Source organism: Microcebus murinus, chromosome 18 (genome assembly GCF_040939455.1).
Source record: "Microcebus murinus isolate Inina chromosome 18, M.murinus_Inina_mat1.0, whole genome shotgun sequence".
In the NCBI taxonomy this organism is placed as follows: domain Eukaryota; kingdom Metazoa; phylum Chordata; class Mammalia; order Primates; family Cheirogaleidae; genus Microcebus; species Microcebus murinus.
Genome location: NC_134121.1, coordinates 24,094,857 through 24,219,859, shown reverse-complemented (window position 1 = coordinate 24,219,859; position 125,003 = coordinate 24,094,857). Strand labels below are relative to the sequence as shown.

Here is a 125,003-nt window from a genome sequence, read left to right as displayed (position 1 = left end):
TTGAGGATGCAATTTGACTAGGTTACCTACTCAGTTGATAGCAGAGTTGCAATTTAGACTCTTGACGACCTAGGCTAGCCCCCTTTTTTAAAAGTGGATATTTAAAAAACACGGAAAAGGAAATAACAATTGATCACATTGCTGCCACCTGGAATAAGAGGTTAATGTTTTGGCGAGCGTCTCATTTCGAGATACTCCCTTCGGGTCCGAAATTTCGACTTCGATATCCTTTTATCTGCACAATGTGTTAAGAGTCTTGTTATATAAGCTGATTTTAAAGATTGACATAATTTTGCCCATCTTTATGGTATTTGTTGTTGTCGTAACATAGGAGGTACAAATTTATCCAATGAAATTAGTAGTAAATACTTTTCCTTTCAAACCTAGCCCTGGATAAGGTTTTTTGGGAAGGGAAGAATGCACTGCTTTCAGTCTTATTCTAAGTATATACCGTTTTGTTGTTTTGGTTTGGGTTTTTTATAACTGATGTACTGTAAGAACGTTGTCCAAGGGGGGACAGGTGAGAAGAAAGGAAATGAGAGAAGAGAAAATTACAAAGAAAACTAGAAGTCTCCTTTGACTTCCAGGCCAAATTCGGCCTCTTCCTCTTCTTCCCAGCAGCAGCCACTATTATCTATTTGGTAGGCGCCACTGCAGCCTTTTAAACTACTTTTACATACATATGTATCCATAGAAAAATGTTTAGTTTTGTTTTTATTTACATAAACAGTAATACTATAAATATCACTCAGCAAAAAATTCTGCTTTTTTCACTCAACATTGTTTTCAAGACCCATCCATGATATATGTAGATTGCGTTCATTCCCTTTCTTTCCTAAGCATTCTATCCAATAATGCATTACATTTTATCTATATATTTCCTTTTTAATGAAAATTTAGGTTGTCTCCGATTTTCTGTTATTTGAACAATGAGCCAATGAACAGTCGTGCTCTTGTCTTCTTGAACACATATAATGTTTCCCTAGGGTACACATCTAGAAGTAGAATTGCTAGCTTATGGGGTATGTCTCCAGTGCTGTTTATTCTTCTGAATTACTAAGTATTTAGACTACATCTATTTGTTCAGGACTTGCACTGAGTTTATTTTTAGATTTGTAGTTAGTATTTTACTGTCTCTTATTTAGGAGCTCTTGGTATTTATCTCTTTTATTTTATTTTAAATTTTTTTAGAGACAGGGTCTCCTCTGTTGCCCAGACTGGTATGCAGTAGCATGATTATAGCTCACTGCAGCCTCAAACTCCTGGGCTCAAACAATCCTCCTACCTCAGCCAGTCAAGTAGATGGGACTATAGGCAGATGCCATCATGCCCAGCTAATTTTTCTATTTTTTGTAAAGACAAGGTCTTGCTATGTTGCTCAGGCTGGTCTAAAACTCTTGGCCTCAAGCTATCCTCCCACCTCAGCTTCCCAGAGTGCTAGCATTACAGACATGAGCTACCTCACCAGGTCCATTTATCAACTTTAAATTAAATGAACTCTCACATTTGTAAGGCAATTTACAATTTACAGAATGCCCATGTCATTTTAGATTATCTTCCTCATCTGGCTAATCCATACTTTTAAAAATTGTTACTATTAACTTTTATATTTATCAGAGTAATGCCTGTACTTGGTTTAAAGTATCAAAGAACAGACCTGGCGCCGTGGTTCACGCTTGTAATCCTAGCTTTCTGGGAGGCCGAGGCGGGCGGATCATTTGAGCGAGACTTTGTCTCTACTATAAATAGAAAGAAATTAATTGGCCAACTAATATATATAGAAAAAATTAGCTGGGCATGGTGGCGCATGCCTGTAGTCCCAGCTACTCGGGAGGCTGAGGCAGGAGGATCTCTTGAGCCCAGGAGTTTGAGGTTGCTGTGAGCTAGGCTGACGCCACAGCACTCACTCTAGCCTAGGCAACAAAGCGAGACTCTGTCTCAAAAAAAAAAAAAAGTATCAAAGAACATTACAAAATTTACTATCAAAAAACAGTTGATTTCTGTTTCATACACCAGGTCTATATCTCGATGGCAGCTATTTTCAAAACTCTTCTAGCATTATAAATATGTCCTTATTTTAAAGTACTATAGTATGTGCTAGGTACAGTAGTTCATGCCCAGAATCCCAGCACTTTGGGAGGTTGAGGTGGGAGGATCTCTTGAAGTCAGAAGTTTGAGACCAACATGGGTAACATGGCAAGACCCCATCTCTACAAAAACAAAAAAATTAGCCAGGCGGTACTCAGGTAGAAAGCTGAGGTGGGAAAATCCCCTGAGCCCAGGAGTTGGAGGCTGCAGTAAGCTGTGATGGAACATTGTACTACAGTCTGAACAACAAAGCCAGACCCTGTCTCTAAAAAATCCCAAAACACAACAACAAATAAAAACAAACAAAAAACTGTACTAATTATATGCTTGTACAGATATTCTTTGATTGAACAATTAAAAAAGATATTCATTAATGCCCCGTTGTGCTGGTTTTAGAATTTAACCCTCTTATGACACCACCCTCAACACTTCCTCTCCTCCTACCTTATCAACAGGTAAATAAATAAGCAGATTTTATAATTAGTATACCCATACAATGGAATACTACTCAGCAATAAAAAGGAATGAACTATAATATTAATACATGCAACAACATGGATTAACCAAAAAATCCTTATGCTGGGTGAAAAGAGCCAGATGAAAAAAGAATATATACTACATGATTCCATTTATGTCAAATTCTACAAAATGGGCTATCTGTAGTGGCTTACACCTATCATCCTCACACTCTGAGAGGACAAGGTGGGAGGATCACTTGAGGTCAGGAGTTCAAGACCAGCCTGAGTGAAAGTGAGACCCTATCTCCACAAAAAATAGGAAAAATTAGCCAGGCGTGGTGGTGGCCCCTATAGTCCCAGCTATGCCAAGGCTGAAGTAGAAGGATCCCTTGAGCCCAGGAGTTTGAAGTTTCAGTGAGCTAAGATGATGCCATGGCACTCTACCTAGGGCAATAGAGCAAGACTCTATCTCAAAAAAGAAAAAAAAAAAAGATTAAGGGAATGAAAGTGGAGAATAGGGGATTTTTTCTTGTGTTTTTTTGGGTTTTTTGTTTTGTTTTTGAGACCTGTTACCTCAAACTCCTCCTGCCTGAGCCTCTAGGCACACACCACCATGCCAGGCTAGAAGAGGATATTAAGAAGAGTTTCTAAGACTTATGAATTGGAGACTGTCAGGTGATATGACAATTCAATGCAACATGTGATTCTGAACTGGACCCACTGCTATAAGGGACATCATTGGGACACATGATTAAACTTGAATAGGGGTCTGAGGATTAGATGGTAATAAAGTATCATTGCTAAATTCCTATTTTTTTTTTTTTTTGATACAGAGTCTCGCTTTGTTGCCCAGGCTAGAGTGAGTGCCATGGCGTCAGCCTAGCTCACAGCAACCTCAAACTCCTGGCTCAAGCAATCCTCCTGCCTCAGCCTCCCGAGTAGCTGGGACTACAGGCATTCGCCACCATGCCCGGCTACTAAATTCCTATTTTTGATGGTTGCATCTTGACTTTGTAGGAAAATGTATCTGTAGGATGCTGGCACTTACTCTCAAATGGTTTATTGAGGAAAAAATATTTTTTGCACTATACTTGCAACTTTTCTGTAAGTTAAAGATTTTGAAAATTTGAATTTTCAAAATTAAAAATATACATAGCAGTAATAAATTTTTTTTTTTGAGACAGAGTCGCTTTGTTTTCCCAGGCTAGAGTGAGTGCCGTGGCGTCAGCCTAGCTCACAGCAACCTCAATCTCCTGGGCTCAAGCAATCCTCCTGCCTCAGCCTCCCAAGTAGCTGGGACTACAGGCATGCGCCACCATGCCCAGCTAAGTTTTTCTATGTATATTAGTTGGCCAATTAATTTCTTTCTGTTTATAGTAGAGACGGGGTCTCACTCTTGCTCAGGCTGGTTTCGAACTCCTGACCTTGAGCAATCCACCCGCCTCAGCCTCCCAGAGTGCTAGGATTACAGGCGAGAGCCACCACGCCCGGCTAGTAATAAAAATTTTTAAGAGACATGAGCCAAGATTGGTTCTTTCTTTCTTTCTTTCTTTTTCGAGACAGAGTCTCACTTTGTTGCCCAGGCTAGAGTGAATGCCCTGGCGTTAGCGTAGCTCACAGGAACCTCAAACTCCTGGGCTCAAGCAATCCTCGTGCCTCAGCCTCCCGAGTAGCTGGGACTACAGGCATGTGACACCATGCCCAGTTAATTTTTTCTATATATTTTTAGTTGGCCAATTAATTTCTTTCTATTTATAGTAGAGACGGGGGTGTCACTCTTGCTCAGGCTGGTTTCGAACTCCTGACCTTGAGTGATCCTCTTGCCTTGGCTTCCCAGAGTGGTAGGATTACAGGCGTGAGCCACCATACCCGGCTAGTTATTTCTTGATTATTTTTGGTTGTTAGATGGTATTTCTTTGTATGAGTTGTCAAAACCTAGGTCCTAAGATTTACTTAGTTGTAGCCAGTTGATTTTTTTTTTTTATTACAGCATATTATGGGGGTACAAATGTTAAGGTTACATATATTGCCCATGCCCTCCCTCCCCCATAGCCAGTTGATTCTTAAGAATATGTTAATAGTATTAAGTGTGCAAAAGGGGGAGTCAGAGAGCAAAAATATTGTCAGAATGTGCTCAGTACAATTAGGAACTTTTTGAGAAGAGGCTGGAGAGAGGAGAGGGGGAGACTTTGCTGACCACATGACCAAAGTATTCTAAACTGAATCCATGTTTTCCAAGCAACTCTGTTTACAACTTGATTTTCCGGCTGTTGTGATTTTTTTCAACGATCATATTCTTTGTTTATTTTTGAGACAAAGTCACACTATGTCACCCAGCCTGGAATGCAGTCCCACTCACTGTGGCCTTGAACTCCTGGCTTCAAGTGATCCTCTTGCCTCAGCCTCCTGAGTAGCTAGGACTACAGGCACCACCACACCCTGCTAATTTTTAAATTTTTTTGTAGAGACAGGGTTTCACTTTGTTGCCCAGGCTTGTCTTAAACTTCTGGCCTCAAGCAATACTCCAGCATCAGCCTCCCAAAGTACTGGGATTATAGAAGTGAGCCACTACATCCGGCCAACAATTATATTCTCATTGTAAATAAATAAATTGGCAAGTTGCTTTGTTTCTTGTGAGTTTTATTAGTGTGAGTCTCTGCAGCAATGTAATATCTTGAAATAAACAATAAGAAATGAAAACAAGTTTAAAAGACAAATTTTTAAAAATGACACATAACAAAAAAGAAAAAAACAGTAAAAAACAGTGTGAGTCTGTACTCCTGAATCTGCTTACATCTGGGAACACTTGAAAAGTCAATTCTAGACCAATGTGATGCCGTGGAGATTATAACTCTGTAAAACCCTGTCTGATGGCCAGCTGGCATCTATCATTGCCACCTTGAGATCATCTTCCTCTCTACAATGGACAAGACTATTGACTCTTAAGCAACTTGTGCTCTAATGTTAAAAACCATGCATCCTGGCCAGGCGCCGTGGCTCACGCCTGTAATCCTAGCACTCTGGGAGGCCGAGGTGGGTGGATTGCTCAAGGTCAGGAGTTCGAAACCAGCCTGAGCAAGAGCGAGACCCCGTCTCTACTATAAATAGAAACAAATTAATTGGTCAACTAATATATATAGAAAAAAAAAAGTAGCCGGGCATAGTGGCACATGCCTGTAGTCCCAGCTACTCGGGAGGCTAAGGCAGGAGGATTGCTTGAGCCCAGGAGTTTGAGGTTGCTGTGAGCTAGGCTGATGCCACGGCACTCACTCTAGCCTGGGCAACAGAGTGAGACTCTGTCTCAAAAAAAAGAAAAAAACAAAAAAAAAAAACCCATACATCCAAAAATTTTAAGCCTGGGGGTGTGAGTAGTTTTACAAGATTTCCTTCAGTTTTGTTTTGTTTTTTGGTACAGTGTGGATATTATTAGGTGTACATTTCCTGCCTCCCATCAGTTAGTAGACTAAGAAAAAATAAAGTTGAATGAGGCTAACATTAGGGTGTTAGTTTTATGGACATTTTCATTTGAATTTTTTTTTTTAGGGCCCCTTCTCTCCACATCCTGGGCAGACGAGGGGAAAGGGCCCCCTTGATTTTTTTCCTTTTAATTTCATGTGGTAAAGCCCTCAGGGGTGAGGTCCGATGCTGTTCAATTAGCTTTAGTGAACACACAGAACACACTGTGTTCAAAAACATTTAATGAATCCTGTTTTTACTCATTCAGTCTGTGCCTAAGTGCTCTTATTCCCTTGAACCATTAGACTTTCTTTCCCCCCCTTTTTCCTGTCAAACCTGTTAAAGGCCACCATCCTAATTCAAAGCTCTATCCTACTATACCTTGACTAGTCCCATATGTTTTTTTCATATTTACCCCACTCTCCATCTATTTTATGTATATTCAGTTCACTGAACAAATATTACTTCTTAACCAGAATTTCGTGGCTCCTACCTTTCTTTCAACTTCATCTCCCAATATATTAATAGTAGTCAGTCCTACCTTTCCATTCAAATTGGTCTACCCCCCCTTTTTTTTTATCAAACAATACATTTGTACTCCTATCTCCTTATCCTTACATTCTTTCCCACTTAGGGGTGCCTCCCCACCCCACTTTTATTTAGTTAATACTTTCAATGCTTTGTGTAGAAACTTAAAACATTTTTTTTTAGGCCGGGCGCAGTGGCTCACGTCTGTAATCCTAGCACTCTGGGAGGCTGAGGCAGGCGGATTGCTCGAGGTCAGTAGTTCGAAACCAGCCTGAGCAAGAGCTAGACCCCCGTCTCTACTATAAATAGAAAGAAATTAATTGGCCAACTAATATATATAGAAAAAATTAGCCGGGCATGGTGGCACATGCCTGTAGTCCCAGCCACTTGGGAGGCTGAGGCAGAAGGATTGCCTGAGTCCAGGAGTTTGAGGTTGCTGTGAGCCACGCTAACGCCATGGCATTCACTCTAGCCTAGGCAACAAAGTGAGACTCTGTCACAAAAAAAAACCAAAAAAACATTTTTTTAAAAAACCTGTATTCATTCAACAAATACTTATTGAGTACAGTACCTAGGCTTCAGGGTAAAGCTAATTTCCCATTTTCTCTCCAGAATTGTTTCCCTTTTCTAATTTTCTCCAGTTCCAAGTGTCATTTTCTTAGCACAAAACAATGTGGTAGAAAGAGACTTAGTGTGGCCTACAAAAACTGGGATCTAGGCTCTAGTATGGATTCATTGTGTAACCCAGAGCAAATTGCACTCAGTTATGTAACATCCTAGGCTAGGGGGTCACCAAGCTATGGCCTAGAGGCCAAATCCGTCCGACCCACGACCTGGTTTTGTAGGGCTTGTCAACGAATTATTTTTACCTTTTTATTTTAAATGGTTGGGGAAAAATGCAATGACTATTTTGTGACATATGAAAATCAATGTCCACAAGATTTTATTGCACACGGTCACACCCACTTACTCACTACATTGCAACAGAGACCTTATGGCCTGCCAAGCCCCAAATTATTTCCTACCTGGTCCTTGCAGAAAAAATTTGCCTACACCCGTCTTGAACTTCAGGATTGTTGTAGCACTCGTCATCACTTAGGCTTCTCTTGGCCTCCTCAGACTATTAGCTTCTGGGTGGGGCGGCACTTGGGTCTTCGAAGCCTCCCAAAAGGCCTGCCGCTGCTTGGGAGGCTCATTTACAAGGGAGGTAACACAAGGACGATTTAAGGGCCAAAGCTCTGGTGTCAGATCTGGGTTCGAATCCTGAGGCTTGGAACAGTTGATTTCCTCACAGTGTCCCGCAGTTTCCTCCTGTGAGCAGTGGAGACACAAGTAGGGATTAAAGTGAGGCAAGAATGAGAAACAATGTATGAAGCGCGTAGCGCTTTATTAATCCCGCCAAACTTTCGCGCGTTTCCTGGGGAACTGCCCGGGGGGGCCCAGCTGTTCGTTAGCAGGGCAGGGGTAAGGAGAGTGGCCGGAAGGGCGGCGCTAGGACCCGGACGCCACGCACGGGGCGCTGCCCGCGTAGCCGTCAATCAAGGCCGCCGCGGGGCGGGGCGTAGCGGGGCGGGGTGGGGCGGAGCTTCCGCCTGCGCTAGGCGGCGCCGGGCCGCTCGGCGGCGCCCGGCACAGTTGGGAACCCGCGCCCGCAGCCTCCGGCCGCGCGGCCGGATGAAGGGGGCGATGGAAGTGGAGCCCGAGCTGCTGCTGCAGGAGGCCCGCGAGAACGTGGAGGCGGCGCAGAGCTACCGGCGGGAGCTGGGCCATCGGCTGCAAGGGTTGCAGGAGGCGCGGAGGCAGGTCGGAGGGCCGCGCCCGGAAGGGTGCTGTGGGCCGGGGGAAGGGCGCGGGGTGCCTGCGGGGCGGTGGGCGAGGGCTGTGAGGGCTCTGACGGGGGGAGTGTATGAAAACTGAAGGGAGAGAGGAAGAGGCTCTGAAGGTGAAAGGAGACCTAGTAAGGTGTGGGAATGGGGGACGTGGAAGCTGGGGAGATCAAGGGGAAGACTAGTTTGACGGAGCGAGGGAGAGTGAGGAGCGTGCCCTCAACTTTGTGGGGCAGTGATGGGAAGTGGGTAGTGTCCCAAGTTGGGGAGAATGAAGGACCAGAACAAAATCCGAGGGGATTACAGAAGGTAGTGATGAGTTTGGGGAAGTGGAGATTATTTGGGAAAATCTGCGGTGGATAGAGATTGATTTTAGAGAGCCTGAGGAAAAGGTGGGGGCAGCAGTGACCTGGGGGGAGCAAAAGGTGGAGACAAAAAGGACATTGGAAGGGGAGGAATAAGGAGAGAGTGTGGAGAGATAGGAATTGAGAAGCAATAGGGTTAACACTAAATGGATGGAATTTAGGCCTGAATATCTCGTATGATCTTGAATCCATTTTAAAAATTCATTTAGAGTAAGCCTGTTCTGGATGTTTTAGATTAGAATTGAAGGTGTAGGTGAAGCTATGTTGGAAGGGCAGAAGGAGGAAAATAAAATGCTTGAGAGAGGGACTACAAAGGCGTTGGGAAAGGGAAAAACAGATTTAAAGAGAGGAGGAGATGCTAAATAAACTTTCAAGTGCTGCAGTTATCTGTTCCATGGGGAGTTATCAAAGATATGGGAAAGCCACATGGTTTCCCTACACCCTCAAACATATACAGAAAAAGATATAACCCACTGCCAGTGTGTGATAGGGCAGATAATCCTCAGGCTATTAACATAAGTGCTTAATAAATGTTTTATGAGTGTGTAGGATTCCATCTGAATTTCTCCAGATCACACTAGATATTAATCTGTATCGTCATCCTAAGAACTCCCATACTGCATGGAATCTGAAAATGGTAGAATAGCGTGCTGTGATAACAGTGTCTTTGGATATTCTCCTCATTAAGGGTACTCAGCATGCACTGGGTTTTATATATTTTAAAATCCTTGTAGAGTTGATGTAAGGCAGGCATCATTTGTATTTTAGTACCCAAACTGGGAGCAGAATTTAGATATAACTGTCTGATTTGGTGAATACTTTTCAAGGCCTTTCAGTGCACTCATCTCAATTTCCCTTTGAAAACATCTGCATTATTCCTTCTCCTCTTTTGCAATAAAGGTTGTAAATCTAGAACATTGTTCAAAAAGAAAGATTAAAATACCTCTTATTATATCACTAACATTTCAGCTAGTTAAGGTGTATTATGTATGAGCATGACTGTTGTTTAACTCTGCATTAGCAGTTAAGCAGTAGAGTTGACACGAAATAAATGAGGTTAGTACCTGGGAGTAGTTATTAATTTCTCATGTAATATTGGATACATTAAAAAAAATTTAGTGTGATCTCATCCTGTATTATTTAGTGTTCAATTTCCAAGCCTATAGTCTTTGAAATTTTATATCCAATAATTTAAATACTATACAGACTTTCCTGTAATTTAGTGTAGTTTAGTATAGGCTTTTATTTTGTTTTTGAGGCCCATTGTCTCAGACTTGAGACAGAAAACACCAAAAGAACATCCATCACAATTAGGTTCCCGGTGACACTGCCTTCTAACTAGACTGAGTAATAGTGTAGTTCTCTTTTGTGAACTGGAATGTGTTTTGTGCCAATGCCAGTTACAACAGTGTCTCTCCTGAAAGCTAATTCTAGTGCATTGTGCATGTTTGGGTTTGTAGAATAAGTCCTCTGTCAATTTGCATTTAAGGAAGGTCTGTGTTACAAAAATATTATCAAAGTAAGCAGCTGCTTTAGTTTGGTGGTTACGGTTCCAGTCATTTTCAGAATAACTACATAAAATGTATGACCTTTTAGTCAAAGATTTTGCATGGGGGAAGGATGGGAAGAGCAGAGAGAAAGGGATGCTACCTTTTTCTATATTTTTTACTTGCTGATTGTATTTCCTGTTGGCATATGCTTTTTAATTGAGATATAATTCACAAACCATAAAATTTTTGCCTTAAAGTTTACAATTCAGTAGTTTTTAGTATATTCACAAAGTTCTTCAACCATCATCACTGTCTAATTCAAGAAATTCTCATCACCCTAAAAAGAAATCTGAGGCCTTTTTGTTATGACAAGAGGCCCATTTGCAGTTTTATGGCGAATGTATCTTGCTCTTGCTCTGTAAACCTATCTTGTCCTTCATCAGTAAGCTTGCAAAAAAGAAAGAAATCCTCTAGCCCCTGGCAACCACTAAACTATTAATACTTTCTATCTATGTATTTGCTTATTCTAGACATATCATATAAATTGATTCATTGGTATGTAGCCCCTGTGACTAACTTCTTTGACTTAGCATGTTTTCAGGGTTCATCCATGTAATAGCATGTATCAGTACTTCAGTCCTTTTTATGGCTGAATTATAATTGTTCTATAGATATACCACATTTTATTTATCCATTCGTCAATTACTGGACATTGGGTTATTTCACCTTTTTGACTATTATGAGTAATGCTGCTATAAACATTTGTGTACAGCTTTTTGTGTGGATGTTTTCCATTCTTTTGGAATATACCCTAGGAATTGCTGGATCACATGGTATCTTTTTGTGTAACCTTTTCAGGAATTCTTGGCATACTTTTTTATCTTTGCTTTTGTTTCTTACCCTTTAAAATCTTGCATGAAATTTGTCTCATGTTAAGAAATCATGTGTATGAAACTCTAGAAGGAAGAAGAATAAAAATCTCTTAAAGTTATTCTGTCAAAAACAACTGCCAACATGTAGCAGTTTCTCCTCTTGTGGTTAAGTTTGGGCCCTACCCTCTGTTTTCAGAGAAAAGGAAGTTCTATGTAGGAATATGCAAGGGTTCTCTGTAACTCTTACTGTTTGAGTAAGTTAAAAGCTAAAGAGCTATTTGTTGTCTTCAGGAAATCAGATAATGTTTATAGCCAACCTGGCCTAGCTGATGTTGAAATCATTAAAAACAGTTCTCTGATAGCTCTGTGGAATCCAAGGTACTAAGATGTAAATACCAAAGAAATTAACTTCTACTCTCCTTAAATATTTATTTGTTCATTCACTCAATAAATATTTATTGAGTGCCTGTTGTAGGTCTGAGGTACTTCTAGGCCTCAGACCTAGAAGGCCTAAGGATACAGTGGTCAGGGAGATAGACCGCTGCCCACATGAATTTATTCCTTCCTTTTTCTTCTTGTGTGAGTTTTAGCATATTGTATTTTTTAAGGAATTGGGTGGCTGATTATTTGATTAGTACCCCTGAAAACAAAACAAGTAAGAAAAACCTAAGTTCTTGTATATTTATTTTTAGATTTTGCTTCTGTTGTGTTTTTCATCATTGTCTTTTTTGCTTATTGTAAGTACAGATAATTGATCAAGATGTCACGTAGTGATGTCTGCTGGCTATTCAGGCATCACGGGGTGGCACTACCTTGATGACATTGCCACAGTCCATGACCTGGTGCTCAAGCTTTGTTGGTCCAAAAACTCCATCTTTGTACATTATCAAAGGAGGATTAGCTTGAGGTACTGGAGGAGCCAGTAGTGAGACATGCCAGTATTTTAGTTTGTGTGCAGTTTTAGTTCACTCTATAAAATGAATATGTGGGCTTTCATATGCCTTTTAGTTGCGAGATTCAGTGCCTCACAGAGCATTGGCAAAAGCAAGTCTCTGCTCCTTCAGAGTAAATGGTCTGATCCTGGTACCTAATTAAGATACTATTTAGTGAGGGTCCTGCCCAGCTCTGGTCAATGATGTACCTTAGATCCTTGTGACCATGAATGTGGTTTGTGACCTGCAGCATCACCTGCATCACCTGGGAGCTTGTGAAGAATGTGGAATCTCAGGCTCTACCTCAGACCTACTGAACCAGAGTCTGTGCTTTAGCAAGATCACCGGGTGTTAGATGTATTATACACATTAAAAATTGAGGCACACTGCCTTATAGGGCACCATGACCATTTCATCATCTCTTTACCGATTTCTATAGTTTAATCTAAAGATGTATCTTCATAAATTGCTGTGGCTTATTCTCAAGATTAAAACATTGTGTGAGGCCGGGCGCTGTGGCTCACGCCTGTAATCCTAGCTCTTGGGAGGCCGAGGCGGGCGGATTGCTCAAGGTCAGGAGTTCAAAACCAGCCTGAGCAAGAGCGAGACCCCGTCTCTACTATAAATAGAAAGAAATTAATTGGCCAACTGATATATATATAAAAAAAATTAGCCGGGCATGGTGGCGCATGCCTGTAGTCCCAGCTACTCGGGAGGCTGAGGCAGAAGGATCACTCGAGCCCAGGAGTTTGAGGTTGCTGTGAGCTAGGCTGACGCCACGGCACTCACTCTAGCCTGGACAACAAAGCGAGACTCTGTCTCAAAAAAAAAAAAAAAAAAAAACATTGTGTGAAATACGAGACATTTGTTTGTTAGATAATTATAAAAAGATACACAAGTGAATGATTGACAATCTCAAGCCAGTGCTTGTCCTAGCATGTTTTAATTATCTGTAATGTGACCATTTGATGAATGTCTTCTATAGTATTTTGTTTTTATTTTTTCATTTTTTTTTTTTTTGAAACAAAGTCTTACTCTGTCACCCAGGCTAGAATGTAATGGTGTGATCTTAGCTCAACTGCAACCCCAAACTCATGGGTTCAAGCTAGGACTATAGGCATGTGCCACCACACCTGGCTCATAACTATTAATAGTATTCTTGATATTCCTAATGTGTAACACCAGGCTCTCTATAGATCATTATTCTTACAGGATTTGAAAACATGTAACATACTAGTTAAAGACTGGGACAGAGATAGAACTCAGTGAAAAAAAAAAAGTAAGTTATTTCAGAAAACCAAGACAGGAAGTCTTAGTAGTTTAGCAAAGAAAAGAAAGCTATTATTGCTCCTTTTATCTCCCACTTCCCCTTCTCTTACCCATTTTCAAAACAGTACAAAAATCTGTTTGAATGTAGTTTGTTACAGTAGTAGTACTTAAAATGTCCCTATTATAGTATTCTAAGAAAAGGTTAAATCTAAATTTAGGGAAAACCAAAAACATATGAAATAATTTTAAAATAACCTCTATTTCTACTCCTTACAGAAACCACATTTAATGTTTTGGTGTATCGTTCTATACATATTCTGCAAAGTTGAGAGACTACTGTGTATGCAACTTTGTATACAATTTTTTCTTTTGTTTAGCATTTTATAAGCATTTATCAAGAACATTTTCCTGGCCGGGCGAGGTGGCTCACGCCTGTAATCCTAGCACTCTGGGAGGCCGAGGCGGGCGGATTGCTCGAGGTCAGGAGTTCGAAACCAGCCTGAGCAAGAGCGAGACCCCGTCTCTACTATAAATAGAAAGAAATTAATTGGCCAACTAATATATATGTATATAAAAAAAAAATTAGCCGGGCATGGTGGCACATGCCTGTAGTCCCAGCTACTCGGGAGGCTGAGGCAGAAGGATTACTTGAGCCCAGGAGATTGAGGTTGCTGTGAGCTAGGCTGACACCACGGCACTCACTATAGCCTGGGCAACAAGTGAGACTCTGTCTCAAAAAAAAAAAAAAAAAAAAAAAAGAACATTTTCCAAAGTGTGGCCTAATTTTAAATGCACAGGCAAATAGAGTCTACTATTAATACATAGATACTTATGGAGCATTTGTTGGTGGTAGGCTGAAATGTATTGGTTCAGGTATGTCAGAACACTGGAAGCAAAAGTAAATAATTGCAACCAACTGGGGTAAAAAAAAAAGCCACCATACACAGTCATGTGTTGCTTAAAGATGGGAATATGTTCTGAGACTAGGCTATATGTAACCTTTTGCTCCTAGGCCACAAACCTGTACAGCATGTTACTGTACTGAGTATTGTAGGCAGGTGTGACACAATGGTAAGTATTTGTGTATCTTGGCCACTTTGAACTGGCTAATACCTATAATCCCAGCACCCTGAGAGGTTGAGGCAGGAGGATTGCTTGAGGCTAGGACTTTAAACCTGGGTGACAGAGACTGTTTCTCAAAAAAAAAAAAAAAAAAAAAGGTATTTGTGTATCTAAACGTATCTAAACATAGAAAAGTTACAGGCCGGGCGCTGTGGCTCACGCCTGTAATCCTAGCTCTTGGGAGGCCGAGGCGGGCGGATTGCTCAAGGTCAGGAGTTCAAAACCAGCCTGAGCAAGAGCGAGACCCCGTCTCTACTATAAAAAAACAGAAAGAAATTAATTGGCCAACTGATATATATATATAAAAAATTAGCCGGGCATGGTGGCACATGCCTGTAGTCCCAGCTACTCGGGAGGCTGAGGCAGAAGGATCACTCGAGCCCAGGAGTTTGAGGTTGCTGTGAGCTAGGCTGACGCCACGGCACTCACTCTAGCCTGGACAACAAAGTGAGACTCTGTCTCAAAAAAAAAAAAAAAAAAAGAAAAGTTACAATAAAAATATGATATTACAATCTCATTGTTTGGAGATAGGCTTTAAAAAAAATTTTTTTTATTTTTTTTTTTTATTTTTTTTTTTTGAGACAGAGTCTCACTTTGTTGCCCGGGCTAGAGTGAGTGCCGTGGCGTCAGCCTAGCTCACAGCAACCTCAAACTCCTGGGCTCGAGTGATCCTTCTGCCTCAGCCTCCCGGGTAGCTGGGACTACAGGCATGCGCCACCATGCCTGGCTAATTTTTTATATATATATATCAGTTGGCCAATTAATTTCTTTCTATTTATAGTAGAGACGGGGTCTCGCTCAGGCTGGTTTTGAACTCCTGACCTTGAGCAATCCGCCCGCCTCGGCCTCCCAAGAGCTAGGATTACAGGCGTGAGCCACAGCGCCCGGCCTCAAAAAAAAAAAAAAAAAATTTTTTTAAGAAATTAAAAAAAATGTAATCTTATGGGACCACCATTGTATATGTGGTGGTCATTGACCAGAAAGTTGTTATATGATACATGACTATGTTAGTGTGAGAAAGACCACGTATTTACATTGGCTTTTCAGCCATCTTTTCACAAATTGTCTTTAAATATGACACTCTGAAAACTGCATGTTGAGTCCAGAATTCACCTGAAATACAGGAAGAGGTTGAGGAGAATTGAAACAGGCACTCTGAATTAGTACTGTTAAACTCAGTTATGTTAATTAAAAAGTGTGTGAATATCAGAGGTACGTTTCTGTGTAGATTTTTTTTTCAATGTAGATTGTAATGTATGTATACTTTTGATAGAGAAGTACCTGTTTTTTGAGACAGAGTCTCACTGTGTCACACTGGGTAGAGTGCAGTGGCATCATCATAGCTCACTACAACCTCAAACTCCTGGGCTCAAGCAATTTTCCTGCCTCAGCCTCCCAAGTAGCTGGGACTCTAGGTGCTTACCACTATGCCTGGCTAATTTTTTCTATTCTTGGTACAGACAGGGGTCTCTCTCTTGCTCAGGTTGGTCTCAAACTCCTGACCTCAAGTGATATTCCCACCTTGGCCTCCCAGAGTGCTAGGATTCCAGGCGTGAGCCACTGTGCCTAGCCAAGAACTATTCTTATTACCTGGTAAATAATATGACTAATTTGGCCGGGCGCGGTGGCTCACGCCTGTAATCCTAACTCTATGGGAGGCCAGGTGGGCGGATTGCTCAAGGTCAGGAGTTCAAAACCAGCCTGAGCAAGAGCGAGACCCGTCTCTACTATAAATAGAAAGAAACTAATTGGCCAACTGATATATATATAAAAAATTAGCCGGGCATGGTGGCGCATGCCTGTAGTCCCAGCTACTCGGGAGGCTGAGACAGAAGGATCACTCGAGCCCAGGAGTTTGAGGTTGCTGTGAGCTAGGCTGACGCCACGGCACTCACTCTAGCCTGGGCAACAAAGCGAGACTCTGTCTCAAAAAAAAAAAAAAAAATAATATGACTAATTTGTCATCTAAACAGCCAAACAAAATGTAGGACAGCCTTTTATTATTGAGGGCTATCAGTGAATCACTAATATATGCAGTTATTTTACTTGTCTCTGTTAGCCATGAGATGCTGAGAAAGTAAATTTTCCTGATCTTCAGTTTCCTTATTTGTAAAATGAGGATAAGGATAGTGCCTGCTTTACCTGGCCAGTGTGGGAATTAAAATGAGAAACATATTTAAAATGCTTAAGGCCGGGCGCTGTGGCTCACGCCTGTAATCCTAGCTCTTGGGAGGCCGAGGCGGGCGGATTGCTCAACGTCAGGAGTTCAAAACCAGCCTGAGCAAGAGCGAGACCCCGTCTCTACTATAAATAGAAAGAAATTAATTGGCCAACTGATATATATATCAAAAAATTAGCCGGGCATGGTGGCACATGCCTGTAGTCCCAGCTACCCGGGAGGCTGAGGCAGAAGGATCACTCGAGCCCAGGAGTTTGAGGTTGCTGTGAGCTAGGCTGACGCCACGGCACTCACTCTAGCCTGGGCAACAAAGCGAGACTCTGTCTCAAAAAAAAAAAAAAAAAAAAAATGCTTAGCACAATTCCCAGGACCTAGGAAATTTTAAATTAATATTGGCCATAACAATAATACCACTAAATATTATTGTTATTCAAAGTAGCATCCTCTATTTCTCCAACTGACAACTTATTCTTTAAATGTCTCCTCTCTTTCCCAGCAGAATGCCCTTTTAAAGCTCTGATGACAGTTTGTGGCCGCCCCATTTATGTAAGAACTTAATACATTTTATTATAGTTACTTGTGCATGCCATCTCCATTACCAGAAAGAGAGTTTTTGAGGTCAGGGCCATGCCTTTATAACCCCAATTCCTGGCACATACTGACCTTAATAAATGTTGAATGTGTGCCTTTATGAATGTTGTGGGTGTACTTTTGCAAGCATTCTTCTTTGATTGTCTGTGGTCTTGATTATATGCAGCCTATTCATTAATGCAGAATATCAGGAATTAAACACTTATTTTTTCATATGGTTTGCTTATCTATTGTTGCATAATAAAGTATGCCAAAGCTTTAAAAAGCAACTATTTGCTTACAATTCTGGAGGTTGACCAGGACTCAGGCAGTTCTCCTGGTTTTGCTTGGCAACACTCTTGTGGTTGCAGTCAGATGGCAGCTGAGGCTGGAATGTCCAAGGCAGAATGTTTGCTTACATCTTTGGAGCCTTAGTATTAGAAGCACTCAGTTGGAATGCTGGCCTACCTGGGCCTTGATGCTAGTCTCCCTCCCTTTCTCCTTCTTTCCCTCTCTTCCTCCCTCCCTGCTCTCTTTTCCCCTTCTTCCCTCCTTCCTGTCTTCTTCCCTCTTCCCTTCTGCTTGTCCTCTTTAGCAAGATAGCCATACTTCTTTTGTGGCTTAGGGCCTCCAAAAGCAGAAGTCAACAGGTCTTCTGAAGGCTGAGTCCTGGAACTGGCACAGCGTCAGTTTCACTCTGTTGCTATGCACATGTGACTACATTCCTGGTCACAGGCCCAGCCCAGATTCTAGGGGAGAGGACTGCACAAGACCATGAGTACCAGGAGGTGTAAATTCCTGGTTCATTGGGGGCCACTAATGTAATAGAGTACCAGATTGTAGGATATACTTTTTCTTTTTGAAAGTTTTCAAATAAGCATTAAACAAAGAAAAAGCTCAACCATAAGAGAAATGAAGCAATGTAGCAGTACTTATGAGTCCATGTTTGAGTCAGACTGAATTCAAATTCTCTTCCACTACACTAGCTTTGTGATATGGGCAGGTTCATCTCTCTCACTCTCATATGTTACAGATACTTTATTCACAGGGTTATAGTGGAATTTATTTTTTTTCTTTTTATTATTTTTTTAGCTAGTACATTTTGTCTACTCTACAGGAAATTATGGTGGAATTTAAATGAGACCATGAGTATAAGTACCTGGCACACAGTAGGTATTTGGTAGATGATAGCTGCTGCTATATTGTTACTGCCATTATTGTTAATGACTAATATCTTAGTGTCAGTGCAAAGACAAATAGCTAATGTAGTACATTTCATATGAACTGAGAAACAAAATTTTTGTTAGCTTCTTTAATTTCAGTTGACTATTTTATGTCTTTTTTATTTTTTATTAGTATGTTCTTGTTAGTGAATAGTTTTTAAAATGAGTCTCTATTCATAAAGTAGTTTTAGTTTCCTATGGCAAAGCAATTAGGAAAATAAATTCTTAGATTAAACCTGGAGGATAAAAATTCTTCTTCTAGCAAATCATGGAAATGCATGTTTTAGAGAAGATAGTGGAGATTCTAGTTACTTAATTTCCTGAAATACAATATTATATTAATATAGCAACTGTATATTGCCACAAGACTAGAAGTATCTTAAATCAGGTTCTACGTACATAGATTTTATGACTTTTTAGTAGCTAAACAATGGAGGACAATATATCAGTCACTGTTGTTTAGGAGGGTTGTGAAGTAAATATTCCCTAGGCTTTCCAGTGGCTTGGTATTAAGGTATAAAGTTGATGAATTTTTGGCATTTTGTGAGCTCATCCTTTTAAAACTTTAAAAACAGTTGCTTTGGAGTTAAACTCAGCTTTCATGGAAACTTTGTAAGTTTTAGTGTTCTGTTACACTAGAGGTTTTAGTGGAAAATTAGTTCAGAACATTATTAATCAACATTAAACAATGTATATTAGTTTCCTTCTTGAGACCTTGACTGTCAATTGTATTCTTCTTAAATCTACTTTGTTACAAACCACCACAGTTGGTTTTTTCTCTAGATAACTAGGTAGCACTGGAGGCTGATTGTCTACCACACAATTCTTTATGCAGGAGCAAGAAATACATGTTATAGTAGGAAGAGTCTATACGTGACTTACGGATTTATCTGGGAACTCTTTAAAATGTGATCTTTCAGTACTAAAACAATTTAGGGTAGTGAAAGAGCATAGTCTTTGGAATCAGTGTTTTAGGCACTATGAAGCCTTGGATAAAGTGTCTTCTTTCACCCTTGCTTTCTTCAGCTGTAAGCAATACAGAGCCACCTCTCAGTTGTTGTGAAGATTTGTTGCGTTAACAGTGAATACATTGGACCATTGGTATCACATCAAATATGAAGAAGTTCATTCAGCAGTAAAGTCCGTGTTTTTAAATTGTTTTCATAAGGCCAAGCAGATGAACTTGATTAGTTACATGATTGGATTAAAGGTGACTGGGCTTTAAAACTGTGAACTATTTCAGGGAAAAGAAAATGATTCCAAGGTAGTGTCAGGTTTGAAATGGCAATGGTTGGATTCTGTGAACAAAAGGGACCACATTTACAATGAGAGCACAGGAGGTAGGTTTGGAAATGGATTATCTCCTCCCTAGCTCTCTCACTGCTTTATGTTCACATACTTCCTTTTTTTCTGAGGTTCTGAAACAAAAATAAAACAGTCTCTGCAACTGCTGAAGGAGCTTTTGAATTCTTTCTAAAGAGGAAATTGACTTTACCTAACCAATATACTTCCTGTGTATGCTGTATCCGTTAAAGTGAGAGATAGGACCTTGGTGATATAGTGCTCAACTGCAGAGTTTCCTCTTGATGGTGGAGGTTCAAAATGTATTACAATGCTCTGACACAGTGTCTTCATTTATTCTGATATCTGTAATGTGTATACAAATCACCCTGGGGTCTTTTTAAAAATGCAAGTTCTAATTTGGTAGTTCTAGGTGGGGCCTAAAATTCTGCATTTCAAACATTATCCCAGGTTATATGTTAAGATAATAAGCCATTCTCTCTCCCGTTCTTTTAAAAAGTTCTTTTAAAAAGTTCTTTAAAACACACATGATTAATTTTTTAAAAAAAACGAATCCTGTGACAGATTAGATTAACTCCATTTTTTGCTCAACAACATTCATTTCTCAGTTGCTATGTAGGTGAGGGCCCAATTCTCAAGGATCCCACAGTTTGGTTAACCAAATCAAGTACATTTTTTAATGGCCTTTCTTTCTTGATTTTTTTTTTTTTAATTTTGACTTGGATTTATTTCATGAAAGTTCTCTGGTAACTACAGAGATTAGTTAAATTAAAATTTCTCACTTTATGATTTAAGGAATTCTTCTACTAACTGCACAAATATCATTGTAACTACATTAGTGTCAAAAGGAGAGAAAATTGTTTCTATGATCTGCTCACCCAGCAAAATAGGCTGTTCTTTTTTTCTGTGTTAGTCTTTGGGTGTGGGCATATATATGTATTTTTTTTACATGGTTGTAAACATTGCTGGAAAAGAATATATTGTTTTTAAATTTAATATTAGAAAATGAATAGAAAACTTTCTAAATTTCTTTATCTACTGTTAAAATATTGTCCTTTATATTTTGATACATTCTTTCTTGGTAGATTTTTCTTGTACTTCAAATTCTCTCTTTTTTTTTTTTCAAATTCTCTTGTTAAGAGAAAGTTATCAAAAGGGCTAGGGTAGTAAACATATGTCACATGAAACTGTTATGCTACCATCTGCAAAGTATGTGTGTGTTTGTTTTTCTATGTTTTTAAATGGGGGTTAAGGAGCATGGTGCATTGTGGCAGCCTCAGCCCTGTGTTTGCTTTAATTCAACTGAATGGCTTATAAAATTAGAATTTTCCTAATGAGAGAAAATAAATTACATGTTACCTCAATTCTTGGCCTTTTTTTTTTTTTTTTTGAGACGGAGTCTTGCTTTGTCACCTTGGCTAGAATGAGTGCCATAGCGTCAGCCTGCCTCAAACTGCTGGGTTTAAGTGATTCTCCTGCCTCAGCCTCCTGAGTATCTGGGATTATAGGCGCATGCCACCATGCCTGGCTAATTTTTCTGTTTTTTAGTGGAGAGGGGTCTCACTCTTGCTCAGGCTGGTCTTGAACTCCTGATGTCAAGCAATCCTCCTGCTTCTGCCTCCTGTAGTGCTAGGATTACCAGTGTGGGCCACTACACCTGGCCCTGAATTCTTTAAAAGGAAAAAAAAAATCTAGTGTCTGTATAAACAACCTGTTTGTCTTCAAAATATGTGTAAAATATAAAGATTTTCATGTCATTTCCTAGAATAGGGATTTTTAATCTGGGCTCTATAGACTTAGGACAGTGTTTGTCACAAAGTGGGCCCTGGAATCACGAGTGTGCTTATAAAAGCACATACTCCATACACTCCTTCAGTCCCTCCTCTAAGCTTCTGGTTCAGTAGGTCTGGGATGGAACCCTGCAGTTTGAATTATAACAAGCAGTCTTACCTGATTCTTCTGCAAACAAAGTTTCATAATTACTGCTCCAGGCAAGCCATGGTTTGGATCTGAGGGAAATTATAAACTTCTGAAATTGAATAATGTTTTTAGAGTGTAGATTATTCATTTTTTGGGGAATAGATTCTATAAATCTCTCATTGAGATTCACAGAGAGCACCATGACTCAAAGGATTAAGTCATGGTCCCAGCTCTGCCTCCTATGAGCCTCTTTGGATTTTAATTAAATTCTTAGTTTTCTTTTAGCCTAATGAGGGCATTTTATCCATGAGGTAATTTTTTTTTTTTGTGGCTTTCTAATCTACCATTTCTTTGCTTCATTTTCAGTAAAATGAATTTTAATCCCCTTGTAATTAAAATTTTTAGTATTGAAATGTGTCGTTACGCAGAACTACTTTGTACAAATAATAATAACTCCTAACATGTATTTATTGAAAACAATGATGTGCCAGTTATTTTACCCAGTGCAATAATACATAGATTATTTTAATTAATCCTCATAGCAACTCCACATTAAGTAACCATTATACTCATTGGACAAATAAGAAAATGAGTACTTAGTTAACCAAATTGACAAAGTTTGTTAATTTTGGAACCAGAATTTGAGCCCATTCTGTCTAACCTGATGCAGTTTGCCCATTTGTGCAAATGAGTCCCATTTGGTTTATCAGTGAACGGAAGATGTATATTAGTCAGCCTTAAAAGAGAAGGAAATCCTGCCATTTGTGACAGCATGGGTGAACCTCAAGGACACTATGCTTAGTGAAATCAGCCAGACACAGAAAGAGAAATACTGCATGGTCTTACTTACATGTGGAATCTAAAAAAGTTAAATTCAGGTTGGGCATAGTGGTGGCTCTCACCTGTAATCTTAGCACTTTGGGAGGCAGAGGTAGGAGGATCCCTTGAGCCCAGGAGTTTGAGACCAGCCTGGGCAACATAGTGAGACCCCATTTCTACAAAAAAAATTTTTTTTTAAATTGCCAGATGTAATGTTGCACACTTGTAGTCTGAGCTACTAGGGAGGCTGAGGTGAGAGGATTGCTTGAGCCCAGGAGTTTAAGACTGTAGTGAGCAATGATCATGCCACTACACTCCAGCCTGAGTGACAGAGTGAGACTTTGTCTATGGGGGAATAAAAAGTCCAATCCGTAGAAGCTGAATAGTTACCAGGAATGGGGGTCAGGGGAGTGAGAGATGTTAATTAATGGGTACAAAGTTTCAGTTATGTACACTGAATGAATTCTAGAGATTGTACAGGATGGGGGCTGTAGTTAATAATACTGTATTGTATACTTGAAATTTGTTAAGAGAGATCTTAAGTGTTCTCACCACAATATAACACAAAGGTAACCATATGAAGAGATGTACATGTTAATTAGCTTGACTATAATAATCAGTTCACTATGTATATGTGTATCAAAACATTCTGTTCACCTTAAATATATACACTTTCAATTTAAAAATTCTTTTAAATGAATGGAAGATGATGGATCTGTGGTGCCTTTGGATTATTATGAATGATGTCTGTGGATTAGCCTTTTTTAGAGATTCTGATTTTGAGTTTTATTTTATATTATTCTCTTTTCAGATCAAAGAGAGTGCATCACAAACAAGGGATGTTCTCAAACAGCATTTTAATGATTTAAAGGGAACCCTTGGGAAGCTCCTGGATGAGCGATTGGTGACCCTTTTGCAGGAAGTGGATACCATTGAACAGGAGACCATTAAACCACTAGACGACTGTCAGAAGCTCATAGAACATGGAGTTAACACTGCCGAGGACTTAGTCCGAGAAGGTGGGAGTCCAGGGAGCCTGTTAAATGTGGTTCATTTAGATTGACACTTTGTTGATTTCTTAGGATACCACAGGCTTCTTGCTATCTGTGGGGTATTTAGGATGTTTCTACCTTGAGACAGTTTGAAATATAGGATGAAAGATATATAGTATGTTATCCCAGGGTAAGTCTAATTGAAGTGTTAGTTATAATCATTTACAAAACAAGAAGGAGTAAGTGATTTTTCTCAAATGTTTCTGTTATAATAATATCCCATTCACTGTTAACATAACAATTTAAACATCATTTGAGTCTGTTCAAACATTTTTCAGAATGTTCATGGTTCACAGAATTTAATTTCATTGTTCTTTTTAGAAGATTAAAAATGTGATTGGTGTTTACTCCTGAAATTGTTATATTCCTGTCTTTAGCCAATTATTTTGGTTGAGTCATGCCTTGCTGCCCTCCTTTCTTCATGTCTGCCTTCCATCCTTCAACATGCGAGTAGGTCTTTGTCAGGTACATAAAATAAAAAGTGACAGTTCTGCTCTTTGGGCTTTACAGCCCAGTTGGAGAGACACACGTGCCGAGAGAGCTCTGTCTAAGACGTTACTGGAGCACAGAGGAGCAAGTGCCTAACTGGGTCTGAAAAAATGTAGGATAGCTTTCGGTAGGAGTTGTACAGAGGCTTGAAGAAATTCATCAGGCAGACAAAAGAAAAAGAGTAGATAACAGCACAATTCCAAGCAGAAGTAACATCATGAGTGGAGTGCAGCATACTCAAGAGTCTACTGAAGCATTTTAAGCAGCAGAGTTACACGATCAGATTTACTTTTTTTTTTTTTTTTTTTTAGTGACCCTGCCTACAGTTTAGAGACTCTATTAGAGGCTGTAAAACTGGAAGAAAATGAGACTGATTAGAAAGTTGTGGCAGTAATGCAGGTAGGAATGGTAAAAGCAGTGGAAGGTGATGATGAGGCAGAGCTGGTTTTAAGAGATTTTTTTGGAGATAGAATTATTGATGATCTTATTGATCAGTGCTATTGATTATTGGTAATTACCTAGATATGGGATGGGGGGGAGGAAGGATTTAGGATGACTAAAACCGGCTGGTTTTGGATGACCGAGTGAATGGTGGTGCCATTACTGATGTTAGGAAATGAAGGAAGAAGGAAGGGCTTTAGTGGGTGGTTAGGCATTTGGCTTGGGCATATTGAGTTTGAGGTGCTTAAGGTGGAAATATGGGGGTGAGTCTTAGGAGAAACATCATACCTGGAGGCCAGGAGATGTGGCTCACACCTGTAATCCTAGCACTCTGGGAGGCCGAGGCAGGAGGATTGCTTGAGCTCAGGAGTTCAAGACCAGCCTGAGTAAGAGCGAGACCCCATCTCTATTATATAAAATATATATATATGAATGTAAAGTCTTTTTTTTTTTTTGAGACAGAGTCTTACTTTGTTGCCCAGGCTAGAGTGAGTGTTGTGGCATCAGCCTAGCTTACAGCAACCTCAAACTTCTGGGCTCAAGCGATCCTCCTGCCTCAGCCTCCCGAGTAGCTGGGACTACAGGCATGCACCACCATGCCCGGCTAATTTTTTGCATATATATTTTTTAGTTGGTCAGTTAATTTCTTTCTATTTTTAGTAGAGACAAGGCCTCGCTCAGGCTGGTTTTGAACTCCTGACCTTGAGCAATCCGTCCGCCTTGGCCTCCCAGAGTGCTAGGATTACAGGCATGAGCCACCGCCCCTGGCCTGAATGTAAAGTTATTTTTTCCTCTAGAAACAGACTGATGGGAAAAAAAACGAAATAAAAAGTAATTTTTTATATATACAATAGAGAGATCATACCTGGAGATGTGAAAATGGCAGTTAAATGGCATATACATCAAGTCTGAATCCATGGGAATAAGTAAAATCTTCAAGAGATATTATATAATATGAGAAGAGTAGATGGCCCAAGGAGGAGAACACTAAGGGAATGCCAACACTTCAGGGGCTACTGGGGTAAAGGAGCCAGGAAAGGAGCCTGAATACCATCCACTCTGCAGAGTGAATGCTATTAGGATAAAAATTGTGAATGACTCACAAGTCTGTCACTTGGCCTGGAAATTAAATCCCCTTTTGGTCCCACTTAGAATATGGCACTAGTGTTATCTTTACATGCTAGTTACATTTTTGTCTTATCTTCAATGAGAAGTGTTTATTTACCACTGATCACAACAGTGCCTTTGAGAAAAATTCCTTTTAGTAGCACCACAGAATGTCTTTCCCTGGAGGCTTTGCATTTGGAAACAAACCCAGAAACAGTTCAGCACAGGTCAGGAGTATGCACCCATCATCCTGAAAACTGACCAGTTGGTTTCATTTTAGAAAAGACATCCTTTAAGGCACATACATGTTTTTTTTGTTTTTTTTAAATTTTTAAAAAATATTTAAATATTTTAACTCTTTTGCTCAGGCACATACATGTTTGTTATAGCATTTGATGCTTGAATTTTTTTATACTTGAGAATTATTTTTAATTTCAAACTCTTCCCTCCCCCTCCTCCCAAAGGATAAAAACTTTTTTTTTGGAATTTTGAGGATATTTAGGCAATGTTTGATATGTTTCTGTTTTTCTTTTGGTGAAGAAGTTCAGATGATCCCAAAACACTTAAGTCCAGGGCACTTGCAGATGGAAAAGAATTCTGGCAGTGTTCTTAGGGCTATAGGAGGGACATAGAAGTTGGTCATTTTCATATGCGTCTAGCTAGCATTTCCTTTTTATCATTCTGTTGAATAATTTCTAATCTAATGTATCATATTCTTTTAGGAAAACATAACTGCATCATTTGGCTTTTTTTTTTTTTTTTTTTTTTTTTTTTTTTGAGACAGAGTCTCACTTTGTTGCCCAGGCTAGAGTGAGTGCCATGGCGTCAGCCTAGCTCACAGCAACCTCAAACTCCTGGGCTCAAGCAATCCTCCTTCCTCAGCCTCCCAAGTAGCTGGGACTACAGGCATTCGCCACCATGCCCGGCTAATTTTTTGTATATATATTAGTTGGCCAATTAATTTCTTTCTATTTATAGTAGAGACGGGGTCTCGCTCTTGCTCAGGCTGGTTTCGAACTCCTGACCTCGAGCAATCCGCCCGCCTCGGCCTCCCAGAGAGCTGGGATTACAGGCGTGAGCCACCGCGCCCGGCCCATCATTTGGCTTTTTAAGGCTGTATGCCCTATTGCTCCTGTCAGGGTAGTATTTTGTACTGGCTCCTATTAGAGTTGATAAAGATTCTGTAGAAGGGATGGGAAAAAGTCCCTGGACCTTCTGCTTTGCCTAAAATTGGTTAACAAACCAGATTTCCTCTTTTCTTTCTTTATTTATTTTTTGAGACAGAGTCTCGCTTAATTGTCCAGGCTAGAGTGAATGCCGTGGCGTCAGCCTTGCTCATAGCAACCTCAAACTTCTGGGTTCAAGCAATCCTCCTGCCTCAGCTTCCCCAGTAGCTGGGACTACAGGCATGTGCCACCATGCCCGGCTAATTTTTTCTATAAATATCAGATGGCCAAGTAATTTATTTCTATTTATAATAGAGATGGAATCTCACTCTTGCTCAGGGGTTTCGAACTCCTGACCTCCAGCAATCGGCCCGCCTGGGCCTCCCAGAGTATTGGGATTACAGGCGTGAGCCACCACGCCCGGCCAAGATTTCCTCTTTTAGAGCAGAATTCACCTCTGGCAAAATGTTCCAGTTGTTTACCCCTTTTCCTTTGCACTTAACCTCAGAATCACTTCTAAAATTTCTATTTTGGGGGAATTTGACTATGCCCTCAGTTAAGATTTGTTTACAAGAAAACCAGAGACCCACCTGGACATAAGTTGTGTGGATTACTTTATAATGTGACTGCTTTTCACTTTAAACTAGTTCTCCTATTCTTGGTTGTAGGTGAAATCGCCATACTTGGTGGTGTAGGAGAACAAAATGAAAAACTGTGGAGCTTTACCAAAAAGGCCTCACACATTCAATTGGACAGGTAATGGAGTTTGTGCCCTTTGGACTTACTTTTAAGCATTTAAACTCTTTTTGTTTGTTTGCTTGTTTATTTGGGTTTTTTTTTTTCTCTGTTAAAGATTCTGATTAAGGGAGATAGAGGATATATTTTTCAAGGTTTCACTGCCCATTACCACTATTATGGTATAATAGTTGAAATAGTTGATATAAAATCTTTGTTATAGTATTACTATAACAAAGTAATAGTATTACTACAGATTTTCTTCAGTCTTTGTTACAGTATTACTACAGATTTTCTTCAATTCCAATGTATGAGAGAATTGTTAACCGTTTGTACTCGCTTTTTTCTCGATTCCTTTATTCTACTCAGGATTTAATTTTTTAAATACCCTAGATTTTACAAAGCGCAGCAGTAGAATAAAAAACTGGAGTTTCTTTTCATACAAACTTATTTATTTGGATTTTTTTATATTTCAAATTATTGATACATTCAAACAGTAGTTTTAATCTCTATAATTTTTGCTAACTGTGTCGAGTCATACTCGACATCCGAGTGCAAAGGGTTAAATTTTAGAAATTCTAAACATGTCTTTGAAATTGAGTCGTATTTCAGTAAAGCAGATCTTTTGGTATAAGCTTGACAATTGTGACTCAACCAGTTTTCTGTCTTGCTTATATTTATTTGAGAAGAGAATATTTATGGAACACCTTGCAAAGCCCCCACTGCCACAAGACTCGCTTACTGGGCTTCAGGATCCTTCAAGCATGTGACTGCTCTAAAATAGTCCTTGTTCATATAGCAATACTCTCTGCCATAGGTAAAAAAAGAAGAAAGAAAAAAAATGAAAATTAAAAAATAATAATAAAATAGTCCTTGTATCTTTAACTCCCAGTTAAAAGTCTCATAAACTGAGCTTTGTTTCCTCAGCTTACCAGAAGTGCCTTTATTGGTTGATGTGCCTTGTTTATCTGCTCAGTTGGATGACTCAGTTCTTAACATAGTGAAAGACCACATTTTTAAGCATGGAACGGTAGCATCTCGCCCACCAGTACAGATAGAAGAACTAATAGAGAAACCTGGAGGCATCATAGTACGATGGTGTAAGGTATGTAATTCAGAATTGTAGAAGTGGCTTCCACATTATGGATTTGATATTTTGGGACCTTTAAAATTTTTTCATTAACTACCTTTGAATATTTTCTTCTCAAGGAAAAATCCCTTTTGCTTAACAATTAAAGTCACAGGGAACATGAAATGAGGTAGCTTTTCCAATTTGAGATACAGTTTTGAAGGTACTTTTTAAAATCTCTGTATCACAACATTTTTTCCCATCACATATTTCCCACACTTAACATCAGTGAATTGAGGATTTCTTCTTTTTTCTTTTTTTTTCCCCCGAGACAGTATCTCGCTCTGTCACCTAGGCTAGATGGGCTAGAGTGCCGTGGCGTCAGCCTAGCTCACGGCTATCTCAAACTCCTGGGCTCAAGCAATTTTCCTGCGACAGCCTCCCAAGTAGCTGGGATTATAGGTGCACACCACCACGCCTAATTTTTTGTTTCTATTTTATTTGTACTCTATTGGATAATACCAAACACTTCCCAAAATGATTGTATCAGTTTAGCCTTCTACCAGCAATATAAGTGTCTGTTAACCAGATCTGTATTTATTTTTTTGAGACAGAGGCTCGTTCTATCACCCCAGGTAGAGTGCAGTGGCGTCATCATAGTTCACTGCAACCTCAAACTCCTGGGCTCAAGTAATCCTCCTACCTAAGCCTCCCAAGTAGCTGGGCCTACAGGTGTACACCAAGACACCCAGCTAATTTTTCTGTTTTTAGTAGGGATGGGGTCTCACTCGTGCTCAGTCTGGTCTCAAACTCCTGGGCTCAAGTAGTCCTTCCTTCTCAGCCTCCCAGAGTGCTAAGATTACTGGTGTGAGCCATCACACCTGGCCTTGACCAATACTTTACATTGTGAAACTTTATAATTTTGCCAAAATGGTATCACATTCTGATTTTAGATTGCATTTTCCGTATTACAAATGAGGTTATATATTTATATGTTTTCTTTGGCTATTTACATTTCTTTTCTTTCTTTCTCTCTCTTTCTTTCTTTCTTTCTTTCTTTCTTTCTTTCTTTCTTTCTTTCTTTCTTTCTCTCTCTCTCTCTCTCTCTCTCTCTTTCTTCTTTCTATCTTTCTGTCTCTCTCTCTTTCTTTCTTTCTTCCTTTCTTCCTTTCTTTCCTTTCTTTCCTTTCTTTCGTTCGTCTTGCTCTGTCACCCTGGCTAGAGTGCAGTGACATCATCACAGCTCAGTGCAACCTCAAACTCCTAGGGTCAAGTGATTCTCTATTGCCTCAGCCTCCAAAGTAGCTGGGACTACAGCTGTGTGCCAGTATACCTGGTTCAGTTTTTCTATTTTTTTGTAGTGATGGGGTCTTGCTCTTGCTCAGGGTGGTCTTGAACTCCTGGCCTCCAGCAGTCCTCTGCCATGGCCTCCCAGGGTGCTGGATTATAGACGTAAGCCACCATACTCAGCCATATATTTCTTATTCTACAGAATGCTTCTTCATGTCTTTTGTCCTTTTTTTTGAGACAAAGTCTTATGTGTTGCCTGGGCTAGAGTGCCGTGGCATTAGCCTAGCTCACAGCTATCTCAAACTCCTGGTCTCCAGCCATCCTTCTGCCTCAGCCTCCTGAGTAGCTGGGACTACAGGCACGTGCCACCATGCCCGGCTAATTTTTTCTATATATTTTTTGTTGTCCAGCTAATTTCTTTCTGCTTTTTTAGTAGAGACAGGGTCTCACTGTTGCTCAGGCTGATCTCAAACTCCCAAACTCAAGTGATCCTCTCACCTCGGCCTCCCAGAGTGCTAGGATTACAGGCGTGAGACACCGTGCCCGGCCATTGCCCATTTTTGTTTTGTTTTCTTTTGGGGTCTTCTAGTGAGAACCAAAAAACCTGATAGACAAATTCTAAAAGAACTGTAACTTTTTGCCCATTTTATATCCGGTAACTTGTTTCCTATTAATTTTTAGGAGTCTTTTATATAATATGGATGTTACTTTTCTTGGTTATATGAATGATGTAGTTGTGGGATACTTATCCTTGAATTTTGAATGTTTTATCTTTGGCATTGATTAGAAAACATGCCATTTCTTCAAAAGAAGCAGAATTTTTTAATATTATACTGGGAAATATAGAATACATGGTTCAATAAAGAGAAGAAGGGAAAGAGTGATGGCATATTTCCTATGGCCTTCCTGAAAATAGCCCATATTCAGCTCGATGGCCTGTACACTTGGTCCAAAATCCTCCCATTCGACATTTTTAAGCAGTGATGCTGCTGTTATTTGCCTAACATACGGCCTTTTTCCTTAGGTGGATGACGACTTTACAGCCCAAGATTACAGGCTCCAGTTCCGTAAATGTACTTCAAATCATTTTGAGGACGTATATGTAGGTTCGGAAACTGAATTCATAGTATTGCACATAGACCCCAATGTGGATTATCAGTTCAGAGTCTGTGCCCGAGGAGATGGCCGACAGGAGTGGAGTCCATGGAGCGTCCCCCAGATAGGGCATTCCACGTTGGTGCCTCATGGTATGCTGTTACCTTCTCACTCCCAAAGCTTAACTATATATTACAACACTTGTATTCTGTACTAAGGATGGTATACTGACGATGTTTTTTCTAGAGCGAAATCCTGAATTGATGGAGCATGGAGCATGTCTTTTACTCATATTACTTCCTTTGATTTTGTTTTCATCAGTTCTTATATTCAGAGTCCAAAAATAATGCTAGACTGGATTTTTAGCATCATCTAAGACCAAAGATTGAAAATATTGCATAGAATACTGATTTTCCAAACCCTCAAGAAGTATCTGCAGAGAGGCAGTTTGTTAAAAGTCTTGTGATTTGAAATTAGTCTCCTTCCTGTATTACTATTTTAAAAGATGTAAATTCATTTATTAATTACTTCTTAATTGGGATGGTATAAGCTTGAACCATGGTTTTATTAGATAGGGGTAACACTTACTTAATTTTCCATGCCAAAATTGTACAGAAATATACTAAACTATTTTTTGTAATTTGTGGGGCCTGTTACTGAATTTTTTAATTTATTTAATTTACCCATGATCCCTAAGAGTAGTCTCTTCCACTTCCAGGTTTTATTTAATGTGTCTGTATTGAAAATAATTACTCAAAAGATTCTAATAATTTTCAATATCTTTGCTTTTTAAAAAGAGTGGACAACTGGTTTTGAGGGATATAGTCTGAGCAGTCGAAGAAATATAGCACTCCGGAATGATTCTGAATCCTCGGGTGTTCTCTACTCCAGTGCTCCAACTTATTTCTGTGGGCAGACATTGACATTCAGGCAAGTAGATATTAAAACATCTGTCATGTCTTAGGTAGTACAGTGAAGTGCATAGAGCATGCATGAGCTTGGAATTTAAAATATCTTCAGTTTATTCCATCATTTATAGGCAGTGTTACTTTGGGAAGGTTTCCTTATTTCTCTCTGCTTCAGTTTTCTCATCTGTATTCAGAGGGTTATTATGTAGATTAACTGAAAAATGTATGTAAAATGTTTGATTATATGTTTGTTTCTTTCCCTCTTGGCAAATAGAAGTAAATACAATCTTTCTCAAAAGTTAATTTTAAAAATTCAGAGGCCAAGAATTATTTTTCCTTTGTGAATCAGTAAGAGCGAGTTTCTGTGAGAAACAATTTATCAGTATAAATGTATTATTTATATACACACACACAAATACACACATTTCTCTGTAAAAACTGAAAGTAAGTCTGCCTCTCCTACCACCAAGTAATTAATTTATGTTTCTCTACCCCTGCCCCTGCTTTTTTTTTATAGAGACACCGTCTTGTTTTGTCGCCCAGGCTAGAGTACAGTGGTGTGATCATAGCTCACTGTAACTTCCAACTCCTGGGCCCAAACACTTCTCCTACTTCAGCCTCTTGAGTAGCTAGCACTACAGGCATGTGCTGCCACACGTGGCTAATTTTTAAATTTTTTGCATCAGTGGGGGATCTCAGGTTGTTGCTCAAGTTGGTCCTGAACTCCTGGCCTCAGGCTATCCTCCCACCTCAGCCTCCCAAAGTGTTGGGATTATAGGCATAAGCTATTACACTTGGCCCATTTCGTTTTTTATTGGAAAATTATCCTTTTCCTTGTTTTTGTGTTATCCAAAATGTATTCTCTTTGATCATGTTTCTAAATAGCTCTTCCTAGAAACCAAAGCCCAGTTTTGATTTAGAAAAGTAAAACTTACCTGATTTTCACCATATTCACCTTATTGTAGCAAACTCTCCTGCAAATGTGTCTTGAAGTGATGGGATTTTATTGTGAAAGCTTGTCCCAGGTTCCTCTGGTTCTCAGTCCCTTGTTGCATAAGGCATAGAGAGTATCTGAAAGTTTTATTTAAGCCACTGTTGCCATGTTCCCTTCTAGCTAAATAATTTGAACTGTTAGCAGTTGTTAGTATATACTGGTTTATACTTTGTTTCATTTTTGACATCTCCTCTCAGCCCTTAATGAAGAAAGAATGACTTAAGCAGAAAAATACCAACAAAGAGAGAGAGAGAGAGAGAGAAAATAAGACTCCTACCTAAAATCTATATTCCCCAAGTAATCATGAGTTTTCTGTATTAACATACCTCTTCTCTAAAGTCCCTTGTTTATAAAAATACTTCCGTTAGTGAATCTTCTGAGAACAAGATACATCTGTATGACAGAATTCCTGATTTGATAGATTGAAGCCAGCTATCTTAGACTCTGATAATAATGATAATGATAATTGCACTTAATATTTAAACAGTATTTACTATGTGCCACGTACCACTGTAAGCATTTTGCTTGTATTATCTCTTGATTCTCACAATAACCCAGAGAGATAGGTGTAACTATCCATTTTAGGGATGAGGAAACTGAGGCCAAAGAAGTTGTTACTTACCCAGTGTCACCACAGCTAGTAAATGCCAAAGCTAGGATTTAAATCCAGGCAGTCTGACTCCACAGTCTGTGTACTTAACCACTGGTCTATAGTGCTTCTCCTTTTTTGTCTTTTTCATGGGAGAGAAAACATGATTCTAGTTAGTATTGAAGTCTACAGTTTCTCTGCTATCCTTAGCTCTTTTCTTTCTTTCTTTTTTTTTTTTTTTTCTTTTTGAGACAGAGTCTCACTTTGTTGCCTAGGCTGGAGTGAGTGCCGTGGCGTCAGCCTAGCTCACAGCAACCTCAAACTCCTGGGCTCAAGACATCCTTCTGCCTCAGCCTCCCAAGTAGCTGGGACTACAGGCATGAGCCACCATGCCCGGCTAATTTTTTGTATATATGTTAGTTGGCCAATTAATTTCTTTCTATTTATAGTAGAGATGGAGTCTCGCTCTTGCTCAGGCTGGTTTCGAACTCCTGACCTCAAGCAATCCGCCCGCCTCAGCCTCCCAGAGTGCTAGGATTACAAGCGTGAGCCACCGCGCTCGGCCAGCTCTTTTCTTTCTTATATGACCTTTTATTCCTGGTGACAGTGATCCCTACCACTTACTTGATCCTCATGTTCTCTTGCTTTTAAAATTCTTCATCTGCAGACATAAGAGAATGTCTGGGCCAGGCTTGGTGGCTCATGCCTGTAATCCTATCTCTAGTTTTGTGATGATGCTTCTGGGCCTAGTAGATAGAAGGGAGACTATACTATTGTAGGCACTGCTTTGTTGTTTGGCCCAGCCTTCCTTGCTGAAGTTTCTGGAAGGTTTATTGCTGCTGCTGCAGTTGAAGTCAGAGAAATCTGTGCTACTGGCTAGAACTTAAACGGTCTCTAGAGCCCAGTCTCATTTGGTGCCCAGGTATGCTAGCAGCCCCCTCCTTCCAGGCCTCTTCCTGACCTCATGTCTGAACATTCCTCTTATCTCTTTTCTTGCTTCTAAGATTTCCTGATCTTACTATTTTTTCTTTTTCTTTTTTTTATGGAACACTTCACAAATTTGCATGTCATCCTTGCTCAGGGGCTGTGCTAATCTTCCCTGTATCATTCCAATTTTAGTATATGTTAGAGAGAGACTAAGTAATTTGCCAGGATTCAAATCCTGGCAGTCTAGCTTCAAAGTCTGGGCTCTTAACCATTGTGCTACCTGCCTCTCAGAAATAACATGAGGTGGTAAATCAAGGGGAGAATAAGGTTACCTACTTTTTTTGTTTTTTTGTTTTGTTTTGTTTTGAGACAGTCTTACTCTGTTGCCAGGGCGAGAGTGCCATGGCGTTAGCCTAGCTCACAGCAACCTCAAACTCCTGGACTCAAGTGATCCTCCTGCCTCAGCCTCCCAAGTAGCTGGGACTACAGGCGTGTGCCACCATGCCCAGCTAATTTTTTCTATATATATTAGTTGGCCAATTAATTTCTTTCTATTTTTAGTAGAGTCGGGGTCTCGCTCTTGCTCAGGCTGGTCTCCAGCTCCTGACCTCAAGCAATCCTCCTGCCTCTGCCTCCCAGAGTGCTAGGATTACAGGCGTGAGCCACCTTGCTCTGCCCTACTTACTTTTTATTATTAACTTTTTTCTTCATAAGTACATAAAAAATTTGATGTTCTAGTCATCTATTGTTGTGTAACAAACCACCCCAAAACTTAGGGCTTAGAACCATTATAGTCATTTATTTGGCTCAGGAAACTGCAGTTTGGCCAGAGCTTGTTGAGGACAGCTTATCTCTGTTTCGTGTTGTGTTAGGTGGGGTAGTTCAACTAGAGATGACTAGTTTTCTAGTCAGCTTCCAAGATGGCTGTCTCACATGGCTGGTAAATTGGTTCTGGTTCTCTGTTCTTTTCCATGGGCTGCTTGGACTTCCACATAGTGTGGTAACTGGGACCCAAGAATGAGCATCTTAAAATGAGAAGTGGAAGATACCAGTTTCTTAAGGCCTGGGACTGGAAACTGACATAATATCACTTCTACCATATTCTGTTGTTTAGAGTAGAGTCACAGAGCCAGGTCTCAGGGACATAAACCCTACTTCTTAATGGAAGTAGTGTCAAAGAAATTAAGGGGCTATGTCTTAGAACTGCCATGATTAGAAAGGAATCAGTCACTTGAGATAATGTGAATTTGGGTTTAATGCTTGCCATTGGTTTAGCATTAGCTTTACATCTTTTCTGAATGAATGTAAGCTTGAGGAGATCTTTTTCTGGGCTGATCTCTGCCATTGCGAAGTGTATCTTTAATTTTTAATTATTAGCACCTTATCTTTAAAAAACTCCAGTCTAATTTTTTTTTTTTTTTTTTGAGACAGAGTCTCACTTTGTTGCCCAGGCTAGAGTGAGTGCTGTGGCATCAGCCTAGCTCACAGCAACCTCAAACTCCTGGGCTCAAATGATCCTCCTGCCTCAGCCTCCCAAGTAGCTGGGACTACAGGCATGCACTACCATGCCCGGCTAATTTTTTCTATATATTTTTAGTTGGCCAATTAATTTCTTTTTTATTTATAGTAGAGACGAGGTCTCGCTCTTGCTCAGGCTGGTTTCGAACTCCTGACCTTGAGCAATCCGCCCGCCTCAGCCTCCCAGAGTGCTAGGATTACAGGCGTGAGCCACCGCGCCCGACCTCCAGTCTAATTTAATTTCCTAGAAAATCCCAACAGGACATAATCTCTACCAGGATTAAGAAGTTAATTTGTGGCCGGGCATGGTGGCTCACACTTGTAATCCTAGCACTCTGGGAGGTGGAGGAGGCGGGAGGATTGCTTGAGCTCAGGAGTTCGAGACCAGCCTGAGCAAGAGCAAGACCCAGTCTCTACTAAAAAAATAGAAGGAAATTAGCCAAACAACTAAAAACAGAAAAAATTAGCCAGGTATGGTGACACATGCCTATAGTCCCAGCTACTAGGGAGGCTGAGGCAGAAGGATCGCTTGAGCCCAGGAGTTTGAGGTTGCTGTGAGCCAGGCTGATGCCATGGCACTCTAGCCCTATGTGACAGAGTGACACTCTGTCTCAAAAAAGAAAAACTTAATGTCAGTCACATACAAATGCTCTACACTTTTACTTCTCTCTCACACACACACTTTATATTATCAATGTAACAAATTACATTTTTTATGTGGTGAATACTTTTTATATTTATATACTTAGTTATTTTTTATACTTTTATCTTTTAGCTTCTATACCAGAATTAAAGCTGTAAGACAAATCTAATGCTGATAAACTTCCTCAGTTTTTGTTTATCTAGGCAGACTTTATTTCCCCTATGTTTTTGAAAGACAGTGTTGCTGGATATAATACTCTTGTTTGGCAGTATTTTTTCTTTAAGCACTTTATATTGTCCCATTCTCTTCTGTCTTATAAGATGTCTGCTGAGAAATCTGCTGACAGTCTTATAGTTGTTTCCTTGTGTGTGATAAGTTGCTTTTTTCCTTCTTGCTTTCAAAATTCTTTCTGTCTTTGACTTTTGACAATTTTGGTTATACTGTGTCTCAATGTGGATTTCTTTGGTTTATCTGGTTGAAGTCCATTGGCTTCTTTAGTCTGGATATAATTTCCTTCCCCAGATTTGGGAAGTTTTCTGCCATTATGTCTTCAAATAAACTTTTTTTTGTTCCTTTTTCTTCTCTCTCTCTCTCCTCCTTTTGGGACTTCCATAATGTGTAAATTGGTCTATTTGTGGTGTCCCATAAGTCCCTTATGCTTTCTTTAGCCTTTCCAGTCTTCTTTCTTTTTTTTTTTTTTCTTTTTTTTTTTTTTTTGGAGATAGTCTTGCTATGTCACCATGGCTAGAGTGCAGTGGTGTCACTCACTGCAACCTCGAACTCCTGGTCTCAAGTGATTCTCTTGTCTAAGCCTCCCCAGTAGCTGGGACTATAAGTGTGCACCATGACACCCGTCTAATTTTTCTATTCTTAGTAGAGATGGGGTCTCACTCTTGCTCAGACTGGTCTTGAAGTTCTGGAGTGCTAGGATTACAAGCATGTGCCACCACAGCTAGCTATTCTTATTGTTCCTCTGACTGTATAATTTCAAATAACCTGTCTTTGGGTTTGTTGATCCTTTTGCTTGATCAAGTCTTCTTTTGAAACCTGTTAGTGAATTTTTCAGTGCTGTTATTATATTCTTTAGCTCCCAAAGCTCTTTTTGTTTCCTTTTTTATATTTTTAGTTTCTTTGTTGACATTCTTACTTTGTTCATGCATTATTTTATTAAATTCATAGAGCATCTTTATGAGTTATTTTGAATACTTTGTCAGGTAATTTATATACCTCTGTTTCTTTAGGATTAGTTTATGGAGGTTTATTTTGATCCTTTGATTGATTCATATCTCTTTGTTTCTTCATGTATCTTATAACTCTGTGACGGCATCTGTACATTTGAAAAAATAGCAACTTCTGCCAGTATTCATGGGCTGGCAACGTACAGGGGAAAATCCTGTCAATCACCGTCACAAGTCAGCCCAGCTAGATATTTTGGGGACTTCCAAAACCTTTTTGGCCAATACAATTTCTCTGGACCTCTGCTTATATTTTCCTTATTATGGAGAGGCTTGCTGGTTCCCTTTTCAGGAGCTCGTACTTTCTGGCTCCCTCTGGTGTCTGTCTGTAGCACTGCAAGTTCTCTGGTTCTACAACAGCAAGCCATCCCCCCTCTCTCTCTGGTTTTCAGTGACCACCAGGCATCCAAAGTATGCCAGTTCCCCAAGTCGGGCGAGTAGCCTTCTGAAGGCTGGAGTGCCTGATGCACATTCTGTTTCTCTCCCTCCCTCCTGAGGTTGAAACTTCAAGTCGTGTCCTTCTCCCAATGTCATCAAGTCATGCTGCCCACAGCAAGCAGCTCTCCACTATTCTTTGTTCTCAGCAGCCCCCAGGCAGGCAAAGTATGTTGCTTCTACTAGCACTCCAAGTGACACAAGACAGAAACCAGTCTCTCAGGCAGTCCTCTGAAGAACCAGAACACTAGACGCACACTTTGCTTTTCTGCTCTTCTTCCCTCCAGAGGGAGAAGTCATAAGCTGGAATGTTCTAGCCTGGCACTGAGCTGTACTTGTGTGGGGCAGCGGCTGGTGGGATAAAGTTAAGTTGTTCTTACCCATTTCAATTTGCTGTGCTTGCTTTGTGCTCACCTGGGGTATTGCAGCTTCTTTGATTTTTTTTGTTGTTTTTTTTTTGAGACAGAGTCTCGATTTGTTGCCCAGGCTAGAGTGAGTGCCATGGTGTCAGCCTAGCTCACAGCAACCTCAAACTCCTGGGCTCAAGCAATCCTTCTGCTTCAGCCTCCCGAGTAGCTGGGACTACAGGCATGTGCCACCATACCCGGCTTATTTTTTCTATATATATTAGTTGGCCAATTAATATCTTTCAATTTATAGTAGAGACGGGGTCTCGCTCTTGCTCAGGCTGGTTTCGAACTCCTGATCTCCAGCGATCCTCCGGCCTCGGCCTCCCAGAATGCTGGGATTACAGGCGTGAGCCACCACGCCTGGCCTAGCAGCTTCTTAACTGAATTGTGAAATTGTCATAAAGGCATTTTGTTCTGTATATCATTGTTAAAGCAGTGTTTCTGTGGGAGAACAAGGCCTGAGAATTCCTGTTCTCCCGTCTTGTTAGCATCATACTCTTCCCCACATTTCTTTAGACTGTTGGCTCGGAGGCGAAATGACTTCAGAAACTCACCCACATATTGATTATGATCCTGCATGTTTGCCACTTTACAATGAAAGACATTTTGAGGCCACATTGAATGTAAATAGTCATCTTTTGGAAAAGCCACATTCAGTTACATAGATTTTTCCTTTTTTTTTTTGTCTTTGCAAAGTCTGGTGTTTTGGAATGGAGTCAAAGTTGAGTCTGGTAATAGGGATATATATCAACCTTTATTCTTACAATTCCTATTTCTAGAATACATGATGTATTGACAGATTTGAAACTAAAATACAAAGAGAAAGGCTTAAACTTTCCACATATGAAGTTCTCTAAGCAAAATAGTGTGTTCATAACCATAATGTTGTTTTTTTAGGACTATGATGTCTATATTTAAATTCTTTAAATATTTGATAACTAGTAACCAAATCATTGCAGATTCTCATATTCAAGGTTTAGGTGGTAACAGTAATAGTCACATTAATTATGTCAAATATGATAAATTTTCTATGTGTCTAGAGCCAGAACATAAAATAGAAATGTTCTGTTATAGCTATAAATGGTTAAGAATATACAAACTCTAGAATCAGAATGCCTGGGTTTGGGTCCTGGTTCTACCAGTCATCAGGCAGGTGATCAGGTTCAAGTTATTTAGCAATTTTTAATCTTATTTTTTCTTTTTTGCCTCATTCTCCTCCCCTATAAAATGGGTATGATGATAATAGCATCTACCTCATATTTTGTGAGAATTTGATGAGATTATTTGTACACAGATACAAAATATTTAGAACAGTACCTAGAATATAGTAAGTGCTTAATTCTTGTTAGCTATTATTTAGAGAAAAACAATTGTGATAAGATTGCTTTTTTTTTAAGCTAGTAGCTGTTAAGTATCATGTTATATTTTTAAAAGATGAAATGATCTTTCTACTTCATTTACAGAGTTGAAACTGTGGGACAGCCAGACAAAAGAGACAGCATAGGAGTGTGTGCAGAAAAACAGAATGGGTATGAGTCTCTGCAGCGTGATCAAGCTGTGTGCATTAGTACCAATGGTAAGAGATAAATAACTGTCCTTCACTTTGAAATATATGAATTACTGTACTAAGACATGAATCTGTCCCAATATAACATGTTTATAGTAGGAGATGAGAGTATTTAGAACTTAATGATGTAATTTATTTTGCTACCATGAGCCAGCATTATCCTACAACAAATCATTTAACCTGTATCTCGGGTACTTTTTGGTGCCTTACTCCATAATAATAACAACACTTCTAAAAATCAATCTCCTGGGCTCAAGCGATCCTCCTGCTTAGCCTCCTGAGTTGTTGGACTACAGCCATATGCCACCATGCCCGGCTAATTTTTTGTATATATATTTTTAGTTGGTCAATTAATTTCTTTCTATTTTTAGTAGAGACGAGGTCTTGCTCAGGGTGGTTTTGAACTCCTGACCTTGAGCAATCCGCCCACCTCGGCCTCCCAGAGTGCTAGGATTACAGGTGTGAGCCACCACGCCCAGCCTAAGATTCTTGTTTATTCCATATGAAACACTCTTTTTTTAAAAAAATTTTTTTTTCTTCTCCCCCACCTTTCCTGAAACACTCTTATTATTTCACAGGATGTCATTTTATAATTATGTCAGGTTTCTTTTGATGCTCTTTTTTTTTTTTGAGACAAAGTCTCACTCTGTTACCTGGGCTACAGTGCCGTGGCATCACCCTAGCTTACAGCAACCTCAAACTTCTGGGCTCAAACGATCCTCTTGCCTCACCCTCCCGGGTAGCTGGGACTACAGGCACGTGCCACCATCCCTGGCTAATTTTTTCTATTTTTAGTTGTTTGGCTAATTTCTTTCTATTTTTAGTAGAGACAGGGTCTTGCTCTTGCTCAGGCTGGTCTCGAACTCCTGAGCTCAAGCAGTCCTCCCGCCTTGGCCTCCCAAAGTGCTAGGATTACAGGTGTGAGCCACTGCACCCAGCCAAATTTTTTTTTTGTTTTGTTTTGTTTTGAGACAGAGTCTCACTCTGTTGCCTGGGTTAGAGTGCCGTGGCATCAGCCTAGCTCACAGCAACCTCAAACTCCTGGGCTCCAGCGATCCTCCTGCCTCAGCCTCCCAAGTAGCTGGGACTACCGGCATGTGCCACCATGCTCAGCTAATTTTTTTCCTATATATTTTTAGTTTGTCAATTTCTTTCTATTTTTAGTAGAAACAGGGTCTTGCTCTTGCACAGGCTGGTTTGGAACTCCTGACCTTGAGCGATCTACCCGCCTCGACCTCCCGCAGTGCTAGGATTATAGGCATGAGCCATCGTGCCTGGCCTTCTTTTGATACTCTTGATAAGGGAAACTTATAGTCTCTATTGGGAAAGAGTAGTACCCTCCACCAAAACTCCAAAATGTAATTAAGGTCTTAGCTTCTCCTCCTGCCTTGGAGATGAGGGTTAATTAATGTATTTAAATGCATTATCTATGTCCTGTTGGCATTCCAAAGTGTTTTTTAAAATCTGAATTTGGAAATTAGTTGTGTTACCAGTAATAGAAGCTATTTCTATTCTCTTAGCTACTGCTCACATGTAAATGACTCTTTAACATTTTAGGTGCAGTTTTTGTAAATGGAAAAGAAATGACTAATCAGTTGCCTGCAGTTACTTCTGGATCCACTGTAACATTTGACGTTGAAGCTGTGACTCTAGGAACCACCAGTAATAACGAAGGTGGAAACTTCAAACTTCGAGTAACTATTAGCTCGAATAACAGAGAAGTGGTTTTTGATTGGTTACTTGATCAATCTTGTGGTTCTCTTTACTTTGGATGCTCATTTTTCTATCCTGGGTGGAAAGTGTTAGTGTTTTAGGTTTTTGGATGCTTGGCTTTGTTTTCAGGGTTTAATGTAGCTGTCCTCAGCCCAGTTTAGTTGTAACTGATAAAAAATAGTTTATTTCATCTCTCAGACCATTGGAAATAGAAAGTGTTTACTGGATTCCTTTTGTAATATTTTAGCAATAAGTGACTTAAATTTTGTGGGCAAAACCATAATTCAGTTAATTTTGTTCTTAGCATATTTTTAATTGAAATATATCACAATAAAAATCAAATTGGCTTTAAAAGTATGAGAAGATATAGAAAGTCCTATACCTGTCCACTGTATTTTTTTTTTCTTCTTTTTTTTTTTTTGGTAGAGACGGGGTCTCACTATTGCTCAGTCTGGTCTCAAACTCCTGGGCTCAAGTAGTCCTCCCGCCTCAGCCTCCCAAAGTGTTAGGATTACAGGCGTGAGTCAGTGCACCCTTCCTGTACTTCTTAAAATTGGTTATGTGAACAAAAACTTAAAGTATTAATTATTAAATCATCATCAAGATCCAAGGCCATGTAAAACTTTTGACTAAAACAACAGGAATAGACCAGGTGGAAGCCAGAATTCTGTAGTATACATTTACTCATGTGCTTTCCACAACAGTATGTTAATTGTGCTCTGCATGTTCAGGTAATTGTAAGCAGTGTTGACTTTTATTCCATGTTTAATAATCTTTTTCTTTCTTTTTTTTTTTGAGACAAGGTCTCACTCTGTCACCCAGGCTGGAGCGCAGTGGCCTAATCATAGCTTATTGCAGCCTCAAACTCCTGAGCTCAAGCCATCCTCCTGCCTCAGCCTCCCAAGTAGCTAGGGCTATAAGTGCATGCCACCACACTTGGCTAATTTTTCTTATCTTTTGTAGAGATGGGATTTCACTTTGTTGCTCAGGCCAATCTTAAACTCCTGAGCTCAAGTAATCCTCCAATGTCTGTCTCCCAAAGTGCTGGGATTATAGGTGTGAGTCACTGCACCTGGCCCATATTCAATAATCTTTAAGTCCCCAAAAGTATTATTATTTTTGCAATTTTTAAAACACCTGAGCAAATGTCTATATGTATGTATATATGTGTATACATACATACATATACACATGGGTATGCATATATTATATATATTTTTTTTTTTTCTTTTTTTTTTTTTTTGAGACAGAATCTCACTTTGTTTCCTGGGCTAGAGTGCTGTGGCATCACCATAGCTCACAGCAACCTCAAACTCCTGGGCTCAAGCAATCCTCCTGCCTCAGCCTCTCAAGTAGCTGGGACTATAGGCATGCACCACCATGCCCGGCTAATTTTTCTATACTTTTAGTTGGCTAGTTAATTTCTTTTTATTTTTAGTAGAGATGGGGTCTCACTCTTGCTCAGACTGGTTTTGAACTCCTGCCCTTTCGCGATCCTCCCGCCTCAGCCTCCTTCAGTGCTAGGATTACAGGCATGAGCCACCATACCCAGCCGTATACTTTTGAGACAGAGTCTCGCTCTGTTGCCTGGGCTAGAGTGCAGTGGTGTCATCATAGCTCACAGCAACCTCAAACTCTCGGGCTCAAGTGATCTTCCTGCCTCAGCCTTCCAAGTAGCTGGGACTACAGGTGTACATGACTATGCCAGGCTGATTTTTCTGTTTTCGTAGAGACGGGGTCTTGCTTTTGCTCAGGTTGGACTGGAACTCCTGGCTTCAAGCATTTCTCCCACCTCAGCCTCCCAGAGTGTTAGATTATAGGTGTGCACAGCCACACCAGGCTAATTTTTAAAATTTTTATAAAGACAGGAATCTTGCCATGTTGCTCAGGCTGGTCTCAAACTCCTGGCCTCAAGTGATCCTCCCACCTTGGTCTCTCAAAGTGTTAGGATTACAGCCACCGTGCCCAGCCCATAATAGGCAAGTATTATCTTTTCTTCTTTCTTTCCAATTTGATTCAAGATAGGTTAGAGGATTTTTACAGGGTAAAACTACTTATAGAAGTAGTATGCACAGCAGTGTTAGCCATTTCACATGTATGTAATATGCACATGTACATTCCAGCCTCAGTGATATGTGTTACTGTTTGTAGGGTATGAGCTACAGTCCAGTTTAATGCCAGTTTGATAAATGGTCTTTTAGTGGACAAAAAATATATAGGGTAAATACTTAACCTATTTTTTGAAAACATAAATTTGTATAAAATATTTATTTGAAGGACTTAATATGTAAAAATAATGGTCTTAACTTGCTATTTGCCAGCCTACAGATTTTTTTTAATGTGAATTTTTTTTTCTTTTTTTCGTTTTACTGGTAGTAGGAAAAGAAAAGCAAGTGTGTTATTTTTGTAAGATAACTTATTTGGGGATTCGTGTTCCCTGTGAGACAATCATGACCTTTTTCCCTTGTCTTTTTATATATAAGTAGCCTTTCACTTGTTTAGTGATTGTTAAGATGTTCTAGAATGTAGATGCCTTGTCCAGCCATCTGAATCAAAATAAAAAACTAAAAGTTCAGTGTGTGTTATTTTTTTCTTACATGAGATTTGATGCATCCAATTTTAACCTACTTTTCATTAGAAGGGAAAAGGGGTTTCTTGTGGCTCTGGGCATTTTAATTAGATATCATTGTAACGTGTGAAAGGTTACTTGTACTTTCTTGTATTCTGTGTGTCTGATGCTGACCATAATGCCTGACACATAACGTGCACAATAAATGTTGGATTGAATGAGTGTAGATGAATTATTTTCTTCAGAACCTCTTCATCCCATTCCTTTCATTCATGAAATATTTGTTGAACATATTTATTTCTTGTCTTCTATAGGAAAATGACATCTTAAATTTATACCTATAGAATCTGCCTTTTCACAGAAATGACTTAAACCTAGCTTAATTCTAGAAAGGAGTAGGTTGTCATATTTTGAACTCTGAAACTAATTTAAATATTGATTTTTTTTCCTCTAACTGTGAACTGAATATTTTTAAAAGAAAACCAACTCATTTTGTTTAAATAGGTAAAGGAATTTCATATTCTAAAACCATGGAGGGAAGAGAGTTTGGGTGATGTTATGATAATAAGGATTGATATTTATTGAGTCCCTACTATGTGCCGGGTGCAATGCTAACTTTTCAAAATACATTGATTATCTCATTTAATCCACATACACTTACAATGTTGGTATTACTATTATTTCTACTTTACAGTTTAGAAAACTAAGGCTCAAGAGATGTGAACTAATTTGTTTACAATCCTGGCTAGTCTTACCAGAACTCTAGCCCATACCTGTTCTACTGTGGATTCCCAGCTCTTAACTGTTGTGCTCCTGGGAGGAGTGGACACTAAAGTGAAAGCCACAGCTGAAGATAATTGATGGGTGTAAATGGCAGAAATGCCTGGCATGTCACTGAGGAAAGACTGACTGAATCTGCCCAAAATGCTCAGAGAGCAAGGTACTCTGTGAGCCAGTTCTTAATAAATGAGAAATGTGATAAGCTCAGAACTGGCATCTGAAGCAGAAGGGAAAGAATTTGCAGTGGCAGTGGAGGGAAAAATAGGGTGTGTTAGGGCATCCCCCAAGATCGTGGTGGTTGAGTGACATGTGAGTCTGCAGTGAAGGTCTGAGGGTGCATTGGCAGGAGAGAAGTCTGCAAGGATAGATTGGCAGCACATTGTAAGGTTTATATACCAAGTTAAAGAATTCGTATTTAATCTTATAGGTAAAAAGATTTATTTTGAAAAGATGAAATGGAAGAAAAGATACTAGTCAGTAGATTCTAGTCAGTAGTCCTTGGTTGACATTAAGCTGTGAAATGAGCCAGTGGCAGTAGGGATGCATATCCAATAGAGGCTTAAATTAGACCCAAAAGGAATTGATGATTGAGGTGAAATTAGAGATGAAGAAGAGACTTAAACTGAATTGTAGCTTGACTGGTGACATCCATAATTAGAGAAGTAATAGTCCCACTCTGTTTTCACCGAAGTAGAAAATTATGTTTAGTTTTGACTGGTGCTCTTTAAGAAGGATATTAGCAAATGTAATTTGTTTAAATAAGAGTATGGAAAAATCTGATGTTTTCTCTGTACCATAATATTTTAGGTCATTAGAAATGAAATGTCCGATTTTGAATCAAAAGTTTATTGTATCTCAAACAAGAAGCAGTACAATTAATCAAAGTATGAGCCTAAACTATCGACACAATTTTGCCATCGTAATGGTAGCTTGCTTATTCCAACAGCGAAGAAGCCTGGAGAACAAGTGGTGATGAAATCATGAAAGGCATTTTTTTTTATACAGAGTCTCACTGTGTTGCCCTGGCTAGAGTGCCATGGCGTCAGCCTAGCTCACAGCAACCTCAAACTCCTGGGCTCAGGCAATCCTCCTGCCTCAGCCTCCCAAGTAACTGGGACTACAGGCATGTGCCACCATGCCCAGCTAATTTTTTCCATATATTTTTAGTTGGCCGATTAATTTCTTTCTATTTTTTAGTAGAGATGGGGTCTTGCTCTTGCACAGGCTGGTTTCGAACTCCTGACCTTGAGTGATCCGCCCGCTTTGGCTTCCCAGAGTGCTAGGATTACAGGAGTGAGCCGCAACGGCTGGCCCATAAAAGGCATTTTAGACAGCTTGTTGAGAATTGAGTGTTTTTGCTTACAAGAAGTGGTCCAAAGGCAGGAGGAAGTGGTAGTCAGTTGGTGCAAGGTCTGGTGAATACAGTGGATGACGGAGTTTCCAAGTCCAGTTTCTATAGTTTGAGCAGCATTGTCTTTTGTGACAAGTGGTCTTGCAAGAGAATTAACCTGTCTCTATTGAGACAGGTTAATTCGGCTGCTTAATCGCAAGCGTCATCATCGTTTCATCCAAGTGGTTGCAGTAGACATCTCCTGTAATCTGTTGACCAGGTTTCATGAAGCTATAGTGGATAACGCCAGCGCTGGACCTCCAAACAGACACCATTAGCTTTTTTGATGAATATTTGGTTTTGAACTGCGTTTTGGCACTTCATCTTTATCCAGCCATTGTGCTGAATGCTTATGATTATCGAAAAGAATCCATTTTTCATCACCCATAACAATACAGTGTAGAAATATTTCGCCTTTATGTCATCACAGCAAAGAAAGGCAAGCTTGGAGATGATTTCTCTTTTCTTTTTTCTTTTTTTTTTTTTTGAGACAGAGTCTCACTTTGTTGCCCAGGCTAGAGTGAGTGCCGTGGCATCAGCCTAGCTCACAGCAACCTCAAACTCCTGGGCTCAAGCGATCCTACTGCCTCACCCTCCCAAGTACTGGGGCTACAGGCATGCGCCACCATGCCCAGCTAATTTTTTTCTATATATATATTAGTTGGCCAATTAATTTCCTTCCATTTTTATAATAGAGACGGGGTCTCGCTCTTGCTCAGGCTGGTTTTGAACTCCTGATCTCAAGCAATCCGCCCGCCTTGGCCTCCCAGAGTGCTAGGATTACAGGCGTGAGCCACCGCGCCTGGCCAGAAGTTTACTCTTAAGTGCTCCCTTTTTCTTTGTTCCCCTCATTCTCCACATATAACAATTGATTTTGCTACAGGTTTGTTTTCCCTTCCTCTTCAGATATATTCAATTATTCACTAAAATGTTCTAGATGTATCCTAGAAAGTTTGCAGTGGTAGCAGTGTAGTTTTTAATATCTTATGATCCACACATTGAAATAGAACAACTAGATAGATAGCAAATGCAAAATCCCATGGACAACATTTATAATAAGACTAGGTGACAAGGTACCCCCACAAATCCCAAAATACAAGCTAGTGAATACAAACCACAAACATCTGCAAGACCTGCATGATCTCAGTGTCTGTGCAGGAGCAAGGAGAAGGGGCAGAGCCTGAGAGAAGTGAGAACAGGAGAAACCCAAAATAGTCAACAGACACTGGAAAGCACCATGGAACAATTTGGAAATAGCAGCTAAAATTCAAGGGATTTTCCTCTCCAATACCAGGTGAGTGTGATGGGCCCATGGTAAGTGTATTTGGGAGTGCTCAAGATCAGCCTCAGATTCAGTGATCTGCCATCAGGACACAGAACTCAAAAGGATACAGATTTAAAAAAGAAAAAAAAAATGGCACATAGAGCAGGGGCCAGGATAGCCCAGGTACAAGCTTCCGTTTGTCCTCTCCCAGTGGAATCATGGACAGCACTTAACTCTTCAACAGTGTTTGACAATACAGAGTAGTAGTGTCAATCAGGGAACTCATCTAAGCTTTGGTTTTTATTGGGAATGAGCCATGTAGTCATGGCTGCCTCCCCACGTGTCTGACCTTAGTCTCTGGCTTCTCCTGAGGTCAAGCTGGTGTCACATGGCTTGACCTCACAAGGCCCCCAGAGAAACAAGGACACTCTTATCAGGCAGGATATTGCAAGGGCCAAACATTTCTTTAGAATGTGAAGGATGTGGACAACCCAGAAACTGCTTGTTAACCCTTTACTGCACAGTAAGAAAATCTGAAGGGGCTGGAGCGGTCCAGCCCTTATGAATTCTCAAAACTAACCTGCTAGACTCTCTTCTAAGATAGGCTCCCACACTGAGGAAAAATTGGTGGGAGTAGAATTAAAATCAAGCAGAATACTTGCCTGGCAGGGGAGATAATATGATCAAGAAGGTGGGTTGGATGTAGCTGCACATGCCTATAGTCCTAGCTACTTGGGACTGAGTCAGGAGGATTATTTGAGCCCAGGAGTTCAAGGCTGCAATGAGCTATGATTACACCACTGCACTCCAGCCTGGGTGACAGAGTGAGACCCCATTTCTTAAAAAAAAAAAAAAAAAAAAAGGTAGCAGAATAACATCTCTATAGACAATGAAGGCACATAAGAAAGACATGTCCACAGAACAGTTAGCTTACAAGTTTGATCTATTTCAAAGTTAACTAAAAGACATTAAGAAAATGATACAAGATGAAACAACAGCATAAATCAGAAATAGACCTAGAAATGTGGTGACAGACTTTGGGAAAGAATTATAAATAAAAGGGTTTATAAAAAGCATTTCAAAAATGATGATTAAACTAGAAAGAATACAAGAGTAAATAAATGCAACAGATAATAGCTTAAATTTTTTTAAGATTTTTTTAAAATAGAAGAAAGATAGGATTCAAGAGGTGATGAATATTGAGGATAGGCAAAAACAGTAAAACATACAGATAACAGAAGTCTCCAAAGAAGAAAACAAACACAAAAAAGGAAATGGAGTAAATGCCAGAAAGTATAACTCAAAAAACCTTTCTTGAAATAAAAAGAGTTGAAACTATATATATATATATATATATATTTTTAGTTGAAACTATATTGAAAGAGCACACTGTACCTAAGTATACAGTATACCTATACTCTTTCACAGTATGCCTATTTCACAGGTATACCTAAGAATACCAACCCAGAACAACCAACACCAGGTCATATCTCAGTAAAATTATTTGGTTTTAGAGGAAAAAAAAACTCTAGGCATTTAGGAAAAAGAGCACATAACTTACAAGGGAATGAAAATTAGATTATATCATTAGAATAATTACACAGCACTAAGCTCTGAAGACACCACCACACTCCACTCTAGCCAGGTCTAGCCAGGGCAACAGAGCAAGATGCTGTATATATATAAAAAAAAAATTATATATATATATATAGCCTCTCTTATTCTCCTTTGGTTAATGTTTACATCATATGTATTTTCCATCATTTTACTTCTGACTTATCTAACTTATCTGTATCATATTTAAAGTGAGTTTTTTATAGCCAGTCAAATTTAGCAGTGGGGGGTTTAATACTAACTTTAGTAACACTAATGTTAATAAGTTCTGATAACCCACTACCATCAGACCAGCCAGAAGTGAGTTTTGTGTAGACAGCATATAGCTGGGTCACATTTTTAGTTTGTTTTAATCTATTTTGTCAATCTCCATCTTTTAACTGGTCCATTTAGACCATGTATATTTAATGTTGTTATTGATATGTTTGGACTTACTTACACCTGCATTTTACTCTTTGTTTTCTGTTTGTTCTCTCTGTTTTTGTTTCTCTTCTTTCTTTTTCCTGCAATTTAGAATTCCATTTGATTTATAACTAGTTTTTGTGTTGTTTTTTTTTGAGACAGAGTCTTGTTTTGTTGCCCAGGCTAGAGTGAGTGCCGTGGCGTCAGACTAGCTAACAGCAACCTCAGACTCCTGGGCTAAGCATCCTCCTGCCTCAGCCTCCCGAGTAGCTGGGACTACAGGCATGTGCCACCACGCCCGGCTAATTTTTCCTATAAATTAGTTGGCCAATTAATTTCTTTCTATTTATACTAGAGACGAGGTCTTGCTCTTGCTCAGGCTGGTTTCGAACTCCTGAACTTGAGCAATCCGCCTGCCTCGGCCTCCAGAATGCTAGGATTACAGGCGTGAGCCACCGCGCCCGGCCTTGTTTTGTTTTTTGAGACAGGGTCTTGTTTTGTTGCCTGGCTAGAGTGCAGTGATGTCATCATAGCTGGCTGCAACCTGCGACTCCTGGGCTCAAGTGATCCTCCTGCCTTAGCCTCCTGAGTAGCTGACACTATAGGTGCAGCTAATTTTTTTAAAAATTTTTTGTAGAGATGAGGTATCACTCTGTTGCTCAGGCTGGTCTTGAACTCCTGCCTCAAGTGATTATTTCACCTTGGCCTCCCAAAATGCTAGGATTATAGGTGTGAGCCACTGCACCTGGCCTAATAGTACCTTTAAATGTGTTTCTTTTATTTATTTATTTATTTTTTTTGAGACAGAGTCTCACTTTGTTGCCCAGGCTAGAGTGAGTACCATGGCGTCAGCCTCACTCACAGCAACCTCAATCTTCTGGGCTCAAGCGATCCTCCTGACTCAGCCTCCCGAGTAGCTGGGACTACAGGCATGTGCCACCATGCCCAGCTAATTTTTTGTATATATATATTTTTAGTTGGTCAATTAATTTCTTTCTATTTTTGGTAGAGACGGGGTCTCGCTCAGGCTGGTTTCGAACTCCTGAGCTTGAGCAATCCGCCTGCCTCGGCCTCCCAAAGTGCTAGGATTACAGGCGTGAGCCACCGCGCCCGGCTAAATGTGTTTCTTTATATAGCTTCTTCAGTGGTTGATCTAGGGGTATGTTTGTCTATGTGTATGTATGTGTGTGTGTGTATATCTATGCCTTCGTCTATTAGTAGTGCCATTTTGCCAGTTCAAGTGAAGTACAGAATCCTTAACTCTCTTTCCCCATTTATAACATAGTTTCCTTAAATACTTTCTGCCTATATATTTAGAACTGCATCAGACAATGTTATAATTTTTGCTTATAAACCATAAAAAAATATTTTAGAAAACTCAAGAAAAGAAGGAAAGCCTTTTGTATTTACCTGTATTTTTGCTTACTGTGTTCTTTCTTCCTTCATGACATTTCAGTGTTCCTTCTTTTATTGTTTCCTTTCTGTTCAGAGAACTTCCTTTAGCCATTCTTCTAGGATGGGGTCTGCTGGTGATAAATTCTCTTAGTTTATTTTCATCTCAGAATGTCTTGCTTTCCCCTTCATTCCCAAAGGATATTTTCACTGAATATAGGATTCTGGGTCAACAATTCTTTTATTTTTTTTTTTTCATTACTCAAAAAATAGTGTGCCACTTCCTTGAGAAGTCCACTGTCATTCTAATTGCTTTTCCTTGTAGATAAGGTGTCATTTTTCTCTCATTGCTTTCAAGATTTTTTTCCTTAGTTTTCTAAAGTTTAATTATGGTCTTTGTGTGGGTTTCTTTGGGGTTATCCAGTTTTGTGTTCCTCAGCTTCTTCGATCTGTACGTTTATGTCCTTTGCCAAACTTGGGAAGTTTCCATCCATTATTTGAAGTACTTTTTTCAGCCTTGCCCTTTTTTTTTTCCTTCTAGCATTGTCATGACACACATTTTAAACCTTTTGTTATAGTCTCACAGGTTCTTTTTTTTTTTTTTTTTTTTTTTGAGACAGAGTCTCGCTTTGTTGTCCAGGCTAGAGTGAGTGCCGTGGCCACGTCAGCCTCGCTCACAGCAACCTCAAACTCCTGGGCTCGAGCGATCCTTCTGCCTCAGCCTCCCGAGTAGCTGGGACTACAGGCATGAGCCACCATGCCCGGCTAATTTTTTTTTTTTATATATATATCAGTTGGCCAATTAATTTCTTTCTATTTATAGTAGAGACGGGGTCTCGCTCTTGCTCAGGCTGGTTTTGAACTCCTGACCTTGAGCAATCCGCCCGCCTCGGCCTCCCAAGAGCTAGGATTACAGGCGTGAGCCACCGCGCCCGGCCTGTCTCACAGGTTCTTGAGGTTCTTTTTAAGTCGGCCTTTTCTGTTATTCACATTGGATAATTTTTCCTCCCCCCCTTTTTCTCTCTCTCTCTCTCTCTTTTCTTTTCTTTTTTTTTTTTTTTTTTGAGACAGAGTCTCACTTTGTTGCCCAGGCTAGAGTGAGTGCCATGGCGTCAGCCTAGCTCACAGCAACCTCAAACTCCTGGGCTCAAGCGATCCTCCTGCCTCAGCCTCCCAAGTAGCTGGGACTACAGGCATGCGCCACCATGCCCGGCTAATTTTTTCTATATATATTAGTTAGTCAATTAATTTCTTTTCTATTTATAGTATAGGCGGGGTCTTGCTCTTGCTCAGGCTGGTTTCGAACTCCTAAGCTAGAGCAATCCGCCTGCCTAGACTTCCCAGAGTGCTAGGATTACAGGCGTGAGCCACCACGCCTGGCCTCCTTTCTTTTTTTGAGACAGGGTCTCTCACTTCATCACCCAGGGGTGTGATCATAGCTCACTGCAGCCTTGAACCCCTAGGCTCAAGTGATCCCTCCCACCTCAGCCTCCAGAGTAGCTGGGACAACAGGCATGTGCCACCACACTCAGCTAATTTTTTTTTTTTTATGTTTGTATAGATGGTGTCTCATTATGTTGCTCTGGCTGGTCTTGATCTCCTGGTCTCAAGCAATCCGCCCACCTCAACCTCCCAGAGTGCTAGGATTACAGGCGTGAGCCACCACACCTGGCCTGAGGGCACTCCTTATTACTGTTGGGTGGAGGTGGGTGTTCTAGCTCCCCATGTGGTCTCCACTGGCACTGCAGTGGCTGTGGCCTCATTATTTCTAGGCAATGGGGAAGGTCCTGGCTCTGCTTGGCTTCTTCTGAATCATCCCGGCATGGTGGGGGAAGGGTGCCCCATTACTGCTGGGTGGGGGTGAAAGTCCAGTCCCCATAGAGTCTTCATTGACACTGCCATGGGTGCAGAGCCTTGTCACTGTCCAGTGGGGTGAACATCCTGTCTCCTTACCTGGCGTTTTCTAACACCATTCTGACAGAGGGATTGGGGTGCCTCATTACAGCCTCACAAGAATGGAAGTCTAGGCTCCCTGTTTGGTCTTTACAGGTGTGGGTGAGACGAGGACACAGCTTTGTCTGTAGCTGTATTAGTTTCCCAGAGCTGCCATAAAAAATTACCACATACTTGGTGGATTAAAACAACGGAAATTTATTATCTCACAGTTCTGGAGGCCAGAAGTCTGAAATCAAGGTGTTGGCAGGGCTATTCTTACTCTAGACTCGAAGGGAGGATCCTTCCTCGCCTCTTCCAGCTTCTGGTCACTCCAGGCATTTCTCGGCTTCTGGCTGCATAACTCTCATTTCTACATCTGTCTTCACATGGCCTTCTCCCTCTGTTTCTTACAAGGACACATGTCTTCGATTTAGAACCCGCTCAGATAATCCAGGATGATCTCATCTCAAGGTCCTTATTTTAAATCTCGAAGACCCTTTTTCTAAATAATGTCACTACCACAAATTTGGGTGGGTATGTCTTTTTGTTGGCTACCATTTAACCCAGTACAGTAGTGTTTGGCTGGAGCAGAGTGGTTATTAGCTAAACCTTTTCTGTCTTGCTAGGCTGCCCCGTTGCTGATCTTTTGGAGCAGGCTTTTGCTGGGGTTTTTTTTGTTGTTGTTCTGTTTGTTGGCATTTTCAGCCCCAACTCTGGGATACACTCAAACTTAAAAAAAGAGGAAATACAGAAAACTCGCCACTGTGTCATTGATTGGGATCTGAGGTCTCTAACTAGTTGGCCATATTTCAGAGTCATGTTTGTTTTATATATACTTTAAAGCGTTTTTAATTGTACTTAGCAGGAGGAATAGGGGACACTATGCTACTCCATCTTCTCAGAAGCAGAAATTTTGAAGCTACATAACAAATTTTAATATCAAAACATTAAAAATAGGCTGGGCGTGGTGGCTCACGCCTGTAATCCTAGCACTCTGTGAGGCCGAGGCGGGCGGATTGCTCAAGGTCAGGAGTTCAAAACCAGCCTGAGCAAGACCCTGTCTCTACTATAAAAATAGAAAGAAATTAATTGGCCAACTAATATATATATATAAAATTAGCCGGGCATGGTGGCGCGTGCCTGTAGTCCCAGCTACTCGGGAGGCTGAGGCAGAAGGATTGCTTGAGCCCAGGAGTTTGAGGTTGCTGTGAGCTAGGCTGACGCCACGGCACTCACTCTAGCCTGGGCAACAAGCGAGACTCTGTCTCAAAAAAAAACAACAAAAAAACAAACAAAAAAAACAACATTAAAAATAGAAGAGCAAATAGAGACAAAAAGTAAATACAGCTCTTATAAGAGGTTTCCCTGCAGAATGGAGTAGAATAAGCATTTTAAGTCTTCTATTAAGTATGGAGGAATTAGAAGTGACATTTACTCAATTATGGACAATTGAACTTTAGCGACAACTATTATTGACAGCCACACACTTAGGTATCTCCTAAACTTGTTCAAAACTGCCCGCACTGTGTAAACTGGTTAATCAGTGCCAGAATATACAATCCAGTGTTACATCTCATATTTCAAATATTCTGTGTCTTCCTCTTTCTTGGATTATTCCTTTGTTTTCAGTGGGCTACTTTCCTCCACTTCCTGGGAAAGGATGCCCAAGAGGCAAATTTTTGGAGACATAAAGGTCTGAAAATCTCATTATTCTATCCTATACTCAGTTTATCACATACTCATTGAGAGTATCTGGTAAAGAATTCTAGGTTTGAGATCATTTCTCCTGAGAATTTGAATGCCTCATTGTTTTCTAGATTCTGGTGTTGAAAAATGTAATGCTGGCCGGGCACGGTGGCTCACGCCTGTAATCCTAGCACTCTGGGAGGCTGAGGTGGGCGGATTGCTCGAGGTCAGGAGTTTGATCCTTCTGTCTCAGCCTCCCAAGTAGCTGGGACTACAGGCATGAGCCACCATGCCCGGCTAATTTTTTTCTATATATATTAGTTGGCCAATTAGTTTCTTTCTATTTATAGCAGAGACGGGGACTCGCTCTTGCTCAGGCTGGTTTCGAACTCCCGACCTCAAGCAATCCACCCGCCTCGGCCTCCCAGAGAGCTAGGATTACAGGGGTGAGCCACCGCGCCCGGCCTCTTTTAGTTATTTTAAAGTATACCCTAACTTATTGTTAATTATAGTCACTTTGTTGTGCTATCCAATATTGTTCATTCTAAGTATATTTTTATTTCCCACATAGCAAAAATTCTAATTTAATTGGTCTCAGTGGACCTGGCTTGTTTTATTTTGTTACTTTCGTTTTTTAAGAAACTAGATGATTCTATTGTGAAGGCAGATTTAGGAGCTACTGCTCCAAAGCAAATAAAAGTCTCCAGAATGGTTTTATTCTCTTAAAAGACTATCTTTTGTTCTGAATTATTGGGCTTTTTTGTACTGTGTCCTTGTATAAAATGAAATGGCAAGTTTTCTTGTTTTTTTTTTTTTTGAGACAGAGTCTCACTTTGTTGCCCAGGCTAGAGTGAGCGCCGTGGTGTCAGCCTAGCTCACAGCAACCTCAGTCTCCTGGGCTCAAGCAATCTTCCTGCCTCAGCCTCCTGAGTAGCTGGGACTACAGGCATGCGCCACCATGCCCGGCTAATTTTTTCTATATATATTTTTAGTTGGTCAATTAATTTCTTTCTAGTTTTGGTAGAGACGGGGTCTTGCTCAGGCTGGTTTTGAACTCCTGACATCAAGCGATCCGCCTGCCTCGGCCTCCCAGAGTGCTCTGCTCGGATTACAGGCGTGAGCCACTGCGCCCGGCCTGTAAATATTCTTATATGACAAAATAAAAAGTAAAAAATTTTAAAACTATATATTACTGGTTTGTAAAATCCAAAAGTCTGGAACCTACTTAGTAGCCTGCATTTCCTGATATGTGGATGTCTAGTAAATATTTTTGAACTAAAGCTAGTACTTTTCTTTTTAAAAGATAAAAACTGTATACATTCAGTAAAGCTAACAAAAGCTTTTATTCCATGAAATTGAATGTCAATTAAAACAAAATTGACCTTTCTATGCCACGTCTATGCATTAATCTTGCATAAAGCAACGTTAGAAAAGTTGTGGTTTTGTGGGAGAGTCAGAGTTAGTCTCTCAAGAGACTTCTATGTTCTTAAAATAGCTATGGATGAAGAAACAAGCTTACGTTATTTAGCACGTGATTTTTCTTCAGAGGCGGGAGTAGAGGATTGTAGTAAGCCAAATGGTTTGGTTGTAGAGAAGGGAATAGTGATGCTAACCAAGGTTCAGTTATTGTGCTCGGTACCTTGTTGAGGAAGGTACTTTAATCCCATTTTACCGTTGAGGAAAGGCTCAGTGTGGATAAATAACTTTCTGAGTTATGAAGCTGCAAACACACCAAAGTTGATATTCAACCCCAAGCCTGATTCCAAAACCCATAGTTCTTCCACTATATGCCCTATGTCCCGGGACACTAGTCTGAGATTAGACACTATGGGACATGACTTACTAAAATGTAAATGAATGTCTTCCTCTCTAGAATCTAAGATTCATGAGGATGCGAACAGTACCTGGCTTATTTATCTTTGTATCCCCATGCCTAGCTAATGCATAGGCCATACTAGGTGCTGAGTGTTTAATGAACACATAATGCTCTGTAAGCCTCCAAAACCCACAGGGCAACCATGATCCTTCTCCTAAAAGGCCTCACAAAACAATCAACTCCCCAAGTAAGAGAAATGCGGGTAATTTAGATAGAACTACCACAAAAGAAACCCTTAGTCGGATTAGTGAAGAAATGAGCTGATATTTATTGGACCCCTGTTACATTCTAAGTCCTACACTAAGGGATTAATAAATTTAAGTGTCAAAATATAAAAAAACTTTTATTCTGATACCTGTATAAATTCACCTTTTGTCTGGAGTAATAAGCAATAAATTTACCAAAGGGGTATATGCTTATTTAAAAATAGGAGGAGGAAGTAAGTGACTGCAATTTTGACATGTAAGCTCTGGGAGAATCACTGAAGAGGATCTAAGTCTTATTCAACTTCTCATTCCTAGTGTGTGCCACACAGATATTCCAGAGATGAATGGAAGAATGACTACTAGTGATAGCATGCTAGAAGAGCAGGTAGAAGCTACATGGGTTATGAAAAAGGATGGAGGAGTAGCTTGGATACAGATGATTCCAGTAGTTGTATCCGCAGGTTGACCCTGGATGAAGCTTTGCTTTGTGGATAGGTTGGCAGTCAGAAATGGATAAAGATAATAGATTTAAAAAATACGGTGGGGTGCAGTGGCTCACACCTGTAATCCTAGCGCTCTGGGAGTCCGAGGTGGACGGATTGTTTGAGCTCAGGAGTTCGAGACCAACCTGAGCAAGAGTGAGACCCCGTCTCTACTAAAAATAGAAAGAAATTAGTTGGACAACTAAAAATATACAGAAAAAAAAAAATTAGCCAGGTGTGGTGGCGCATGCCTGTAGTCCCAGCTATTTGGGAGGCTGAGGCAGGAGGATCGCTTGAGTTCAGGAGTTTGAGGTTGCTGTGAGCTAGGCTGACGCCACAGCACTCTAGCCCTGGCAGCAGAGCAAGACTCTGTATCAAAAACCAAAAAAAAAAAAGTACAGTAGTCCAGCAGATATCAACACTGTCTCTAGAACCAGCTTTATAAAGTGATTCACCCACTCGACATTTATTTCTTACTTGTCTACTAATTTACTTGGGTGAATTTTTATCCCTATACTTACTACAACCTTACACCTGTAGGAAGTAGTACATAGTAACACAAGTTGCTCTAGAAATTGGATCTTGGGTACCAAGAGTACCAGACTGCATGGTATATATTTAAATTCTAGTATATCCTGGTAATTCATTTGGTTGAAGAAGAGACCGTTACACATGAGAGATAAGACTGGAAAGAGATGAAGTTGGATCAGGGAGGTTTTTCTTCATTTACTCTATCAACAAAGGGACCCATTAATGATGTCTGCCTTATTAATACAGTGTCTGGTATAATTAATCTCATGTATTTATTTCCACTTTTCTAGGAGCAACATACTATCAGATTATTTTAGCAAAAGAATATAAACAATGCTCTAAGAACTATATTTGACAGTGAACTTCCTCAGTTTCATTTCATTCGATACAAATTTACTAAGTTCCTGTTATAAGCTCTGTGCTAGGCACTTATCCATTCTACTTAGTTCTGAGAAAGCAACCCTCTTCTGACCTCCCCTTTTCCAAATTTTTTAGATTTAATTTTTTTTTTCTTTTTTTGCTCAAGAAACTGAAATCTATAGATTTAATTTTTAAATTTAAGAGATACAGGCTGGGCGTGGTGGCTCACGCCTGTAATCCCAGCACTCTGAGAGGCCGAGGCGGACAGATTGCTCAAGGTCAGGAGTTCGAAACCAGCCTGAGCAAGAGCTAGACCCCGTCTCTACTATAAATAGAAACATATTAATTGGCCAACTAATATATATAGAAAAAATTAGCCGGGCATGGTGACGCATGCCTGTAGTCCCAGCTACTCGGGAGGCTGAGGCAGTAGGATTGCTTGAGCCCAGGAGTTTGAGGTTGCTGTGAGCTAGGCTGACACCATGGCACTCACTCTAGCCTGGGCAACAAAGCGAGACTCTGTCTCAAAAATAGGAGAAAAAATTTAAGAGATACAGACGACAGTGAAAAGCCTTCTTCCCATCCTTTACTGCAACTGTCTTCCCTCAAAGCAGTTGTTTCTATGTATCCTTAGACATATTCTGCAACCCAAATGAGTGTTAATTTTTCAAATTTTTTTGTAAAAATGGTAGTACATTCTACTCTGTAACTCTTTTCTATATTGGTATTCGTTCCACATCAACATCTGTTCACATAAACCCTTTCTAGTCCCCATTTTTAATTGGCGAATAGTAGTCACTTATATTGATTTATGATAGCGAGTCCCAGTCCCCTACTGATTTGTCTAATCAGCTATTTTTGACAGTGGTGACATATGTCATTTTATGTGTTCTAGTTTACACGTGGACTAAATTCCTAAAAATGGAATTATTAGGGCAAAGATTATATGCATTGTTTTTAGAGACAGAGTCTCACTCTGTCACCCAGGCTGGAGCACAGTGGTGCAATCATAGCTCACTGTAACTTCCAACTCCTGGGCTCTAGTGATCCTCCCACTTCATCATCATCCTGAGTAGCTAGGACTATAAGCACATGCCACCATGCTGGAATAATCTCTTTAATTTTTTTTTTTTTTTTTTTGTAGAGATGGGTGTCCCGCTATATTGCCCACCCTGGTCTTTAACTCCTGGCCTCAAGTGATCCTCCCACCTTGACCTCCCAAAGTGCTGTGATTACAGGTGAGCCACTGCACCCAGCCCATCATATTTTTAATAGAAAGTACCAGACTGCTTTCTCAACTGCACCAGTTTGTTATCCTGCCAGAAATGTCTCATGCACCTGTTTCCCCATTTCTTGCAAAGTGTTATTTGCAAACTTACATCTTGCTCAAACTGAAACCATGTGTATTCTTAATCCATCCCTTCCTGCTTTTTCTGGTAATATGTGTCTTTAGTCTTCTGTGTCCTTTCCTTAGTCTACAATCATGTTCAATTTTATCTCCCCTCCTCCAAATTCCTCCTTTACCTATTTTGTAAGTATACTCTTGCCCTATTATTATCACATACTCTTCATGATAAACTTCAACTCATTTTCCATTTGCTAAAGTCATTAAACCTGTTTTCCATCATTTAACTCTCCTTAAGAAAAGAAGCTATCTTACTCATCTCCTATGCTTTATAGAAACACTGCTTCCCACTCTGAAACCTTCCTCTTTTGGCTTTCGCACACGGCTCAATAGTTAATTTTCACTCCTTTACATTGCAACATCATTCAACAATTACAGTAATGAATCCAGGTAGTCTGTCCCTAAAGTCTGGCTCTTAATATCAAATAATTTTGAGACTTAAGAATTTTTATATTTTCTCTATGCTATACTACCTGAATTGAGTCTACTTCAACAGTACATTAGCAAAGCTTTGGACTTCCCATTTTAAGAACTAATTTATTTATCTGACTAGATAATATATTCATATACTTTTTTTTTTCTGAGACAGTCTCGATCTGTTGCCTGGACTAGAGTGCCATGACGTCAGTGAGGCTCACAGCAACCTAACTCCTGGGCTCAAGTGAGCTTTCTGCTTCAACCTCCCAAGTAGCTGGGACTTCAGGTGCACACCCCCATGCCCAGCTAATTTTTTCTATTTTTAGTAGAGACTGGGTCTCACTCTTGCTCAAGCTGGTCTCGAACTCCTGACCTCAAGAGATCCTCCCACCTTGGCCTCCCAGAGTGCTAGGATTATAGGCACGAGCCATCTCTCCTGGCCATGACAGTGTTCTTATAGCTGGGATATTTCACCTGCATTACTGCCATAGCATCCTAGTGATTCTTCCTATATGGAGCTTCTCCATCCCTAATTTTTCTTATAGCTGTGGCTCTTCTACAGAAATTGGGTTGTGTGATTATCTCCAAAATAAATCTCCATGTACTTTCTATTGCCTGAAATGCAAACGGCACATAAAGCCCTCAGTTCATGTCACCAAGTATCTGAACACCAACTATGACCATTAGGCAGTACTAAGGTCAGTGAGACTGACTTAACAGTCTAATAAAAGGGAAGTACTTAAAAGAAATGCATAGTGAGCTTGGGAAGCATAGAGGGGCACTCAACTCAAATACACAGCAACATGTGTATAGGCAATAAACTATTATTGGAGTGTAAAAGCAAGAACTGAACTGGTACTGCTTCTGTCAAGTTGATTCCAACTCTTCTACAGTTAACTTCAACAAGTACTGACCTCTAATAGAATGTAGTATATAAGTTTATTATGCAATGTATCATTTTACTTTATCATTGTTCATTTGTATCCTACTCTCTATGAGCTTTTTAAAGGTAAATTATTTTTCACTAAAATGAAAATGGGGCCAGGCGTAGTGGCTCACATCTGTAATTCCAGCACTCAGGGAGCCTGAGGGGGAAGGATCGCTTGATGTCAAGAGTTTGAGACCAGCCTCAGCAAGAGTGAGACTTCATCTCTACTACAAATAGAAAGAAATCAGCTGAGCAACTAAAAATAGAAAAAATTAGCCAGGTGTGATGATGCATGCCTATAGTCCCAGCTACTTGGGAGGCTGAGGCAGGAGGATTGCTTGAGCCCAGGAGTTTGAGGCTGCTGTGAGCTATGATGATGCCAGAGCATTCTAGCCTGGGCAATGGAGTGAGACTCTGTCTCAAAAAAAATTAAAAAAAAAAAAAAAATGGAAAAGAAAAATCTACAAAGATGTACAACCAAACCGTAGCTGTTTGGCTGACTAATATTGACATTACTCTAAAGTATAAATTTTTAAATATTTATGTACCATAAATGACATATACTACTTGTAATTGATGAAAATAGGATTTCACATTAATTTTTTCTTAATTTCTTTTTAGCTCTGATTCATCATGTGAGGCTGGTGTACTTTTTCTGGATTTTACTATACTATCTAAACCAAAATTTTAATGCATGCATTAATAATGCATAATAACAAGAAAAAACAAAACAGAATACAGCTTTTATATTATTGAACTTTATGTACAAAATCATTTGATTTCAAATAAACATTTAATGTAAAAACAAACGCTCTTTTAAACTGAATTTTTTTTTACATCTACTGTACCATTCAAATGCTTTATCATCTTACATGATTTCTTCAAAATCTGTTATCAAGGGTACATATAGAAAAGCACTTTTTTATAAATAGAAACAAAGGGATTTTTTCAGCTTTTATTATAAGATGACATAAAAAGTTTACTCAACAGAAGTAATTTCATTACTATTTGGGGGAGGGAATCACCAACTTTTTGTGCAAACAATGCTAGCCTTCTTTTAAGCATTAAGAGCATAACTGCTTAAGAAATGACATAAGCAATAATTCTACACCTACATCTCCCCTAAAATAATCTATTTTTTTTTTTTTTTTTTACATATGTGCACAGCTTTAGCAAATTAAAGCCCGAGAGAAATGCTTGAGATCCACTATCCAGAAGCAAAACCGGAGTTTACTGGAAGGAACTCATCATTTGGAGAGCTTACCAATCAAGGAGTCTGTAATGAAAGCTGCAGTTTCCCTCTTTCCTATTTTTTTAAACACAAAAATCAATGACTAAGAACTTAATACTGGATGACAAATCACATCCACACTATTAGTTAAATAGCCTCACAGTTAAACACATCTTAAAGACCAATCAAATCAGTATTTACATTTTATAAATTTCTGAAGACACCATTAGAAAGCTTATATATCCCTTCATTAAACAAAATAGGGAACTGCATCTGATGGTGGTGGAATGAAATTTAAAAATTAAAAATACCTGTATTTACAGCAGCATTGATCCTTTATAAATAAAGAATATGAAAATGCAATATCTTTAAGGTTAATAAAAAATTGAGGTGATGTTACTCAACCACAGTGCTTGGAGTTGGAATAAAACCCTATTGGTGCTTGTTAATGTGCCAGTAGTGAAACCACTTTCTGTTGGAGAAAATCCAACTGCAAATATGTGCATAAAACACATATAACACAGGGCAAAATTGCTCAAAATGATTCAAGTCAGCTTATCTGTATTGGATATTCTAATCATGAAATACATTACAAAGACATCCTTGTAAAGAAAAAAAGGTATAACATTTTCTGGTTCATTTTATAGGACACCTCCCCCCTTGAAAGTGGCATCTTAAAACCTCACACTCATTCTTTCCTTGGTTTACAATCCTAATTTAAAGATGTGAACAGCTGAATTTTCCATGGATTATCTAATTAAAAAAGAAAAACCCAAACCAGAAAAACATTCAAGTTTAAAAAATATATACTGGGTGAGCAATGCACTAAAATTATCCACATGGAAACAAATGGTCAGTAACCTTACAAACCAACATGGCATTTCACTGTCAATAATGTGAAAAATTACCATCTTCTCAAACAGGCATAAGATGAAGAAGTGCTATTTTAAAATTATAAAATGAACTTAATGTAATGTTGCAAATTTCTCATTCCAAATAGATAAATGATTTCAAAAACAAGGATCAAGGTTTGATTGCAAATAGTAATACAACATAATTTCATAAAAATCCTTCAATTTCTAAAAAAGGGAATCACATTCCAATTTTCCCTCCCCAAGAAAATTTCTCACAATTACAAAATAGAAAAACAGCCACTCACAAATGCAAAAATCATTATAATTTAAATATAGGAAATAATTTCTAGATTATCAATTCAATATATTTCATAAACAATTCTTGAAGTTAAAAATACTTTCTCTGAAGTATTGCTTTCATGCTCAAACTAGAGAATGTTTTAATAACAGCAGTCAAACTGACATACATGTAATGCTGCATGATGAAATGAAGTAGAACCCTGGTACAAATATCCTTGTTGAAATCATTTACTTCATCTAACAGTGCCTGTTTGGAACCTATGATTAAAAACAAAAACACAATTCTTCTTAGAGGCTGAATTCCCTAGAATGCAATTTCAGTGTTTGTCCATAACATGGGGTTAGGTCTTTTCAGAGTTTTTGTTTTTTGCTCTGTTTTGAAACCCCTGAGACACTATCCGTTTCCAAAGCTTTCTCTTTTGAGTTAATTTCACTAAATCCATTTGTTGTCCCGTTTTGTTCTTCAGTTATTTCTTCATTTGCAGGGGAAGCAGATTCCCCTTTTTCTAATTTTTGCTGCATTTCACGGAGCTTGGTAACAGCTTTATCTATTGACATTATGCTAATAAGATTAAAGTCATGCATGCTGACTAGATGAAGCATGAAGTTTCGACATAAATTCTTCTTAATTATTTTCTGTCCATAATTTTCTACAAACAGCATACAGGCATGATTCATTTGATTGTCAGCAATAAACCTATTTAATAAAAACAAAACATCAATTGCGATACAAAGCACTTTTGTTAAATATAATAGTGATAACCATTATAGAATAAGACTATATCCAAATCCAGTAAATGATTTAACAAGCAGCAAAAGCATAGTGAAACTGAGATTCAATAACCCTAATGAGCTTATCATTTTAGAATTTTTTAAAAAGATTTAATCTAACCAGAGCTTAAACAGGTGCCATTAGAGCAGATGTCATTTCTATTTTCCTAATGAAATTAGATACAAGAGCCTTAAATATAAAAAATACTTGCTTTTGCCAACATTATTTCCATGAACTCTGTACACATTAACAATTCCCCTCCCTTTATCTTGACATACCTTCCTATTAAAGAAGTAGTGCTTCTCTACTCTTAAGTTCATGGGAAAACTTTGAAAAAATGAAGGTGTCACAAAAGTGACAGTAAATGTGGGTATGTTGGTGGTCAGTGGGGTAAATGTATGATTAATGAAATATGAAGAGAACCAAATAGAGTAACAGCTCAGTTATCCACTGACACTGAGAGTCCAACATGGGAGTTTGTAAGGCCTACCTGCAAATGTTAAAATATCAAATAAGTTTGACTTGCTACTTAATTATGCCACTATATAATAAATTCCAATAGTTGCTACACTAGCTGATTTATGAATGAATTGAATCAATGAATTGAAACAGAACTAAATGAAGTGATCTGACTAAAATTGTATCTTTAAATTGGCATACTATGACAAAAGAAAAAACATATTTAACCCAACCTCCACATGCTTTACTCATAACTGAGTTTTAATGACTAGAAGAGTAGTCCAGGAAACTATCTGTAAAATGCCATGGAGTAAATACAAGCCCTATGTGATCTCTCTCTTTTCTCTTTTGTATAAGCCACTAAAAATGTAAATAGTATTCATAGCTTAAGGGCAGTACAAAAATAGGCTAACACATCATGCACCCATACTAGAACTTATACTCCAACTCTTCTTCACTCCCCAAAAGTAAAAAAAAGTGCTCTCCACTGCCATTTATTTCACTTATCTTTAAATGAAAAAACCACAGATGCATGTGCTATAGAACAAAGCCTTAAATGAGAATTTTATAATAAAGAAGAAAAATGTGTAATGATAGGTAAATGCTTCGCATAGGGAAGGAGGAAGATCTGTAGGAAAAAACAATGGTTGGGAACATACTATAAGCAACAAAGTCATGAGAAATAAAATTATTCTACCCTGACCTCTATAAAATGGTAAAGAAATGAGGAATCAGAAAAGCCATATATTTATTCTGAGTAAAATTGTGGTAACAACTGGCTGGGCACAGTGGCTCAAAAGTCTGTAATCCCAGTACTTTGGAAAACCAAGGCAGGAGGATCACTTAAGGACAGGAGTCTGAGACTAGCCTAGGCAACAGAGAGAGATCCTGTCTCTATAAAAAGAATTTTAAAAATTAGCTGGGCATAGTGGCACACTCCTGTAGTCCCAGCTGGGAGGCTGAGGCGGAAGGACTGCTTAAGCCCAAGACTTGGAGGCCATGGTGACCTATGACTGTGCCACTGTACTTCAGCATGGGTGACAGAGTGAGACCTTTTTCCCCCAAATTGTATAATAGTAATAACTGTGATAAGTAATTTTTAGGACATCCAGTCTTATAACACATGACATATTATTTTTGTATTCCCTGGCAATAAAAGGTATGCCAATTGGTTATTATAAAAAAGGACCCACTCTGTTTAACACTGAGACATAATCCCTACCAAAAAAAAAAAAAAATTTAGAGGGGGTATAGTAGTGCTCATCTGTAGTCCCAGCAACTTGGAAGACTATGGCAGGAAGATCACTTGTGCCCAGGAGTTATAAGCTGCAGTGGGCTATGATCATGCCACTGCACTTGAGCCTGGGCAACAGAGTAAGACCCTGTCATTAACTAAATAAGGACGTATTACTCTAATAAGCTTTTAGATATTATTCTGCTTATACATTAAGTCACAATATGCGAATAAGTTAAATTCAATTCAACTAGTGGTAATATATTATTTTTCACGTAAATACTGAAACAAAGGAAGAAATCCAAAGCCCTTTATAAATGTTCTGTTAAATGGAGCTAGGAACTAGCACTTTCCTTATATATTTTCAGAGCATCACTATTTTTCCTTACGCAATTAAAATACTTTGGACTGGAATAAGATTTGGGATACATATCTAAACTAATCAAATTTTAAATAAGATTCAAACAAAGGAAGATTTATAGAATGTGAAGTAGCAAAAGAAAATAAAGAATAACAAAACATTTAAATCAATTTAGAAATACCCTACCCATGTTTCATGACATGGAGATTCCATAGTTTCATAACTTCTTTCTCTCCTTCATTAACATCAGAAAACTCTTCAATTTGCTAAAAAAAGGAAAAGAAAAATACTGATGAAATGCAGAAAAACTTGTCAGAATGTCAAAATTAAAATGTTTTAGAACTGAAAATACCATAATATATTTATTTATATAGCACAGTGGCAACATTTTCTTAAAACCAATTTCTATTTAAGTAGTAATTTTAAAAGGGAAATCTTAGGCCGGGCGCAGTGGCTCACGCCTGCAATCCTAGCACTCTGGGAGGCCGGGGTGGGCGGGTTGTTCAAGGTCAGGAGTTCGAAACCAGCCTGAGCAAGAGCAAGACCTGTCTCTACTATAAATAGAAAGAAATGAATGGGCCAACTAACATATATAGAAAAAAAAAGTAGCCGGGCATGGTGGCACATGCCTGTAGTCCCAGCTACTTGGGAGGCTGAGGCAGTAGGATCGCTTGAGACCAGGAGTGTGAGGTTGCTGTGAGCTAGGCTGACGCCCCGGCACTCACTCTAGCCTGGGCAACAAAGTGAGACTCTTGTCTCAAAAAAGAAAAGAAAAGAAAAGAAAATACATGATACAAATTCATATGAAGCTGCATTTCCTTTACTTGGTAACTTTAAAAATGACACAACTGTGAAAATTATGCATTCCAGGATTCCTTATTTTAGGAATAAACTCTTTACATTAAGTCAAAAGTCTAGTTCATATTAAACAGTAGTTTTCAAACAAAATTCATTTAATAATAAAATTCTAAGATGATTGCCAATAAAGATGATAATAATTACTGTGATGGTTTTTTCTCTTAGCCATTCAGGATCTTTTTCATCTTCACTGTCTACTTCCATTTCTTGCGGGCGGAGAGGTAAGCAGGTATCACTATGGAAATATAGACGATTGTGGCCACTACTGTATGTTCGTTGCTGTTCTACTTCTCCATCTTCAGATTCAAGAAATTCAGACATGCTTGCTTTTGTTCGTTTTGGCCTAATAAAAAGAAATAAATGTTGATGTAATATGGCATTTACATTTGTATCATCTAACCTCATGACTATGAACTGAGATCTGCAATAATGTGCAATATTATTGAATTACCTTTTTATAAAACTGACCACAAAACAATGGTATTTGCAGCAACCCCCCCCCGAGTTATTCTCCTTCTATACATACTGTAAAATAAACCTATTAACATATCAATTTAAACACCAACGTTTTAAAGATAAACCTGTCTTTGTGAGTGTGTAGAATACACTTAAAAAATATAAACATGGTTGAAAAGGCGGAAAAGACAGGAGGTGCTATTAGGGCACATTCAGATAGGAATGCATATAAAATCCTTCATGTCAAAACTGTGTATTCTAACACATATATAGTCACAAAGTAGAAAAACTACAACACTGGTTACACACACACACACCCCTGTTCAGGAATTTTGTTTTTTCAGTTTTACAAATATAAAAAATTCCCCTTTATAATTTTAATTTCAGCAGTCAAATCTACTGCTGTGAATATACCACTATGACTGTAAAGCCTAATGGATTGAGAATCAGTCTCAGGTATTACCAAAAAGGATACTATCATATGAAAATATTAGATGACAAGAATGGAGTTCTTTATGTTTCACACTAGCAAGATAAAGTATGCCCCTATCTAGCAGGTTCCCATCTAGATGTGCACACAGAAACTTCCACTAGGAGAATTCCTTAATCCCATTAACCACTGCAGAAGTAGAGACATTAATAGTCAAATCTCAAGGATAAAGCTATAAGGAGCCTAGCAGTCTGGGAGGCCGAGGCAGGTGGATTGCTCGAGTTCAGGAGTTCAAAACCAGCCTGAGCAAGAGCGAGACCCCGTTTCTACTATAAATGGAAAGAAATTAATTGGCCAACTAAAAATATATAGAAAAAATTAGCCGGGCATGGTGGCACATGCCTATAGTCCCAGCTACTAGGGAAGCTGAGGCAGCAGGATCACTTGAGCCCAGGAGTGTGAGGTTGCTGTGAGCTAGGCTGACGCCACGGCACTCACTCTAGCCTGGGCAACAAAGTGAGACTCTGTCTCAAAAAAAAAAAAAAAAAAAAAAAAAAAAAAAAAAAGCTATAAGAAGGATGTGAGAAAACCCCTGTAGCAACAGGAGGTAAAGGTAAAGAGAATATAAAGCAGTGTATCACCCCCAAAACTTACCTGTCATAGGAAAATAATGATTTCCACCTAACTAGTAGTTTTGTCTGGCTCCCCTTTTTTCCTCCAACATCAGTGATATAAAAGTCAGACAATAAACTTTTGTTGTATGCCCTTTTTACGTACCTGCACACAAGAATGTGTGTGATAGGTGTTCTCTTTACTGGTCCATTGCGACTAAAAGCAAATCCAGGTTGCCGATGAATATCCTGAGGATTTCCTGCATAGGAGCCATCATAACACTCATTGATAGAAACATCTATCCTAGCACCTTTTGGATGATACTGCAACAAAAACCGCAAGGTGTTTAGGAAAAGAAAATATTAATTATCCTGCCCTAAATACCCACCCCTCCAATTTATTTAAAAAGAATTTGTTAGTTCTTAATGTTTTGAATAATAAAATAAGCCAGCAATATCAGCATGGTAAACAGGAAGTCAGAAGAACTTGGGTCAATAAGATGTGTTAAAATCCTGACTGTGCCACTTATTAGCTTGGTGACTGTATAAATTACTTCTTGCCTAGGCAAGAAGAAAATTACCACTTAATTCAAAGAGTTGGTGTGAGGATTTTGTGAGTCAATATAGGTATACTATGTAAATACTTTTTCCCAAATATACGTAAACTCTAAATCATTCACTGTATTTCATGCATATAACAATCCATCAAGTGAAGAAATTTTGGTACTTTTACACAAAGTACAATTTGTGAAAGTCAGGTTGTCTTATATTTAATGCACATTATTGGTAAGAAAAAATAAATTTTACTCACAACATAATTGAAGATAAATCTGCTATGGCAGAGTTTAAGATGCTTGAGTAAACTATAAAGTTTGCGGCAGTTCAGAGTGCACCAAGGGCAATGCAGGTCATCTCTTGCTTCAGTTTGTTGTCTTGTATTGTTGTTATAAAGGAACTAAAAAAACAAAAACAAAAAAACAGCAAATCTCTAATTTACATGTCAAGATATTTTGGTTCAATATCACTTCTAAAAAATTAAAACTGAAAAGGAAAATCAAATCAGCAATACTTATTTAAACATGCCAAACATTTCATATCTAACATAAAAAATGCATTTCATGATTACTTAAAAAAGATCAGCTATATTTACCTGATAAAATATTCTTAATTTTTGTCTGTTTTCATTTGAAGTATCTTTTTCTTTTCTTGATTGTAAATCTGTAGTCAATGATTCTTTAACAGCTGAAAATATATACTTTTATATTTAATAAAAATACACTTGCTTTTAAAAAGTGAAGTAACATATCTCACAAAAATTATTAAACATTGAAAGTTTCACAGAATTCTCCTTCTGGTATTTAACATATTTTCTGTTTCCTCCCTCAACCGATGATCACAGGAAAAGTCCTCTTATAATCAGCACCCCTAATCAGAGGTTAAGGTTTTCTTTCATTGGCAGGACCCATTTTTTCCTTTAAACACACCCTCCATTGTCCTAAACCATTATAAAAGCAACCCCAAGTAATTATGTGTGATCACTATGAGGTTTTAAGCACTTTGAGGTCAGAGTATAGTTTTATTGATTTTTGCTCACTGCTGGGCACTAGGAATACAGTCATCAACTAAGTGCTGGTTTACCAGAAATAAAGTAAAAAATGATTATATTAAGATTAATCTAAATCTAAAAGAGAATGATGATGGCATATTTCCTTTTAAGGGGAAAAAAGGTATTTATTTTTCCTGACATAATCATCCTACATGTACAGTTTTCTGTAAAACTTTCTTCTTAGTTTCTTTGTAACTCTTTTATCTAATACACTAGCTTCAGAATATTTTGAGAAGCAGACTATAATTTACTGGGAAATCTTTCCCCTGACACAGGCCATTTCTTATATCTTTTTAATCTGACCAAAACAATGAACTTCACACAATAAATGAAGATGAATGGTCAATGTCAAAGATAACATCTTAAGCCATCTGACTACTTTAAACAGACATTATGCTCTATGGTCAAGGACACTGTTCCTATCAGACAGATATAAAATGACAAAACATTGTAACTTTGGGCTGAAATTCAGCAGAAAGCTAACTCCATTTGTAGCTCTTTCAAAAAGTTTTCTTAAATCTCTCCTCTTAAAAATTTACTGCATCTCCTGGCAGTTTTGATGGGGGAAAAGAAAAAATTTACTACGAAATTTAACCTGATAAAATCTGGGTTTTGATGACCCTCTTCCAGGCCTAAAATTATAGAAACACTATGAAATACTGAATACAGTTCTGCAACAAAAACATTTTTACATGAATTATAAAAAGTATAGCTCCAAAACCCATTATAGCTATAATTCCAAAATCTTAAAACCAATCTGAAAACCGATTGTTTCCTCCTCTGAGTTTCTGGCAAATTTGTTTAGTGGAAAAATTTGTCCTAAATTAACATGAGAACTCTACTTTGAGGTGTTATATATATGTGTGTTATATATATAACTAGGTGGCATATATATTTATCATGCTTCTAAAATATTAAGAGAAAAATTGAAATTTCCAGACAAATCTGGCACAAAGGTTTTAGATAAAGAATTACTGATCAGTACTTCAACACAAAACTTTATATAGGAGAACCTAATTTACCAAGGTTCATAATAAGCCAAATATTTTTAAAATAATCACACAGCACAAAACATAAAATTAATCTACAGCATAAGACCTAACTCTATAAACCATTTTTTTATTTTTAAATTTTTTTATAAACCATTATTTTGATAGCAATATTTTCTTACCAATAGTCTGAGTAGGTTTAACTGAACCAGGCTTGTTTTCTTGATGGAGACTCTCTGAATTTCTAGTGGCAAGAGGCTTGGCAATAGGAGCTGTAGATTTATCATTGGTCTCTCCTGTCCAACGAAGAGTGAACTGCAACGTAGGTCCCTGAGAAAATGTTTCAAATGGAGGCAGCCTCTAAAAAATAAACATGAAGAATGAGGATTCATATAATGAATTGAAAGATATTACAGGACTAAAACAATACTCAGTGTAAGTCAATGTGGATTTGATCTAAATCAATAGATTTTTCTTGAAAATCCAAATGCTGACAGAGATGGCCAGGCAAATAATGCAAATATATGGAGCAGTAGACACTATAAAACTGGAGAGGTCAGGCTTTCTAGAAGAGGCAGCTATTCTCTCAGGTGAGAAGCAATTTGGCAAGGAAAATAAATAAATAAATAAGAGGCAGCCACTTATTAGTAATGGCTGAATTGTTGTCATGTAGAAACACTGGCCCAGCACAGTCAGATTTTCAGTTTCAAAAGAGGTGAGAAATTCTAAGTTTTCATGAGTAATCATCTAATTTATGTTGATAACCAATTCAAAATATCTTTAAAAGCCCGGCACAGTGGCTCATGCCTGTAATCCTAGCACTCTGGGAAGCCAAGGAGGGAGGACTGCTTGATCAAGATCAGTAGTTCTAGACCAGCCTGAACAAGGCCAAAACCCTGACTCTACTAAAAATTGAAAAAAATTAGCCAGGCATGGTGGTGTGCACCTGTAGTCCTAGCTACTCAGGAGGCTGAGGCGGAAAGATTGCTTAAGCCCAGGAGTTTGAAGTTGCTGCAAGCTAGGCCAATCGATGCCAGGGCACTCTGGCCCAGGCAACAGAGCCAGACTCTGTCTCAAAAAAAAAAAAAAAAAAAAAAAAAAGTACTCAAAGCCTGCTAGTTTGCAACCTCTGTTCTTAGGTGATCAAACTTTTTCTTTTTGTAAATTGAACAAGTTTTGCAATTAGTAATTTTTCTTGACTTCTCTCAATGTCACTGACAATGACTATCCCTATTTCTCTTATTTTGTTTTGGGGAAATGAACTAACATAGCTCTCTTCCTCTACCTCGAAACACTTAAAAGATAACTCTTCTCTTAGTCTTCTTAATTCCTAGCTAAGGTTTAGTTCTCTGCCCCAAACTCTTACACATTCTAAAGGATTTACCTATTAGGGTGATGATCCTAAATTGAGTCTCCATTCTCATCTTTATATTTGAGCTCTAAACCCGTGCCTCTTGGATATTTAATTCAATGTTACCTTGAACTAAAACATGTTTAGAAGTGAATCCATCTATTATCTTTTTTTTTTTTTAAATGGTGAAAGTGCCGAATTCTAGCCACTATAACCACCAGGGAAATTATCTTTTTTCTAAAATAAACATCTGGTCCAACATGGTGGCTCATGCCTATAATCCTAGCATTTTGGAAGGCCAAGGCAAGAGGAACACTTGAGGCCAAGGGTTAGATAACTGGCCTAGGCAATATAATGAGATCTGGTCTCTACAAAATATAAACAAATTAGCCAGGCATGGTGGTGGGTCCCTGTAGTCCTAGCTGCTTGAGAGGCTGAGCCAGGAGGACTGCTTGAGCCAGGGGGTTAAAGATTGCAGTGAGCTGTAATTGTATCATGGAACTCTACCCCGGGCGACAGAACAAGACACTATCAAAAAAGCAAAACAAAACAAAAAACATCTTTCCTTCCCAAGTACAATTATTTTTCTTCCCCGCATATCATTCTGCAGTGACCTGAAGCTAAAAAGTCTGGAATTACTGTTGACCCCTATGCTTTCTTTTGTTTCTCTTACCAATTACACCAAGTTTTTTAAAAATTGTCTATTATTTCTTTCTTTCCCTTCAACAATCACAACAAAAACCTTTGTACAAATTCTTACTACTGTAATATGTAAGCTGTTCTCCCTGCTTCTAATTTTCACTTACCTTTCCAGATATAGGAGAGCAAATAATATTCCGAAAGATGCTTTCATGCTATTCTCTTTTATAAAAACCTTCAATGGGGTCCGATTTATTTTACTGCTGTGTAAACCTAAACTCCTACATCTTTATTATAAATTACCCTCTTAAACTATGATTTAATTTTTTATAAAGGATATTACAAAGGAAGAGACTAATCATAATCAAGTGCAGCAGTGAGAAAAGGGGAAACAGTAGTAACAAGGAGTTTGAACTATAACAATCAACTGCAATAACTCACTACCTTTGGACCAGCAAACCATAATTTTAGACTAGAATGAGGTAAAAGTGTGATCGCAGAAACGGGTTTTGACACAATAAGTCAAAATCTGGGAATTTATATTTGCAATGCAAAAATATACAGGCATAAGTATATTCACTATGACATGAATATACTTGCGACAGAGAATAAACACCAAAAAATTTTTTAAATAACCTAATTATCTATTAAACTAGCACTGGTTTTGTAAATTATGGGACATATATTTAAAAGAATATCACATAATTCTTTTTTCTGAAGAGACAAAGTCTTGGCCAGGAGAAGTGACTCATGCCTATAATACTAGCACTCCAATAGGCTAAGGCAGGAGGATCGGTTGAGGTCAGGAGTTCAAGACCAGCCTCAGCAAGAGCAAGACCCTGTCTCTACTAAAAATAGAAAAAATTAGCCTGGTGTGGCAGTGCATGCCAGTAGTCCCAGCTACTTAGGAGGCTGAGGCAGGAGGATCGCTTGAGCCCAGGAATTTGAATTTGAGGGCACTTTAGCCTTGGCAACAGAGCAAGAATCTGTCTCAAAAAAAAAAAAAAAAAGTGCCTGACTATCCTTTACTTTTCTTAGGAGACAGTTGTCTTTTTCTTACTGATTTATATAACTCATATACTGATTTATAAAACTCATAGTATTATGTATTCATAATATTAGCATTTGGTATTACAAATATTTCCCCCCACTTCACCATCATTTGTTTTGAACTTTAAATTTTGCAGTATAGAAATTATTTCTGGTCAGGCAGAGTGCTCACACCTATAATCCCAGTACTCTGAGGATTGTTTGAGCCCAGGAGTTCAAGACTAGCCTGTGCAATATAGCAAGTCCCAGTCTCTATAAAAAAATTTTTTAAAGGGTAGCCAGGCATGGTGGCACATGCCTGTAGTCCCAGCTACTTGGGAGGCTGAGGCAGGAGGATCATTTGAGCTCAGGAGTTTGAAGCTGCAGTGAAGTATGATGATACCACTATACTCTAGGCCAAGCAATACAGCAAAATCCCTGTCTGGTGGGGGAAGTCTCAGGGAAAAAATGATTTTTTTAAATTAAAGAGACAGGGTTGGCCAGGCGCGGTGGCTCATGCCTGTAATCCTAGCACTCGGGGAGGCCGAGGCGCATGGATCGTTTGAGCTCAGGACTTTGAGACCAGCCTGAGCAAGAGTGAGACCCCATCTCTACTAAAAATAGAAGAAATTACCTGGACAGCTAAAAATATATAGAAAAAATTAGCTGGGCATGGTGGTACATGCCCGTAGTCCCAGCTACTTGAAAGGTTGAGACAGAAGGATTGCTTGAACTAGGCTGACGCCACGACACTCACTCTAGCCTGGACAACAAAGTGAGACTCTGTCTCAAAAAAAAAAAAAAAAAAAAAAAAAAAAAGCAAAACTCAATGCAGCCTCAACTCCTGGGTTCAAATGATCCTCCTGCCTCACCTTCCTGAGCAGCTGGGCCTATAGGGTGCACTACCATGCCCAGCTAGTGTTTTCCTTTATTTCCAAGAGATGGGGGTCTGTCTTATTCTATTGTTCAGGCTGATCTTGAACTTCTGGGCTAAGGGAAGCCTCAGCCTCCTGAATTATGAGATTACAGGCATGAGCCCCTGTGCCCAGCGAAATTATTAATTTTAATCAGGCATCTTTTTTTTCTTTATGCTTTCTGGCTTTCGTATCATACTTAGAAGGGTTTTCATCACTGCAAGATTAGCATTCACTTATTTTTTTTCCTGAAGTTATGGAGTGTTAATTTTTACATTATGTTTATGAGCCTTCTGGAATTTATTAGGTGTAAGTTTATTTCCAGATGTCTAGAGACAAGTTCTGTCACAATGAATATTTGTCTTTTCCACACAGATCTATAACACCACCATTATCATAAATTGAATTTCTAATATACATCAAACTATTTCAGGACTATGCTTCAATGATATGTTTGTCTATTCCTATGCTTATACCATACCACTAAAGTTATTTTAACTTTATGGTATGTACTACTATCTGATAAGTAAAAGTTCTCAGAATACTTTACCAAATTTTCCTTAGTATTATTACATACTAATTCTTCTAGATTAACTTGAGACTAATTTTAAGGTTTAAAAAAATCCTTAAGAGATTTTGCTTGGGATAGGACACTGACCTAATATATTTTGAAATAAAGGACATCATTATATTGAGTCTGCTTATTCAAGTAATGTATAATATGTATGCCTGTTTATCTCTTCGAAGAGTTAAGTATGCTCCATCTAAGTTCTATAGATTTCTTGACAAACGTATTACTAATCATCACACATTACCTGCTATTACTATGAATGAGATTTAAAATAGCAGTTAACATTTATTGAGCACTTACTGTATGCCAGGCACTGTACTAAACATATTTTATTAATTATCTCATTTAATCCATCAATTCTATGCCTCATTTTACAGACACAAATAAAGTAACTTGCCAAACGCCACACGGTTAAGAGCAGAGATTTGAATCAGGCAGTCTGGCTTTAAGAATGATGCCTTTCATTAAGTACTCCAACTAGATCATTTTTACTTGTGTTTTTCAAAGTATAAAAAACAAATGACTGTTTACTTCCAACATGAATTAGCATTTGGGGAAGAAAATACCAATCAAAAATGGGAGTTCATAACTATAATGTTGGTCAACCTTCTAAGTAGTCCATACCTTCCCATCAAGAATAGTCTCCCATGTTGCTCTTTTCTTGCTTATTGGACATTCTTCCATTTCCTGCATGGCTACTTCATATTCCCCATCTAAAAGCTGTAAGCGCCTGTTAGACAAACACATATACTTTAAAGTAACCTGTGTATTACTGCAAGTACACAAATTCTACATCTTCAGATTTACACTATAATAAAAAGCATTTATTAAATTTATAAACTAGCTTACATACCCAACAAGATTTTAAAATATACCTATATTCCAGTCCTGACAAAAGTAATTTTAATGATGTGCACTAATAACTATTAAGTAGACAATTATTTCATTATTGTTGCTACTCAGATATAACTTTAAACACTGTAAGTATAATATGCCTAAGGTATCAAAACCTGGTAAGTTGCAAACATTAAATATAAATCATGTGTGCAGGCTTTATACTTTTAAAGATAGGATAACAAAAGTGTTACAATACTTGCCTTGGGGAACCACTAAGAATAATGCATGTTAATTTTAACTACTAAAAATGTTTGAACTAGAATCCTTTTCTTTTATACTTGACCAGTAAACTAGTTGATGATTACAATGATGAATCTAATAATGACAGGATACTGGGGGCACCTGGCACATATAGGTGCTCAATAAATATTTCATGGATGAATGAATGAAATACTGGTTGAATCAAAGAATTATGCTGTATAATTATATATAGTTTTAATGTGTGTGTAGTACACATGTGTGTACATATAGATTTTTTTCCATATTTTTTAACACTGGTAACCTCTACTACTCTGAACAGCATTCTTCAACCATGCGCAACAATAAATTGTATATAATAATAGCAAGAATCTGGCTTTTCTTCAGTCTTAAATAAATTCTATCAGGTAATAAAAGCTAACACTTCAAGTGTTTACTATGTACCAGGCACTAAAGACTTTACATAGCTCATTTTATCTTCCTAATTACTCTATGAGCTAGGTCCTGTTTACTCCATTTCCAGAAGAGCAAACTGAGGCACAAAGAGGTTAAGTAATTTGTCTTAAAATCACACAGTAAATAATGCGATACAGTAATGAATCCAGGTAGTCTGTCCCTAAAGTCTGGCTCTTAATATCAAATAATTTTGAGACTTAAGAATTTTTATATTTTCTCTATGCTATACTACCCGAATTGAGTCTACTTCAACAGTACATTAGCAAAGCTTTGGACTTCCCATTTTAAGAACTAATTTATTTATCTGACTAGATAATATATTCATATATTTCTCAATTAAAAAGGAGCTTCCCAGCCGGGCGTGGTGGCTCACGCCTGTAACCCTAGCACTCTGGGAGGCCGAGGCAGGCGGATTGCTCGAGGTCAGTAGTTCGAAACCAGCCTGAGCAAGAGCGAGACCCCCATCTCTACTATATAAATAGAAAAAAATTAATTGGCCAACTAATATATATAGAAAAAATTAGCAGGGCATGGTGGCGCATGCCTGTAGTCCCAGCTACTCAGGAGGCTGAGGCAGGAGGATTGCCTGAGCCCAGGAGTTTGAGTTTGCTGTGAGCTAGGCTGATGCCACGGCACTCACTCTAGCCTGGGCAACAAAGCGAGACTCTGTCTCAATCAATTAATCAATCGATCAATCAATATATAAATAAATAAATAAATAAAATAAAAAGGAGCTTCCCTCATGGCTACCTAATAGTCCATTTAATAGCTACAACCTAATGTACTCTCCTACCTGTAATGTATGAGGAGGCCTTTTCCCTCACAGCCTCATCAACAGTGCTTTACCAAGCTCTTTTGCTGTCAATCTGATAAGTGAAAAAAATGACATCTCAGTGTACTTTTAATTCTGATGCCTTATCTTATTGTTTGGGAGCTGTATGTATTTTCTTTTTTTTTTTGGGGGGTAGTTTTTATTGTTTCCTTTGTCTGTTCTTCTATTGGGCTGTGGTCTTTGTAAATAAGCATGGTCTTTTTCTATTTGAAGAATGAGACATCTATGAGCTCAAAACAATTTCGCCTCAATTTGCCATTTTTACTTTTACATTGGTTATGATGGCTTTTTTGTTTTCTGAAATTTTTTATTTTGCTCAATATTTCCTGTATGGCTTTAGAATTTTGGTTATTCTTTCAGGAGACTTTAACCTGAGATTTTAAAAACAATTTTTATAAATCTAACCCTCATATTTTGGCTTATAAATAGTATTCCTCTACTAAAAGGTGTCAGTACTTCTTGAAGAAATCACAATTCCAGATCAGAGGTAGAAAAGAAGGTAATTCTGGAATATCTTTCTATTCCAGAAAATAATGACAAACTAAAAGTCAAAAGGACACAGGATCCTGCCTGGAGGGGTTCCTCCTTACAAAATTTGGGACAATTTGAGTATTAAAATGATTAACAACATGAACAGATTAAAAGAAATTGAAAAACAAAATTGGTTAATACATACTGATTAAAAAAATCAAAGTTGAGGCAAGAAATGCCCTTCTTTATAGAAAAATGCAAACTAATAAATGTGTAAGAAATTATAGAAAATTACCATTTGCTACTGCCAAAAGAATAATTTATTCAAGCAAGAATCATCAATGATGCTAAAATATTGCACGAAAGGCTACTAAGGGAAAATCGATATTCACCCAGGTTCATGTATTACCATAGGGATGACATGTTAATTTATGAAAGGGAAGTACTGTTTTAATGGAAAAGTATGGTGAATACAACCTTAACCAAGTGATCAAATCCAATATTGCCTTGTCTGTGATGTGGTATATAAAGAACACAGCATCTATTAGAATCCCTATTAGAATATTTAACTCAAATTTAATTATCAGGAAATAATCACACAAGTCTAAGTTGAGATACAATCTTCAAACTACAGGCCTGGACTTTTAAAAAAGGTAGGGAGGGCTGGACAAGTATTCTAATGAAGTCTGGACAGATGTGATATCTAATTACTGAATGGGGAGAGGATGGCAAATCATAAAGGATGTTATTGAGGGCAACTGGGGGATAGTATTGCATTTGCTGGATGTTGATTTTCCCAATGAATGTTATATAGTGGTTATGCAGGGAGATGTCCTTGTTCTTAGGAAATACATGCTGAAGGGTTTAGACATGAGGAATGAAGTAAAGGTTCTCAGCTCAAAAAGTATACACTCACAAATAAAGCAAAATGTAGCAAAACATTAACAACTGATGAATGGTGAAGGGTGTGTGGATCTTAAATGACTATATTTCTCTTTCAACTTTTCCATAGGTTTGAAAATTTTCAAAATGAAAAGCTGGAGAAAAATTATCACGGGTTCTTCTTGGTACTTTTTTCATTTAAAATAAAAGCAGTATTTCTTTCGTATAAGGAACATGTTAACATATACATGAGGCAGAAAGAAAAAAAACACAATGTATCCCCATGCTGCATAAAACAAAACACATTTAACAGTATCGATGAGGCTCAGTGTGCTTCCTCCTAATCACTTCTGCCACACACATAACCACTACCTTCCAGTACGTTTATGTTTCTTTTGTTTTCCATTTAAATCTCTGATCCATAATCAAATTTCTGACTTTAGAAATACATTATATTGGTTTCTATCAGTAATATTTTTTTTTTTTTTTGAGACAGAGTCTCGCTTTGTTGCCCAGGCTAGAGTGAATGTTGTGGCATCAGCCTAGCTTACAGAAACCTCAAACTCCTGGGCTCAAGCAATCCTGCTGCCTCAGCCTACCAAGTAGCTGGGACTACAGGCATGCGCCACCATGCCCAGCTAATTTTTTCTATATATATTAGTTGGCCAATTAATTTCTTTCTATTTATAGTAGAGACGGGGTCTCGCTCTTGCTCAGGCTAGTTTCGAACTCCTGACCTTGAGCAATCCACCCGCCTTGGCCTCCCAGAGAGCTAGGATTACAGGCATGAGCCAATGCGCCCGGCCTCTATCAGTAATATTAAGTGATACATTCTAACACAAGATGGCCACTAAAATCTGTCACTATTCTGAATCATTTTTTTTTTCTTATTAAGAGTTTTATATCTTTCTTCACTTGGTGGCTAACACATGACCAATACCTTAAAGAACCAATCTACTATTTTTTAAATAGAAAGAATAGCCCAGTTAATTTTCTTGGCTTTCTCCTATACCTGATGACAGTGAACTGTGTTAATTACCAGCAAGCAGCCTGGTACAAGAAATCATGGCATATTACAGGTTTCATCCTCCAATCCTGAGAAAAAAGAATGCTGCATTTGCTCCTGAGACCTTCTTTTACTGGTGCTAAGATGCTTCATTTCCAAGTTGACAGTGCAGAGATGACGTTAAGCCCCAGTGCTCTTTGTCACCCTTTGCCAAATGCACATATGCACATGATGATGATACGCAATTTCCCCCTTATCTTTAATAAATACATAATCCCAAGATTTGCATTAAAATCTGTTCAAATATTGCCTCCTCCCAGAGGCTTTCTCTATAAAACAGTAACCATTTATTTTCTCTATTTTTCTTCACTCACCACTAAGTGACATTAGTTGCTATTTTTTTGCAGGGTGGTCTGTTTCTTCCACTAGAAATTAAGCTCCATGAAGGCAGGACTTAGTTGCCTTCTCACTGCCTAGAACAGTGTCTGGCAAAGAGTAAACGCTCAGAAAATACTTGCTGAATAAACAATCTTAACTAAGCCATTCAAATAGTTCCTAATCCATGTTTAATGCTTTCTATTTGACAAAGAGAAAAATTCAGTTTGGGCAAATTTGGTTTTTTATTCCTAAGAACACAGAAAAACAAAGGGAAAAAAATAATATGACCATTATATTCTGCTTCAGAATGAAAACATTTCTAGAATATTACGGGAGCCTCACTTGTTTATCAACATTACCTGTTTTTATCAAATACTGTCATTTGTGCAACAAATGTCTTTTCCCCATCTTCACGATTTCGTTTTCTTCTGGCTGGAAGTTCTTCATTTACATCTAAATTTAACAAACATTTCTCATAAATCAAATATTGAAACAAAAATGTGTTATTTATGATATATGGTCCCTTAACATAAAACACATTTATCACAAATGAGGTACGAATTACACTAAAGTTGGAATATTTAGACCACACTTTTTCTAACTTCATATTTTTACCATATTGTGTATGTTCTCACTTTTTTATTCACTTTTTTTCTTTTTCTTTCAGAGACAGAGTCTCACTCTGTTGCCAGGCTGGAGTATAGTAGTGTGATCATAGCTCACTACAGCCTCAAACTCCTAGGATAAAGCAATCCTCCTGCCTCAGCCTCCCATGTATCTAGGACTGTAAAAATGTACCACCATGCCTGGCTAATTTTTAAAATTTTTTTTGTGGCGATGGAGTCTCACTATGTTGCCCAGGCTGGTCTCAAGCTCCTGGCCTCAAACAATCTTCCCACCTTGGTCTCGTAAAATGCTGGGATTATAGGCATGAGCCACCACACCTGTCCTATCCATACTTTTTGATATTCTCTGCAACAGCTAATTTCTGTTTGGAATAATCTTTGCTAGGCAAACAACTCCTCATGGTTACTTTTTTTTGTTTAGAACAACTAAAGACATGTAATCATGGTTACTTTTTAAGAACTCCAAAGGATACTTCAAGATTCACAGATTGTTTCTTCCAAGGTGCTTCTCCACTGATTTTCATAGATATATAAGTGTAATACTATATATATATATGAGACATATGATGATACTTATCATTTTATTGCAATTACTCATTTCATGTCTCTCTCCTAGATTGTAAACCTTTGGAGGATAGGACTGGATATTTTAATAATCTTTGTATCCCCAGCACCTGTATGTTGATTGAATGATTACCTCAAATATGAATTCAGAATTATTGCAAGAATAGAGAGATAGGTACAGGGATAGATATGTGATTAAGTATAATAAAGTACTCATTGTTGAATATAAGTGGTTAAGTAGATAAGGGTTCACTATAAAATTTTTTCAACGGTCCTTTATGTTTGAAAATTTTCACAACAAAATGTGGAGGATGAGTTCATTGTTTGCTAAGAGATTGCATAAAACAGCAGTCTTTCCAACCTTGGAAAAAGGCAAGGATTCAAAAAAACTTTATAAGCAACTATGAATACTATGAAGGTATACTGGTTCAGTCACTTTCAATAAACACCTTTATCACCAATGATAAAATCTAGTGAAATTACTGAAATAAAAATTACCAATATTTTCATTGGTTTCTCCATTAATCATTCCATTAAACTCTCTTCTTCCCGGACGAGTCACTCTAAATAGCAATGAGTAAGACTTCACCATATGGCTGTTACTAGGTTCAAATTCATTACTGGAAACTGCAAGGGACGGGAAATTTCCAGGTTTTGTTTGATTGAGGTCAGGATTCAAAGGCACCTGCTTTTTACCTGTGGGAACTTGCCTTATTGGACAACTTACATCCTGCAAAGGTAAAGATTATTAAATTATATTTATACATATGCAACAATATGAATTACAATAAAACTTCTAATCACAACTATAAGAAACATGGAATAGGCCATGATTACCAAATGGCATTCTAACCCACAGTTTTGAAAATTGCAAAGCAAAAATGAAAATATGGGACAACTGTATACCAAATATTAAAGCAATGACTTTTTCCAATATAATGAAAATATCATAACAGTATATCAACAATAGGTAGCTGATGGTCATCTGAAATAGTTTTATATTAGAAATATGGAATTAAAACCATGCTTAAAATATTAAACTCAGGTAACTTCATCAGTTCCCTTAAATTTTCTATTTTAACATAACAATAACTGATGGGACCAGAAATGAAAAAAAGATTACCTCTGAGCTCTCTTAAAGAAAAAAAGAAAAAAAAGAAACAAGAACCCCAAGGTCGACAATTACATTATGAAACAGTCATTCCATATATTTAGAAATGCTGTCTAATAGAAGGGATATTGGTCATATTCTGAGTAATGTTCTGTTATCATATAACTAGTTATGCTGAAAGAGCACAGTAGAAAAACTGAAAGATGCAGAAGACCTTTTTATCAGGGGAATATAGTAAAAATCTTATGATAGCTTCTTTTAAAATAAGCAGAATACAAGCTTATGGTCTAAAAATATTTCTTCTCTTTACAAAAGAGTGTAAAATAAAACATGTCTCACCCACCCTCCCAGGTCTTATACGTCAGAGATGACTAATACCAGTCAATTGGCTGTATACATCCTTAAGAAAATGTTTATGCCTATTTTTTTGAAACACAAAAATATTAAACTTATATTCACATTTTTTTCTAAATAATATATCTAAAAGAATTTTCATATCACTGCTTGTTGTAACATGTATGGGCATTAGGAGGCAATAAGGAATGCTGTATCTTAACTTTACATATATATATATTTTTTTAAGAGACAGGGTCTTCCGACATTGCTGAGGCTGCAGTATAGTGGCTATTCAGAGGCGCAATCCCACAACTGATCAGCATGGGGATTTTGACCTGCTTTGTTTCTAACCTAGGCCGGTCTATCCCTCTTTAGGCACCTAGTATTCCACTCCTCTCGGGAAGTCATCATACTGATCCCAAATTCAGTGCAGGCATTCAATCGGCATAGTGCACTATAGCCCAGAACTCCTAGGCTCAGGTGATACTCCCACCTCAGCCTTCTAAGTACCTGAAACTACTGGTAGGAGTAACTGAGACAATAGCTACCTGCAATCATGCCTGCCCACAGAAACTTTTTAATATATATAAAGTGAGACACATGGGCAATATATGTAACCTTAACACTTGTACCCCCATAATACACCAAAAAAAAAAAAAAATTAAATAAAGTGACACTGCTGCCCCCTAGCACTTTAGTCCACTCCCTACCAATGTTCTAGCAGTTTGCCAAGCCCCTTATCACCTTACTATGATCTTGAAGCACATGAGCAATGGGAAGCTCTACAAAGGTTCTGGTTCCTCTCGAAGGACACAAAAACTTAAGGCTCCTAAAAGTACATCTGTTGGCTTTAATGAGTTGACCAGGAAATACTGTAACACTTGTTTCTATGGTGAAATAATTTCACCTTATAAATAAAAATGTGAAGCATGTATTAATAGTTAATGGCTGATAATGCTGACAAGAGAATTTCTTTGCCTAAGAGCAGTGTTAAAAAAGATAATCTTTTGGGAAAAATTCTCTCTTAGCCCTTATCTAAAATTTCAACAGGTACACATAGCTAAGAGACTGAAATACCAGGGAAGCAAGTGAATTTATGCCATAAGATGGTAAAACATAGCTTCTTTCCTTCAATTTCAGACTACTATAGGAAAAAATTTTGTATAGACACCTAGTCAGACTAGGAAAAAAACCCCACAAAAACATGGGAAGTTGGCAAAAGGAGATTATCATGTGATGGAAGAAGTCTTTGGAAGTGAGGAAAAAAAAAGAGAATATATTTTTTTTAAATATAAAGAAAAAAAAAGAGAGATTATCAGTTTTACAATTTAGCCAGGAACATATTTATTAAGCTTTTACAGGTTAAAAATTGACTTTAAAAACACAGTATTTATACATGAATATGTTCAACTAAGAAAACTATTTCACTTCATCTACCAATGACATATTACCTTTCTTTTTTTGTGGCAAACTTTCACAAGCAGGACTTCCAGGGTAACAGAATTTTGTTCATTTTCTGAGTTTTGTGATGGCTTATCTAAACAGAAAATCAATACTTTAAAACCTATTTAAATATATGTATATAAGCACAGTATTCACTTTCCTAAGTCTGGGAGTTTCAAACACTCAAGACTTCCTACAATGAAGACTTCTCAAAAGTTTACTCATTCTTTTTTCCCCAAATCAGTTCCAAACTTGCAGCAAACTCCTTATAAGCCATTATATATATAAACAAACCTTTACAAGACAAATTATTACTTTTCTGTACATTATGATTTTCTTTTGATTCAAGTAGAATGAATTATATTAACTTATATTCAAAACTATTTACTGATTACTTCTGATTTGAAGATTAATTGTTTTTTGTTTTGTTTGAGACAAGGTCTTACTATATTACCCAGGCTAGTCTTGAACTCCTAGGCTAAACCAACCTATCCTTCTGCCTCAGGCTCCTGAGGGGCTGAGAATATAGATGTGCACCATCGCACCTGGCAGATTTTAGGTCTGATTCATTCATTCATTCATTCATTCATTCATTCATTCATTCATTCATTCATACAGAGTCTCACTGTGTTGCCCAGGTAAGAGTGCCATGGTATCAGCCTAGCTCACAGCAACCTCAAACTCCTGGGCTCAAGTGATCCTTCTGCCTCAGCCTCCTGAGTAGCTGGGACAACAGGCATGTGCCACCATGCCTGGCTAATTTTTTCTATATATTTTTAGCTGGCCAATTAATTTCTTTCTATTTTTAGTAGAGATAGGGTCTTGCTCTTTCTCAGGCTGGTTTAGAACTCCTGACCTTGAGTGATCCTCCCATCTCAGCCTCCCAGAGTGCTAGGATTACAGGTGTGAGCCACTGTACCCGGCCTATTTACTTATTTTTTTGAGACAGAATCTCACTCTGTCCACCTCAGCTGGAATGCAGTGGCATCATCATAGCTCACTGCAAACTCAAATTTCTGCACTCAAGCAATCCTTCTGCTCCACCCTGGGACTAAAGGTGCATGCCATGGCTCCTGGCTAAATTTTTTTTCTATTTTAGGTAGAGACCCGGTGTCACTCTTGCTCAGGCTGGTCTTGAACTCCTGACTTCAAGCAATCCTCCTGCCTTAGCCTCCCAAAGTGTTAGGATTCCAGGTGTGAGCCACCACACCTGGGTAATTTTAAGGATCTTGATGTTAGTTTTCTACCTGGTTTCTTTTTTGAGACAGAGTCTGGCTCTGCCACTCAGGCTAGAGTGCAGTGGCGTCATCATGGCTCACCGCAGTTTCAAACTCCTGGCTTCAAGCAATTCTCCTATGTCAGCTTCCCAAATAGCTGGGACTACAGGTGTGTGCCGCACCTGGCTAATTTTTCTACTTTTTGTAGAGACAGGGTCTACCCCTTGATCAGGCTGGTCTCAAACTCCTGACCTCAAGCAATCCTCCCTGCTAGGGATTCCAGGGCCCTAGACCTACATAGCCACCATGCCTGGCCTTCTACCAGATGTCTTAAAATTATTATTATTATTTTTTTTTTCCTGAGACAGAGTCTCACTCTGATGCCCAGGCTAGAGTGCCGTGGCATCAGCCTAGTTCACAGCAACTGCAAACTCCTGGGCTCAAATGATCCTCCTGCCTCAGCCTCCGAGGTAGCTGGGACTACAGGCATGCACCACCATGCCCAGCTAATTTTTACATATACACACACACACACACACGTGTGTTTGTGTGTGTGTATATATATATATAATTTTTTAGTTGTCCAACTAATTTCTTTCTATTTTTTTAGTAGAGACTGGGTCTCCCTCTTGCTCAGGCTGGTCTCGAACTCCTGAGCTCAAAGGATCCACCTGCCTTGGCCTCCCAGAGTGCTAGGATTATAGCCGTGAGCTACCATGCCAGGCCAGAAATATTATTTCTTAAAAAAAAACTCCAAATACACCCTGAATGGACAAGAGAGGCAATATATCTGCTTCTTCCCAACTTCTACTAATTTCAAAGTTATAACAAGAAATTATTTTCTGGAAACAAGGGTATCAACAGTTTACTTTCTCACTTACTTTAATATAAAAAAATTAAAAACAGAATAAATCTGAGCCATTTTTGAGTTTTACATATTTTGTCATATAGATAGTAAAAAAGTTTAATGAGACTGTTTTCTAAACATTTCAGTAGTGGATAATTTATATATATTTTATACAAGTCCCTGGGAACAAAGGGCTAATGAATGTATTAAATTCAAATTATAACTTTCTAAAGTATTACAGTCCATATGCTTTAGAAGTACCACAGAAAACCAAATATGGATGATGAGAAATACTAACTCCAGTAGACAATTATATTAAAGAATTTAAGATGGACAAGCCAGCAAGTATTTTATCCATTTTTAAAACTGTAACTTTTCTCAGCTTTTACTAAAGTAACATAATACTACATAATTTCCTTTGATCTAACATACTGATATATCCCACTGGTAGCAGTGATTATTTCAGGTGTTTTACTGTATGCTTTTAAACATGATGAATGACATCAACTCAAAATGTTTACGCAGAAAAGGTGCTATTCAGGAGCTTCTTTACCTATTCCAGTTTAAGGCAATAAATTAATTTTCATCATTAGCCTCAATAATTTAAAGCTCAAAATCATTATCAGAATCAACATCGTTTCCATTAAATATAATTTTATAAATTTATGCTCATTCTTTTTTACACTCACAAAGGTGTTTTACTGTTAGAATGCCAATATATTTACTTTTAAGTACATACCATTTTTGTGGAAGAAACCAGTAAACGTAAGTTGCAAATGAGCTGACAAGCTAAATAAAACAAAGAAAATATTTTTATCACTTTAATGCTGAATAATAACCTAGACTTTAAAATATAACATTGAAATCATAGCTACTTTAGCTAATTTACAAATATTTGATTTTCTCATTTTTTTTTAATGAACCATAAAGGAGGAAACTTAAGATTTTTCTCATTTTCATCTGCTATTCAGGCCCATGACTCCATGCTTTCCTTGTTAAGTATGACATCCAAAATAGTGTGTCTATACACCTAAAAAAATGAACAACATAATGCCCACAGTTCACAAAAATAAAAGGAAAAAATACAAAAACACCAAAGGCGTAAGGCACACAGACAATAAAACAGACCACCAAATAAGAAGCCAGATAATTTACTGGGTGGTTTTGTGTCCTACCTATAAAATGAGAGCAGGTGTCCCTTCCCAGTTCTCAAAAGAAAATTTTGATTAGAGTAGCTCAATCTATGCAAAAGTGCTTAAATATTTAATTAATTAATTTATTTATTTGAGACAGAGTCTCGCTGTGTTGCCCAGGCTAAAGTGAGTGCTACGGTGTCAGCCTAGCTCACAGCAACCTCAAACTCCTGGGCTCAAGCAATCTTGCTGCCTCAGCCTCCCAAATAGCTGGGACTACAGGCATGTGCCACCATGCCCAGCTAATTATTTCTATATATATTAGTTGGCCAATTAATTTCTTTCTATTTATAGTAGAGATGGGGTCTCGCTCTTGCTCAGGCTGGTTTCAAACTCCTGACCTGGAGCAATTGCCCACCTCGGCCTCCCAGAGAGCTAGGATTACAGGCATGAGCCACCGCGCCTGGCCTTAAATATTTTAAAGCTATGGAAATTCAACTTTCCTAACAAATGATGCAGAACTATTACTTTATATTTTAATTAAGAGTGAAATATACAATTACAAATCTGCTGTAGATCTGTAATTTAATGTATCAACATGTCATTTTTATTTTTAGAAGCCATGAAAAGGGAAAAGGAAACATGGACTACAGTGATCCTTGTTTTTACAAACATGTATCAACAATGTTTGAAAAACTATTAGGATGGGATAGAATAAACAGAAACATCAACCAGCTTTTGTAGTATCTTTAAATTGCAAAACAGAACAATCTATTTGTTGGCCATTCCTAACTTTCCAGAGCATAGTTTCAGTAGTGATGTGGAAAGACACCATACTATAGAGGGATATGTAAAAGAAATGGTGGGGTAAGGAAAGCAGTACTGATCCCTTACTTAAGAAATTTACCAGTGAAAAGAATGAAAATAGTTACCGAGCAATAAAAACTACTAAAGGGTAGGTGTTGTTTTTTTTTAAACGATGGTAACAATCTTGGCTTTTTTTTCTTTTTGAGACAGGATCTCGCTGTTACCCAGATTGGAGTGCAGTGGTGCAATCACAGCTCACTGCAACCTCCAACACTCAGGCTCAAGCAATCCTCCTGGCTTAGCCTCCTAAGCAGCTAAAACTACAGGTACCCACCACCATGCCCTGCTAATTTATTTTTTGTAGAGATGGGGTCTCACTATGCTGCTCAGGCTGATCTTAAACTCCTGGGCTCAAGTGATCCTCCCACCTTGGCTTCCCAAAGTGTTGGGATCACAGATGTGATGGACTATTCCCACCCATTTTTATAATTAGAGAGGAAGAGTTTAAAAAAGACATTGAGGCAAGAAGAGTATTAAGGAGCAAGTAATGACTGGAAATGAGGACATAATAGGTTAGCCTCACAAATATGCCTAAGACTCCTCTTTTTCTAAGATACAGAAATAAGAGGCAAGTAAGTAATACATTTCAACGGAAAATGTAGGAATGTCTCTATCTTCTTAGTGAAGTAAGTCATGAAACTGCTGAAAGAACTACAGGGTGGGGGGGTCTTAAGGGACATTTCTGGAACAGTACTAAAGAAAATATGCTAGACTATCATTGGAGGACAAAATTAATACGGAAGAGTAAAAGTATAAGAGTTCATGCAGAGTTAGAAAGCATAACTATGAGGGAAAAACCAATAACAACCACAACTTAAATATCAACAGAAATGGTATACAATGGGATTTTTAAAAACCTATTCTATACAGGTAATTCATATATTATAAACACTCGTATTACTTTCTGACATGAATCAGATACTTTGTACATGCCATTTACTAAGATAGCTAGCATTTTTCTATAAAAAAGAGTTCCATAAATATCACCTTACAAAGCAGAACTACCCAAACTCCAAAATATAAGTGAAATACAGAGAGGAATATTCTACAATTTCTACACGTTAGAAGATAATCCATTACTAACATGTCTATATTATTCTTAGTTGCTTTAATTAAATCTACATACTAAGACCAGGTTATTTTACTTAAATTATTTTATTATGATTTTTTTTCCCCCGGAGACAGGGTCTAGCTCTGTTGCCCAAGCTAGAATGCAGTGGCATCAGCCTAGCTCACAGCAACCTTGAACTCCTGGGCTCAAGCAATCCTCCTGCCTCAGCCTCCCAAATACCTGGGACTACAGATGATTGCCACCATGATCGGTTAATTTTTCTATTTATTTGTAGAAGACAGGGTCTCGCTATGTTCCTCAGGCTGGTCTCGAACTCCTGAGCTCAAGCCATCCTCCCACCTTGGCCTCCCAGAGTGCTAGGATTACAGGCATGAGCCACCATGCCCAGCTAAATTAACCTTAATAGATACCTTAATAGATACCCTTAATAGATAAGGTATAGATTAAGGTATCTATATACCTTAATAGAGTAAGGTATCTATATACCTTAATTTGGTACCTATTATCCCTTTCTGCAAATTTTCTTTACTTTCGAGATGGGGTCTCACTATGTTGCCCAGGCTGATCTGAAACTCCTTAACTCAAGGAATCCTTTGGCCTCATTCTCCCAAGTAGCTGGGACTACAGGAGTATACCACCATGCCTGGCTCCTTTCTGTAAATTTCTGAATGAGTCCCCAACTACCAAATCTTTTGCCTGGCTACTGAAATGGCTCCCATTTCTCGTGTCCCTTCAAGCCTTATATAGGAAAACAGAGTAGAATAATTAGAGCCAGAAAATTGAGGTTTGAATTCTGGTTCCACTTATTAACTATGTCCCGATACCTATAAAATGAGGATATAATTTCTCTCAAGATTGTGAAGGTTACAGAATAAAATAAAGTATCTAGCAAAGACCGCAACCTCAAGTATCTTTCTACAAAGACCTCAACCTCAAGTATCCTTGAGCTTAATGATCACTTCTTTTGTTTATAAGCATTTGTATTTACAACTTTTTTGTCACTATTTTTTTATATACATTCTCTTTCAAAAATCTTTTTATTATATGGGTGTCCCTAGCACCTAGCAATGTCTTACAGAAAGGTTCTCGACAAATAAATGGTTTCCATAAGATAATGTCCTCCTAGAGTAACAAGCTTTTAAAAGGTTAGGAATCATGGCCCATTACACTGTGGTACTAATAGCATCATTTACATTATTTTTCTGGGAAATATGATTTTAAGATCTAACTGTGAAATACCAGAAAGACCTTGCATTTATCTATCTCAGGAAATATTTTAAATTAGTGTTACTCAAAATGTGGTCTACAAACTGAAGTCATTAGGGAAATTTACTGTTCCACAATAATGTAAGAGAGACTAAGACTTTAACAAAAGACTGAAAATTGAAAACTAACAAGCAACCAATAAAAGGTCCTTTACCACACTGTTCTGAGACACACTGTTTTAAATGATCCTTATATCTTACATAGGATAGCCCACACAATCAGTCAGTGTTATATAACATTGTTTGAGAAAAAGAATTACAAATTTTCAATTAATCAATTTAAAAGATAACATTGGGAATGTGGTTTGTTATGCATGATGTCCCCTCCCCCACCTGAAAGTAAACACTCTGATATGTACCTAGAATAAAGTATACAATGATCCCTTCCACAAGCAGTTTCTTCCAAGGAAAAGGGGCAAAGTTTTCTTTGCCTTCCCTCTTCCCTCTCTTGTGGCTACTGTGTCCACATCTTAATTAGTTAAGCTGGATCAGACAAAGGGAACGAAAAGAAACATGTAAGGTTGGTCAGGGCTATCTGGTTTTAGGATACAAAGGATCTACTTTAGATGACCAGGACAGAATATCATATAATGATTTGGTTCATTTATGTGATGTGTTCCCTGTCTATCTTCTCAGAAAGCAAGCAACATGTTAATAAGAAATTAGACGGAGAATTTGAAATTTTGAGATGCTAGATTCCAAGCACAAACATCTGACAGTTTTAAAGCAGTCTGCAGAATGAGGTTAAGTAAAGTCTTAAGGGACTAACATTTCCAAACCAGACTCATGGAAGATTTTATTAGGAAGAATAACCAGATCCCATTAATCCTAGCACTCCAGGAGGCTGGGGCGGGAGGACTGCTTAAAGCTCAAAAAGTTCTGACCAGCAAGAGCAAAGACCCTATGTCTACTAAAAATACAAAAATCAGCCAGGTGTCATGGCACACACCTGTAAGTCCCAGCTACTTGGGAGGCTGAGGCAGGAAGATCGCTTGAACCCAAGAGTTTGAGGTTGCAGTGAGCTACGATGACGTCACGGCACTCTACCCAGGGTGACAGAGTGAAACTCTGTCTCAAAAATAACCAGAACCCATAGAGAAACCAAAGTTTTTATGCTGAAAAGGGACCAAGATTAGTGCCTCAAATTTATACACATTAATCTGACAGTGGCAGATACAAGGCTTCATTTCTAGAGTCATGACTATATTACCTCAAAACAGGACAGGTTTGATTGGCTACACCTACACTATTAGATGTTAGCTACCCAATTTTTCTTATACATGTCATATACCTATGACATATTATATCATATACCTATATGTCATATACCTAATATGTCATATACTTATGACATATTAACTTGAGGAACTGGTGACTACATCAAGCCTATTATTCTGGGATCCAGGGTCTCAAAATACAGAGTTCAGACACACAGATGAAAATACTTTGTAGTGAGAAGATAAAGTTTAATAGGGGACAGTATATATCTATGATTTATAAATAGATGACCTTCCAGAAGTACTATAGGAAATGCAAAGGAATTACTACAAACCCAAAGATCATACAAAGAATATCTTAAAAATTTGTTCTTAAACATCTAGGTTCTTTTTTTCTTTTTTGAGATGGGGTCTCATTGTATTGCCCAGATGGGTCTCAAATTGTTGGCCTCAAGCCGTCCTCCTGCCTCAGCTTCCCAAGTAGCTGAAACATCCAGGTTTTAAGAATCAGATATGCTCAGTGGCAAGTGATTTGAGAAGTAGATATATAAAAAGAAATTCACGGCCCAGGTTCTAAGAAAAGAACAAAAACTCAAGAGTGAAAAGATACCACCAATTTGAAAACAACTTCAAAACTGACACTCGAGACAGGAATGTTATTAAAAAAAAAAAAAAACGGGGGGTGGGGAGAAGACATCAGATCTTATTAATGGTGGAAAAGACATACAACTAGACCAGGTGTGGTGGCTCACGCCTGTAATCCTAACACTCTGGGGAGGCCAAGGCGGGAGGACTGCTTGAGCTCAGGAGTTTGAGACCAGCCTCAGCAAAAGCGAGATCCTGTCTCTACTATAAATAGAAAGAAATTAGTCAAACAACTAAAAATAGAAAAAACTAGCTGGGCACGGTGGCATGTTACTGTATTCCCAGCTACCCAGGAGGCTGAGGCAGGAGGATCACTTGAGCCCAGGAGTTCGAGGTTGCTGTGAGCTAGGCTGACACCACGGAACTCTAGCCCAGGCAACAGAGTGAGATTCTTTCTCAAAAACAAACAAACAAACAAACAAACAAACAAACAAACAAAAGACATACAACCAACCTAAACAGCAGCCTAAAGATTTAAAAATGCAGCTAAATCTATTAAAAAGGGTAGGGAAAAACCATTAACACAATAGTTTTATTAAAAATAATTTAATAGGCCGGGCACAATGGCTCACGCCTGTAATCCTAGCACTCTGGGAGGCCGAGGTGGGCGGATTGCTCCAGGTCAGGAGTTCAAAACCAGTCTGAGCAAGAGCGAGACCCCGTCTCTACTATAAATAGAAAGAAATTAATTGGCCAACTAATATATATAGAGAAAAAATTAGCCGGGCATGGTGGCGCATGCCTGTAGTCCCAGCTACTTGGGAGGCTGGGGCAGAAGGATTACTTGAGCACAGGAGATTGAGGTTGCTGTGAGCTAGGGTGACCCCAGAGCACTCATTCTAGCCTGGGCAACGAGACTCTGTCTCAAAAAAAAAAAAAAAAAAAAATTAAATTTAATAGCTTTCTTAAGATCAACATCTTTAAACAGTCTATAAGACCCCACATTACGTGGCCATGGCCATCTGCTTTAGCCTCCTCTCATGCCACTCTCCCTACTCTCTCTACTCAGCTACCCTGGCCTCATATTCCAGATGTATAATATTCTTTTTATCTAGAATCACCGATCTACTCATCCTCCCTTTCCTCATTTGACTCCTATACTCATCTTTCAAATCTCAGTTTATTTTTTCAGATAAGCCTTCCCTGACCATCACTATTCCCATACCCAATACCTCAAATGAGAGCTGGTTTCCCTGCTTTATGCACTCATAGTTTCCCTATACTTTTCTTTCCCAGCTTATTTTATGTTTATATGACTATGTCTCTCCCCCTAAACACTAAGCTTCATAAAGGCAGGGCCTTCATCATTTTGCTCACCATTATATCCCATAGGGCTTAGTATAGTACCTGGGACATCGCATGCTAAGGAAACAGGAAGTCTCCCACCCCGACCCCAAAGTACAGATCCAGACCTTGTTAGTGCACAAAAAGATGCTTAGAAAAGGGGATGTGTGGAAAAGGAAGATTACTAATTCAAAAGTTTAGGCTGTAACAAAAAAACAAAACCAAGAAAACTGATAAAAGGTATCCTGCCTTATCAATCTACTAAAAACACATGCCTGAAAATATTCCTAATAAAAGTTATAATTCAGGTGTCTTTTGAGGGGTTTCTCCAGCTACTAACCATGGATCAAAAATGGAAGAGGAATAAGGTGAAGGGAGGAGACATTCTGCTTCTCATTTGGCCCTGGGGAACACTTTTAGAAGGAACTCCAATTTGGAAATCTTTCCATGATGTGTTTCAATCCACTGGGATGCATTTAGAAGTCAAGAGTTGCGACTACAGAATTCCAAAATTGGTAGGATTGATGGCATAAGAAACCCCTGGGATCCTGCTAGGATGAACAACTATAGAAAGGCAAAAGTTTTATTCTAATAAGCTATAGTGCTTGTTCAAAATCCATAGTAAATTCAAAAATGGATTACCAGAAATAAGAACTGGAGAGAAAATAAGGCATTATATTAAACCTCCTATAAAGAAAATAAAGATGTTTTAAATGGTGCATAATGATAACAAAAAAGCAAAAAGAGACAACAGGAAAAATCTAGGGACTAAAGGTGCAACCATAATAAGCTTCTAAAATTTGCTAATTGCTTGGGGAGTTTCAGAAGCCATTCTTCAAGAAAAGAACAATCTGCATAGATAGTATGCTATATTATTGAGTTTTAAGGTTACAATTAATAGTTCTAATCTCTTGTCATGAATTGCTTGGTACCTTAGAGAAGTATAAACCATGACATATTTATTTTTCTTCTATCAGCTCCTTCTGCTAATAAAGTTTCTGCAAGTTACTTGTAAAATTAATTTTAGATCTAAAGTATAAAATATTCTGAACCAGGCCGGGCGCTGTGGCTCATGCCTGTAATCCTAGCTCTTGGGAGGCCGAGGCGGGCGGATTGCTCAAGGTCAGGAGTTCAAAACCAGCCTGAGCAAGAGCGAGACCCCGTCTCTACTATAAATAGAAAGAAATTAATTGGCCAACTGATATATATATAAAAAAATTAGCCGGGCATGGTGGCGCATGCCTGTAGTCCCAGCTACCCGGGAGGCTGAGGCAGAAGGATCACTCGAGCCCAGGAGTTTGAGGTTGCTGTGAGCTAGGCTGACGCCACGGCACTCACTCTAGCCTGGGCAACAAAGCGAGACTCTGTCTCAAAAAAAAAAAAAAAATATTCTGAACCACCACCAACTTTTTCCACAGACAGTGCTGGGATTTTGGTTTAGTTTATAAGTCACTACAAATGTCATAATTAGGTCAGGCATTTATTTGATTGTACTAACTTTTGGGCTGTAGTACTATGGTATTTTTGTGCATCTCAATATACCCCTTAAACTTTAAAAAATTAAATATATTGGGGTTGGGAGTAGAGATATAACTTTGGAAGTGCTGAAAGAGCATGAATTCCAATAGAAGCCTCCTGACTACAGCTGAACAGATCCAGGATCCAAACTGAATGAGATACCTATATCTGAAATGGTACAGAGAATACAGACAGAGTTTTGCATAGGATTTAAGATTTTAACTTCTACTAATTAATGTCATGGAGCAGCACTCACTCTAGCCTGGGCAACAAAGTGAGACTCTGTCTCAAAAAAAAAAAAGAAAGACTCTGAGGGCCGGCCTGAGCAAGAGCGAGACACTGTCTCTACTAAAAATAGAAAAAATTAGCCAGGCATGGCGGCATGTGCCTGTAGTCTCAGCTACTTTGGGAAGCTGAGGCAGAAGGATAGCTTCAGTCCAGGACTTTGAGGTTGCTGTGAGGGAAAAAAACCAAAAAAACAAGGACTTTGACAGTAGATTTTACAAGCACAGTTTTTGTTTTGTTTTGTTTCTTTGCTCTGTCGCCCTGGGTAGAGTGCAAAGGCATCATCATAGCTAGCTCACTGCAGCCTCAAATTCCTGGGTTCACTCAAACGATCCTCCTGCCTCAGCCTCCTGAATAACCGGGATTACAAGCACACACCATCACACTCAGCTAAGTTTTTCTATTTTTGGTAAAGAGGCTGGTCTTGAACTCCTCACCTAAAGCAATCCTCCGTTTCTACCTCCCAGAGTCATAGGATTATAGGCATGAGCAACTGTGCCCGGCCACAAGCAAAGTTTTATAGTGCTGGTGTTATATACCAGTGTCTAGGGCACTTCTTAGAATCCTGTGTGATAATAGAGTAAGATTATGTTTAATTTGAGATAAGAAATATATTGAAGTTAGTAATATAGGGTCTTGGGGAGTTAACTTAAAATGAAGCACTTCCTTAATTCACCTTAGTGTCTTTGAGAGTAACACTGAGACATTTCATGAAAATCTTGGGGGGCTGAAATGGCCAACTTACTGGTCCCCGATACACTCCAAGGGTTGAAAAAGTCTTCCAAAATTACAAGCAGGAATTTTATGTAACCCTCTGATGTTTCTATGAGTTGCTGTTGAACCCACTGAGTGGAAAGGAATATAATTATCGGAGAAACAATTGTTCAGGGAGAATTATTACAATATCTCTCTCACAACATGTTTTTAGAAAAGTTCAGTAATATTTATCAAAGCCAATGTCACAATAAGACAGCAGTAGGGTTTAGGAACGATGAAGGCAGAACATTGGTGAGAAAGATGAAGAAAAAGGTCAAGTTTTCTTCTTCTTGTTGGTTCATTCTCCCTTCCCACTTGAACCCTGAAAGGCCTAGAGAACTATTAAGGTGGTTCAGGAGAAAAGAAGTAGGGAATTGGTGGGGGGGAAGAGTCAGACCAGGATATTTTAAAAGGCCCTGAAGATCCCAAGAGCTATGTCCAGGGCAAGTGACCAGACAAGTATCTGGAATAGGAATTTGCTAAGAATAACATGCATACACTAGGAATATTCTCTGTTCTCTCTCATAGAGTACTTCCTAAGCAGTAATAGAACTATTAGGTAAATTCAGGATCTCAGCTTCTAGAATGAACTATCACAGCTTGATTTACAAGTCAGGACTGCCTAGATATGGAAATATAAATTACACTTCAATCCCACAAGATTGTTAAGATATAAAATTAAAACTGTGATTTTACAACTCAAGTAACAAAGTCACCTAATTCAAGCCAAGTTTAAAATATAAGCAACTGCAAAAATGAAGTCTTTTTACCACTCCCTAAAACAAGGAAAAAACATAAATGAAGCATCTTTAAGTGTATATCCTATCTAAATTGGTAAGATGTGATTTAAAACTTCATAAGATAAGAGGTAGAAATCTTAGGAAAGAAAAAAACAAAAAGAAAATTTCAAGAGAAAAATGCAGTGACAAATTTTTCCAACTACATTTAAAAAAAAAAATCTAGTATTTTCATTCTACATTCTCTCTAAAAGTAGTCACAAATGAACAAAAACCAACCAAATTCCTGTTTCTGTCTAGATTAATATTCAAGTTTACATGCCAAAGAATAAACAGAAGCATGCTGTCTAGAGTAGGCAGATACCAGGCTAGTCAGAACATTTAGGGATTAGTTCTGGTATATATTTGAAAATGTACAATATATAGATTCTGCTCAAAGGGTCAAATTTCTGAAACTATCATATGAGAAACATATTTCAAATACAAAATAAAGTTATGAATACATTGCCTCAAAGATTTAAATAAGGGGAAGGAAAAGATGGGGAAAAGGCCCTCTCTTATTTGAGGATAATTACTTAGAGAAGATGAGATACTGTGAAGCACCTGCCGCCTCACCTAGCACATAGCAAGTATACCATAAATGTGAGTCTCCATCCCTCCTTCGATGAGGTAGGAAAATTAAGACCAACTGCAGAAGTTATAGAGACTCTCATTCAAAACACAAGAAATTGTTAATGGAGATAAGCAACAATGAACACAATTGCCTTACAAAGCAGTGAGTTCTCCCAAGTCTCCTAAATCATGAAAAAAAAAAAAAAGCAGTGAGTTCCCTGACTTGGAGGTATTCAAGCCAAGGCTTAAGGATTCTCTGCCAGGGATGCTACAGAAATTAATTCCTGACTTGTGTTTGAGTTTGGACCAACTGACCTCTAAGGTTCCTTCTAACTCTTTATAATATCGAGGTGATCATTTGGGAAATGATCACTGCAATTTTTCCTCTTTCCTCAAGTATATCACTTAATGAAACTGATAGGTTATCTTACCTATGAGATTCTTGCTCTCCTTTCATTTTCTCTACTTTTGATAACATATCATCAACTTTAAATGTTTTCCTGGAAGAAACAGATAAACAAAATAATCACTTCTCAACTGGGAAAAAAAAACCAAATTACACTTTATTGTCACTATTATAGGCAAGATGGAAATCAGATTGATTATTTTTAGTAAGATAAATTATGGATGGTTAGCCATACAATGAATACTATGAAGACAGTATATGTTATAATACAGCAGATAAGACTTCAAGCCCCATCTCAAATACTAACTTTTTCATGAGACCATTTGTAATTATTCCCAAATCAGAGTGATTTCTCTTTACCCATGGCACATGGTCTACATTTATTATGATATTTGGTCTTCTACATGTGAAATTTGTGTAAATATTTTATTTCTCCTATTAGATTATAAGCTCCTGAAGGGCAGTGATTGCTTTTCTTCAAGGAAAGCCATGTAGTGTTTGCATAGTGTCCTACACTTGGGCAGGTATTCAAGCATTTGCTGAATTGAGCCAAACAAATGTAAATTGTATGTATTTTGAAACACATTTCTATTAAGCAACCCAAAAAATATATACTAGCAACATCACATAAAAAAATGGATACTCTACAAAATGTATCTGAAGTTCACAAGACATCCTCCAAGATTATTAGCAAAACCTAAAGTTAAATGATATATATGTATCATATTAAAGAGATGGTTGTTGATATCATGAAAAAATTCTGAAGGCAACATACCCATCATATCATAATAAAATTATTAGCTTTTAACTTAATAAGTTTAAGATAAAAAAGTAATTTTTCCACAATAGAAACTTAAATTAAGTATAATCACCCAAAGCAATTATAGGATTAATAGATTGTAAAACAAGCCTCATCTTAGTTCTTAAGGTAGTCTATATGTCCCCTACAGATAGAGGCTAAAAATCTAGATTCATGTAATTTAATTAGAAACAAATGTTTCTCTTTATACACATATTCTCTTCAAAGTTAGGACTTGAAAAGCTTAATATATTCCACATTAATTTACTACTTTATAATGCTTGAATGCAGATACTAGAAATTATGAATATGCTCATTCCTCAAAAAGAACTATTGTACTCAACTACTGTAAAAAAATTAACAGTAGAGAAATATTAAGGTAAATATATTACAATAAATCACTGATAAGAAGAGTAGAATTGATACAATCTGTATCTCAGGTAAATAAGAACAGCCTCGATTAACCAAAGATCTTCTCTCTCTTCTTTGTTTTTTTTGAGACAGAGTCTCACTCTGTTGCCTGGGCTAGAGTGCCGTGGCATCAGCCTAGCTCACAGCAACCTCAAACTCCTGGGCTCAAGCGATCCTTCTGCCTCAGCCTCCCAAGTAGCTGGGACTACAGGCATGCGTCACCATGCCCGGCCAATTTTTTCTATATATTTTTAGTTGGCCAATTAATTTCTTTCTATTTTTAGTAGAGACAGGGTCTCGCTCTTGCTCAGGGTGGTTTCGAACTCCTGACTTTGAGCAATCCTCCCGCCTTGGCCTCCCACAGTGCTAGGATTACAGGCGTGAGCCACCACGCCCGGCCTAACCAAAGCTCTTAAGGGGGAAAAAACGCTTCTCTCTTTACCTTTAGAGTTACTAGAAAACTTCAATATTAAAGTTTCATCCAATAGAACATAGTAAAAAGTGCTTTAAGAAGGATGGCAATATATTTTCAATCTCCACAGATAAGAGAGAAGAAAGAAGAAAAATGTAGTACTCTTTTAGGCTACTTACAAGAAAGTACTGAAAGTTACTATTGAGGAGGGTTGTGAAGTTACTGGAAACTTTTAAGAATAATATGTTTATCTTTATGTAATGATTAAGAAGAAATTCTGTCTGTAGAAAGAAAGGTAAAACTTTTAAGTCTCAAGGTTCATCTCTTCCAATATTATGAAGCTGTATATAGAAAAGTGAATAGGAAAATAAAATATTAACAACCATTTGAAAAAGATCATAAAAGTGGCCCTGCCTTCTTTAGGAATAAACAAAAACAAACCACATAAGGAACTATACAAAAGCAGCTCCTCCTCCACCACTAAGTATTTCTGTTCTTTAGAAAGGTAATGCTACTTTAGCTCAGATTTAATAAGGTAAATAGTTATCAAAAAGTAGAATATTTTAAAAATTCAAGAAATTTCAGGAAATTTTCTTGGGAGGGTTCAGAAACAGCTCAAATGACATCTAGTAAAATGGATTCCATAAAATGTGCCCTTCTCCTTACCTATATTTCTACTTTGTCAGAGTTGTTGTGTTAGCCTTTAGAATTTGAACATCTCTATGAAGTGAGACTAAAGTACAAGATGAGTTTAACAAATATACCAGAATTAGTACGAGAATTGAGAGTATGACTTCAAAAGGAGTGACGTCCTTATTCCAACAATACATATTATGTTGTTGTAATATTAAAAAAAGGAGTTCCAAAAATGTCTTGAGAAAAGATCACAATCATTGAACTAAGTTTGCCACCTCCAAAGTTGCCTTCACCTACTTTGAAGACAGCATTAATTTGAAGATATAAGTTGACTCTAATTTCTTAAAATTAGTCTTAATGTCTTATATATAAAGTCAGGCATATAACAAGAGAATTAAGTGATTCCAATGCATTTTTGTAGGAAATTAAGTGGGACTTAAATGCTTTTTGGCTAGCAAAATACTTCCAAATTCCCCAAAGACAATTTTTTTTTTTAAACCTCAAGGGTAATAATTAAGAAAATCAGTTTCTACTGTCAGGCCTTTTAAACTATCTTCACCCAATGGCAGACAACAGAAACATATCCCACAATGGGACATATTATCTAATAAACAAACATGACAGGAAAATGATGAACTTAGATTTTAAATGTGTATTATTTTTTCCATTTGTAGATTAACTCAAACTTATTTTAAAATAACTTAATCACTTTTAAAATTAAAACCAAGCACCATCCTAGATGACTCAATTGACCTTCCATATTAAAAATACTTTAATGAAAAAAAAAGTTAACTTAATTAAATTTGAGTTTTATAGAATAAATCAAGGGTCAGCGCTCTATGGATCAAGGGCCAAATCTGGCCTCCTGCCTACTTTTGTACAACTCATGAGCTAAAAACAATTTTTTAGATAAATATTAGCAATTGATTTGATGATGGAGAACACTAACTTTGAACTCCAATTAAGCAAAATGTTATCTGCCTCCTCCCCCAAAAAGAATTCTACATTTCTCATTAGTAGGCCTGTACTACAAAATGTTGTATTTTGTATTGAATTTCATCAAAAATTTGCGGACATATTTGTTTCTTTTTATATTAAATACCTACATAATATCTTTGATTTTGCTTCCTGGCCACAAATCCTAAAATATTTACTCTCCGGTACCTTACAGAAAAAGTATGCTGGGCCGGGCGCTGTGGCTCACGCCTGTAATCCTAGCTCTTGGGAGGCCGAGGCGGGCGGATTGCTCAAGGTCAGGAGTTCAAAACCAGCCTGAGCAAGAGCGAGACCCCGTCTCTACTATAAATAGAAAGAAATTAATTGGCCAACTGATATATATAGAAAAAATTAGCCGGGCATGGTGGCGCATGCCTGTAGTCCCAGCTACTCGGGAGGCTGAGGCAGAAGGATCACTCGAGCCCAGGAGTTTGAGGTTGCTGTGAGCTAGGCTGACGCCACGGCACTCACTCTAGCCTGGGCAACAAAGCGAGACTCTGTCTCAAAAAAAAAAATAAAAAAAAAATAGGCCGGGCGCTGTGGCTCACGCCTGTAATCCTAGCTCTTGGGAGGCCGAGGCGGGCGGATTGCTCAAGGTCAGGAGTTCAAAACCAGCCTGAGCGAGACCCTGTCTCTACTATAAATAGAAAGAAATTAATTGGCCAACTGATATATATATAAAAAAATTAGCCGGGCATGGTGGCGCATGCCTGTAGTCCCAGCTACTCGGGAGGCTGAGGCTGGAGGATCGCTTGAGCCCAGGAGTTTGAGGTTGCTGTGAGCTAGGCTGACGCCACGGCACTCACTCTAGCCTGGACAACAAAGCGAGACTCTGTCTCAAAAAAAAAAAAAAAAAAATAAAAAAAAATAAAAAAAAAAAAAATAAAAAAAAAAAAAATAAAAAAAAAAATAAAAAAAAAAAAAGAAAAAGTATGCTGAATGCTGGCATAGATCAAATAATAGACTACACAGGTAAAGAGTTGACAAATCTAATTCTGTTACCTAATTCATCACCTCTCTCTAAGTTATTTGGGTGCTCAACAATTTTCACCTATTAAATGCAGTTCATTCTGTCTCTCTTCAGAAAAATAACCAAAAGACAAATAGTTTTAACATTCCGATCTTTCAAAATACAAGTAGATAGATCTACAAAATTCAACTATGTCTTGCTACAAAAACGTGATGCCATTTAATAACCAGTAGGAGTCTTCCAAAGCTGTGGTCCCCAACCACCAGGCCTCGGACCAACAGCAGTCCCACCAGGCTGCAGAGCTCCCTTACGGTCCACAAAAAAATTGTCTTCTAGGAAACTTAGGAAGGGGGGTGGTGCACAGCAGGTGATGGTGGGTGCACAGCAGTTGGTGAGCAGAGGTTAAACCAGTAAAGCTTCATCTATACAGCTGCTCCCCATCACTGGCATCATTGCCTGAGCTCTGCAACACCCCTCCTGGAAAAATTGTCTTCCATAAAACCGGTACCTGGTGCCAAAAAGGTTGGAGACCACTGTCCCAAGGAGTTTGATTCAAAGTCTTTTAAGATGGCTTAATGGTTTTACTAAGTCAAGATTATAACACCAAATGTCTAACACAAGTTCTCTCCTTTAAATTTAAGCCTGTTCACTTGATATGCTCAATAAATATAATCTTGTACCTAGGACAAGAAACTTGCATTGCATAATTACAGATGGTTAAGCTTTACATGTTACACAGCAAAAAACTTTGTCCCACACCTTCAGACTCCACTTTAAGACCAGTTAAGACTTCCTTGTTTTTTAAGAATATTCATCTCACTGTCTTCCAAAGTATTTCCCCTCCAGGAAGACTACCATCAAAGATATAAACAAGACTTTCTAAACCTATTGTTATAGGAGCTAATCCTTTATTGTTAGACATATAATACTCAAAAATTAACTTTTAAATTTTATGTATCAAAGATGGTTACCCTGAGCCCTTTAGGAAATATTTAAATCCCCAACTTCTACCAAACTTGAAAATAACTAGTGGCACAGAGTAAAACCATGAGTCAGTAAAATTATCTCATTCACTTTACTACTAAATCATTTCTGTTGGAGGGGGAAAAATGCTAGAACAAACTGGGATTTACAAAAATGATACTATTAAAAATCACTTTGTAACTAATACGACCAGTCACTCTTTCACTTGTTTTCATATTTAATTACAAACAGTAATTTAAAACAAAACTTTAACATGGTTTGATCAGTTTGAAATAAGAGTTGTAAAAATGTACCTTTTGATGTTTGTTCTGGAGTTTCGATGAGACATGTAAGTAAGAGTTCTGTGCAAAAATATTGGCTATAAAAAAATTTTTAAAAAATTAAAATTAAATACATATGAAGTTGTAAGAAAGAAATAATATTGATGAATTCTGTTGACTACTTACTGCTATGAGATTCCGAGTTCGAAGAAATCTATAGATCTGTGTTGGTTCTAGGTAACAGGAAACAAAATCCAGACATTATCTAAATATACTTATGACTTTCCTGTCAGGAAAATATCAATTCAGCCCAGCCCCTGTTTTAACCAACATAAACCAATCACCTGTTATGGAAATCATTCACTAATATTTACACTAAAAAAACATGTGCCAGCATGTGCCATAAAATCAAAAGGCATTCAATATATAGTATTCATTCACAAAATTCATCTCCATTTATTTTAAACCTATGGTTCTCTATAATTTTGTTCTTAAACCTTTCTAAAGTAGCTATTGTTATTGGGCAAAACTGAAGGGCAGTAGTTATATTCATTTAATTTAGCTAATTTAAACTATTTATCATCCATCTCCTTTTACAAAGTAGCTGAAATAGGTAGCTGGAGTCAAGATAACTATTTATTGATGCCAAACAAGATGAGAATTTCACTTTTTAATTGGTCACTCAAAAAATGTGTAGAGTAGTCAGCCAAAATGGCATAAAACCGTTTCCCAGACATCCTAATACAGATATGTTGAAAGTCAATATTGAAAGGCATCTGAGGCACAACTGTAGCCAAACTCAATGAATATCTCTAATTATAGTTTAAATTTTTATCTATTTTGCTCAATGTAAATATTACCTCTATATTAATACTACCTCAACATGTATTTTTTACACATTTGACAAATTCTCAAGTCTTTTTAATGCTTAAAATTAGTTAAATCAGTTAAATTTTCAATCAGCTAAAATCTGTTATAAAGAACTTAGGTTAAAGATGAAAAATATACACATATCATACCAGTTACATTAAAGACCTATTAATACCACATTTCTTTAAATAAAGTAGTGACAAACTAAATATGAGTAACTATATTATTGTATTAAAGCATTTAAATGTCTCATAAATGAAGAACAACATTAGAGAAAAATCAAGCTGTTTTGTGACCCAATCTCTTAGTAGAGCTGACGTCTCCAAGAGGGACTCATCAGAAAGCAAATAGTTAAAACTTTCTTGGAGGATTTGTCTTCTCATAACGTTTTGAAAAAATTTTTAAAATTTCCACTTACTCTTCAGTTAGTTTAGTTTTAGTTTCAAATTAAACTAAAAGAAGATGCAAGTAAGTCTGTCACTACTGCCTTTCAGTGGTGACAAAGTTCCATCATATTTCCAATTAAAGCCTCTACAGATTTTTGGAAGTGGATTAGGCAAAATAATGTGAATCTCTGAAACGGCCTCAATATTCATTTCAATAAAAACTGAAATTCCTTGTATTAAATTCCAATTAGAATTTCATGAAGCACTAATGAAGGAGAATGAAGGAAGGATATTAAACAATGTAGTACGTCTTTCCAAGCACAGCTGATACCATGCCCTTAACTATGCCACAATAAAATTGTAAATAAGCACATTTGGCGGTAGAGCCAAGTTTATTCAAGTTTCTGTAAGATACTTAGCTATTAAAGATCACCCAAATTATAACATCCACAAAAAAGCAAAAGGGAAAACAATTCAGATATAATATTGATTAAAGAACAATTAAGATTATTTATAGTCATGATGTTTTTAATAAATTCTATTGTTTCCAGACACCTTACTCCCTTTCCAAATAAGTCCCAGTTTCGTCCTCCAAACTAACCTTAAAAACAGAAATTGACATTAAAAAAAAAAAAATTGCCGGAATAAAGCCAAGTACAAAGAGCAGAATTCCGGGATTGTCTCCAGAGAAGGAAGACGATTGACCGTTGTCTCAGTTTACGTATCCAAAAAATGGGTGGATATATTTGAAAGGTTTAAAGCATCGAAGGTGCCATGCTAACAAGCAGCACCAAGTTAGCGCGAAGGCATTTCAGACTAATGACAATTTCGTCGGTTTTACCGCACTCCTCCCTTCACGGGCTTAATTTTGCACCTCAAAACCTACCACCGAAACCCCTGTACTTCTAGAGTACGTAAGGCATGAAAGAAAACAAGAACTAGTCTTGGGATCTGACTGCATCTCAGATCAACTGTAACCTCTGCATGTAAAAGCCTGCTCTTAACGTGGTGGCCCCAGTGCTGAACCTCTTGTGTAAATCTTCGGGGAGCCGGCAACCTACCCTGGACCCCCTCTTCCACTTCCCCCAAAGGCCCTAGACTTGGATCCCCTCGAGCCGTAATCCCTGAAGGGGGGGACATCCCCTCAATTTCTCCCTCCACTCTCAAACCAACTGGACTCCCGGGGAGGAAGGGGGGTCCAGCAGAGTGTCCCGTCCCCCGATGCTGGAAGAGTGGGTACTGCTGCCCTCAAAGCCTCATACACACTCACTCTCAAAGGCCTGAAGGAAAAGCTCGTGGTCAGCCTGGACGTGCTCCATTTTCGGCTTCTTCACCGGTAACACCGCGGCCCCCGCCGCTGCCGCCGCGGAGGAAGAGGAGGAGGCCGAGTAACTGCCGCCGCCTCCACAGCCCCCGCCGCCGGATTTGCCGCCCGAAGCCGTCGCCGCCGCCACCGCCGCCGAACCCCCGAAGCCGCCTCCCCCGGACCCCGCGCTGGGCCCCGAACCGCCCCCTCCCCCACCGCCGTGCTTCTGAGGCGCCATCGCGGTTCCTGCCTCCTCCCCCCGCCAGCTACCCGCCGGGCGGCCCCGGAGAGTAAGCGCCTGCAATACCAACCGCTCGCCCCAGCAGGCTCCGGCGGACCGAGGGGGGAAGGAGGAGAGAGGGGAGGAGAGGGGAAGGGAAGGGAGGAGGAGAGGAGGGAAGGAGGGAGGAAAAAAAAAGTGTCTCCTCAGAGCCCCGCTCCTCTCCGGAGGCCGCTCACCCTACCCTGGCCTCGCTCCGCCCACTTCCCCCGCCCGGCGCTCTGATTGGCCGGCGGGAGCGCGCGCCGCCCGGCCGCCCAGCCCGTTGGCCCGTGGATTCCCCCGTCAGTCACGCGGAGGTGCTTTTCGCGGAGGCGCGGCTTGGTTGGCCCGTGCGCGCTGCCGATCGCGGGCCCGGCCGCCTCTTTGAACTGAATTCGCGGGAAAATTAGGGGTCGGAGCGGCCTTCCTGCTGGCCCCGGTGCATTGTGGGGAGAGAGGGACCCAGCGAGCGGCTTAGGGAGCCGTTTCTCGCCTTCCGAGCGTCGTCAGCCACCGCCCCCAGGGGGTTACGGGACCCCCTGAAGAGAGGCGGGCCTCTGAGGAACTCGGGGCGAGGGGCCTGTTAAATGATCTATTACAGATCATCGAGTCTCTAACTTCCTGGGAAGGGGCCTGACGGGGGGTTGGTGTGCCCATGATCAGGGTCACTTCTCAGCTGAGGGACCCCCGGGGCGGGAATCGCGTCCCCAGTCCTCTCAACACCACGTGCCCCAAGTCACCCATGGCCGAGTCCTGCCTGGCACCGGCAAGGGTTTGCGGCGGCTGCTGTCGGACGCGACCGCGCTCCACCAAAGGGAGCGATTTATATTGTTGCAGGGAGGGAAACTATTTCCTGTAGGCTTCATGGTCTATACCGAGAGAAGTGGCTTCATCTCAACGTGATGGGAGCAAAGTCCAGATATTTGGATTTTTGGCTCCAGAAACCATAGTAGTGGTCAGAGCGAAAACGATGATTTCTTAGAAGTACTTACACTCTTGAGAATCTATACAGTTTGCGATCGAACTTGAGAGGGAATGCGGTGTTTTGCGGGTCTTGCTTAAAAAGACGCGTAGGCCGAATTCAGTCTTCGGGTACGGGTTAGTCTGGAGTTGAGCTAATATTCCTAAAGATTTGAATTTCGGGTTGGACAAGATGATCTCTAAGAATGTTCATCCAATTCAGATTCTATCCTCTTATACTACATTAAAGTGAAACACTACCTTCAAAACTCCCAATCTATAAACATAGAACCATTTCATACTTCATCTATATAGCATTTTTCAAATGTCTACTTTGAGTTCTCTGTAGTTAACTGCAAAACACTGTTTACACAAGTGTCTTTGTTAAACAAGTTGTTTACAAAACTAATTATCATTGGAATGGTTACTTAAATACCTCAAGTACTGACTTTATCAAAGACTTTGCTACTTTGAGTGAGCCCTACAAATGATGCATTTAATATAAAATTTGGCATTTCAGGAACACATCTGAAATTAAGTATTATATGAAATTAGGTATACATGTTGCTGATTTTTAATAGACAACCGCTATAAGATTCAGATAAAAAGTTCAGAGTGCTTTCTTGTTTATTATACTATTCTCTGTACTCTGTATTTTTTATATCCTCCCACAAAAAGAGGGTTTTTTTTTTTCTTTTTTTAGATTTCTGAAATCAGCCTTCTCTGATTAATGCCACCCCACAGAGGCTTGTGGGTTTTTAGATCTTGGTAAACTGCTTTATAGGGTTAGAAAATGAGGTTTCATCAATTCAGTCAGGGTCTGTAGAATTCACTGACACTAAGCAAATTACAAAATATCAAGTTATAAACAATACTAATTTATTAACAGTAAGTATACCTGGCAAAATGACCAGTCTTTATCATTTGTACAGGTGTTCCCATTTTGGGGACAGAGGGTGCAGATGAAGAAAAAGGTACAAAGAAAAAAAAGCTAGTGATGGATTATCACAAATCTTTGATAAACAGAGAAATGGAGCTAAGGGAGTTGAGATGTTTTTAGAGGTTATTTCTTTTAAGAACACGTTGGTAGCATTCTCAGCTTGGGCATGGGCATATGCATAGTTTTATGTACGGTAGCTAACTAGCACTGGTCAGGAGAATCAAAGCCAACCATGCTATGGGAGAGGCATAGTAACAATTTTTCACTTTGGGATTGTCTTTTGTCTAGAATGTATATAGAATGCTAAAAAAAAAATAATGCCTCAGATAAATTAGAATTAACTGAAAGGTTATCTTAGTGACATTACCATTTTCCTAATCAGAGAGATAATATGTTTAGAGAGATCATCTCAGGGTTGGTGCCTTTGTGACTAGCTTATTTTGTGTTATTTCTAAATTTGGGGTGACAATTGTTTTTGAGATTTGTTATGCCAATTCACTGTCAATGACTTGTATATATGTAACTCCTTTACCTCACACTGAATTTAAACTGCTTTCCTAGAGGTTTGTTTTTGCCTTGCCTTCATGTCAAATCTGGAATGGAACTGTAAACTCCTAAAAGCAAAGGCTGTTGTCTTTTTTTTTTTTTCCCTAGCACAGGACTAGATATGTATATAAGGAAAGAATGATAGCAATTGTTTGAATACTTTAAAGTTATCATTATGTTTTTATGAGTATAAAAGCTTTTTCATAATGATCCTGTGACGCTGGCATTATTTCCATTTTACAGCTGACAAAATAGGCTTAGAGAAGTTAAATGACTTCCTCATTTAGTGGCAGAGTTGTGACATAAACACAATTTTTCTAACTCCAATTTCTATGCTCTTTTGCAATAATAATACAGTCATCCTTAATAATGTACCACAAGCTGTTTTTAAGTTCGTTTGTCCTAAGGGCCACCTAGCTTCTCTTACAAAAAAAAAACATTTTGTACTCCTATAATCCACTCTTTCACTAGTACCCTTACTTCGCCTTATATAGACTTACCTGTTGGGATTATTAACATTTTTTAGACTCTCTTGGCAGTCTAGTGATGTCTATGAACCCCTTTTTAAAAAATGTATAAATATAAAATGTATCAGATTATAAAGGAAACCAATTATAATAAAATACTGTTACTAAAATAACAAAAAACTAAAAAGTTGTGATGTAGTACTATAAGTTCTTTACAAATGTACTAAATAATAAATGAGATCTAGCAGCTGGTCAGTCGGATAACTATCAAAATTTCAAAGTAATAATGAGGATAAATAATATTTTGAGATACCTACAAGAACTGTAATGTGATATGGAAATATCTGTAATGTGATATGAAAATGTCTCTTGGTAACAAAGCCACAGGCACTGCTAACACTAATGTGATTTGTCACCTAAAAGGAAAAGCTAAATTGCAGCTAGAGGTTAGTGTAAATAAAGATGTAATTGTTTTTCTCATCCAAGTTCACAGACTCCCTGAATCCTTTTTAAGAACCTCTGCGTTACGCCAACAAGTCTTTTTTTTTATTTTTCTTTCTTTCTACTTTAAGCTCTTCGAGGCATGAATGATGGATGATTTAGAACTGAGGTGTCTATCACTGTGACTGGTGTAGAATAGGGGCTCATCCAATGAGTCTTAGTGAATAAGGAGGGACACCAATGCACAAATATAAATTGTGACAATAATGATTGAGTGCTTACTATGTGCCAGGCAATATTTTAAGTTTTTAACATTTTTAACTCATTCAATACTCATAGTGAGGCAAACACTATTATCTCCATTTCATTGATAAGGAAACAACAGTAAGTGACTTGCACAAGCTGGGATTCTAACCCAGACAGTCTGTCTCCTGAGGCCTCACTCTTGACCATCATGCCACAAAACTAGAGAGTTTTAGAGATATAAGATATTGCCCATGTCATTTCTGGGTCAAGAAAGATCAGTAAATATTGCCTTTGATGTGCTGGAATGAGTAATTATCAGTATAAATGCAATAGCAAAAAAAATAACTGAGATATCAAGTCTCCTTTTTACTTGTATAATGTCTTTCTATCCTTTGTCCACCCTTATCACCTTAAGATTAAGGGCTGAGACTATTAAAATAAGCCAACAAATGCTATATCAGGAAAAAAATATGGTTTGTCATGCTTTGAGGAAACTAAAAAGTTGTATTTACTGATAAATTGAGTGAAATAGAATCAAATGTGATTTTTTTAAAAAGAAGAATGGCCTCCTAGATAAAAATAGTAATGACTTGCCTAATAAAAGGTAGTGTGAAGGAACAGTTTCAACAGTCCTATTTGAATCTGAAAACCAAAAGTTTACTTGTTTTCGTTTCCTTTGTCTAGGAAAGAAAACCATGAGAACCATGAAACATTCACTGTGTATTATGGGGTTTTCATAATAAACCACTGATTTGTATGTTTATCTAGGGTTAACAAGATATAATAGGAATGGTAGTAAGCCATAGTTAGAACTCCTGGGACAAGAAGAAACTTGACACTAATAACCTGAGGGAAAAAAAAACACCTGAGCCATATTGAAAATATCTAAACCAGAATTTTGGGAAGCCTATGTCTGAAGACAACTATTATTAATATGATCATTTTTCAAACTGAAACAAGTTGTTTTATGTTTAACTTTAAAGAAAAGTGAAGTGAGCTGATATTTATCGAGCAAACTATCCATACACTAATTATAAAGAGTAATGATGGTTACTATGGTTAACCCCTCAGACACCTGTAACTGAATCTCACAGAGAGTTTGTAAGGGAGAAAGCTGAGATTTAAATCTGGTTGTAGGAGATTCAAAATCCCATGTTTTCCAGTACAATAGAGGTATCCAAGCTGTCTTCCTGGAAGCCCCCAGAGTTTCAGGAAGATGAAGCTGCAATATGGTGGGCTCTGCATCCCCATTTATTTTCAATCAGAGCTGTTCTACTTTTATCTGTTACATAATTTGTTTGAATGGTCCTACTTGCTAAAAAAAAATTTTTTTTAACTGCTCCATGATACTATGTTGCCTTCCTAAGTCTGACAAAGACAAACGATGGGCTAAAATGGCACTAATAGTGTATTCTGGGATATACTCACGTCAAAACTTGACAGCATTCATAACAAACCAGGCAGTGACTCATGCCTGTGATCCTAGCACTATGGGAGGCCAAGTGGGAGGATCACTTGAGGCCAGGAGTACAAGATCTACAAAAAATTAAAAAATAATTAGCTGATGTGCTAGCATGCCTGTAGTCCCAGCTACTTGGAAGGCTGAAGCAGGAGGATCACTTGAGCCCAGGAGTTTGAGGTTGCAGGGAGCTATGGTGACTCCACTGTCCTCATACCTGGGTGACAGAGTGAGACTCTGTCTCAAAAACAATAAAAAATAAAAAAAAAACACAAACTAATATAAGAGTAATGAAGATTACTTTGTTTCATGGCAATGAAATATAGATGAAAAAGATCATTCTGTATATATTTAATGCATACCCTGACCAGAAAAAAATTTTAGTCTTGCTGTTAATACCTCTAATTTTGTGTGAACTTACTGTTTCCAAAATAAATATTTTCTTCACTTTCTAGGGAAAAAAGAACATTATTATGTTGCTATGCTTCATAAATCATGCCAACATAACTAGGTATTATAACCACTTCTATAATACAACTATAGGCTGCATTTCCATTTAAAGTTTATAAATTGTCTGGGCGCAGTGGCTCATGCCTATAATCATAGCATTCTGGGAGGCTGAGGCGAGTGGATTGCTTGAGGTCAGGAGTTCAAAACCAGCCTGAGCAAGAGCGAGACCCCGTCTCTACTATAAATAGAAAGAAATTAATTGGCCAACTAATATATATAGAAAAAATTAGCCAGGCATGGTGGCGCATGCCTATAGTCTCAACTACTTGGGAGGCTGAGGCAGCAGGATTGCTTGAGCCCAGGAGTTTGAGGTTGCTGTGAGCTAGGCTGACGCCATGGCACTCACTCTAGCCTGGGCAACAAAGTGAGACTCTGTCTCAAAAAAAATAAATAAATAAAGTTTATAAATTCACCTTCATTTCATAATTGCTAATTTATCACTGTTAAGTGGGACAAATTAAGAGATACCGGCCTTTATTTTTAGCTAGTTATTATTACAAATATTGTTCTTATTTTAATAATGTGCTTTTTGTTTGAAGGAAACATTTAGCAATTATTATTTAGGAGTTAATTTGTTATATGGGAACAAATTTTATAGCTAGAGGAAACTTAGAGAGAATCCAGCTTAAGCCTCTTTTTATTTTTTTTTTTAATTTCGGCATATTATGGGGGTACAGATTTTAAGGTTTCAATAAATGCCCATTTCCCTCCCTCCCCCCACAAGTCTGAGTCTCCAGCATGACCATCCCCCAGATGGTGCACATCTCACTCATTATATATGTATATACCCGCCCCCTCCCCCCAAGCCTCTTATTATACACCTGAGGAAACTGAGTGCCAGAGTTTAATTTCCCAGGATCACACAGGGAGTTAAGTATATGTTGAGAGAGAATTTGTAGGGCTGAATGTTTACAGAAAAACTGTCTCTTCACTTACACACTCAGTGTTCTTTAGGATGATTCATGTACTTCAAACAAAAAACTTCATCCACCTTCCCCTATTTGGGATTTTATTTCTCCTTGCACACTATTCATCAGAACCAGTTCCTGGGGAAATGTTGCTATTATTCCTGGTTGAACTACCTTTTTCCCCCTTCATACTCATGGCTTCCTATCTCTTTGTAATCTATAGGAAGGAGTTCCCTCTGATCCTGTAGAAATTGGAAATTTGTTATGCATCCATTGAAAGGCATTGTCACTCCATAGTCCCTGAAATTATCATCACTCTAGTTTAATTTCTAGCCTGGAAGATTCTAACAATAACTAATTCATATGACTAATTTGAGAAAGTTGCTACCTTCATGGTTGAACTGAATAAGAGAGGTGTCCTGAAGAGACCACAGAATGATTTAGCAGCTGTTTTTGATACAACAATACAGAGCTTATGTGTTGCCACTGGTTTAGTTTGTACTCTATGTGCCTGGAAAAAATTCCTTGAGATTATAAAAACATTGAACAATAGAATTCAGAATTCTGTAACTGCTTTCTATCATAGAGGTACTGTAAAAAGGGAATGATTGGAGGAGTAGGACTTCTTTATATCAAGATAAATTAAGTTTCTATACTTTTTGTGGTTTGGGATCTAATTAACACACGAAGACCAACGAATTTTAATTTGGTTAAAAAGAGTTCTCTTAATAGAAGAGAAATATTTCTGGCTCTATTTCTATTCTACAAATCTATTTTTTCCTCAAGTTCCACTTTGCAACAAGCTTAAGTGAAAGAACATTGTACTATGAATCAAGACTTGAATTGGTCATTAATTCACAGTGAGACTTTCAGAAAGTTAACTTCTCTATGTCTCAGTTTTCTTAAATATAAAGTGAAGGTTTGTTTTAGCCCAATGACTCTTGATTGTAACAGAATCCTTAGAAGTTGCGGGTGGCTCATGTTTAATTTGGAAAATCATTGTCAAACATTATAATTTTACTTTTGCAAAGCAAAAAAATGTTATTTGTAGTTATTACACTATAATCACTGAAAATAAAAGTTCTTTGTCAGTGGACATATGAAGACAAGGATATCAGTGTTCTTAAGGCACATCTCCTTAGAAAGGATAGGCAAGGATTTCTGGGATAGAGCAATAGGATTTTTTTAAAAATTAAAACTAGACATGGAGAAAAAAATCAAGAAACATTAATCTAGGTTATTATTAAAGTTATCTCAGTTCTTTAATTCCAAGAAAATCACAGAAATCGCTTTCCAGTGTACTACACCAAAATTAAATTCATATTAATGTTATTTTTCTATAAATTATAAATTTTATAAAGGTTGGGTTTCATTTTTTATTCCTAAATGACCCACAAACAAAAAGCAAATGGTGTCATCTTTCTTCCAATGAGGCAAAAAGGGGTTACAAATTCAGCTCAAAACATGTCAAATGATACAGAAGAGTGCCCAGCAAGATGAACTACACAATATTTAGGAAGGGAAATAAAAAGTAAAGTTTATATTGCACTTACCATGTAAGAATTGAAAAGTTCTCTCTTTTTTTTTTTTCTGAGACAGTCTCACTCTTTGCCCAGGGTAGAGTCCCATGGCGTCAGCCTAGCTCACAGCAACCTAAAACTCCTGGGTTTAAGCGATTCTCCTGCCTCAGCCTCCCAAGTAGCTGGGACTACAGGCATGCGCCACCATGTCCGGCTCATTTTTTCTATATATATTTTAGTTGGCCAATTAATTTCTATTTTTAGTAGAAACAGGGGTCTCACTCTTGCTCAGGCTGGTTTTGAATTCCTGACCTTGAGCGATTCTCCCGCCTGGGCCTCCCAGAGTGCTGGGATTACAAGCATGAGCCACCACGCCCAGCCAGTTCTCTTTTATAAATTAACAAATATATCTGAAAATGGTAGGGAGAAAAAAAGCCTGTAGAATTTCTGTTTTTGAGAATTTGTTCAGATTTTTTTTTAGGACCCTAAAACTGATCAATTACTTTTAGTGTCCCATGGATGTTTAAATAATATGTATACTTTCTGTTGGGTATAAAGTTAATAATGTATGTCTATCTATCCTACCTATCCATCTGTCATCCAGAATAACACATTACATTTAGTCCTCATATCTCCTTAGCCTTCTCTGGTCTGACAATTTCTCAGATTTTACTTGTTTTTGAACAATTTTGAAGAATTTCCATTGACAGTTTTAAAGAGTACTGATTAGGTATTTTGTAGAATGTCCCTCAATTTGGATTTCTCTGATGTTTTTCTTTTTTGTTGTTTTTTGCTTTTTTTGTTGTTGTTTGTTTGTTTTTGTTTTTTGGGAGGATTTGGAGGGGGGTTGTTTTTGTTTTGTTTGTTCTGTCATGTCATTGATGTTTTTCTAATGGTTAGAGTGGGGTATGGGTTTGGTGGTAGAAGATCACAGAAGTGCCATTCTCATCATATCCAGGGAACATGCTGGCCCCCTGATTGTCATTGATGATGTTAATCTTAAACACCTGGCCAAGGTAGTGTTTTTCAGGCTTCTCCACTATGAAGTTACTTTTTCCACCCCTTTCCATACTGTACTCTGTGGAATTAAGTCCTTGAGTCTAGCACCACACCTGAGGTGTGGTGATGGTGGTCATCGTGGTGAATTAAGCTCCACCACCTTGATAGGGGAGTATCTGTGTAAATAATTTGGAATTCTTCTGTAAAGGAGATTTTTCTCCTCTCCTCATTTCTGTTTTTATCCAATCATTTATTTATATCAGTATGGATTCATGGATATTTATTTTTATACTTCAGGCTAGGTTCCAATACTACATTATTTATTTTCTTGTTCAAATTGTTCCTGATTTGGCCATTGGGAGATCTTTATTTATTTTTTTTTTTGAGACAGAGTCTCACTTTGTTGCCCAGGCTAGAGTGAGTCCCATGGCATCAGCCTGGCTCACAGCAACCTCAAACTCCTGGGCTCAAGCAATCCTGCTGCCTCAGCCTCCCAAGTAGCTGAACTACAGGCATGCGCCACCATGCCCGGCTAATTTTTTCTACATATATATATTCGTTGGCCAATTAATTTCTTTCTATTTAAAATAGAGACGGGGTCTCGCTCTTGCTCAGGCTAGTTTCAAACTCCTGACCTCGAGCAATCCGCCCACCTCGGCCTCCCAGAGTGCTAGGATTACAGGCGTGAGCCACCGCGCCGGGCCATGGGAGATCTTTAAATTAGCTCCTGTGTCCCTTTGACATGCCTCCATTATTGTAGGTTTTTGTGGGTTTTTTTTTTTTTTTAGCACATTCTTACTTTCTAACTTTCTAGTACTACAACATGTGCTAGCCTCATCTTGTATATTCCCTACTCCAGTCCTAGAGCAGCCGTTTCTTCAAGGAACCCTGGTTCCTTTTATTGGAGAATGGTATTATAAACCAAAATATGTGTGCTGGGTATGCTCATTGCTTTTGGGGTATCATTGGTTCTAGGGCCTCTCAGAGGACAGAACTAAGATACAGATATATACTAACCCATATATACACACAAATCTATAATGATTTCTGTAAATATCCATCTCTATATTAAGCTAACCATTAGTTCATATTGAGGTCTCCTACTCTAATCCAATGGCCTCTTTTCTTTTTTAGAGACAGGGTCTCACTATGTTGCCCAGGCTGGCCCTGTAGTCTTGTGCTCAAGGGATCCTCCTGCCTCAGCCTTCCAGGTACTATAGGAGTGCACTACCATGCCCAGCTATGGCCTTTTGTTTATTATTAATATAATTATTCATGTATTTGGAGAAGCAGCTGGCGTTTTCGAGGTCTCAGAGGCCCCCTCGGACCCCCTGAAACCTTTCCTTCCTGTGTCGCGGAGCTATGCAGCATCCCAGCGTGAACCCTCACCTGTCCTCCAGCCCGAACATTCCTCTCTCAGCCTCAAGGACCTAGTGCTGCCCTCTCCCTACGACCCCTTTGGCCAGACAGTCACCATGAAGTTCAATCCCCTTGTGACTTCGGACCCCAAAGCAAAAACCGCAAACGCCACTTCAATGCCCCCTCGCACGTGCGCAGGAAGATCAGGTCGTCCCCGCTATCCAGGGAGCTGCGGCAGAAGTACAATGTCTGCTCCATGCCCATCAGCAGGGACGACGAAGTCCAGGGGGTTCGAGGACACTACAAAGGTCAGCAAATGGGCAAGGTAGTCCAGGTGTACAGAAAGAAATATGTCATCTACATTGAGCGGGTGCAGCGTGAGAAGGCTAATGGCACAACCGTTCACGTGGGCATTCACCCAAGCAAGGTGGTTATCACCAAGCTAAAACTGGCCGAAGATCGGAAAAAAATTCTTGAACGCAAAGCCAAGTCTCGACAAATTGGAAAAGAGAAAGGCAAATACAAGGAAGAACTTATTGAGAAAATGCAGGAATGAATATAATCTTTGTGCAACCATGGTTTAACTATAGATTTTTAGCCTAGTGTGTGTTTCTTTGGAACTGTTCAAAAATATCTCTGGAACATTCCATTTCCCTCCTGTTTTGTTGTTGACCTGTGGCTCTCTGTAAGTCTACTATTGCGATTTTTTTTTCAGTAATTGCATTAAATCTATTTTATTTTTTAATTTTAGCGTATTATGGGGGTACAAGTGTTAAGGTTACATATATTGCCCATGCCTCCCTCCCCCCTCGAGTAAGAGCTTCAAGCGTGTCCATCCCCCAATACTATTGTGATTTTGATTAATAATTTTATGAGTAAAAATTGGAAATGTTTCCAAAAATATATATATATAATTATTTATGTATTTAACAAGCATCACCACATTTTAGTGAGAAAGAACTAATTTCATTTTCCCAGGAACCTTGAAACATTAGGGAGGAGGAAGATGACAACCAAATCCCTGAGGAAAAGGAAAGGTGGCACTACTCATTGACCCTCCCATAAAATGCTGGTGAAAAAAGGATATGGGGGTAGCAAATGAATTGAAGGTCTACTTATCAGTTATGCCTCCTCTTTACTGGTAGAGCTCATTCTCTGGACAGGAAACTTACTTAAAGGTGAGCCCACATCATCAGGGTGTGTTTCAAGTTTCTCACTTTAAGGGCTCCTGGAAAATTGTAATATAAATTATATTTTTATGCTTCTAGTTATGTTGCTTATGTAATCAATTAAAGCAGAAGCTGGGTGTGGTGGCACACACCTGTAGTCCCAGCTATTCAGGAGGCTGAGATAGGAGAACCCTTTCAGGCAAGAGTTTGAGACCAACCTGGGAAACACAGAGAGATCCTGTCTCAAGAAAAATTAAAGCAGAATTCATTTTTTTCCTCATTAAAAGCTATTTTTCATTTCTTAGAAATCTTTAAATTTTACTAAAGTGTCTGAGTGGAAGGAAGGAGAACATAATATATCATGAATAGAGATAATCAGTTCACCATAAAACAGAATTGAGGAACTTATATTCTGGGCTAGATGTTTTCTGACACTGTAAATTCAAGCGTTTTTCAGAGAAAGAAGTATGGCATATAACAAATAGTTTGAAAGCTATGAAGCTTTAAGACTTTCTCAAAAGCTTAAGCTACTGATTTCTGCTTCAAAGAATACTGTGATAGAACCTCTTGCAAAGTTAATAAATATCCCTAATTTCTCAGATAAAAGCCTTACAAAATCAGAGTGCCTCCTACCTTCTTATCTCTTTCTATTCTTGGCCATACATTCTTCTCTCCAGTCATACTGGTTTCAGTATTATTCCACGAACATTTTTTACACTTTCTTAATAAGTCTGGAATGCCATTTCCTCATTCCCCCATCAAAGTTCTACATATTCATCACTTTAACTCAGATGTTATCCCAGACATGTAAATATCCCCCATCTCCCCAGATAGAATGAGTTACCCATAACGTATGTACTTGTCTCCCTTTTTAGCTGACGAGGGTTGGAGATGTGTCTAATTCATCTTTGTATCTCTAGAGCCTATTGTAGAATACACATTCAATAAATGTTTTTTAACCAATTGACAAAGGAATGAACACACTGACATAAATTTGTTTCAGATGCTGCTTGCTGGACATCGGAACTTGCCCCTAGGTAAATATTTGACGTATTTAGAGTAGAAGACACTGCAGGGAGAGCAAAGGCACCTAGGTTCTCTAGTTCTAGCTCAGCCACCATCTACACAGCCTTAGAAAAGTCACTTCAACTTTCTGAGCCTATTTCTGTACACAGAAAGTTCTACTAGATCAATTATTCTCAGCCTGGAATGGGATCAACCTCAAGTATTTTGGGTCAGAAAAATCTTTGTGGTCCTCCGGTAAAATGATTACCAATCCTATGAAATTCTATATATATGTGTTATGAGAAGCTTATGGCTCAGTCACAAATTTCAAGTATATTTTATCAACTGCCATATATTTTATTACTTCCATTTAGGTTTCATATTATTTCCATCACATTTCTTATATTCATACTTACAAATATACCACAGAAACATAGCAGCACACACTTTAATATTCCTATCTTTCCCATGCATTGACAGCTTAAAGAAATCTTTTGTTAGTTCAGTTGAAAATGTTTGCACTTTATAAACCAGCAGTTTATTCTAAAGACATCTCTTGTAGATTAAAAAAAAAATCAACTAGCAGTCTTCAAAATGAGCACTACACTTTATGGCTTATAATGAGAAAAGTATACAATGCTTAATAAAATAAAAACCCCAACCCACTAGAAGACCTAAAAGACAAGGAACGACATGTTGAGTTTTTACTTGGCAGATTACCCCAGACTGAATTAGTCATTTGTTAGGCATTCCTATAATACTCTGTACATATCTTTTTTATGTGCTTATCACATTTAACAGTATTTAAACTTCTGTTTTGTCTACTTGACTGTTGAGTACCTTAAAAAAAAAAAAAAGGAAATATACATTACTCATCCTCACATCCTCAGCATCTTGCTTAAGAACTTGCCCATAGCAGACACCTAATCAATATTTGTTTGATGGACAAATAAGAAAGGTGGAATGTGAATTAAGCTTGACTACTCAGGGTTTTAGTAGGTAGAGAAACAATAAAGAGCTGCACTCAGGGGAGTGAAATGATCAGAACTGCATTGGGAAGATTACTCTGATTTAATTTTTTCATATTAGAGACCATGATTATTTTGAAACAATAGTTTGCAGGAGCTGGCTCATACCAGGTTGCAAGAGCCAAATTTTGAATTTTTAGGAATTTTAAAAGCCAGTTGTAGGCCAGGTGTGGTGGCTCATGTCTGTAATCCTAGCACTCTGGGAGGCCGAGGCAGGAGGTAAGGAGGTCAGGAGGTCAGGAGTTCGAGATTAGTCCGAGCAAGAATAAGATCCCTATCTCTACTAAAAATAGAAAGAATTAACCCAGAAATTAAAAATAGAAGCAAAAAATTACCTGGGCATGGTGGCACATGCCTGTAGTCCCAGCTATGCCAGAGGCTGAGGCAGGAGTATTGCTTGAGCCCAGGAGTTTGAGGTTGCTGTGAACTAGGAAGACACCATAGCACTCTAGTCCAGGCAACAGAGCGAGACTCTGTCTCAAAAAATAAAAAAATAAATAAAAATAAATAAAACCAGTTGTTCAAACACTGTTACTATTAAAAATTAGATTATATGAAGTTACAATTAAATCGATTATATTAAAAAACAAAGGTAAATACTCATTACTTCCAAATTATTGGCAAGAGCAAGACCCCATCTCTACTATAAATAGAAAGAAATTAATTGGCCAACTTATACATACAGAAAAAATTAGCCGGGCATGGTGGCACATGCCTGTAGTCCCAGCTACTCGGCTGAGGCAGTAGAATTGCTTGAGCCCAGGAGTTTGAGGTTGCTGTGAGCTAGGCTGATAGCTGTGAGCCACAGCACTCACTCTAGCCTGGGCAACAAAGTGAGACTCTGTCTCAAAAAAAACCAAATTATTTTTCATTACTTCCAAATTGTTTTTCTACATTTTATTTTCTGTGTTTCTGAGATGTTTTTATGTCTATTATATCCATAATTTTTATTTCCCTCCCCCCTCAACCAAGACCACCTATGCCTATTATACCTATATGGAATAAATGAAATATATGAAAATAAATAAAATAAAAAAATAAATGAAAATGCGAATGTGATACGCTATTGTGCATCTCTTCCCAACTCCACTTTCAATGATGTTATGTTGGTAGCTTGAAAGCAGCCATGAGAGAAATATTTACACTATGGAAATGGGCAAATGCTACAAATCAAGATTTTTCTTCAAAGAGTTTATTGTTAGATATTTACAAGCACACCATTGTTTAGAAGGCAAAATTGACAAAAGGGCAATGAAAAGTTTGGAAAATAGAGTTGAGGAAATTTGAAGACAGTAGGAAAAAAGAGAGAGGAGAAGTATGAGAGAAAAGATGAGAGGATTAGAATTATTTGGAGATTCTCAATATACAAGTAACAGGAATTTGAAAAAGAAAGAACAGAAAAGATAGATGGGCTAGAGTAGGGTGGGGTACATGTGTGTGTTTGGAGGTGGAAGATCTGATGAGTAATGCAAGAAAAAAAAAAGTAGTGTTAAAAATTTTCCATGATTCTGCTGAGAGCAAGCCTTTGGTTTTAGAGTATTATATGCATATTTTCCAAGTATGTATATAAAATTATTTCAAAATTTCCTGAACTGGCTGGGTGTAGTGGCTCTGTCCTGTAACCCTAGCACTCTGGGAGGCAAGCCAGAGGATCACTTGAGGCCAGGAGTTCGACACCAGCCTGAGCAACATGCAAGACACTCGTTTCCATAAAAAATAGAAAAATTAGCCGGGCTTGGTGTCACGTACCTGTATGTAGTCCCAGCTACTCTGAAGGCTGAGGCAGGAGGATCCCTTGAGCCTAGGAGCTTGAAGCTGCAGTGAGCTAAGATGATGCCACTGTACTCTAGCCTGGGCAACAAAGCAAGACCCTGTCCAAAAAAAAAGAAAAATAAAAAGAAAAAAATCCTGAACTGAGAGCAAGAGTTTTTTTTTTGTTTTTTTTGTTTTTTTGAGGCAGAGTCTCACTTTGTTCCCCAGGCTAGAGTGAGTGCCATGGCGTTAGCCTGGCTCACAGCAACCTCAATCTCCTGGGCTCAGCTATCCTGCTGCCTCAGCCTCCCGAGTAGCTGGGACTACAGGCATGTGCTACCATGCCCGGCTAATTTTTTTGTATATATATATTTTTAGTTGGTCAATTAATTTCTTTCTATTTTTGGTAGAGACGGGGTCTCGTTCAGGCTGGTTTCGAACTCCTGACCTTGAGCAATCCGCCCGCCTCAGCCTCCCAAAGTGCTAGGATTACAGGCGTGAGCCACCGCGCCCGGCTGAGAGCAAGAGTTTTTAAATTAAAAGGGCCTTCTATCTAGAACAATGAATGAAAAGATGCACATCAAGGCATATCATTGTGCACTTTCAAAACATCAAAGATAGAAGATCCTCAGAGCTTCAAGAAATAGTAATAAGAGTAGGGTCATACACAAAGTCATGCATTATGCTTTTGTAAGTAAGGAATTCATTAGACTTCTCAGCAATACCATGGGACTGAGAAGACAATTCACAGTTCTAAGGAAAAATGAATTCCGACCTAGCCAGACAAATTATCACATTAATCAAGTAAGGAGATCAAATAAAGAAATTTTTACTCAGGAGGCTGAGGCGGGAGGATCGCTTGAGGCCAGGAGTTTGGGGTGCAGTGGGCTATGATAGTGCCTGTGAGTAGCCACTGCTCTGCAGACTTGGTAACACAGCCAGACTCCCTTCTCTGGGGAAAAAAAAAAAAAAAAAGGCATTTTCAGACGTGCAAGATCTCAAAAAAAAAAAAAAAAAAAAAAAATTCAACTCCTTTACACTTTTTTTTCCAGAAAGCTACTGGAGATGTGTTCAACCAAAATGAGGAAGAAAAACAAATGTGAATCCAGGACACAGGGGACTCACGCAAAGTAAATTCCCAGGATGAGGATGAAGGGAAATCCCAGAAAAACAGCCATGCAGTTGGTCTAGTGAGCAACAGTTAAGATTGGGATGGGAGGGATACTTCCAAGAAAAACAAAATAGATATATTATCTGATGAGTTTATTTACAGTTCTGGTGGAGCATTTGAGGAAAAAATTAATGATGGGTACATAGAAAGCTTAACAAACAAAAAACAATCATTAACCCAAGGGAAAAGAAAAGTGATAAGAAAAAAAAATACAATACAGTGTATTACACAGAGCAATTGTGAAAAATATTTTCAAACTCATATAATAATGTAAATTAAGAATTGATTTAACCCAGAGTCGTGATGACTGTTTGGGGAGGTTGGGGGTGGAGGAGTGTATTTGTGGATACCACACCTAGCTGGAAACAGACACCTCCATAAAAGTAAAGGAAATTTCCCTCAGGAACCACTCAAGTTTTGGACCCCTTCAGACTGCTAAAGGACATAAAAAGGGGCGTGAGTGAAGAGTGGCGGGGGTTGCTGGAGCGGTTTGTTTGGAGCAGGGCTGCCTCCTTTGGAGACAGGGGCAGGGGTGCTACGCTCAACTCCGGGCCCGAGGAGGGCCCTGGAACCGCGTCGCACGAGCTGGGAACCTGCAGCGCTGGTGCCCTCCCTTTCCACGCCAAGAGAGCCAGGGGCAGGCCGCGACCTGGGCCTGCCTCCGCCCGGGAATCCCGTGGCGGGGGAGGCCGCCTGCTTGCTTGGGGACAGAAGAAGGCTGTGGAGTTGGGCCGGAGCCCCGGGAGCTGGGAGTTGCCGCGGCCCAGAGGGCCCGGAAGGGGCGCGGGGACCTGGCCGGAGGGAAGGCGGGTGCCCTGTCCGCGGGGGCTGCTGCCGCGCTGTCGAGGACGCCGCTGCCCCGGGACGGGCGGCGCCCACTTGCGTCGTCTGCCGGCGCCGCAGGCCCGGCCCGCTCGGCGAGACGAGGACAGCCTGACGCTGCCAGCCCCGACCCCGGGGTCTGGCCCCGCGAACACGGCTCTTGCCCCGGCGCCACCCTCGCCCTGAGGCCCCGACCCCGGCCCACAGCCCGCGAAGGGCCTGGGCTGAGGGCCGGGTGCCGCGGGCGCCGGGTGGCGCCGGTCCTCCGCCCCGCCAGGCCACCAAGGGGGCGCAGCCATGCGCGGGCTCAGGGCAGGCCGAGGCCTGTTCTGCACCTAAAGGGAGGCCCGACGGGTTTTCAGCCCGCGCAGGGAGGGTGACTCGGGAATGAAATACAAAGGAGCACAGGGAGCTGACGGTAGAGTGGCGTTCTGGTTACCTCACGGTTAAGTCTGTACAGCACACCGGTTTTTTTTTTTTTTTTTTTTTTTTTTTTTTTTTTTTGAGACAGAGTCTCGCTTTGTTGCCCAGGCTAGAGTGAGTGCCGTGGCGTCAGCCTAGCTCACAGCAACCTCAAACTCCTGGGCTCGAGTGATCCTTCTGCCTCAGCCTCCCGGGTAGCTGGGACTACAGGCATGCGCCAC

At 38.6% G+C, this 125,003-nt stretch overlaps 2 protein-coding genes, 2 non-coding genes and 1 pseudogene across 11 annotated transcripts; 2 read left to right on the top strand and 3 right to left on the bottom strand.

Annotated features, from left to right (window-relative positions):
- The first annotated feature begins 8,114 nt into the window (after positions 1–8,114).
- Positions 8,115–62,719, top strand: CRLF3 (cytokine receptor like factor 3). 6 transcript variants are annotated; one of them, XM_075994341.1, is made up of 10 exons: positions 8,115–8,333; positions 23,231–23,438; positions 27,343–27,430; positions 28,337–28,514; positions 30,793–31,015; positions 31,661–31,793; positions 39,986–40,098; positions 41,647–41,763; positions 59,434–59,527; positions 62,207–62,719. In XM_075994341.1, the coding sequence occupies exons 1-9, from the start codon at positions 8,205–8,207 to the stop codon at positions 59,487–59,489; spliced, it is 1,245 nt and encodes a 414-aa protein (XP_075850456.1). In that variant the 5' UTR covers positions 8,115–8,204; the 3' UTR covers positions 59,490–59,527; positions 62,207–62,719. The 6 variants fall into 6 exon arrangements, with proteins under 6 accessions (XP_075850456.1, XP_075850455.1, XP_075850459.1 ...); XM_075994340.1 differs by having other exon boundaries at positions 61,661–62,719; XM_075994344.1 differs by lacking the exon at positions 41,647–41,763.
- On the bottom strand, positions 30,345–30,406 carry LOC142862301 (U7 small nuclear RNA). Its single transcript, XR_012913368.1, has one exon. It is a non-coding gene; the product is annotated as a U7 small nuclear RNA (small nuclear RNA).
- Positions 34,391–34,495, bottom strand: LOC142862271 (U6 spliceosomal RNA). The gene has a single exon (XR_012913345.1). It is a non-coding gene; the product is annotated as a U6 spliceosomal RNA (small nuclear RNA).
- A 567-nt stretch (positions 62,720–63,286) lies between the features above and the next one.
- On the bottom strand, positions 63,287–107,279 carry SUZ12 (SUZ12 polycomb repressive complex 2 subunit). Of its 3 annotated transcripts, XM_075994339.1 has the most exons (17): positions 107,107–107,277; positions 106,760–106,846; positions 104,420–104,466; positions 104,267–104,331; positions 98,791–98,859; positions 87,708–87,757; positions 84,913–84,998; positions 82,513–82,744; positions 81,184–81,277; positions 76,329–76,434; positions 71,383–71,560; positions 69,756–69,847; positions 69,417–69,560; positions 68,772–68,929; positions 67,253–67,451; positions 66,437–66,516; positions 63,287–64,121 (listed from the first exon to the last, which is right to left on the bottom strand). In XM_075994339.1, the coding sequence occupies exons 2-17, from the start codon at positions 106,806–106,808 to the stop codon at positions 63,776–63,778; spliced, it is 1,995 nt and encodes a 664-aa protein (XP_075850454.1). In that variant the 5' UTR covers positions 106,809–106,846; positions 107,107–107,277; the 3' UTR covers positions 63,287–63,775. The 3 variants fall into 3 exon arrangements, with proteins under 3 accessions (XP_075850454.1, XP_075850452.1, XP_075850453.1); XM_075994337.1 differs by having other exon boundaries at positions 106,760–107,279; XM_075994338.1 differs by lacking the exon at positions 98,791–98,859 and having other exon boundaries at positions 106,760–107,279.
- Positions 107,280–117,528: 10,249 nt separating this feature from the next.
- LOC105856735 (ribosomal protein uL24-like pseudogene) lies at positions 117,529–118,098 on the top strand (annotated as a pseudogene).
- Positions 118,099–125,003: the final 6,905 nt, after the last annotated feature.

Excerpts from the sequence above, each read along its gene's own strand:
- CRLF3 (XM_012738373.3), top strand. The coding sequence starts at position 8,205 with ATGAAGGGGGCGATGGAAGTGGAGCCCGAGCTGCTGCTGCAGGAGGCC. Across the intron at positions 27,431-28,336 it reads TCACACATTCAATTGGACAG|CTTACCAGAAGTGCCTTTAT; the intron begins GTAATGGAGTTT and ends TTGTTTCCTCAG. Across the intron at positions 40,099-41,646 it reads TGTGTGCATTAGTACCAATG|GTGCAGTTTTTGTAAATGGA; the intron begins GTAAGAGATAAA and ends TTAACATTTTAG.
- SUZ12 (XM_075994337.1), bottom strand. The coding sequence starts at position 107,033 with ATGGCGCCTCAGAAGCACGGCGGTGGGGGAGGGGGCGGTTCGGGGCCC. Across the intron at positions 98,860-104,266 it reads TCCAGAACAAACATCAAAAG|GAAAACATTTAAAGTTGATG; the intron begins GTACATTTTTAC and ends TGTTTCTTCCAG. Across the intron at positions 87,758-98,790 it reads GGAGAGCAAGAATCTCATAG|CTTGTCAGCTCATTTGCAAC; the intron begins GTAAGATAACCT and ends TGTTTTATTTAG.